At 49.9% G+C, this 139,113-nt stretch overlaps 7 protein-coding genes across 15 annotated transcripts in view; 1 reads left to right on the top strand and 6 right to left on the bottom strand.

Annotated features, from left to right (window-relative positions):
- The window catches only part of EPHA10 (EPH receptor A10), a 23,769-nt gene extending 1,936 nt beyond the window's left edge, over positions 1–21,833 (bottom strand). For 2 of the 6 annotated variants that reach the window (XM_062509191.1, XM_062509192.1), the window contains exons 1-13: positions 21,734–21,833; positions 20,623–20,687; positions 18,690–19,359; positions 11,883–12,038; positions 10,856–11,197; positions 6,508–6,632; positions 4,991–5,153; positions 3,788–3,896; positions 3,642–3,697; positions 2,733–2,858; positions 895–1,080; positions 142–203; positions 1–54 (exon numbers count right to left, since the gene is read on the bottom strand). The exon at positions 1–54 is cut by the window's left edge and continues 150 nt beyond it. In XM_062509191.1, the coding sequence (XP_062365175.1) occupies positions 1–54; positions 142–203; positions 895–1,080; positions 2,733–2,858; positions 3,642–3,697; positions 3,788–3,896; positions 4,991–5,153; positions 6,508–6,632; positions 10,856–11,197; positions 11,883–12,038; positions 18,690–19,359; positions 20,623–20,687; positions 21,734–21,833 (2,214 nt within the window). Of the gene's footprint in view, positions 55–141; positions 204–894; positions 1,081–2,732; positions 2,859–3,637; positions 3,698–3,787; positions 3,897–4,977; positions 5,154–6,507; positions 6,633–10,855; positions 11,198–11,882; positions 12,039–18,689; positions 19,360–20,622; positions 20,688–21,733 lie in introns of those variants that run through there. The other 4 variants (XM_062509193.1, XM_062509196.1, XM_062509194.1 and 1 more) reach the window with 4 other exon arrangements.
- A 21,085-nt stretch (positions 21,834–42,918) lies between these two features.
- YRDC (yrdC N6-threonylcarbamoyltransferase domain containing) lies at positions 42,919–44,940 on the bottom strand. The gene is made up of 5 exons (XM_062509063.1): positions 44,456–44,940; positions 44,177–44,291; positions 43,754–43,873; positions 43,434–43,576; positions 42,919–43,110 (listed from the first exon to the last, which is right to left on the bottom strand). Exons 1-5 carry the CDS (start codon positions 44,938–44,940, stop codon positions 43,047–43,049), a joined length of 927 nt encoding a protein of 308 aa, XP_062365047.1. The 3' UTR covers positions 42,919–43,046.
- A 1,055-nt stretch (positions 44,941–45,995) lies between these two features.
- MTF1 (metal regulatory transcription factor 1) lies at positions 45,996–62,760 on the bottom strand. Of its 2 annotated transcripts, none has more exons than XM_062508871.1 (11): positions 62,681–62,760; positions 61,971–62,435; positions 57,372–57,610; positions 56,424–56,555; positions 55,803–55,876; positions 55,165–55,298; positions 54,552–54,629; positions 53,847–53,949; positions 52,725–53,284; positions 51,868–51,934; positions 45,996–51,769 (listed from the first exon to the last, which is right to left on the bottom strand). In XM_062508871.1, exons 2-11 carry the CDS (start codon positions 62,382–62,384, stop codon positions 51,375–51,377), a joined length of 2,196 nt encoding a protein of 731 aa, XP_062364855.1. In that variant the 5' UTR covers positions 62,385–62,435; positions 62,681–62,760; the 3' UTR covers positions 45,996–51,374. The 2 variants fall into 2 exon arrangements, with proteins under 2 accessions (XP_062364855.1, XP_062364856.1); XM_062508872.1 differs by having other exon boundaries at positions 62,695–62,731.
- Positions 62,761–63,188: 428 nt separating this feature from the next.
- Positions 63,189–77,037, bottom strand: INPP5B (inositol polyphosphate-5-phosphatase B). Its single transcript, XM_062508939.1, has 22 exons — positions 76,981–77,037; positions 76,700–76,779; positions 76,202–76,299; positions 75,778–75,807; positions 75,181–75,291; positions 72,389–72,482; positions 71,300–71,470; positions 70,474–70,575; positions 69,991–70,105; positions 69,244–69,360; positions 68,715–68,902; positions 68,125–68,236; positions 67,854–67,963; positions 66,858–66,993; positions 66,251–66,361; positions 65,464–65,626; positions 65,076–65,311; positions 64,779–64,892; positions 64,341–64,425; positions 63,913–64,040; positions 63,566–63,677; positions 63,189–63,313 (listed from the first exon to the last, which is right to left on the bottom strand). Exons 1-22 carry the CDS (start codon positions 77,035–77,037, stop codon positions 63,189–63,191), a joined length of 2,595 nt encoding a protein of 864 aa, XP_062364923.1.
- A 7,726-nt stretch (positions 77,038–84,763) lies between these two features.
- SF3A3 (splicing factor 3a subunit 3) lies at positions 84,764–91,315 on the bottom strand. Of its 2 annotated transcripts, XM_062509092.1 has the most exons (17): positions 91,145–91,315; positions 91,023–91,070; positions 90,778–90,830; positions 90,244–90,349; positions 89,754–89,826; positions 89,305–89,396; positions 89,097–89,179; positions 88,596–88,734; positions 88,193–88,261; positions 87,786–87,853; positions 87,348–87,455; positions 87,077–87,146; positions 86,454–86,618; positions 86,238–86,348; positions 85,750–85,840; positions 85,385–85,440; positions 84,764–85,053 (listed from the first exon to the last, which is right to left on the bottom strand). In XM_062509092.1, exons 1-17 carry the CDS (start codon positions 91,238–91,240, stop codon positions 84,976–84,978), a joined length of 1,506 nt encoding a protein of 501 aa, XP_062365076.1. In that variant the 5' UTR covers positions 91,241–91,315; the 3' UTR covers positions 84,764–84,975. The 2 variants fall into 2 exon arrangements, with proteins under 2 accessions (XP_062365076.1, XP_062365077.1); XM_062509093.1 differs by lacking the exons at positions 90,244–90,349; positions 90,778–90,830.
- A 2,534-nt stretch (positions 91,316–93,849) lies between these two features.
- FHL3 (four and a half LIM domains 3) lies at positions 93,850–119,033 on the bottom strand. 2 transcript variants are annotated; one of them, XM_062509130.1, is made up of 6 exons: positions 118,910–119,033; positions 98,132–98,316; positions 97,881–98,055; positions 97,072–97,241; positions 96,724–96,910; positions 93,850–95,768 (listed from the first exon to the last, which is right to left on the bottom strand). In XM_062509130.1, exons 2-6 carry the CDS (start codon positions 98,285–98,287, stop codon positions 95,617–95,619), a joined length of 840 nt encoding a protein of 279 aa, XP_062365114.1. In that variant the 5' UTR covers positions 98,288–98,316; positions 118,910–119,033; the 3' UTR covers positions 93,850–95,616. The 2 variants fall into 2 exon arrangements, with proteins under 2 accessions (XP_062365114.1, XP_062365113.1); XM_062509129.1 differs by lacking the exon at positions 118,910–119,033 and adding an exon at positions 102,459–102,588.
- A 482-nt stretch (positions 119,034–119,515) lies between these two features.
- Positions 119,516–124,606, top strand: UTP11 (UTP11 small subunit processome component). The gene is made up of 8 exons (XM_062509056.1): positions 119,516–119,578; positions 119,697–119,758; positions 119,908–120,010; positions 120,255–120,368; positions 121,915–122,008; positions 122,276–122,406; positions 123,705–123,815; positions 124,340–124,606. The coding sequence occupies exons 1-8, from the start codon at positions 119,516–119,518 to the stop codon at positions 124,421–124,423; spliced, it is 762 nt and encodes a 253-aa protein (XP_062365040.1). The 3' UTR covers positions 124,424–124,606.
- Positions 124,607–139,113: the final 14,507 nt, after the last annotated feature.

Here is a 139,113-nt window from a genome sequence, read left to right as displayed (position 1 = left end):
GATGCCCTGCAGCATGCAGATGAGCTGGGTGCATGTGAACTGCCCCTCATGTTTCTGTGAAAGCAGAGGAGGAAAAGCCAAAGGTCAGCAATGGGAACATGGCCAGGAGAGTCCAAGCTGGGCAGACACCCCAGCACTCACCCTGAGAAAGGAGTCCAGCAGGCCGTTCCCCATGTACTCCATCACTATCATCATGGTGCTCCCTGCACAGACAGACAAACAGCACAGTGCGAGTGCCACCGTCACTCAGGCAGCTCGGACTCTGCAGGGGTTAAAAATCCAGGTGCCAACTCCTGCACTGCCTGGCTTTTAGGGCAGATAAGGACATTATCTCAGGAAGGTTGTAATGAGTGCTAGGTCCAAGGCTTCCCTGTCATTTCCAGCTAGGAATGGATTCCAGTATCAGAAGCTCCTTTCATCAGGAACTTGTGATGTGCCCTGAAGGACATCACAAAGGACAGCCCAGTGAAAGCAAAAGCAACCAGCTCAGCCACAAAACTTCCTAATAAAAAGCCTAGTCAGAATCAGCTCACATGCTCTGGTTTCTTTGCATTTACATGAATATCCATTTAACTATCGTATCCACAGCCTGGTTCTGCACACACCCTCACGGGAGAGAGCTGGAGCAGTCAGTCTCATCTGTTTTACTGACAGAATCTCACTTCAATTTACTTTTATTAAGAGCACATGTGCTTGGGTGCTAAGCCAGTCCCACTACCTGCATTTACTAATCTAGCTGGAAGCTTTTTATTAATCACTAGAATGCAAACCCAGCTGATGCACGTGGGAACAGCTGCTCTCCAGGTACCAAACTGCCCCTCTAGCACCAGCTTACCTCTCTAAAGCAGCAGTTTAAGCCCATTCTTGCACGGGAGCCTCCTGGGACCCACGTACCTCTGGTGATGACCCCCTCCAGGCGGATGACATTGGAGTGGTCAAACTGGCCCATGGTGCAGGCTTCGGCCAGGAAGGAGCGCTGCTGCTTTTCGGAGCAGCCTGCCCGCAGTGTCTGGATGGCCACTGGCAGCTCACGCTTGCTGGGCAGCTTCAGGCACCCCCGGCACATCTCCCCAAACTCTCCTGCACAGCAGAGAAATGAGTGTGATAATTGATAAAAGATTCGTGTTAATCATAGAAATACTGGGTTTGTACAAACCAGAGTACTAAGGTGTGAAGTGAAGCATGGACACTAGATAGAGGAAAATATGTGATTAAATCATTCTGTTATGAATATTATGTTGTCTAAATAAGTTGTATCTACTACCAGTTTGCAAAATCAGATTTCCTGCCTTCGTTTGATCGTTGCTGCCTACCTACAAACACCAGACTTCCCGATTTTTGCCTGTTTTTATCTACCAAGACCAGATGGTTATCTGTGAGACTGACTATCGCCCAAAGACTTTACGGATGTTTATTCACCACCACTGCTTACCTGACAAAGTTATGACAGCAAAATAACAAAAATTATTGATTACAACGAAAGACATACTATAAGAAGAGGCTGCAAACCAAGGTTCGACGGAGTGTGGAGTGGGTGGTGACTCCTTGCTCCATCTATATAAAACAAAGCAATCTAAACTTTGTTGAGTATCGAGACCTTTTGTTTCTCATTTATAACATGGGTTAAACGGATCCATGGCAGGACTGCTGCCACTCACACCAGGCTATCATGAGCATCGTGCCACTCCTCTGCACTCCCCTGACCCTCAGCCATCTCCAGAGCCTCTCAGCTGTTCTCTCTCTCTCCTTGCTCTGCTTCAGTGCATATTGGGTTTTATCCCATGAGAGGAGGATTAACCCCCTGTCACCATGCTCCTGGCCTGGCTGGTTCTGCCTCCTGGTCTGCTTCCCACAAAGCTGGAGAGAGCAGGGCTGGAGGGTTCCTGCAATCCGTGAGGAAGAGCATCCCACTGCACAGCCATGCACTCCACAACAGGAGCTACAGAATTCCCAACATAAAAAAAACCAATATTGGCTTAACAGCAAAAAGTGTGTAGATACGAACAGCTTTATTGATTTGAAAATCAGGTTCTTGTTAGGTTAGCAGTGAGACAGACACACTCCCAAATTCCTTAGATTTAAATGTTTTCTTTACCCATTTCTTTCTTGATTTTTCAAGCACCAGTTTGCTCATGAAAGGTACCTGGAGCTCCTCTGAGCTGCTACACACTGCAGTTCAGAGGCAACCTCGTTCCCTCCTCAGTGTCTTCTCCCCTTCAACACTGTCCTTCAGCTGTAGGCAAAGCCCTTCCCTCCTCCCTTCCTCCACCTCTGCTGCTACTACAGCTGAATTTATCTTTAGGAAAAGAAATGACAAAGAATGATCACATTTCCCACGTTCTGGCACACAGTAGCCATTAAGGCTCTAGGATCCAGTCAGGAGATTTTAATTTGCTTTTAAGTTTTAGGCAGTGAAATTGATGAAAATCGATAAATCATTAGGTTCACGTATTTATAAATAGTTTTCATGCTGCTGTCAAACTGCCCAGATGCAGATAATTGCTGATGCTTTCTGGTCCGTGTGGAGTTTGCTTGGCTGTGTTCAGTGCCTGAGGAAAACACCAGGAATGTGGAACAAAGCTGCTGGATAAAACCCTCACGAGCCCCTCTCCCATCCTCTGCTGTAGGCAGGTGCCCCCAAGACTGGAGCAATGCCATGGCACTGCCATGCCCAGTGAAAGGGGAGCACACCAGCACGGCCCACAGCACGGCCACCACCCCATGCAACTTGCCTGTCCTGATAATCCTCTCAATTTTGATGCTGGCATTATCCAGTTCCTTGGCAAAGAGGTGCAAAGCCTGCATGGGGTCTTCGCAGGTGCTGGGGTCAATGTATGTCCTCCTGGTGGGTATTTTAACTGCAGGAAGGGCAGAAAGGGCAGGTGAGAGGGGCTCAACAGAACTTCCACCCACCCATCCTGGGAAACACATTGGGATCTCAGCTTATCCATCTCCTGGTCTGTGGGCAGAACCAGTGTGCCACCTTTCTATAAGCAAAGCAAAAGGCTCAGTTATAAGGTTTCTAACAATTATTATTTTTTTTTTTTTTTTTTTTTAGGATTAAGTGAATCCAACTGCTCTGCTCCACTGCCACAATCCCTGGGTAAAGGAGAGCAGCCCCTTTTCTCCAGTGAAGCTCCCACCCTCCAAAACCAAGTGAAATGGTCAAGGCAGACTCTTCTGCTTCCAGGATTCTTTGGGGAACAGAAAAATGTGTGCACTTCATGGGCATGTGCCAGGAATGAAATAAACTCATCAGTCCTGACATCTGAATTCCCTGTGACAACTGTTGTCTGTAAAATTATTGCTGCTCAGGAATCCAGAGTAGCTCCAGAAAACAAGGCTGTTTGCTCGTGTTCATGAGAAGTTGACAGAAGAATTTATACACCCCATGTAAGCTGCAAGTATCCCCATTTCCTCTGCATGCAGTGACCCACGTTGCAGGAAGGACAGACACTGGCACATGGAGCTGTCAAACCCACAGTCCTCAGAGAGCCCTGCTGTGCCAGCCCCTGCTCTGGGATAACACAGCATGACAACAATTCAAAAGTGAGGGCTCAGGGCTGCTTTGGTGGGTTATTAACAATGATGAATACAGGGATCCCCACAGCCACCGTCCATGAGAGCTGGGTGCCACTTACAGTGGAAGTACAACTCCTCATCCCCATCCTGGCTGGCTTTGCTGTACCCACACTGCCTGCAAAGACAATGAAGATGCACACCAGCACCTGGGCAGTAGCCCCTCACCTCAGGTCAAACCCCCTGGACCATGCCTGGCCCTGCTCACCTCCTCCAGACCATGACACCAACCACCACAGACACCAGCACTGTCAGCCCCACGATGGCCACCACTGTGATGATGAGGATGGGGCTCTGCTCACTGGAGGCCACTCTCACTGCAGGAGGGAAGCAGAGCTGGTCATCAGCGTGCTCTGGGGTAGGTTTGGGGAGAGGAGCTGCCTTGGTCACTGCTCCCATGACCAGCCTGCATCCTCCAGAAGAGTTATGGGAGTTGCCACCCAGCTGCTTTTCACCATCCTCACAACAATTCATGTTGTGGTTCAGCTGTAAGAGCCCAGGCTGGTGGGATAAGTCCAACATGCAGGCAGCACACACAGAGCAACCCAGCACTGCTGCACCAGCTCCTGGTTTTGTTAATCAGAGCTGAGGAAGAATCCTGTTTATCAGAGGAACATATCAAAATTTATGGCCTTACAAATAGTTTTCTTTCATCACATTAATCCCTTTTCCTCCAGCTTTTGCAAACAGGGATATTAGATAGCTACATTCTCTATAAAAAATTTATTGGCTTCAATTAATTCCGAAACACCTTCTGTGTGGCAAATGAAGGCAATTTAAAGCCCTGTTTAACACAATCTGTGGGAGCTATTCTGAGCCAGTCAGCTCAGCCTTGCACTTCCAGCCAGCGTGGGGGATTGTGCCCAAGCCAAACATCCCTCCAGCCCTCTTTTAGTGACAGAAGATGCTTTTGGACCATGGTTATGAATGGGAATTTAAAAGGAGAAGTCTCAGCAGATAACACTGATGCTGGCTGGCCTGAGCCAGCCAAGGAGTAGACAAGCCAAAGTGCCTTCTGAGCCAGGCCAGCAGCAGGAGGCAGGGAACAGCCATGAGCTGAGCACGTTTTTGGACAATCTCAGTCAAAGAGCAAAGACTGTCCCAGCCTCCTCATGAGAAAGGAGTCAGAGAGCAACTGCCCTCATTGAGAAGAGATAGGACAGGCTCCCCCAGGACAGGCAGGGCAGCAGGGCCAACCTCATCAAAATCTAATGGGAGAATGCAAGGAAAAGCAAATTCCTGGACAGTAGTGGGACAGAGTGGGTCTCTCCCTTAGACCTGGAGAAGCAGAACCACAGGAACAGGTGCTGCTCCATGAAACCAGGAGCAGCTGGGGGCACGAGCTGTGAGCAAAGCATCCCCAGGGCTCAGCTCAAAGCCCTGGAAGGGACATGAGACCTGCTGCACTTACACTCTGCCAGTGTCTCCACTTCAATGCCAGGGTTGTAGTTCCCATAGTCTGGAGAGGAAGCTGTTCGGATTTGGAAAATATAGAGGGTACCAGGCTTCAGGTTATTGACTGTCACAGCTGTTGATGTGGTTTTCACAGTTGAGTAACTTTGATCTCTCTGATCCTGTGAAATAATGAGATACCTGAGATAGAGCTGGACTGACAGCTGCACCACGCAGCCAGAATGGAACAGTCATATCCTCAGGTCTGGGTCCTGTCAGGACAGCCTGTCCAAAGTTGTCTCCAAATGAAACAATATATTCACTGGATGTCTCATGAACAGAAATTATAAGAGAAGGTGACAGGAAATAGCAGATGAAGCTGGATGATGCTATGAAGATATGAATGCAGAAGATGGGGGGTGGGGTGCAGCTGTGCCACCCTGGACAGCAACTTCTCCCAGTGCCAAGCTAAGCTGTGGCACCAGCCAGCCCTTTCCTGCTGCACCCACTGGTACTGGAGCAAATCTGTGTAGACTGGAAAATGGCAGATGGAGCCCTGAGGGAAATTCCAACCCCACAGTCTGTCACAAACAGTGTCCCAGCCCCACAGTCTGTCACAAACTGTCCCAACCCCACAGTCCAGCACAGGCAGCAGCCACTCACTGCACTGCTCACATCACTACCAAATGTGTTTCCATTCGATACATTTTCCCCTTTGAATCTTCACAGTAAAAACAAAAGCTTTAAAAGCAAAGATTAGGAGCTAAGTTGATATTCATGTCAGCATCAAGAGCCTCATTTCAGTGAATAACTGCTAAACTGAATTTAAATTCTCTAGCAAGGAGGAAGGTTCCTCATTTCATACCCCAAGTATCATGTTGCTGCAGCCCATTTGCACAGGAATTAATGTCTTGGGCTCCAGCATTTGCCCTCCCCCACAGATCCCTCCTCTCAAACATATCAGATGCTGAAAATCACATTAATATGAATCAGCTTCACGGTAGCTTGTTTCTAAATACAGAATGCTTACATGTCACCTGCACAGTGTGCCTGACGTGCCGTCAGCTCCAGAACGAGCCTGAGCACATGCAGATAAGGTAATTTGCAGACCTGTGTCATAAACTGCATGTATTTTGATTTAGAGCCTTGTCCCTGTTCTGCCCGCAGGTATTTCTCCTAAAATTCCCAACTTACTGCACCTGTTAAACTGCAGTGATTTTTTAAAATCAAGAAAGTGCCATAAAAATATTTTCTGGGTCTCCTCCCATGTAGAAGGGCCACTCATAGCTCACCACAGTCACAGGTTTGTGCCTGTGGACCACCAAGGTCCAACACTGCCCTAGAGAGCAGGCTGGGAATACAGAGACCATCTCCTCCAGGATGTAGGAGCCCACTGTGGTGTGCCAGTCCCTGCCTAGCTGCAGTCACACGGTGGAGGGGTGACTGGCATCGGGTACACACAGCACCTGGTGCTGTGCACTCAGGGGAGCAAGGGAAGGGGCACAAGCAGAGCCCGTGCCAGTGCCCAGAGCCTACCTTCTCAAAGTACTTGACCTCGTACTCGGTGCCATTGGCAGTCAGGAAGCCTGGCTCCTGCCACGACAAGGAGACACTCTTCTGCTCCACTTTATCTGTGCGGATGTCGGTGACAGGAGTTGGCACTGAAAATGCAGAGAGGAAATGGGCAGTGACTGAGCTCCTGCTCCAGTAAAACCTTTAACTTAAACAGCTGCAGAGTGTGTGGCTTCTGCAGACACCAGACCCCTCTCTCTGAATCAGGAATAGCTTCAAGCTGGTGACCACGCAATGGGAGAAGATAGTGGTAAAATACAACAGCTTTGCAATTCATGGGGAGCCTGGAACACTCCGATGGAAAACTGGCAAAAATCCTAACAGCACCTTCCACCCTTAGTGCTGCTGAGGGGTCTGAGAATGGGCTCACATCCTCAGCTCTGAATCCCTGCTGAGGATGTCTGAGAAAGGCAAAACACAGGCTTTGATCAGGAGGGCTGGTGGGACATACCAAGGCCTTCTGAACCACCTCACACCAGATCTACCTCATGCAACTGGACTGCTGGGAGTATGAGCCCTGCTCTGAGAGCAGGCTGTGCCTCAAGAGCTGGCTGTGCATTTCTGGTCAGCACAAACTCCCTCATGCATGTGTGCATCCATTTAGTTCATCCACCTCAAGATGCACTTGCCAATATTCCCATTTTAACCAGATTTGGCTCCAAACAAATCTCCAGCCTACGCAGCAGCAGCTCACAGACCTCAGGCACAGCAAAAGCTGCATGGGGACGTTGGCTGTTTCCAGCTTGTCCTACTTCCCATCAAATCAGGACATTCACTGGACCCATCTCTGTCCCACCAAGACTCCTGTGGAGAGGAACAAGTCCCTAGAAAGTAAACTTAAGTATCTGTGAAATTTTGTATTTATTATTTAGCTCATTAATCTTTGCTGAAATAAAAAGCCCTCAGGATGTTTTACTCATGGTGATTTGCTCTTATGAGAGTGAGAGGACTCAAAGGGGCTCTTGTGCAGCTCCATTGCCCACACACAGCTCCCTGTGCTGTGACCCACCCCATGGTGTGGAACACAGTCAAACATTATCCCCCAAAACTTGCCTTAGGTCTTGCTCCTGTAAGATAAGTTAAGTGCTCCTTACTGTGTTGTGTGATCCCCATAAATAAAATATCACACAGCTGCCCTCCTGTATCTCTGAATCCAGGAAATGGACTGGAGAGACCTGAATGCGTGGTCCTGACTGTTAACAAAGTCATCAGAAAAAATCCTACTCATTCAGGAATGTGCTTTAGAGCAGAGCCCATGGTACACAACAGAAAAGCAGGTGCCAGCCTCAAACATGTTTTAAAAACATTAAAGAAAATCACACAGGCTTTAAAGCATTTCACGCTGCGAAAAAAAAAAATTTGCTTCCCATCAATATTTTAAGCTCTCCTATCATTGCCTCTATTTGCAAAAGCAAACATTAAATTATTCACCACTGTGCTGATTTTATAAACCCTATTCCCCTGTACATGGGTTTTCTCCTCTCGATTAACCAGGGTAGCAGCAGAACAGGCATAAAACTACATGTGGCACCATGTCCCTCCCCAGAACAACTCGCCACATCCAACATCTGCACTCAGCCACAGACACCAGATACCTTGCACCCTGCTCTGCTCGTGCCAGATACAGCCACCTCTCCCCCTCCCTCACATCCCAACACAGAACATGCCCTGGGCACCATCCCAGGCAGCTCCTGCCTCAGAGATCTCCATCCCAAAGCAGAGAAGCTGCCTCACCAGGCAGCCCTTTCACACCCCAGGAGCTCAGGCATTTGCCCCAGAGCTGGCTCACCCTGCAGCTCCACTGCCCCATGGTGACTGAATCAGCCCTGGCCATACACAGGCAAATCCACTTTGGAGGACCAAATCCAGCTCAAACCCCTTCTCCAGCCTCAGGAAGGAAGATGCATTCTGGCACTGGTTGCATTATTAATCAGCAACAGATTTAAAAGCTCTTTAAGGCAGGAGCTTTGTATTCCTGCCGGGAATACAAATGACACGGGCCTGGAGTGCACATTTACATGGCTAATGCAGCTCCACTCCTGCAGGTGAACAGTTCCTCTCACTTCTCAAACACTTTTATTTAGTCCCATGCTGGGGACAGATTAGAAAAAACACAGTATTAATTTTGCCACCTGCAGACTAAATTGCATCTCTTCTTTTTGCTGCAATTACAAGGAACGATGGAAAATTCCCTCTGGTGACTGCTGGAGGGGAAGGGCAGCACAGAGCTGCACTCGGAGCTGGATTAGAGGAGCGGGATCTGATAGTTAAATAGGGTCTTGTTTAATTTTTCCTCTGAACCTGCTTATCAGCAGACAGAGCTCCCCTGCTGCTGCGCAGGACTTCCAAGACCACAGGATAACAGCCACCAGAGAAATCACAACTGCCCAGGCATCCCCGGAGTCTCCTTCCTCCTGACCTCTGGCTTCACCCAGCACTTCTGTGGTGGGCTCTAGTGACAAGGGGCTGCAGAGCCAGGACTCCAGGAAATAATGTGCTCTGAGGAGCAGTTCCCCACACTGTCCCTGCCAGCTGTGGCTCCGTGCCCTGCCCATGCAGGGTCCCCTCCCCACAGTGGGGTTTTACAGACAAACTCTGTGTGCGGCCGCCCCCTCAGGAGACAACCTTCTCCCCACCTTGTCCCCTTCCGTGCTGACAGGCATGGGTTAACCATCACTGTCACCCCTTGCCACCGGTGCAAAGGCAAGAGGAAGCAGGGCACTGGTGCCTGCTGGCAGGGCAGCCCTGGCCTGGCACTGCCCAGGAGGGGACACCTTCAGCAAGAAAAACTCTGAGTGTTCCAAGAAACTCCCCAGCCTCAGCTGCTTGGGTAATTCTGAGCCACCCTCTGCATCTGGAGACTTGACAGCTCAACAAGAGACATTGATTTTGAACAGATTACAGGATTAATTAGCCACAGTCTTTATGTGCATTTCAGTTCCCTCGGGAGTACATGGTATCGAGTAAGGGGCTGAGATTTCCCCCTTCCCCAGGGGAAAAGCTGTTCTCAGCAGCCAGGGCATGAGCTGGCATCACTGACTTGCTGCTTTGCTCACTAAGAGAACGGGTCACTCACTACCCACACCTGGTCTCTTGTGTCCAGCTTAGACCTGGGGGCCCAGGCAAGGTGGGAGCTGCAGAGCACCAGTCCCTCTATCTGCACCAGACTGGAGGAATGCCTTGTTATCAGAGCCCTCTAGGCTCACCACACCCCAGACTGTTCTCTGTCCCCCTGGCCTGAGCTCAGGAGGCAGAAGATCTTCCCAGAGCTAAATCCATCTCTGAACAGCAAAGATCCTAATGAGGAATGACACCTCTGCTGAGGAGCAGTCTGCAGCACAGCATCCCCCAACGGAGCCACGGGGATTATGGTATGAGGGAAAAGAAAGCAACAACGTGCATGAAGACATTTGATCAAGTGGTGGGAAAATTATTTATAACAAGATCAAAGTTTAATCTCTTCAGATGAAACTGTTGGCCAATTCCTGCCAAGAGGTACCTGAGGATTATCTGTCTCCATTAACTGTGGCTTGGGAAAGGGTTTTCATGCAAATTAATAATGTAACTGCAGAGGAACAGACAAGGACACAACAAGCCAGAGCCGACTGTCCTTCAGCACAGCCAGCAGCAGAGGAGGGACCTGACTGTCCTTTGGCACAGACAACAGCTGAGGAAGGGACTCTTCAGCCAAACCCCTCTGGTCAGGGATCTGTCCAAAGGCACGGGCACTCACGTCCCCTTACCTGAGGGAACAGAAATGCCAAACTGGAAATGGACAGGGACAATTACAATAAGAATTGTTTTACAGACCAGCGCAGGATGGAGAGAGGAAATTTTTTTTTTTGTTTGTTTCTGAAGGGTAGCCAACATTTGAATTACCTGTTTTAAGTAGGTTTTTTTGATGAATGGGCTGAAAATGTTACTTCATCAAAGGTTTGTTGCTTTTTTTATGTTTTGCAAATTCAAACTACAGCCAGAGCAGACTTGTCCCTTCACAGTTCAGACTGTCACCACACTCACCCCTTGCCTCCCAGTGGCACCAACTGGAACCCTCTGAGAGTGCCACGGGCCAGTCTTCATATGCCCCTCTGCCCCACCTAAGCACCATGTCCGCGCCACCAGGATAAACCAAGAAGAATCAGGGCACAGGCACGTGGACTTTGAGGACGGTGACCACACCACCAGCAGCAAAGCCACCCAAAACCCGGCTGCAGAGCAGACCCCTACACCCAGAGCAAGACAGCGCCAGCAGCCACCCCGCGGGTGAAGCGCCCAGCCCTGCCCGTGCCTGCCACGCCGCGCGTGGCCGTACCTGCGTGGCCAGTGGACACGTTGACCTCGGCGTAGCGCTGGCCGGCCAGCGGGCTCACGGCCGAGACGCCGTTCAGGGCCAGCACGCGGATGGTGTAGTTGGTGTGGGGCAGCAGGTTCACCAGGGTGACCGTGCGCTCCACCAGCCCCGTCTGCTGCGGCACGAAGCCCACTCTGCTGCCACACTGCTCGCAGTGACCCGCAGGCACCGCGGGGCAGCGGCCGCACCACAGGTTGTAGGTCAGGTCACTGCGGCCACCCGCGTCGGCGGGGGCACTCCACTCCAGCACCAGGGATGACTGCTGCAGGCTGTAGACCAGGTTCCTCGGGGCAGAGGGTGGACCTGGAAGCAAAACAGTGTCCGAGCAGAGGTGTTGGGACCGAAGGTGCTCTGGGAGCAGCAGCGCGGGCACCGGGGGTAGAGCACAAGAGCACGGTCTTGGATAGCCACAGCCAGTGGTGGCACGAGGGGACACGGAGGCATTGGTGCATTTAACACAGTGGGACAGGATCCCAGCTGGAGGGATGTCTGTGCACCACAAGCCACAGCTCACAGTGTGCATGAGAAGCACCTGGCTGGACCCAACACTTTCCTGAGCACCAGCCCACTCCCGGTCAGTCAGAGCCCCGTGCTCAGCAGAGACCGAGGGTTCCTGATCACCGTGCTGGCACCTGGACACCATCCATCACCAGAGCAGCTGGAGTCCAGACCGATTAACTAGAGGCCATTCAATTAAAACCTGTGAACTACAGTGACTGAATGACTGTGCCCCAGTTTTACCAGAGATTCTGTGAGCCTGATAGCACATCTGTCTCATCAGCACACAGCCTGTGAGCTCTGCGTTGTAGGGACAGCCCCTCCATCCCCTCCCCACTGCAACATCACCCCAGCGCAGATGGGACCCCGAGGTGAGCACACAGAGCAGGCAGGGGGAGCCTGGAGAGCCCGGGGCACTGCCTGGTTCTGTGCTGCAGGACAGACAGAGTGCCTGGACGCTACAAGGAGCAGCTGCTGCAGCGAGACGTACGTGTGCAGGAGGCAGATGGTGGGTCTGAAGGAGACCTGGAGTAATTCGTCTGGCACAAACAGAACGTGGAGGCTTCCTCATGTGTGAAGCTGTGCTCAGGGCATGGAGAACAGAGAGGGAGACGGAGGGAGAGCTTGTAAAACCCCCGGAGGCAAGCTGAAAGAGAGAGAGGGTGTTAAGGGGAAAGCAGCACAGGATGAATGGGGACATGTCTGGTGACTGCATTTCCCTGTTTCCTTGGACCTCCTTTGCTGCCACTGGCCAGCAGACACCACCCTCTAAGCTGCTTTCCCTGAGCACCTGCATGATCCTGGAACCAAGAGAGATGTCCCTTGGTTTCACCCAGGAGAGATATTTGGGTGCTGTTGCTCTGCACTGACTTTCATAGTGCATCATTCCCTATCTAGGGTGCTAGATAAACCAGGAAAAAATAGCAAATGTTAAAATTACTCCCAAAACTTCCAGCTCCCTCTTTAGACTTGAGAAACCAAATCAAAACTCATAGTATATTCATAGAATGGAGACAGAATTTGCTTTTCTTTTAGTTAGGCAACACTGACCACCATACAGGGCAGAAATATCACTGCATCAGACAGGACAGGAAAATCAATCTTATTTACAAACATGATGGGATCCAAGCACTAAGCCCAGAGCCCCCATCCATCGGATGTGCCTGTCACACAGACCTGACATCTCATCACAGGAAACCGAACATTTCCAATTAGAAGTGTCTTTCAGACTAGCCCAGCCTGTTTTCTAACAGCCAGAAGTAAGTTTACAGAAGCGTCTGTCATTAATAATGGCACAAAATGCCCCAGTTTGCATGACCCAGGAGCAGGCACCACAACCCCATGTGAGTGTGTCCCACGAGGAGCCATGGGCTTTACTTGCGAATTTTTTTTTCCTTGGCTGTCCAAAACTTGCCCTTGAGAAGAACAGAAGTGCCCAGCACATGTGATGCATCATATGTGTGTCTCTGTTTCTTTTTTCAGACAAACTCCCACCCTCTTCCACCTCTTCCTAGGAGTGTTTTTCCTGGTCTCCAGCTGGTTTAGGTGTCCTTGTAATCTCACAGTGCTTATTTCTGCAGTGGGTATGTGACAGCTCTTGGGAGATCAGGTCATCAATTTATAGAATGAAATTCTCTTTTTTGTACACTGCTTTCTATCCTGTTCCTGGTCCTCTGGTGCTATCACAACTCAATTATTAAATAATAAAACTCAATAATTCATTGTCCCAAAGAGCAGCCAGATGGGTCAGATGGATCAACTGTCTCTCTCCAGCTCCACCACTGCTGACCACAGAAGCTCCTCAAGCCAGCCTGATCCACGTCACTGGCAGAGAGAGCACATTCCCCCCTCAATGTAACACTGCACACTGCCAAACCAGCAGCAGAACAAACCACGCTGATTACCCAGCATAAAGTAACTGTGGGAAAGGCTTCTCTTACCACCTCACCTGACACAGCTCCTCAGACAGGAGCAGGTGTCTCTGCTGAGAAGGAGCAACAAAATCTCATTCCCAGCTTGTGCCATAGGGAAAGCAGGGGCAATTGAGGATGCAGACCTAGAAAATGCATGGTTTCCTGGCCAGTGGCACAGGACAGATTTCAATTTCCCTTCCCAGTGAAGTTCTACCAGCAGCAGTGCCATGTGTGAATTAATAACAGCTGCAGCCTCACTCAAAATGCCTATACAGGCATTTATAATTAATACTACAACTCTGTTGTCTCCCAAAATCAATTCCTTTCCAGTTTTGGTCATGGAATTGTATTTGACAAAGTTCATCTGCTTTAATATGTGCTAATTTTCTCTGTTGAAGAAGACATTCATAAAAATACTCTTTGGGAAAGCCACAGCTGGGGAAACAGGCAGCCAGAACTGGGGATGCCACAGCAAGAACCAGGACAGCACCTGACAATCTCTCCCAGCAAAGGGCAGACTGGGAGCACTGGGCCCCTCCCTCCCTTGCATCCAGCCCTCCCTGAACAACACTCAAACCTGCAATCTCTGGCATCTTAGTTGTTCACAAAGCATCTTTCACAGGAGCTCTTGCCCTCGCTGGACCAGGCTGGCACAGCCATACTCCATCTTAGTCCCATTATCACTGTTTATTATGTTCCAAATATTTCATCAGTGCTTCAGAGGCAAAGTGCCTCAGGCCAGCACAGTAGAAAGGAGAGGGCAGCAGCCCCAGGGAGGGACAGACACTGCCAGGCAGTGCCCACAAACAAGGACATGCTACCCAAACCAGAGAGGGCACCTTGTGCAAATCACTGGCAGAACAGAGTTTCAGAACAGAATTTCAGTGGTGTACTGAGGTGACCAAAGAGCCTTTTTGACAAAGGTCCTCGGGTTGCAGAGAGGCTCCTGTCCCCTCCAAGCTGAGTTTGAGATCTGACCTTGTCTTACCACACCAGCTGTGATCAATACTGCAGGCAGATAGAAGGGACAGCAACTGTGGCCAATCTCTGTGCCAGTGTGAGAGGGACAAAGTCAGCATGAGGAGCAATCAATGCAAACACCGAGTCAGGCTCCATCTCTGCCAGGATGGCAACTTTGGGCTGCACCACTCGACAGAATCCAAAAGCACCTTGCCTTCCACCCAGTTCAGAAGTTTTTAACAACTGGTTTTCAACAAGCAGCCTGTGGTCCAACACGTTGCCAGCAATTCTCACACCTCTAGACAATGCTACTCAGTAATTTTTGTCCTTGTTAAATAATTTGTGGAGTACTAAAATGAAAATCTGTGTCCAAGGGCAAGATCTTTGTGCATCCCCAACAATAAACTCTTAACAGCCGAAATTAAATTTAGTGATTTAGTCCAGAAGAAAGACAGTCTTGAAATATCTACCAGAGTGCATTCAATGAATCCAGCCAGGACTGACAGAACTTCATTACTATTTATGCCAGAATGTTCCTCAAGGACACACTGAAGCAGGCACATCCACTGCAGTTCACTGTTGTCTCTCTCAGCTCCCTAATGGATCCACCAAACTGTTCCCACTGAAGGACTGGCTGACCAGCCTCTCCAGGACCCTGAAGCTCACACAAACCCCCTCAGCTGTGAGCAAAACACATCCCCTCTGTATTTCAACAGCCCATCCAACACCTTCATCCAGCAGCCAGATATCCATGACCTTAACCTCACAGGAATTCTGCAAATAACCTGTGATGCTTGTAATTGTCAGAGTAGCTTGCTCTGAAATTAAATGTCATGGAGCGATTTGTGTCTGAATCTGTCACAACTTCCATAGCCCTAATTATTTCAGACACACTGTGAGCCTGCAGTGTAACGTGCAATCCCAAATGATGAATACCTCCAAGCCTGGTCATTACTCCAGAGAGCCTGAGAGAGGTTTTTTTTTGTTTGTTTGTTTGTTTGTTTTACATAGGTATTCCATGTGCATGGCTGATGGGCAGCAGCACCCAACACTGGGCTGATGCCACCTGACAACCCCCCACCCACCCAGTGTGCCCAGATCCAGAATTCCTGAGGAATTTGCCCCAATTTCACACAGCAAGCACAGGGCCTGAATGTGGGATGCCTGTGGCCGCATCCGTGATGAAAGCAAAACCCGGTGCTTTGTGCAACTTAGAGAGCCCCAGGAGGAAAAATAAACGTATGCATAATACTCCAGCATCAGTCAGCAGATAAAATACACTCCAGGAGCACTTACAGGTTTGTAAGCTAATGTATAAAAGATGAAACAAATCAAAAGCTCCGAGAGCCGTACATTTAGATCCATCTTTTTTGTATTTAAACAGAAAAGCAGAACTCAGGCTTCAGCAGGTATCTTTGCAGTAAATGACAAAACATTGTAATCTATTATTTTAAGTTTCTCTAACTTTCACTTGAACTATTTCTTTTCCACCTTAGGACACTGCAGAGACACAATGCTGTGGTGGGACATATCCAATGGACAGAAGAGCATCTTACTCACCCCACATCCCATTCCCACCCTAAACCTTTGCTTTCTCCCTAAGACAGACACAATAAATCTTCCTTGTGTCTTGTCCACAGCAGGTTGAATTCAACATGCTGCGCAAAAATCCATCCAGTGATGCAGACAAGGAGGGGGAATTTCTATTATTCCCCATTCCAAACAGCACCTGTGGACAAGGCTGTCACTGAAGCCACCTCCTGTGCAAGGTTTTCCTCCCCAGAAAAGCAGCAACATTCATCTCTTTAAAAGGTCATTTCAAAATCCTGACAAAGCACTAGAAACTATTTCAACTCTAAAACTGTTTTCAGTGATGTCATTTCCATGTAGACAAGGGACACTGCCACTTATTAGAGCATCATTGACCAGACCAAGTAGGGCTCCAGGTGCTGGTGAGGGGCAACAGAGCATGGGACAGAGCAACAGTGCAGAACTGGTTTCTGCCAGTGCTGTCAGAAGAGGAGGAAAATGAATTGAGGAGGAAACTTTGCCAGAGCACAAATTTACGTTTCTGTCAAAGAAGAGTGGCTGGCAGCTATTTTTGGTAACTGGTCTCCATCATATTAATTCAATGTCTAGTTTAAGTTGTCTCATTTGCAGCAAATCTGGCTGGTAAATATTAACCTTGAGCTTTGTTGAAATTCTCCTTGCAGACATTACTAGGGATTGGATAGAAAAGATGAAGCAGAAGGAGACAACTTTGAATGAAAATGTCAGGCAGACCCCCCACATCATGGCTTCATTTACACAAAAGCTATTGCTACACACCACAAAACAAAACAGCACAAACGGGCTACAGCTCACACCTAACAAAATTAATGGCAAAAAGACATCAAAGCTGAGAAGCCAAGTGAAAACAAAACAGGGATGGCCAATGGATCATCCACAGAGAACAGGACTGCCCTCTTGCCTGCAGTGCATCTTCTGGGAATGAGTTTTATGGTCAGAGTAAGCACAGAGCAGCATCTGGCTACAGGGATACATCAAGACAAGCAGTCTGAGTGCATTTTCAGTGACAAACTCTCCTCTTCTTTGTGAGTGGATGTTAAACAGACTCTAAAGTTGTGCAGTCATTCCCCCCCCCCCCCCCCCGCCCTGAGATGGCTGCACTCCACCAAACACCAAAACAATTCATCAGAAACATGCAAACTTGTCAGGAGTGCTGGAGTGCCTCTGAAGCAGTGCAGGACAGGAGGATGGACATGGAGAGACTCAGCTTTCCTGCAGCCAGAATTAACAGAGTCAAAAGTCTTTTCTTCAGTCAAAAGGCTTTTCTTTTTTAATTTCTCCTAATCTCAGAGTGAAGACACAAACCTTCTCTTAGTACAGGACGCCTTCAGTAGTTAAATCAGGGTTACAGGGACACCAGCTCTGCCACCAAGTTTAAATACCTTCACCAGTTCATCTCCAAGAAGTTTCATGGGCCAGCAGGATTCACACCCTCTGAGCCCTCCAAAGCCACCACCACAGGACCCAGGTGTGTTGTGCCATCACCTGACTGGTTTAAGACTCCCAAACTCCCAAAGCATCCACCTGCCTCCAGCTCAAGGGCTTTTTTCTCCTCATTGAAGAATTTCCACAGCCCTGGTTGCTTTCATCAGAAATCTTTTAAAGCTATTCACTTAGCACTATGCTAATGCAGAGCTGCAAACAAACCCAGAACTTTCAACCCTTAAAAACTATTTTCTGATATTTGACCAGACATCAGACACTGCTCCACAGAGAATGACTAATGACCTGCTTTCTGTGAGAGGGAAAAGAAACTTAATTATGTCCATTAAATTACTCCAAATATTTTTCCTCAGAGAATATGAATTATTTAAACTCAACAGAGAAACCTGAAACATTAGCAAAAGCCTTCAGGGACTGTTACATTAAAATCCCCACTCCAAACAGATGTGGAAAGCATAGCAGCTTGCCATGCAGCCACTGAAGCAATCAACAGCACTGTTATTTCAATATGATAGCTTTAATAAGGTCTTCTTCAGGGGAAGCCACTGCCCAGAGCACTGGGAAGGGCATCCCACCACCTGGAAGAAGGCAGCACCATCAGCACAGTGAACAAAGCCTGGAGGTTCTCCTGAAGAGCAGATCTGATTCCATGGGAAAAGCTCATTCTCCTATTGCACCACCTGCCTTCAGTGCAGGGGAATCTACCTGCCTGGGACTTATTTAGTTGTTTTCGTCTCAGTTATTGAGGTGAAAAGGGAGACTTCCAAGGTATCATCTGGACACCAGGCATAGGTAGCAAAGAGTCTCTTCAGGTGTGTTTTACTGAAGAATGCATCCCCTTTGCCAGGTCCCAATTGGCAAGAAGGTGCCCAAGGGTGGCATTAGCCCAACAGCTCTCTCCATCCAGAGGCTCACACACTCTGAGGAAGAGCATGACAGCCAGCATCCCACACCTGGCTCTCACCTGCCTTTAAAAGCGAGATGGAAGTGGTCACAGCCCAGGTTTGTTAGTGGGATGCCTTAAGGCAGAGGGTACGCCCATTTTTGCAGCTGTCCTTAAACATAACCTTGTGAGCTGTAAAGTCAACAAACTATTAAACCGTGTCCAAAGCGTATCAATAGGGATATTAATGTTCTAGAGTAATTTTAACATTACAGATAAAGCTGTGGGAAATGCCTGACAGCACCCAGAGCTGACATGTCTGCCCAACCAGCACCATGCTGCAAAGCAGCCCCATGCCCTCTAACTGCCACCCTCCAAACGAACCGGGGAGTTGCCATCCCCCAAAAAAACATATTGCCAACAAAAGACAATTCCACTTGTCCAAACTGTGCTCAGGCACCAGAGAGGTCTGGCAGCAGCATGGACTGACACAGACAAAAACTGCCAGGACACCAATGGCCACTTTTACCTCTGCATCCCCCGTCCTTCTCCTCAAAGCCAGGGCTGCACATGCATTTCCCTATGGGCACCAGCCACTCGCCCTCTGCACTGCAGTGCATCCGGGGGGGATTATCCGCATCCACTTCAGCATGGGTGACACAAGTGCCCTTAACTTCCACCAGTGTCACAAAGGCCGTCTCTGCCACTGTGTCTGGGAACATGGCCAAGTTCTGCACGGTGCTCAGACACTTCTTGTAATAGACCCGCACGGAGACCAGCGCCACACAGGCGCCCACATCCTGGAAACCCAGGTGGAAGCCCCTCTTGCTCAGGTGCCCAATCTCCCTGAGCTCAGTGTTCAGCTTCATCTTGCGCTCGCCCAGGTCTCCCTGTGTGAAGCTCTCGTCAGCAGCAATGGTGTCGATCTTGGTGTGCTTGCTCTCATGGACACTCCGGCCCAGGTCAGAGTCAGACTCGACGTAGTACAAGTTGAAAGTCTCCTTGCAAGTGCTTGTCACACCAGGGATGCTGTTGCAGTCCCTCAGGGTGAACTTGAGCTCAATGAAGATCCTCTGGCCATCACGCCTGGCGATCCAGCCTGTCTGCAGCCAGTTGTTCTGGTTCGGCTCCATGACATTGCAGACCTGGTACGTGCGTATTGGTTTGTAGGTCTCATCCACGCCACTGATCTCTTCCCACTGGGGACAGGACACAAAGGGCTGTAACATCTCAGGAGCTGCCCCAGCAGGGACACACCAACCAGTATGAATGCCACTACCACAAGCCTCCCCACCACGGGCACTCAGTGTTTTGTAGGCACTCAGCTCACCAAATTCACCAGTTGCAGTAACCCTGCTCCTGAACCACCCAACACCTGAGCTCTCTGCAGAGGTGCAAATGCGAAGACACAACCAGAAAGGCAGCACTGGCAGCAGATCTTGGAAAACAAAGTCTGATTGTGGACACATCATCTGCTGAGGAGCCAGAGCCTTCATCTCCCACACACTCCTCAGATTTTTCTGTCCCTGGGAAGGTTCATCCACACAGTGTTACTGCACAGTGTAATGCTGGATGGGGTTAGGCCACCCAGAGAAATCCAAGATATCTAAGGAGATGTGACACCCGCCACATCATCACATAAGGATGACAAACACCTTCTTGAACAGCAGCAGTTGCTCTGCCTGGAGAAGTTTTAGCTGCAACAGGACAAATCCTCAAACTGCAAGTGAAACAGTGTTTCCCCAAAGCTATCAGCAGAGATTCTGATCAGTGAAATGATGATTCAACCCTCACAGCCTGAATGATGACCTGGCAATTTCTCAAAGCAATTCTTTCTGGGGATAAATTTACACATAACAGTCAAAACATACCCAGAACAGAGTTTCTTCTGCAAACAGCTGTGCCACACAGATGACTCCAGGACCTATCGCTCAATGCACCCAAAGCTGCAAGGAGCACACAAGCTTACAGAAAGAAGCTTTCAACCAACACCAGCAGCAAAGCCAGGGGCTGATGAAACAAACGTTACATGACACAGCTCCCAGTGACTTCCCCAGCCACAGCCCTCAGATCCTAAGGGCTAGACTGACCCTTGGTGCTCATGCTGGTGTGCAAACAACAACACAAAGCCTTAACTAGCCAGCTTGTTTAAGTAGTGTAAATTCCATTTTGAGGAGGGACTCCACACCAGTCGCAGAGCTCATATAGCCAATGCATCACTTCTCACTCCTCACTCTGCTCCCAGGGGCTCCTGGCACTGATCATGCCGCTCCTGGCACTGATCATGCCAAGCTCCCCATCGACCTTGAATGAGATCCCGTGGCTGCCAGCCCCCACCCCAGCTCTGTGGTAAGCAAAGTGCTCATACTGCAGGATTTCAAATGCTGCTGAGCACCAAGAGGCTGACAGACCCTTTCACCTTCTCCAGAGGTGCAGACGGACAGTCCCACCCCTGTGCTTACCCCGTTCGATGGGTGTGAGGTCCAGCCCAGCTCTGCCTGCGATTCCTTTGAGTCCAGCAGGACAACTGCAGGGAAGACAGCATGTTAAGAAAAACAGTGACACAGGAAACGCTGGTAAAACCCACTCAGTCCATGCACTGGGAAATTTAATGCCGTAACTGTGCCAGGTCCCAGGGTGTGGGAGCAGCTCCCAGCCCGGCTCTACCAGCCACGGCATCACCGTGTGAGCACCAAGCAGCAGGAAGCTCTCACTGCACGCCCAGAACAACCCGGCAGATACCTGATCAATGCCCTAACGACCGTGCCATCCCAGGGACGATTCCTCGGACACCACAGACAACACTGCCACTGTATCATGCCCACAGCGTGCGGATGCTGGAACTGAAAGGCACCAGCAGCTCCTTAGAAAGAGAGATTTCCCTTGCAAACGACACGCTTGTCCCACAAAACAGCCAATTCTGCCTTTGACAGGAAGAGCTATTTCCCTCAGTTCACAGCTTCACGATCCTTCCACAACCAGCACACAGCCACAGCCCTCGACCGGCAGGCTGAACCTCGGGCTCAGACACCGGGAACAAGAGGAGCATCCCCGGCGGGCACATCCCCGACCGCCGTTCCGCTCGGAGCGCCGGGATGCTCCGAGATGTTCTTCCCGCCCCCGAGACCAGTGGGGTCCGTCCGTGGCAGCGCAGCCTCCGCGAACACGGACCCCGGGGCTCGAACCGTCTGTCACGGTACTGGCAGAGCGCTGCCTCGTGCCTCCGCTGATCGCAGGGCCCGGGACGCCTCGGGCTGACCCGGTCACTCCACGAGGACCCGTCCATCCTCTCCAGCTCCTCCGGCAGATCTCCGCGCCCCGGAGAGCGGCGGCACATCCACCCCACAACCCGCCCGGCCAGCCCCGGAGCAACCCCACCGCCGAGCCGGCCACTCCCGGTACCGCAACGCGCAGCCCGACCCGCCGCGGGCAACCGAAGTGGGAGCCGATGCGGGGACACCGCGCTCCGAGGCAGCCGGGCACGGGGGACACGGCGCGGCCGAGGGCACGGGAGAGCCGAAGAACCGGGAGGCGCCGGAGCACCGGGAGGCGGCGCCGCCCCGCCCGGCTCACCCTGCTCGGCGGTGGCGCGGGGCAGCAGCAGAACCGGCAGCAGAACCGGCAGCAGCAGCGGTAGCAGCAGCGGCAGCAGCAGCGGCAGCGCCGTCTCCATGGCGCCGCGACTCCGCTCCCCGCGCCGCCGCCGCGCTCCCGCTCCGCGCCCCTCCCCGCCGGGGCGGGGCCTCGGCCCGCGCAGCCAATGGGGGATATGGGCGTGGTCGGAAAGGGGCGGGGCCAGGACGGTCACTCCGGGACCGCCTGAGGGAGCCCGGGGCGGCTGCTGAGGGAGCGCGGGGCCGTGCGGAGCTCTGCGCTGCTGGAGCCCTCGCCGATGCCATAGGCAGCAGTGGTTTGCCACCCCCCCATGCCCAGATGGTGTTTGCTGCTGATAGCGAGCGAGAATGTTGGGTTAGAGCCTCGTTCCTGCAGCACAGGGCCCAGGAGAACAGCGGGCAGCCCTCATCCCTTCCCTGACTTGCGAGCGATGCCCAGGAATGTCGGATTTGTCGACCTCTCTGTCCTGCTTGAAATTTTATTCCCAGTTTCATGTCGAGGTCCTCCATGCCCAGTAGCTGCTGTGAAAGCAAATATGCCCAGACAGAAACCTCAGGAAAAGGCAGCCCCAGGTAGGGTGAGCGCTGCCAGACCCACACCCAGGACAGTGCTGTGGCTGCCTGGGCTGGGGGAGACAATTCTTCAATTCTTGGCTCACAAAAGCCACCAGGCCCACAGCCTCTTGCATCAGGGGAGGAGTTCAGCGAGGTTTGATTATTACTAATGGTAGGTGTTGCAGGTTCCTGCAAAGTTTCATCAGGCTGAATGCCCGTCAGTTTTACTCTGATGATAATAATTTGGATACTGTGATACCAAGGCAAACATTTGTTCCTGTGGGATGTTCCTTTTGCTGTGATTGTGTGTCAGATATAAAATACTGCGTGTCTGAAGTAAGAACATTGAGCCTCCATCTAGCACAGCCCATGCCAAACCCCTGCTCGCTGGAGTTGGTGCTCAGACCTGAGCCCAAGCCCAGCTGGACACTTGGAGACAAAGGATCTTTCCAGCTCTCCATTTCTCAGCTCTTTTGCAGACATGGTCATTACCTTTCCTCCCTGTGTTAACTTGTGAGGAAGTTCCCATCCATTTAATCAATGTTCTTCCCATCTAGGAAAGCTCAGCGTGGATCAGTGCTTTGTGTGCTGCTGCACCGGCACTGGGGCCCCTCCTGCTGTGCACCTGCAGCCCAGGAGTTCCTGGTGAGACCAGAACAGCTGTGCTGTCTGGGGGTACTAGCTCATACAATCAAAACTCTCCCTCCATCATGTTACAGAGCATAGGGAAGCAAAATACAGCGTTTATTCAAAATCTTTCTCAAGTGGAAACCAAAAGAAGTGACCTGTTATTACTGAAAATTTCTCAAGCCACCCATGAAGAAAAAGTGATATTTAGTTGTCGCTAAAGGCTCAGAACTGCATAACAATTTCATGCTATGTTAACTTCTAGGTTTTCTTTCGCATATAAATTTTTAAGGAGTAAAATAGAAAAGTAAAATAAAGGCACTTGACCTTTAATCACAGTTATTTGTTTGATCAGTCAAGTGTGGGAAAAAGCTAGTTTGTGCTTGAAAGATGCCCTTTAAAGCCAGATTGCTCTAACATGACACACAACTCTCACAGTGTAATATAGGGGATCTCGCTTCCCTGCCTCCAGGCACAGCAGCTTCCTTTTAATATTCACACACTGGGTCTCACTGCTGGGACAGTGGAAGGTATCAATGTCATGAAGCAAATCAATCCACACTCCTGGGACAGCTCCATTCACCACCAAGCTCCACAGGCGTGTACACTTGCCTGTCACGAGGAGCAAAGTAGGGAAGAGGATTTTAGAACTATATGGAGGATTTGATGTTAGATATGTTTGACTAGAAGGGTTTGTCATGTTAAAAACACACAGCTTTTCCATTTATCTGAAATACTATTCCAAGCACTTATAAAATCTTGGCATTAGAGCAGCCAGATGTATTTTAATTAAGACTTTAAGTATCATGCTTTGGGAAAATGATATCATGAATTTTGTTTCAGAAACAGCAGATGACAAAGCCATTGCTGGTATGAAGAAAACAGAGAAACAGAGCAGCCTTTAATGGACACTACTGGATTTCTTAACAAGCCCAAAGCCACACCAGGGACAGGACGGAGAGATGCTGGCCCTGGGATGGCACAGCCCCCCAGCTAGCTCCATGAGTGGCACAACAAGGGGCCACTATCTGCAGGGGAAGGAAGAGGAATACCCAGGTTGTCTGGTCACCTCTGCTGCTCACATCCAGCTCTGGGGCTGCTGCCCTTCCCCACTCCTGACTGGAGGCTGCAGAGACAAGAGCAAAGGGAAAGCAAAGCCATCAGGTCAGCCAGGCTCCAGATTGTCAGAGGAGCTTGTGCAAAGAGCAGGGCTAGCCCAGAAAATGTGTAATTGTCCAAGCTGAGCTATTACCTGCTGTAAGTGAAGACAGAAAGATAGTTTTGACACCACGGTGAAAATAAGCCTCCTGGAAAAAAAAAATCAATACAATCACTACAGAAAGAGAATCAGATACCAAGACTATCAATTCCTGAGATAAAGAGCTGAAAGTCTCAGTGGGAGGACAGCCAGATCTGTACTGAAAAACAAAACTTTACTTCTTTTGCTGACAAATTACTTTTTATGCTAAAGGACAAAGGGGCCATGAGGATGCAGACCTCGATGTCCAGCTGAAAGAGCAGTCCTTGACAAAAGATGGAGCAGGCAGAAATCTCATGGACGATTTTGCACTTCTTCTTTCTCTTCCACGCTTGTACGTATTTTTGTACAATGAAAAACAAAGGATTTCTGCAGTTTTGTACTGGTTTTGGCATGTCACACAAACATGCTCCAGGATTTCTACTGCTTCTGCTGTGACAAAGGCAGAGGCAGAGCAGAGGAAGCAGCAGCAATACAGCACAAGGGTTCCTGGCATTAAAGCATATCCCACCGAGGAAAGTGGCTCAGACAATCTGGTCCCAACAGCACCTCACCAGTCTGCTACCCCCAGCTGATCCCCAGGGCTCAGACACTGCTTCCCAGGGGCACAGCACTCCATCATCCTGGCCCATCCCTGCTCACCCTCTCCTGATAACTGGCAGAAATCACAGGGAAAATGAAAGTTAATGTAAAGCTTCCCCATAAATCTCATGCTCAAAGCTGCACAGCTCAGCCTCAGGGCTACAAAGGGAAAACCTTTCTACCTTCTGGGTTGTTTGACTGCAAACACAAAGCAACCAGAGCTGTGCACTTGTTTTTAACAGCTCTGTCTTTCTGTCAGATCTGTACTCTGTTTCATGATGTCTGCACTATAAATGTTTTGCAGCAGTTCTTTAGCTTTTAAGGTAATCACATAAGAGACCCTTGACTGCATAAACACAGCTAATCTAGGTAAATGCCTTTAAGCATCTTTACATTTCTTGCTAATGGATTTCCAGACAGCCCACAGATATCCATGTTCTAGAAAATAATGTAAAATAAAGTAAGTGTCTAATTTTTTTTAAAAGCCTCACATTCATCATATACTGAGAAAACCCAGAGCTCCAGGCAGCATAATATCATTACACTTATGTAAGTCACAGCCCATTCTGTCACCATCAATAGGAACCCCACCTTTGGCTGGGGCACAGATCCACTCAGTGTTAAATTCCAACTCAACCAGAGACAAATTACCACATGCTGTTAATTAGAGCCAGACAGGAGGGATCCAGGTGTCACAGTCTGGTGTCAGAACCTGAAGTGCACATGGAGGCCTGAGCACTGAGTTCAGGAGTCATGTGTGGGATCTGCTTCCCCTGGGAGCAGTGGGAAGGCTTGTGGAGGATGCAGGTCCTGCCCCTCAGAGATGCTCTTCTGGTGGTGCTGAGCACAGGGCAGGATGCCAGCACCCCACAGGCTTCTTCCCCCTCAGCCTGCCCCTCTGCTGTGCCTTCACTTGCTCTGCTTGAAAGGCAGAAGTGCAGAGTGAGAGCTCAGGTGGGTGAAAACCTCTGAGAACTGAGGGAGAAATGAGGATGTACCTCAAGTATAATGGTGCAAACAATCAGTAACATAATTTTTATACCAATTACAGAAATTTGAACAAAGGAGTTGTCCTACCTTTGATTTGCTCTCCTCCTCTTCCTGGCTGTTTCATTAAAACCACTTACAGAGATTTGCAGCAGTTCTGTTTGAAGTGCTGTCGTCAGGATTTTCATTTTCAGTCACATCAGAAATGCTCTTACAGCAGGCTGGTCGTGTTTCACAAAGGGATCTGTAGCATGTGGCCATCACTCATTGTCAGAGGCGTTTTAGACAGGCTGATCCTGCTGGTCGTGTGGCTTCTGAAGTGTGTCCAGCATTGAGTGCCAGGCAAGAAGCTTCTGAGTGGCCACAGCAAGTGCCAGTGCCTGCCCTGGTGCCAGGCTCCCTGCACAGCTTGAGCACTTCCCAGACCTCCCTCAGCAGCTCTGAGCTGCACTGCACTGAATCTGCAACCCAAACCTTGGTTAATTTGAAGACTAAGTGCATGCCACTGGCTCACCCTTCTCCTGAGGAGAGCATCCTTGTACACCCTAAAGGAGGACCCCAAAGTGCCAGTGCATCTAACTGGATTCCCTAGTTATGGTGTTCCCTCTGTTTATTATGAGCTTTTTCATGTTTGTATCTTTGTGCTGATAACCATTTAAAATTCATTACCAAGATTTCTAACTTTCCTGGCCCCTCAATAACGTGACAGTAAATGCCCCTTAACAACAACAAGGGCACTGAACTGCTGTGGATTTCCATGGAGTGATGCTGCTTTGGCTCTTACTCATCAGTCAAATCAGAAATGCAACTTGTATGACACACTGATGAGGAAAGACACTTCAGGACTCACTTGGTAACTCAATCACCACAAGACATTCACCAATTATTGCTCCCCCGTCACAGGGCGAGGGTGACGGCGAGGTCATGCAGAGTGAGTCTTTTTCATTTGTCCATGACAGAAGAAGGGAATACACTTTGCAAATTATAATTAGCAATTTAATCCAGCTGTGGCTAATTCATAGATGCATTTTGCACTCCAGGACTCAGCAATTGGGCAGACTCTAAATAAGGCACCAGCATGGTGTGTCCAGCTCCCTGAAAGCTCTCAAGTAATTACAGATTGCTCACTGCTCAGCAGAGAGCAGGACAGCTTTCCATGCCTGCAGGTGCCTCTGCTCCTCCTGCCACCCTGCCAGCACAAGATGCAGCCCTGGAGAGAGAGAGAGACTGCCAGCTACACCATCCCCATAGGGGTCCTGCTAAGCCTGTCCCGAGGATGGAGAGACAGATCCTCACATCCTAGCCCTGCTCCCATCCCAGCTCAGTGCTGGCCGGTGGTGGAAGGGGACTGGGGAAAGGGCTGCAGCTCAGAGATGCAATACATTCTGCTCCATTCTAATGGGGCACTCCAGGCCCGGAAAGAAACTGGCATATAGGTTCACAAAAATCCTGCTTGATAAACAGAAAGGGAGGGCATGCGGGAGACAGCATCCAATCTGCATCATAATTACGGAAAAAAATAACAAATGGCAGAAACAACCTGTTCCCATCTGCAGCTGCAGTTTGCTCCCACTGTATTGAACAGCCAGGCACCAAACCTACCTTCTCTGGAAATGTATGAGTGTCTCATGCAATAAGAGTGGGAAAAGAGCTGCTTTTCATGTATATTGCAGAATCGGCTGTGATGAAGCATCAGAGAGGATTTTGCCAACCAGACACTTACTGGTGTCTTGGGGAGCTCACCCCTGGAGGAGTCTCCTTGAAGAGAGCCCGCATGGGGACAGCAATCGGGCTCCAGATCTGGGGGCCACCCTGGTTTGGTGCTGGGCCTCTGCCCCATGCAGCAGTTCAGGTCACCATCACTTTTGGCTACCCAGAGCAGGAAGGTGCAGTTCTCAGTGCATGCATTGCAGACATTATTCAATCCCAGACTGACTAATTTATCCATAAAACTTCCTAATGAGCTTGCTAGTGTAGGAACGAGAGAAAGCAGCATTGTTATCTGCAAACAGCAGCAGCTGACAGCATGTTTAATCACAGGCTGTGTAACGGTGACATGGGTGAAGATGAGGATTAGACACTTCTTCAATTAGTCACATAGCAAAGGCAAGAACACAGAGCCCGAGGGCCACTGAACCCAAAACAAAGAGCAACAAATATTGGAGCTGGGGAGTCCCAGTGAGGGGGAGGCACTTGGAGCCAGGGGCAGGCTGTGCTGGAGCCCTCCCCAACACCCTGAGGGCAGCCAGCACCGGTGCAGAGCCAAAGCCACCACAAATACTGTAGACTCTGTGCTGCTTCAACATCTGCAGGCTGCCTGTGCATAACAGGATTGTGCAATCCATGGCGAACATGCTAATGGGATAGAGAGGTAAAGAGTTCACCCTACTCACTTTGCTTCTTTTCTTTTTTCTGAACGTCTCTCTCTTGGTTTTCTCTGGCTTATCTCTTTCTGAGGTCTGCAGATTAAAAGCATTAATATGAGCCAGAAGTTATTACGTGAATCCTACTTATCACAAAGTAAATGGGATCTAATGGGCTGCAGCCCTGGAAGCCATGACCATTGGTTAACAAGGAGTGTTGTCAAGGCCATCAGGATTTTCTTTCCCCAAGTCTGGGGGAAGCACAAGGAGAAGGGAGCACAGCTGCACCAGCTGCTGCTGCTGCTGTGTCACTGCATGGAAGGGAGCAGTGGTAGCAGCCATGATGTGAAAAGTACGTTGGTGGGGGCCAGAGGCACTGCACAAACTGTGGGGAGGTGCTGGCTGTGCCAGGCACCACCAGGCAGGAGGGAACAGCTCTGGCACCAACATAACAGGGGTCACAACACTGCTGCTGTTGCTGCCACCTCTGCTTCCACAGCAGGCAAGGTTTAGCATGTGCCCTCCCTTCTTCTTGTTTCCAAATCTTGAGTTAAACCAGTAGCTGCTCCACGGTGAAGTCCAGGTGTTTTGATTTATGTCTGAGAGATCTCATTATCAGCCACAGCAGCAGACTATGACCTTTCATGGCAGGGCCCCTTTGAATTTACTTTCTGCCCCAAGGTAAAAGAGGAACCATGAGAAATCAATTTTCTTTCTTCCAAGACCCCCTAGTTTTCAAGAACTTTTAAAGGGCAGACAAACCTTAACTGGGACATCTTCTACCTTTAAAAAGGTCCTTCACCATATTAGATTTTGATTAATCAGCCTCCTACTCTCCTGTCACTTGCACAGTGGAGAGTGCTGGAGACCTCCCACCAGCCCCTCTCTGCAGAGGGAGAGGGAGGAAGAGAGGGACAGGGAGGAGAGGAAGACAGAGACTTCCATGGCTGGGGGAGCCACAGCCACCTGTGGGGAAGGCTCAGCCCCTGCGCTAGCCTGCCCTCCTGCTCTTGCTCCAGCTCTCTTTAGCAGGGAGATGCAGCATTGCTCCAGGGGCAGGGGTACGCAGCATTGCTCCCTTTAGCAGGGAGATGCAGCATTGTACTGGGTGCAGGGAGATGCAGAATTGTTCCAGGTGCAGGGAGATGCAGCATTGTACTGGGTGCAGGGAGATGCAGCATTGCTCCAGGTGCAGGGAGATGCAGCATTGCACTGGGTGCAGGGAGATGCAGCATTGCTCCGGGTGCAGGGAGATGCAGTGAGTGCAGGGAGATGCAGCATTGCTCCGGGTGCAGGGAGATGCAGCATTGCACTGGGTGCAGGGAGATGCACTGGGTGCAGGGAGATGCAGCATTGCTCCGGGTGCAGGGAGATGCAGCATTGCACTGGGTGCAGGGAGGTGCAGCATTGCACTGGGTGCAGGGAGATGCAGCGGGTGCAGGGAGATGCAGCATTGCACTGGGTGCAGGGAGATGCAGTGAGTGCAGGGAGATGCAGCATTGCTCCGGGTGCAATGAACCTCTGTGGGCACTGCCAGTTGCCAATTCCTACTCAGCTGGTGCCACTGGCTTCCCTTTGGCTCCCTCCAAGCTTCGAGACGTTTCCTAGGGCTGCAAACTCCGAGGCTGCCTGACTTGCCCAACCAGTCACCAGGCCCTTGGCACAATCACCAGACTCACAGATGAGCCTGACACTGTAGGAGACAAGGTGCTCATTCTAGCCCAGGCCTCAGTGGGCAGGTGTGGGGGCACTGCAGGCTCTGAGTGGCAGCAGGCAGCCTCCTCTGTCTGCCAGATTACATGCATAATTCAGGTGAAATATTCATTTAAGACTGTCTGAGCCATAGCAATAACCTAGACATTATGACAATACAGATCAATAAGCCCAGAGAGGATCCTTCACTGAAACATGCTGCAATTGTTCAAACTAAGTCTTAATTGTGACAAGAATTGATTTCTCTTTTCTAATATCCCTGACTTTTAATTAAAAAGTAGTTAAGTAGACAATGCATTTCCAGGATCATTTAGAGGCAGGACAATATCAAGGAGCACGCATTTAAAATGCAGAAGTGGTGCCTTGTTTATACAATGGCACCAACCACAGCCTGGGGAGTTTCTCTGTGCAAGTCAGAGGTGCCCATGGCTGAGTAGGGTTCAGGGACACCAGGACCCCTAGGCCAGCAACCACTGCCAGTGCTCCATCCTGGCCTCAGCAAAGACATGAGCACATCCCCACTTGCTCTCTCCTGCTCCCCAGGGTCCTCCAGCCATCTGCATTTCACACCCTCTTGCACTGATAGCTCTGATTATCCAGCAGACTCCAGCCTCGTACACAGCACATGGCAGAGGCAGAGGCAGGCAGGGAGGGCAGGACCAGGCAGGAGGGGAGCACAGTTCCCACTGCATGAGGGCAGGGCAGTTGCTGCAGCACCAGCTGCCCCAGGAGCTCAGTGGGGTGAGCACAACCCCAGAACAGCCTTTGCCCTACTCTCCATGTGCTTCCTTGCATGATCCCAGGATGTGCCCATACCTCTGAAGGGGCTGGTAGGAGGGAACACTGAAGACCCTGTGAAGGGAAGGGCTCAACTGCCCCAGCCTTTTTTATTTTATTTCCTGGCAGTGTCTCAGTGGCAGAAGCACAGTACAGTGAGAGTGCAAGGAGCCAGCTGTAAACCAGATATTTCTCAATCATCCTCCATCAGAGTAAAACAGGCCAAAACACCTTACTCTGATTGGAGGTAGACCATTAACATCAGAGACTCCATTAAAAGAAGAAATGGCCTATTATCTACTAATCTAGAATCATAAAGGGAAACACTTTGGAATACACCCATAAATGCTCATGAGAAGGAAGGGGCTGCACACACCCTGGTCCAAGTTCCCCATGTACAGATCCCCTGTACCAATGAACCCACCTGCAGAGTCTTGCTAAAGGCCAGCAGTGGTAGAATTTGAGCAGCAGCCCAAAGCAGGGAGAGGTCCAGGCTCCAGAGACCTTGTCTCTGCATTGAAAGGGGCTGGAATAGCTTTTGGCCATTCTCACAGAACGTGTCTGGTATTTACTCTGCTGGTGGGTACCTAAGTGGTCAGACACTGCAGCAAATCCTGTTTCCCTAGGTCTGATTAGATTAGAGAGCAGCGGTGCTGGAGTGCTTGCTGATATTGCCAGGAAAGGAGAGCAAAGACTGAAGAAGATTCTCAGAAACATCCCTACCCACTATTCCACCCCCCAGCCTTTGTTCACACCAGTCAGAGATGCAGAAGCATCACCCTTGCAAGCACAGACCATTTATTTATATCCCTTGACTCATCAAATAAAATTCAAACCACAAACAGTGAGAAGTGGGATCCTGGCTCTTCCAAACCCCCAGCTGCCAAAAAAATGCTGCATCCCTGCCAAAAGCCACCATCTGCCTGCCCCTTAAACCTCTTTCCTAGAAAGGGCAAATCCAGCAACCAAGTACTGAACAGCCCCAGAGGGAAAGACTGACTGGCAGTGTCACTGGTCTCAAGGAGGAGTGGGATAGCCCAGAGAAGTTCCCTGGAGAATTTGTGGGGCTATAATACCTCTTCATGCTGTTAAGCTTCTAATTCATCCAAATGTGGATGAAGTGTTTTAGGCAAGAGCTTAGGTTCTTGCCTAAAACAACAGCACACGATCTCCTGCCTTTTCATGAGATTTTGCTGTCTATTGGGACAGGATTAAAGAGAAATAGCTCTACTAATTCTTCCAATATCCTTCAGCAAATATCAGCTTGGATCAAAGAGGACACAGGATGCCACTGTTAGTAATTCTGAAGAAGCTCTTCCCTTGCAGATGGCTGGGGACCCTTGATAGTACCCCCAGCTTTGAGATACTCACCACAGGAATAGCTGCCAGCCAGCACCATACTCAGGTATTTAACCAGCCTCTCTTCTTAACAGGGGGTCTTCATCCCTGTTCAAACCCTTTGCACGGGAGCTTCATGGAGCACACACATGAAGGGGCTGATGTTCAATTTGTAACTCCTCTTGCTCAGACAGAAATTAGCATTTTGACTTTGAAGGGGAGGAGGCAGTGCCTACCTCCTGCTTCAGGACTGGGAGCTGGCAGGACCTGTCCCCACCACGTCAGCAGCTGGAGGGTCTCTCCTGCCACAATCCCTCCCAGCACCTCTCCCAGCCATGGCCATGCCAGGGACAGGACCAAGCCATCACCACAGCAAGCCCAAAGGCTCTTGAGCTGCCTGTAGCTGCCATCCTTCCCCAGCCCTTCCTCACTCTCAGCTCTGCTCACTGTGTTTTGGCCGACAGCTTGTCTCACCTCTGCCTGCAATGGGTGCAGTTTGGATCCTGCCCTCTCTCTCTCAGTGCTGGCCTGCCCAGATCACCTGCTGAGGAACACGTGGAACATCTTATTCCAGTTTCCATTTACTGCTGGGTTTTTGGAGCTGTTCATAATCCAGCCAGCTCAAGTGTTGAAGCATCACAGTGACATTTCCCAAACAAGCCAGAATTTTCCAGCCAGACAGCTCTGGGTTTGTGTCAAGTTCCTGTTCCCCAGCCAACAAGTCCCAGTGCCTGCCAGTCAGTAAATTCACATCCAGTCATTAAGCTCACATCAGCTGTCAGGCCTTTGTTGCAGTGCCAGGATGGCTGTGGTCAGTGCTGACAGCTGTCTAGGGCTACCCCACCCCTGCAGAAAGGTTTACTTCACCAATCACACCCAGAAGTGGATGTGGCAGTTGGTCTGGGATGCTTTCCCATCCATTCCCATCTGATAGGAAGGTATGAGGAGCATTGCCTCTGTTTTCACTGGCCACATGGAGCCCTACAGCACCATGACTGGAGCTGAGGAAGCAGCCTGTCCCCTGCACTCGCTCCAGGGCTGTGGTTTGTGTTTGGTTTCCTCCTGTAACTCTCTGTTCCTGACCTCACAGCTGTTAACTCTCACAATCTGACCTTAAGCCCTGCTAAATGAATTTCTCCTCTGTGTTACTGTAAGGGCTGAGCAATGCCAGGAATGATGCTCAATCAAGGCGTGCTGGAGAAGCACGGGGTCTCAGCAGGACACAGCTGCACAGACCCACGCCACATAACATTTCTGCCTCCCTGCAGAACAGAGCAATGGCAGAAACTTCAAGGAGTTCTGCTGGGCTGGGAAGCAGCAAGGGCTGGAGCAGCAGGGACAGAACAGGACAGAGCAGAACAGCTGGAGCCCAGCACTGTGCAGAGGCCACAGGGAGGAGCTGGGCAGAGCTGCACCAGCAGCACATGGCTGGGCCAAGGTGGGCAGGGCAGGCAGGGACTGAGCTGCCTGCCAGGGCCAGCAGCCTCATGGGGCTTGTTCTCTGCTCCTGGCACAGGGCCTGGGCCATGGGCACATCACAGTACTGATGATGTCACTGCAGGAAAACGTCAGCCTTCAGGTGCCACAGAGACCTCAGAGAGCAGTGGAGTAATTGAGTATTGACTGGGATATCCCAGGTGAGCCCTGGATGCACATTACCTTCTGCTTAACTCAATAATTACCATTTATATTATCCCTTCCCACACTCTGTTAAGCTAAAAGGTCTGTAATTAGCTACTTGGTTTAAGTGTAAAGTCCTAATTAATTCATATTATGAAGTACAGCTGCTTCTTAAAGATATTCTTGCACATTCTATCACACTGTATCCATCTGTAATGCTTTAACCAAAATACAAGCTTGTCCCAGTGAGTGAGCAAAGGTCCTACAGGTCAGACACTGGGATGCAAAACTTCTTCTGCAAAGCCAAAAGGAAACAACAAATGGACAAACTCTCCAGTACAACCACTCTCAGAGCCATTCTCCTCTGAGCCCCAGGAGGACACCCCAGGCTGCAGCTCCTGCATCATCCCCAGTCCAGTGGTAGCACCACAAATGCATTTAACTGCTGGTTTATCTTTGATTCCATTTAATTTAGTTGTTAGAAGAGTTTTAGTTTAGGACTCGATGCGTTTATGGCAAACTGTCAGCACAGCACATCAGCCCAGGGTGGTTTCGGACCAGACAAGTCCTCTCGCCGTATCACGACAACTCTGAGACACTCATACAAATGCAAAATCCCTAAAACTTCCCAAACAAACACCAGCCATACAGACACTTAGCGAAAAACCTTGAAAAAGGCACAATAAATTGCTGAACTTTTGGCATTGGGCTGAATTAAAATGATAAACTAAAGTTTTTGCTTGCCAAAAGCAGTTTTCATGCTGCTGCAGCAGCAGATGGTCTTTCCTGAAGGTGAAGGATTTTGAAGATTTGCCAGTGCAGAGAGAACCAGAGGCTTAACATATGTATTGTAAGATGTAAGAGGAGAGTCCCTGGAGGTGCAGCTCAGAGGGTGGACTGACCCAATTACCTGCTTATTGGGTCCCTTCATAATTCCTCAGGGGGGAACCCCCAGCAGCCACAGCCTTCCCTTCATGCACATCAACAGCCTGTTCTGGCTCTGTTTTAGGAGTCATTAATTCCTAAAAGTAGAAAACTGCTTGATGGGCTTTGGACAAGAATATTTACTGTATCAGAGACAATAATAGAATGTAAATTTCCAGCTATAAACCAGGATGTTGACATATCTTTAATAATGATAAATGAAGAATTTATGGATGCTGTGAAAGTTCATGTGAGAATTTTGATTCATGATCACATGAAGTTCAAGTGGAGCCATCAAGCCCAGACCCAGCATCTTGTCCCAGATTTGGATACCATCACATCCCTCACCTGCACCCCAGTGATGGCCAGCCCCCCTTTCCCTCCTGTGCTGTGGGGCTGCAGATTGAGCACACAGGGCCTGATCCCCTTCCCTGGCAGCCCCAGGAAGCTTCTCCACGGGAAGCACTGAGCTGTGTGTCACAAGCCAGGGCTGTGACAGCTCCCCAGCCAGCCAGAGAAATGCTAATTGCAAAGCAAGTAATTAGTGGCTATAAAATATGACCAGTACAATTACACTGAGGATTTTTTTCTCTGTCTGTCCAGAGCCTTGGCACGGAACAATCTTATAATTAGGTGACAAAACTGACAGGCAGCTCCAGTGAAACAGCCTGTCCTCACCCTCTGCAGAGGCTCCCCAGGTGTTCTGCACCAATAATTACTAATCAAGTTATTTCTCCCAAGATTAAAAAAGCATTCCACAGGTAATTTGCCCATAATAGCACAGCCTGGTGCTGCCAAAGAGCCCCATGCCTGTAGAGCCCAGCAGGTCTGGGATGGCTTCAGTGCCAGCATCACAGCCCCTTCCTGAGGGACACCCACCTCAGCTTGGGACCCCCGTTGTGTCCCCATGGGCTCTGAACTGCTGCTCAATCCCCCAAAACTGCCACACAGGGGCACTCAGTGCATCCCACCACCAGCCAGGACCTCCAACATGTCACGGCAGGTGTCATGAGAAACTGTTTTGGGGTCACTTAAAGAATAAGCAAAGGTGATCCCTACACAGCCAGGATCCCAACACGGGGGGCAATGGGCAGAGTAGGGAAGCAGCAGTGATCCTGAAATGTCCTGGTCTCTCCAGACTGTCAGTGGGCACAAGGATAAACAATCTGAGGAAGAAGAAGGGACACAAGGGCAGCAGTGTGTCCGAGCCACATCTCTGGAGCTCCACACCAGACTCACCTGGTGCTCACGTGCATGGGGACATGCCCTCCTCAACACTGCTTCATCCCAGGTGTTGCTGCTGGTGTGCTCAGTGGCACTGTGATTATGCCATCCAGCTGCATTTTCTAAAACTGTTTGGGAAAAAAGCCCATGAGCCTGTAATTTGTCATTAGCATACCGACCTGGAGAGCAGCTGAACAAACCACTAATATCGAACAAACAACCAAACAAAGCCCATAATGGCTCCTGTCAGGCAGATACCAACACTGATGGATGACCTGTAGCAGCACGGGAGAATAATTTGTGAATTGCCATTGATTTCCAAAATCAAAACATAAATTTTTCTTCACAATTGAAGTATCGTGGGAAGTTTTATTTTAGTAGGTGTTTTGTCTCCCTGTGATTTTTGGAGGGGAAATAACATTCACTCCAGCCAAACCCACAGAGCTCCTGTGACACAAACTTGCTGATTAAACTCAGGCACCTGCTTCTGGGTCTGGCCTGGATCATTGCAGGGAGTCCTCAGGATTCTCTTCAATGCTGGTGTGGCTCCCAAGTCAACCCCATGAGCACCACTAACCACTCACACCAGTGTGGCAGGAGAGGTCCCAGCCCTCACTGCACCTCAGTGCAGAGCATCCTGCTGCCAGGGAGAACAGTGCAAGACTGCTTATCTGAGGAGAGGCACTGAAAGCTGTAATTTGGACCAACTGGGTGCCCCCTGATGTTTTTGAAGGGCCAAGACCGTCTCTTCCACCACAGTCTCACCCAGCCCACAGCTTCACCCCAACAGCTCCTGTCTGTGACCAACAAACTCCACAGCTCCCACCCCATCACCTTCCAACTTGGCTCCACTTTTGGGCAGGACTTTCACACGTGACTGTGAAACCCAAATCCCCAGCACTGGCCTTGAGCTGCTCCATCTCTTTACCAGAACTTCTGCTGTGCTGCACACCCTGCGAGTGCTCTGTGCTTCTCCTGCTGCTGTCACTAACAGCATTAGTCCTGCTGCTACCAACAGGACTGAGCCTGCACTCTGCAACCTTGAGAAATCACCTCTCTGTCCCAGCACACAAGAGCCACCAGGGCCTCTGAGCAGCCCTGCAGACCCTGCAGCTGGGGACAGCTCTTCCCACAGCAGCAAACACAGGCGGTTCCTGCCACTGGTCCATGCTCTGCTCTGCTTCCAGCAGCTCCGTGTCTGTGTTCTCCTGCATCCACAGCCTTTTGTCATTATCTAACCCATGACAAACCCATCATGATAGTGAAGATCAGAATCACTGTGATCCGAGGCAGATGCCCAGGACTGGCCCAGAGGAGCAGCAGTGTTTTGCACAAGGCAGGAACAAATTACTGAATGTCACCCATGATTTATGACTGCCTTGGTTTCCAGACAGTGATACTGTTTTCCCCAGGGAAGCAGCCTTGTGGGTGCCAGCACATCTGCTCTGATTGAGCCTCTAACAGGGATGATTTTGCTTATTTTATTGGATTGGAAGTATCCCCAATAAGCATCTTGTCTCCTTGTCTGAGTGATGCCTTTGCCGTATGACACTGAATTTACATCCCATCCACTGCATACAGCTGCTCTGACAACTGGAAAAGCACCATATGGGGTGGGGACACACTCCGGGTACTCAGTCCCAGCAGGGACGAGTCTTTGCCTTGCTCATGAATATGCCAGAAACATCTGCAGCTGACAGGCCCTGCCAGAGATAAGACTATGCAGCACTGTGCTGTGCTTTCATCTTCAAAGATACTTTAAGATGCAAAGAAATGAACAACAGCTTCTCCTGGGCACAGCTTTTGGCTGCATGGGGGTCTAAGACCCCACAGAGAGACTGCTGGAGCCTGTCTGCAAGCTTGAGCTGCTCTGGTGAGGAGCAGACCAGAGGGGAGAGACACCCCAGAGGGCACAGTTGCCTTGGGCACAGGTTCTTGGGAGACTCCCAGTGCAGCTGCCAGTGGTAACAGCTGAAGTGGGGCTTGTGCCAGTGCAATTCTGCTACTGGGATCTCACCACACAGCAATGAGGACAGACTCCTCTGAGCCAGCCCTCCGTTGATCAGCACCCCTAAAATGGGCTGGGGTACACCAGCAGGGGCAGGGCCATGGTCACCCAGGATTTGAAACACATTGCAAACAGCTCTCTGCTCCCTGACATGACACCTCCAGCTGCTGAGCCAGGAGTCATGTCCCTTAGTCCCTGCAGCCACCAGGCCTGTGCCCCTGGTCTCGCTGGGACAACAGCCTGGCCTCACCACCAGCACCTGGCTTGTCCTTGCCACTGGCTGGTAGTGGGGATTGTGGCTCCAGATATCCCTGTCATCTCATCAGGGGCTGCTGGATTTAATTCCCTGCACCTTGGTATAAAGTGAGGGTCCCATCCAGAAAGCAATTTGTGCTTCTCAGAGCAGGCAGTCAGAACACTCTCCATTAAAATGTAAATTTAGCTGTGTTTTCTGGCATCTCTTTTCCTTCCTTAAGAAGAATATGAACTTGTATTATTTTTTCCATCAATAGTATCTTCCCCTCCTTTTTGTTTTAAGGAAAAAAATCTGCCTGATATAAACCTTTAGCAAATTAAATTTGAATTGAGTCTGACAGCACAATAGGGATCCAGATTACAGGGAGATGTCCTGCCCCAATTGGAGTCATTGCCAAAAAGTTATTTGCAGAGCATTAACTATGGAAGGCACAAGTAGAGCAAGCATGGTCTCTGCTCTGAATGCTCATCTCGCCAGTATTCCCAGCTGGCTGCAGGACCAGCCTGTTCCTAACACCAGCAGCACCTTGATGGTGTCTCTCAGGAACATCCTGGGTGCTGAGTTTGGTTTTGCTGCAGTCCCAGCCATCCTCAGCCAGGCACCACAGAGCCCCACTGGCTGCTTCCTCTGCCAGCCCTGGGGCTCCCATGTCAGCCACGTGTGGTGGTTCCTGCCCTGCCAGCAGTGTCTGTCCCACCTCCATCCCTACTCCACCCTCCATCCCTGTCCCACCTCCATCCCTTTACCAGCACTTGTCTCACCACAACTGCAGCCACACAGCAGAGGGGAATGGATGGCTGATAACCAGCTGATTTTGGCCAAATATGCCCAGAATAATGAAACCAACTGTCCCGCTCACTGCAGGTTTTAAAAGTTGATGTTTCACGATTAAAACCCCAAATCCCTGTGAACTCGCCATTTCTTTTGCTTTCAGACACCTGAAGGCAGGGAAGGGCTCTCTCTACACCTGGGGAAGCCTCTCAGCGTTTGGAGGGTGTTCAGAAGTTACAACTATACACCAAGGAGAAAAACCTCAAAATTCCCCTCTGCCCACATTGGGCAGGTAACTGGCACGAGCTTGGGAGCTCCTCATTCCCCAGAAATCTCATCCAGTCAAGATGTGACCGATGACAACTTGCACCTGACAGAACTGAAGCCAGGCCACTCGCAGCCCCTGTGGGCAGTTAATGGAGAGCATCACCCCAGAGCCCGGGGACAGTGGGTTCATCAATAAAGAAATGAATGGTTTCATTGCAGGGGGGATCTGATCCAGTGCTTTCCCTGTCCTGGGGACCAAAGTGTCCCCAGGGCCACACTTGGCTTTCCTACAGGATTGCCCCTGGAACCCAGCACATCTTGGACTGCAGCAGAATGCTCTGTCCCACAGCAGCAGCAGTAAGTGAATCAGCAGTCTCAGCCAGTATTAATTATGCAGAGAATCATTTGCTGGTAAGGAAAAAAATAAAGCTCTAATTTAATCAAAATTAAATTAATAGTTAATTTAACAATCCCACTGTGAAAAGCCCTTGACCTCTGGACTTTTCCTCTGTGCTTACAGGGACTGTTCATGGCTCCTGCAGTGGTGACATCCCATGGCATCCCAGCACTTCCCCACCTTACCTGCATTGCCCAAAGCCCCCTCCCCAGGGAATCCCTGCAGCCATCCCCAAGGTGTCAAGACCAGGGTAGGTAAACTACAGCAGTTCTTAAAAAAGGGAAAAAATGGGGAAGAGGTAGAGGAACACAGACCATGTTACCTTTAAGCTACTGAAAACTTCCAGTACAAATTCATATTTTTAAATGAACTGGAAAATAGGAAGAAGAGCAGCCAGGCAGAACATCCTCCAGAAAAGGGAGCTAAGAACAAATCTGACAAATGTACCCGGGGTGACCTGGAAGTGGGAATGTTGTCTGAGGAAACAGACTCTCCAAATGACCTCAAGGTCCCTTGTGTTTATATCATCTACACTTTTGCAGACTAATTCCTTAAATCAGTATCCTGTGAAAAACCCTCACTCTGAGCTCCCAGCATCTAGGCTTCATCTGGAAGCATCTCCCCAAGCAGTGAAATAAATCAGAAGAAGATTAACATAAATTGTTTGAAAGACTTAATCAGCTGCAAATTGCAATTTTGTGTTTCCAGCTTAATTAACCTGAGTCTGGTTTTCATTGTATTGGGAAGAACAAGGGCAGCATCAGCATCACAGATCTCTGGTCACAGTGATGGAGGAAAACCTCTCCCTGCTTAGGGCTCTTGGATGCCTCAGACAGCAGCATTCTCAACAACTCCAGCAGGGCTGGAAAGGGTCAGACACCAAGCAGCTTCACCTCCAATACCAAGCCTGGCCCAGGCAGCCTGGCTTGGTGCTGCTCGTTTGAACTGGCTCTGCTAGTGAGGTTCTACACATGCAATTTTGTTTGCAGGACAAGTGCTAATTAAAATGCAAACCATTTATCTCCTGCTCTGAGTGCTCACGCCAATGTGATTTCCACAAGGGCTACCCTGCTCTGTGAGAAGGTTTATGAAGGTGTTTATAGTCCCACCTACCATATTTCCAGAGGTACCTCCCCACTCCAGCAGAAGCTGTGTCTGATCCCTGTTCTGGCTGGGCTGGGGGTGTATTTTCACCATGTCCCAGCAGACAGGTCACTGTGTCCTGGTGACTCACTGCAGGTCCCACCACCACATCCCCTGCTCACAGCACACAGGGCTCTGCAGTCACTCGGTGTAGCAGCAGGGTCCTGGTTAGAGAAGCACCAAGGACACCTAAACAAGCAACAAATCCTGGGTTTGCTCCATGCTGGCACATTCCAGAGGTTCTGGCAGTGCCCTGATGCTGATACACATGCTTGTCACCTCAGCTGCTGCCAAGCTGACAAGCTCAGTGCCCCACAGACAGCCAGGAGCCAGAGGAAAGAGGGAATTTATAGCGCCTGCAGCCTCTGCAGAGGAAGGAGAGCACTAGCCCTTTCACCCATGCCTGGTGCATGGCTCATCCTCTTGCTGCTAGTGGTACAAATAAAGCTGTCACTTCCAGGGACACTGAACGCTGACAGCAGGGAGTGAGCCATGAGCAGAGGCACCAGCTGAGATGGTAACACTTTCCTCCAGTTTTCTGCCCATCTCAGCTGTTTGCAAATGCAGCTCCAGGTTGTGACCAAGATGAGGCTCTGGGCACCACAGAGCAGACACCACAGAGCAGACACCACAGCCAGTCCCACTGAGGCAAGGCAGATCTTCCTTAGGGCTGCGCCTCACCTGGGGGAGCATCACTCCCCACACAGCTGTAGGAAAGGAGCCCTTCCTGGCGCTAAGGGCACCAACTCCACCTGCATGTTTCAGAGCCAAGGGGAGGAGGAGGAGGAGGACCTGCTGCAGCAGAGCCCCCACAGCCAGGGAGGCAGCTCCTGGAGGCCCTCAGCTCCATGGCTCAATCGGTGACCGTGGCTCAGCTGCTCCAGTGGTGCAGGGCAGAGCCGTGTGCCTCTGCCAGCACACAGGGCAGGGGCACAGCTGCACCCATGGTGCAAGATCGGCTTGTCTGAGCAGGGAAGTACATCACTGGGAAAAATAGGAAACGTTTGGAAAGTGGATGGTGGGTGTGAATGATGGATGACCACTGGAGGAATCCAGCAAGGATCAATAAATAGCTGATGAGCTGAGAAAAGATGCAGGGGTTGCTCGCTGTGCAAATCCAGCAGGGAAATTGCTCGCTGTGGTGGGAGGTTACAGAGAGCCTCCAAGCAGCCCTTACACCCCCACAGGCGTGAGGACACCAGGGCAGCAGTTCTGGCTCTGCTCAGATCTGGCTCTGGTGCGAGCTGGGGGACGTGGAGTCACCTGCCCAGATCCACTGACCACCAGTGCCCCACTCTGCCCCCTCTGCTACACCAGACGTCTGCTCAGAGCAATGTCTGCCAGCATTGTGGGGACAGGCAGGCTGGACAAGGGGTCCTGTGCAGGCAACAGGATGTGACCCCTCTGATTGCCCTCAGCCCCTTCATCTGCCAGGATACTTGACTGGGAAAGGCAAGGCAAGAGCAAAGATCACACAACCACTCTGCAAATGACAGTAACTCACCCAACCTGGTGCTTTGGAAATTTTATAGCAGAAGCTCCAGCCAGCCAATGACGACTCTGGGGTCAGCTGTGTGTGCAGTGCCTGAGACAGCTGCCTGTGAGCAGTACAACAGAGAACTCCTCCACGGCCATCAAGACACTGGGAAGCCATCCCAGTGCAGGCTGTGCAAGGGCTGGGTGCAGGCAGGGGAGTGGCCCTGGTGCTCCACACCCGTCCCACGGGGACCCAGAGCTGAGCTGTTCTGCCTCGGGACAGGATCCTGGCTCCACACCCCACACCGACCCCTCCTTGCTTCCCAGTGATTTCACTTTTCAATCAGAGATCAATACCAGTGGACACTTTCACACATTCCCTGTTTACTTCAGCTTAGCACCATTTCAGAGCAAAATCAAAAGAGAATTCTACATTTAAATGAAGGAAGATCATCATACCCAGAGCTTATTTCCTTCTTTGCATTAGGAGGAAGCAGGTTGTTCTGAGCAGCTCTAGCCTGGGTTATCTGATTACTGTGAATTCTCAGAAGCACTGACAGTTTCATCTCAGTAGGTTTCAATCACATTTAGAACAGAGAAAAGCAGCCAGAGAACAGCACAGCTGTAACATCCTCAAAGCTCCAAACCCCTCTACTCCATGTCTGCTTTCCTTCCAGTGCAGATAGCATGGGATGAATACTCAGAAGTGGGTGGAGCATACAGGGCCTTCCCCACACCATCCTATAAACAATTTAATTTTCATAATCACTGTATTCGCAAAGCCTGATCAGGATAACAGAACAGACATTTGGGAATGCTACAGCAACACGAAGAGGTCAGAGAGCATTTTCTAGTCTTTCTTTTCTAAAGTTTTTTTTTATTTATCTTGACATAACCCATCGACCTTATTAAACAAGGCCATGATCACCCACTCCTGAGTGCACAGGCACACAGTGCCCAGCTCCACCAGCTCCCAGTCCCAAGGGTTAGGAAGATTCTGGTACCAAGCCATACTTCTTCTTCAGGATTTCAACTGTGGGTGTTAGTGCACTGCAGGGAGAAACAGAGCCATCAGAACAAAGAGTTTGGAGCATTTTCAGGGTAAGAGCAATCAGCAAGACACAGGATTGCACTTAGAGCCTAGGAGAGCATGAACTCCAGAAACTACAGCTTCACACAGAAGCTGCGAGAAAGGGGAATTTCAGAGCTCCTGAGGATTTCTCTGTGTGCTCATAATTAGGTTAACATAAATGGGAAGGTGGAACTGCTGTGGGAAGTGAATCAAAGCAAACAAAACAAAGTGATGTATGACCCACCCCTATCCAAAAGCTTTATTTCATTTAAAGCACAGGAAAAGCCCCAGCTACACTCACCAGCCAGGCCGGATGATGGAGAATTTCCCCGACACAGATAAATCAACCACAGTTGACCCCAAGCGACACTCTGGGCTCTGGACATCTCCTATGGGGCCTCCATCAATGACCAAGGACAACTGAGGCCACAAGTCCTGGAATTCCTGCAAGAGAGCTGTGGGTAACAGTCCTGACAGCAATTCGTGAGTATTATTTTTAAAAAATAAAAACACAGCAGCAGAGCAACCCTTGGTTTATTGCTAAAGTTGAGTTCAACTGAGAGAGCCTGGGGCTCTGCCAAACTGCTCCAGTGATATGCCTGAGGGATGAAAGAACCTCACCAACACAGTCAGGGTGCTGCCCTGGGAGCTGACGTTGGCGCTTGTCAAAGCCAGCGGTCCCGAGCAGGCACGTGCCAGGTCTCTCATGAAGGGATGGTCTGGAATGCGAACACCAACCAGCTGCAGGGAGGAGAGGAGGGTTTTACACACAGAAACTGGTTTTAATTTTGCATTGCCTGAAGCTCTCTTTACTTAAAGCTGAAACTCCAGAGAAATGACAGATCTACACCCACTGAACCAGCAATAACACAATACTTAAGTCAGGCCCTAATGCTGTTTTATGCCATGTGCAGGTCAGTCACAGGGAGCAGGACAACACAGGGACCACTTTTGGGGACAGGTAATGGCAAATGTTACAGCAGTGACACAAAACCAGCCCCCTTCCCCTGAAGCCCTGAGATCAATCCTGTAGCCACGACCTACCGATGTGAATGGATTCAAGTCTTTATTTAGCTCTTCTGAGCGCTGTAAGACCAGGGTCACTGGTCCCGGGAGCAAGTCCCGCAGCAGCTCATCGGGAACATTCACGTGGCAGTACCTGCAGGGACAGAGACAGCGGGATCAGGGTACTGCACACGGTGTCGCCCGGGCCACTGGAGCTCGGGCAGCGCCGGCACGGCCCTCCCATCCCTTCCGTGGGGCTCCGGGTCCGCGAAGGAAGGAGCTGCATCCCCGGGGATCTCCGGGCAGGCCCGCGCGCACCTGTAGAGCCGCTCCACGTCCCCGAGGCAGATGGCGAGCGGCTTGGCGCCGTTCCGCCCCTTCAGGCTGTAGATGCTGCGCACCGCGGCCGAGTCCTGGGCCAGGCAAGCCACGCCGTACACCGTGTCCGTGGGCACCGCCACCAGCCCGCCCGCCTGCAGGGCACCGGCCGCGGCCGCCACCGCCTCCCTCCAGCCCGCGCCGCACCAGGCTTCAGCGGCGGGCTCCGGCTCCCGCCGCCACCGGCCGGGGCCGCCGCCCTCCGCTCCGGCCCAGCGTAACTCGACTGGGGCGCTCCCGCCGCCGGCCCGACCTCCCCCGTCCGCTGGTTCCCCACGAGCACCCTGCGGGTCGGGCCGGGCCCCGCCGCCGGACGGCAGCAGCACCAGGCGGGCGCGTCCCAGGGCCGGGCCCGGGCCCAGCCCCGGCCCCACCGCTCCCTCCGCCGCCCGCGCCAGCGCCAGCACCCGCGCCGCCCGCGCCATGCGACGTCACTTCCGGCGCGGGGCCGTGACGGAACAGGCAGGGCGGGGCGGGGCCGCCACAGCCGTTCCCATGGCGACCGGGGGCGCGCAGGAGCCGCGCGCGGGCCGGACGGAGGCGGCGGGAGAGCGGCCGGTGAGGGAGGGGAGGAACGGGAGGGCCGAGGGGATCGGGGAGGAACGGGAGGCACCAGGGGCATCGGGGGCTCCGTGACCGCTGTTTCCGCCGTCTCCCCGCAGGTTCCGGACGACCCGCGGAGGCTGCGGGAGCTGCTGGAGCGGCGGCAGCGACAGCTGCGGTCCCGCATCGCCGCCTGCGAGGAGCTGACGGCGGCGATGGCCGCGCTGCGGGCGGCGCTGAGACCCGGCCCTGCCGGCGGCGCGGGGCCCTGAGGAGCCCCGGGACCGAGGATCGGCCCCGCGGGAGGGACCGAGGGGTTTGGGGCTCCAGGAACGCCCGGGCGGTGCCGGGGGAAGGGAACGCAGGGACCGGGGACTGCGGCACCGCCGCTTTCCCCCGTCGTGGCCTTGGAGCTCGCTCGGTCTCACGGCGCTCGTGCCTTATCGCATTAAATTCACACTTTAAAATAAAGCGAGACGGGCTCGGTCTGTATCTTCCCCCGTGTGCTCCTGAGGAGGAGGCACAGCCGCCCGCGTGGTCCCAAGGTTGGTTCTTCCCTGCTGCTCTGGGGTCGGGACCAGCCCGAGCAGACGCTGGCGGGGCTGCAGAGGCACAAACCTTTGTGTGCTTTTCCGTGGCTCCTGCTCAGCCCCTGCCCAGAGCCAGCCCTGCAGGCACAGAGCCGTGACCTGGGCAGGAACCCGCAGGAGGAGGATGGAGCTCTGCCATGGGAGATTGCCCAGCTCTGGGTCTCAACTCCCACCCGCATCTCACGGCACCAGAGCGGCCAAGCTGGGCCGGTGCTGGGAGAGGGAAGAGGGTGAAAAGGCAAACTCTGCCTTTCAGGATTGGAATTCCTTTTCCTCAGGGGACGGGGCCTGACGCTCACATTCCTCTCCCACAGAATACTCTCAGGAAAAACTATTATAACACAATGTTTAAATAAGCATTTAATTAGGATTCCATTAGTATTAATATTGCTTTCAATTCCAAAAAGGTTAATTTCCACTTCTTTGCAGATATTTCAAAGTACAATATTAACTTCATACAAAATGAGCAATTAAGCAAACACCATTATTTCACATTCTTCAAAAAATACAAATTCATATTTACTCTTTTGGGTTTTGGAGATGCTCTTCCTTTGGAAGTACTGTACCTGTAACTAACATCTTCACATTGCTCAATGTAAGCACATTTGTTCCCATGTTTCAGAGTTAAATAAATTCCTTTATTACCATACACACATTCTTGAGAAACTGGGGTTTATAGTTCAGCTGTCTCTAAAGCCCCAGGCAGTGCAGCAGCTGGAGCTGCCCCGGGTGTGGAGCCGGGCTGGGTGAGGCAAAACAGAGCAGAGTCAGCCCGAGCAATGGGAGGACAAGAGAGCCACAAACCAGGAACACCAGCGACTGCAACTACAGCACTGCAAACACACCCTCGAGTCTGCTGGAAAAGGTCATGTGGAAAAAAATCTTTTTTTTAAGAAAAAGTAGAAACTGCATTTATTTGAGATAGTGTACACTGCATAATGAACCAAATTTTGGCCAGCTTGCACACCACTGCAGCATGGTTTGGGGTTTCACCTAGTTCCAAAAACACACACTTAGACTATGTACACTACTACATAAATATCCAGTTTAATTTGCATTTCTCAGTGCAGACACAGAATCCAACTTCTAGAACATGTGAGAGATATCAAGACAAGACACAAAAAAGTTCAGCCCTGTCCATGAGAATTGACTACAGGTAACATTTATAAAAACTTGACATTGCTTCCAAAATATGTTACGGAAAAAATAGTATACAATTAAAAACTCTGCAGTCAGAAATTCATAGGGTTTATTAAAGACATGCCCTTCTTTTTTGCCTTACAGTCCAAACTGACTCCAACAGTTCTGCCCAGCTAGCTCAGGTAACTCCTGCCAAGAACTTTTCACCCACTGATCTCAAATCATTTCGCAGAGACAAGACCCTGTCCTCGTGTGGGGAGGATCCGAGGCAGTGCGAGGTTCTGTGCCTTGCCCAGTGTCTCCCAGCCAGCAGTGGAAGTGAGAACTCGACACCAGAGCTCGTCTGCTCTGCCCCACTGACCCAGCTGCCTCACCTCAGGAACAACCCAGCAAAACAGCTGCTCATCTCCAATCCCCTGCAAGGACAGCTACCCTGGGCTCAGCTTCCCTGCAGCTCCAGCTCTGAACCCAGTTTATCTTGGAGTAGGAGTGCTGCAAACAGTTCACAGCGTTGATGCAGATCAAGGACAACGTTGTGGATGGCTATGGCCATGCCACCCCCAAGGAATAAGGCAGTAACAGGACATCAGAAACCATCTTGAAGACAGAATTCAAAGGTGCAACATGCCTGTTTGAAAGCAGCTTGTCACTTGTGTTCCCACGTGGGTGCCAGAACGAGGACAGGGGAAGAAGGACACACATCAAGGGACACAGCATGTCCAACAGGAGTTACAAGCAGCCCCCAGAAAGCGTGAGAGAAAAGGCTGCTGAAGCACAGTGCTCTCAGAGGGTTATTTGCATAGATTGGACGTTTGCTAACGATGCATAATTTGTCTGGGGCACGTGGGAAGGGCAGCACAGCACCCACCACACCAGTTCTGTCAGACAGACACACACAGACCACGCGGGACAAGGATCTTTAGTTACAGGTATTGCACCAAGTTAAGTGCTCATCTTTGCACACCCCTGTTAACTTTTACTCAGAGCAAAAATAAACTTTGTGAAAGTATATACAAAAGAAATTGCAGCAATTGGGTTAAAGATAAAATAACCTAAAGTGCATTTTAGATACCAGTATGAGGTTCTGCAAACTTGTCTCCCTGGGCACACTCAGCATTACACAGGTGTCCAACTTGTACTTTGTTCCATGTAATTCAGTACCAGCATTCAATCAGTGATGATTTTCCACCCCACCCCCCACCTACAAGCACAAAAAGCAATTTCTCCAACCTTCAGCTGCATGCCAAGTCTGCTTGCTTGGTGACCAAAGCTACCAAAGTCAGTAGTTGACCCCTTCTATATATTTAAGCTTCTACAGCCATCTAGAAACTCTGTGACCCCCACTAGCACAAACAGGTAACCCAGAGCATTGCAGTTTTGCTCTCTGCCTATAATTAAAGGGGTTCATGCAGACTTTGCAGAGGCAGGCACGCTGCTCCCAGAGGCTCCAGCACATACCCTTTTCTGGGAATCCAATGTCTCACCACATCTGTAAGGGCAGAAACTCTCCCTTTTATTAACCATGTAATAGTGAGTATACTAAATGCTGGGACAGCAAGGAGAGAACAGGAAAATCTCTGGCCTTGGAGAATGTCAGGGCTTTGCTGCAGATGCCCTTGGATCTCCTCCCATCCCAGCATGCACAGACTGCCCTGGAGCAGTCTGATCACACAGTACTGGGGATGATGATGCAAATGTGAAAACATCTCAGACAGACGAGGCACAAACACTCTGGAAAGCAGATGGACAATAAACAACAAAAGCACACACCTGTAAAACACAGAATCACATGCTCCTGCCTCAGTACAAGCTCTAACCAGTTCTACCTGAATTGCAGCCTGCCTGATGCACATATAAAAGGGCAATGGCAAACCCAATGCATCAAAGAACCAGCTGGATGTGGTGCTTTTCCTGGAACACAACAAAAAAAAATCCCAGTAGCTGTGAAGAGAAACAGCAGAGATTGACCCTGGGCACTGCTGCCCATCACTGCAGCTCCACATTGAGCTTCCCAGTTCAGAGACTTTGGTAGTTTCTTCTACTCATTTCGTCACAAAAAGAGTTTCTCAAGATGCTCTCTGGTCCAACCAGAAGCATGTTTTAGGTTGACTAAGTCATAAGTAGCAAAAGTAAAAAAGCCTCCCTGAAGGCTGTGAAGGCTCACAAGTGGTTGCTAAATTGCCCAGCTGTCACAGTGCAGGCCACATCTGGGACCCTTGTCCCCCATGAGAGGTAACCCCCATAACTCCTGGGGAATCTTCACACTCCTGTATCAGCTGTCTCCCACAAGCACACATCCACACCCCCTCACCCTCAAACACCACAGCTGCACTTAGCCAAAGAAAATGCCCGAGGCCACAGTGAGAGGCACCAGAGGGACCCCACAGAGCTCCAGGCAGCGCTCACTCCCCTCCCAAGTGCAGCTCTGTGCAGAGCAGCTGGCAGGAGACTCCTCTGCAAGGACAGTCCCAGCCATGCAGGCTTGGGACTATGTTTTTTGTGTTCAACGCAGTTCTTGCTGCCATGCAACCCGACTGCAGCACAAAATGAAGCTGTAGGAGAAAAGCAAAGGGGCCATCACCTCGCTGCCCTCCAAGGACTGCCCTTACAGGAACAAAACAAGAAATGCTTTGTTAACCTGTTTTGTGGATGCCAAACCTTGCTGCTGCAGGACTTGCAGCACTGCTACAACAGCCCTGCCACACACCCAGAGGAAACACCACCAGCACGCGTGATGCCCTCGAGTCCACCCCCGCAACTTCCAACACCACGCTCTGCCCTGGCACAGACACACGGCGTGTCCCAGGCATGGAGTGCTCCTGGCACACAGTTCTTTCCCTTCTGCCCTTCATCAGAAGCAAGCTGTCCAGGAGGGGAAGGCCAATTCCCTTCAGTCCCTTTCCACCCATGCCTGGGCAGTGCATTCTCAGGGGAACAGCACAAGAGGTCGCTGAAGCCAGTCTCAGTGTTGGTCAGGCTACACTGAGCTTGTCACAGGAGGACTAAATACCTTCAGTTCAGGAGGTGATCTCCTGTGATCACCAGGCAGCACTCACAGGGTTCTCCCCTCCCTGGAGGTACAGAGAACAGCTCCGATCAAACACAAAGAGTGAAAGATCTCTATCCACTACAGTTTGCATTCCTAAATTGAGTGCAGGGACACTCCCCACTAATTGGCTTGCAGTCATTATCTTTGTATCTCACTAATGACAACACTGTAAACTGAATAAAGACTATTTAATATTCTTTCCTTTAACACAAGAAGACTGACAGCCAAAGCCAGAAAGATGGATAAAAACTATAAAATTACATCTTTTAAAATAATGCAGCATAAATAAACCATTTAGAATGAGACTGCATTTATTGCAACATTACAGGCTTTTTGGTGGAAGGGGGGGTTTGGATTTGATTTACCCTGAGTAGGTTAGAATATAGACTCTCAGTTTGATAAGAAAAACTATTCTGTTGCGTAACATCTTTAAGTCAAGAAATAGCCCAGTGCACAAAAAGCTGGCATTGCAGTAGGCTGGAAGCAGAGTCAGGCAGAAATTATATAGCTCACTGGAAAAAAAAAAAGAAGCATGTAGGGACAACTGAAGGACAAACTCACCGAATTCAAACTGAATTTATGCTGAATCTTTCTCAAAAAAATTTTAAGGGTTGTTCTTCACAAAACATGATAGTAACCAGCAAAGGCACCGTGCTCCTGATTTAACAGTCCCAGGGTTAGGATGATGACTTGTTGCTGAACAGAGCCTAAGAAATCAAAAGAGCAGCAGGCACCAACCTGACCACACCTGGGACCCACTGTACCCTTCGGAGAGGCCAAGAAAACAGACTCTGGAGCCAGAGCCAACAGTGGCTCCAACTGTGCTTCCATGCTGTGACACAGTGTCTGCGACACACTTGAGTCCTAGTGGAATTAGACGAACAGATCTATCAGGGGCACAGGGTACTTGTGCCCTGCTGAAATAAATTCCCCCAAAGCTCCTGGAGCCTTTAGCAAGAGCATTAGTACACAGCAAAACCAGGCACCAGCTCCTCATCAGGTACGTGACAATCGCATTCAAATCACACTGCAGATAAATCCTCCCCCAGCTATGCCATTTCCTCCCCCTGCAGCCTCCTTTCCTGGGCTCCCCTTTAGTGCATGGTTAGTAGAGACATGAGAGACAGAAGAAAATTAGAGACCCAAGAAGTTGTAACAAAGACCCACTTGCTGCCAGTACCTTAATCCCAAAAGTAAGTGATGTGCAATTGGAGACAAAGTAACCCCCCTTTTCCTTTTAAAATCTTTTTGCACACGAGTAACCTTAACTTCTGTGTTCACATATGACAAGCAAAAGTGACAGACAGTGCAGCCAAAACAGTTCATATATAACTTAGCTTTTTTTTTTTTACCTTTTCTTTTTTTTAGATAGAATCTCAAAGGTGGATGTACCTGGGACGTGACTAAGATGACATCCGTGAAGCAGAAATAAGCCACAAAACTTCCAAAGAGGAAGGAATAACAATCGATCCTTCAGTTTCTGCTTCTAAGGAGAAGGGTTTTACCCTCCAGGTGCAAAAGAAAATCTGGAACATCTTCACTTAGAGAAGCTGCTATTCAAACCAATTTCTTCCTCACCCTGCAGTAGTGCTTCGATTGGAATTACATTAGACGGGGTTTCAGGACTTTGGAGGGACAGGAAGTCCGATACATCCATGGCACTTAAAGTTTCAGTCTGGGAGTCTGAAGGGTTAACTATCTGACTCCTCTGCCCACAAGAAGGAGGAGCAGAGGAGGAAGGAAAGGTCTGAGGCTGCAGCTGGGAAGCTGGCTGCTCCAAAGCTTTTGAATCAGGTGAGGAACATTCCTTCTTAACAGTGGAGGTGGCTTTGTCCTTGGCAGAGTCTCGGCAGGCACACTGGCACTGGCAGGCCTCCTCCTGCTTTATAATAATAACAGGAACGCTGAGACCAATCTGCTGAACGGGGTTTCCTGAAGGTGAAACAAAGACAAAACACAATGGAACCACATAATTTCACAGCAGGGAGAGAGAAATCAGCTTTGTTAAATTAGTTCAGTGTCACGCTTACCTGTGCTACCAGCTACTGGTAATGCAGTGGTAAAAAACACCTTTTCTACTACTTTTGGAACTTGTGGCTTTCAAGAAAAAAAAAAACAAACAAGAAAAAAGTGTGAATTGACTCAAATCAAAATTCTACTGTTCAAATTCTAAACAGCTATATATATATTCCAAAGAGACACACAGGAAAACGGGGCTCAAAGTATTGTTTCAGTGGTCCTAAAGATTGGGCATAATATCCCCTGCATTATTTGCTGGCAAACTCAGCTTGTGGATTTTGACAATTCAATGACTGAATTCTTAAACACTGCTGTGTGTGCTCCCACTGCCTGTACCTGCAGCCATTCACTCATGTCCACCTAGAGCTGAGAGCCTAAAGTGATATTGTCAAAGAGAAAACTCCTGAAGTTTCAGCTATCCAGATTTACTGGAAAACCACATTCTCTTTTCAGAAAAATTCTTTTCACTATCAGTCAAAATTAGGCAGAGATAGAGATTACAAAATGCCTAAAAACAACCTTTACAGAGGCTTTTGTGCTTCTATGCATTAAAAGTAATACATCAAGGCCCATGTATATCAGGGCCTGGGGATGCCCTGTCCTGGATAAACACAGATACCTGCTGGCAGAAGTCCACCACGAGGGGAAAGAAGAAAGCAAGACCTTTCTGTACCTTGGGTTTCTCTACTTATTTCCCTGCCTATTAAAGGGGCTGCATTGGTGACATCTATACACATTAACACAACAAGCATCATATCACACTGCATCCTGGGGTTTATCTTACAGGTTTGACCCCCTCCCTTTTCAAAAGCAAGAGCTCTAGTAGGAATGGTTCAAGCTGTTCCAAAGCCCTGCTGGATATACTGACCATTTGTTCTTGGCTTTGTGGGGAACCAGTGGCACCATTTAAGATCCATTGTAAGTTCTGCTCTCCCATGACAATGCTGGACTGCAGAATGGCGGTGTTCGGAGAAGGAGTAATGGTTATAGTGGGGTTACTGGTCAAAACAGGGTTTGCACCAACAGGCACAGTCTGAACTACAGCTGGCAGGGGCTCAGCAGCACTCGGGGCTGTCGAGGCAGGAGCCCCAGCAACCACTGACAGTCCCTGTACAAAGGGCTGTGGTGGAGGCTGGGCGTGCTGCAGGAAGTCTTGGTGACTGGCTGCAAACGGTGTGCTGTGAGGAACAGGCACTTCTGGGGATTGTAAAGCAGTTGCAGGATTCCCAAACGCAGCTGGCCGGGGGCTGGGTGCTATGGAGGAGGGAGCAGCAGGTGCTGCCGAGGCTTGCAGCGTTGCCTGCGCGGGCTCAGGAAGGCCGAGCTGCAGGACCAGGGGGAGGGACAAGGAGGCTGCGTCTCCAGCTGGGGGCGGGACCGCAGCGACCGGGTCTGCATCGCCGTTAAACCCTTCAATCAAGGAAGCCGCTGAAAGAGAAACACAAGAAGTATAAATACATCTGTTCTCATTAGGTCTGAATAAACTGCTTTTTCAATGAACTCATCAGCTAGCTGATGGATTTTTGCCAAGTAAAGAATTACCGCGTTCCTAACTTCAGACTAGTGCTCGAAAGCAACCCTAGACAGTGAAATCTAAAAGTAGCTGCAAATTCAGGAAGTTGGTAACACTGGGCTCTACAAGGAGCCTGATTAGGCTCACCAGCTCTATCTAATTAGCATTTTATCAGCCAGGCTGTGCAGCAACTTCAAGAGGGAACCTTGAAAACAGGATGACGTGGGCTGCTTAAGAGCTCCAGTGCCAGTACTGCAGGACAGTGTGCTGGGTCACCTCCCCTGTGACCGAGTGTCACACCACCTGTGCACACCATGCATCCCAACACCAATGAATTTCAACACTGAAGTTACAGTACTTTTTGCTTATTAAAGTTACACTGGGCATTAAGCTTCAGTTTGGAATGCTGAATTCAGTACAAGCACGCAGAGCTTGCCAGAAAGTTCTCTTTAATAGAACTGCAGATACAACTGGTACCTGTCTGCTGAGAGTCATCCGGATTTGCAGTGTGGTCTGGGCTCTGAAACATAGACTCAAAGATGCTTGCTGGTGAGATTGTGCTGAGGTCCTGTCCATGTGTCTGACAAACAGCAAACAAAGAGGAAGACATCAGACAATACATCTCAGGTCTCCACAAATCCCAGTCAAGCAGCATGTGTATGTCAGAAACAATACTCCAATGAACCAGTCACCCTCAGGAATGGTAACAAATATAAACCTTACATGCTGTAAATTTACACCTAGTTTTTATTACCTATAATCCAATTTACCAACATAATGAGCAAACCCCTACAAAATGAAGTAACTTCTTCAAAAATAATATATATTCCTCTGCATCCACATTTTGTTTAACCCTTATTTCTTGCAGTACTCCATAAGAAACAGACATTAACTGGCTGCTTGCAGAATTCTAGTCACCCACACTGCTTGGGGAGCAGAACATACACGAGAGCTGCACCCTGCTCCCACGCCACAGCACAAAGAACAGCACAGTCTCCTCAGCATCTCATTTTCCTCTATGCAAAATCTAAGCTCAGTCAACACTTATCAAGAAACAAGAACACTGTTATGGTAAAATCAGATGCAGAGCTTTCTACAGCAAGTTGAATTAAGCACTGCACATTTTGGAGGACAAAATCAAAACTCAAATGAGGATGAGGCAATTCCAGGACAGTAACTCACTGGATTAGAGTTCTCCCGCAATTCTGAATCTGTTGATATGAGGCTTAAATCACTCAGACAAAGTGAGTGACTTGTATCCTGTGAAAAAGAAAAACAATTAGAATTATATATTCAGGTCAGCAATAATTTAAATTTCTCTTCGCAGTCCATACTCTGCGTATATGGGACCCAGGTCTCAGTTCTAAAATTTAAAAGGAGCAAGATTTTTAAACAAAGGCTATTTTTAGCAGCTAGCAAGGATCCTTAACATCTCTGCCAAAGTACTTCCAAAAAGTCATATAACCCAGAATTTTAAATTAGCATAGGAACAAACCAACTTTTAGAAAATAAAAAAAATTAAACCTTCCCAGGTAGTAATTTTAGTTACTATCTATTTTACTTCACAGGTTTACCCCACACTATTGATTCCAGCTGAAGCACACACAAGGAAAGCAGCCTGATGGATGCAACTGGACACATGCACATGGGGCAAAGTGAGCACTTCCAACTCCCTTTGAAAATTCCACTGTTAAACGTTACACTTTAAGTACAAGCTACAGACCAAATGATTTCTTCCCCAAGGTATGGTTTATATCCACTTAACACAGAAACATTAAGCAGAAGTGCTACTAACCTCAGACACATTGTTATTGGGAAGTGCATTATAGGTATGGCCCTTCTCATGACCTTTCATGTGACTCTTGAGACTGTACTGGGTACTGAAAGTCTTCTCACAACCATTGCTGGGACAGAAGAAGGGTTTCTCCCCTAAAGGCAGCACAGAAGACATTTAAAAGACTTAAAAACATCCTATCAGACACACACTTTGAAAGCACCTGGGAGAGCAGTATTTCATACAAACAAGATGTTGAAAGCCCCTTCGCATATTCAGTATTCCTGGGAGTCCTGCAGTCCAGTATTTATTGTTATGTATCACTACTGATACATTTGTGAAAACAGGTCTTGAATTCAATGAATGTGTCAAGCATAAATATAACTGCATAAACGGAAAATTTGGATTGGCCTGACACAGGTGCAGGAGTTTGCACTTGGCCTTTTTAAACTCATGAAGTTTCACGTGGGCACACTCCCCCAGCCTGCAAAGGTCTCTCTGGATGCCATCCCCTCCCTCACACGAGTCACCTGAGCCACTCAGCTTGGTGTCACTCCCATATTATATGTAACTATCAATTCATATTAGGATTCTGAATGTTAGCATCAACTCAATAAGCTCAATTTAAGAAATATTTCTGAAAATAACACAGAACTTACCAGTATGTGTTCTAACATGTGTTTTGAGGTGGTGGCTTGCAGCAAAAGCCTTTCCACAGCCATCATGCTCACACCTGAAGGAGGCATCACAGGACAGTCAGCATTAGCCCCCTTCAGTGCATCAGCTACAACCTTAAATCATGCTTCACAATAGTCCAGCACTCTAAAAAGCAGGCCCAAAGCTAGGCTCTGTTAGCAACCAGATATTTCCCAGCAGATGCTGTGTGTGCTACACACATCATAGCAGGGCTCTGAGTAGACTTTAAAATCCAAGCATGAAGGCAGTATTTGGGGGGGAGGGGGGGTGGGGGTGGTTTCCTTCATGGAATACACATTGCATCCCAGCAGAGAGCAGCAATGTGTTTTAAAAGATGCTCATCATGGCATAGGTTTATGTTTTAAAAGCTACCTTAACTATTCTTGTCTTTTAGGACAATCACTGCATGCACTGTTAAAGGCAGCTGCAGGAGCTCGAGAACAAACATGCTCCAATGCCAGCCAGCCACCTTCCCTTATTTCTCAGGAGAACACCATTCCATTCAGAGCAGTAACAGCTGCTTTTTGGCACAGGTACCTCATCACCTGAGCCACAGTAGCCAGAAACGCCACCCAGCAACTCACCGAAATGGCTTTTCTCCTGTGTGTGTTCGGATGTGCTTCCTCAGGTCACTGTGCGTTGTGAAGTATTTGCTGCAGCCTTCTGATTCACAGTTAAATGTTTTCCCTGTGTGAAGCCTTTGATGTGCTTTCAACCTAAAAAACATGTCCAAAAATCCCCTCAGAACTGGTAGGATAAGGCAGCCCTGCCCTGAGGCAAGCAAGCCACTCTTTCAAATGTGCAGCACAGGATCAAAGGCATAACATATCCTGAGAAGAAGGTAATGAGCTCATGGAAGTGACTACTATCAGTTCCAAAGACCTCCAAGAAATCCGAGAGACCCTTGTGCTCATGCACCACCTTCAATGCTATTGGAATATAAAGAAGCCACCACAGTCCTGTCATCCTACCCTTTGTACAGCACTGCCACACTTTATATTCATAACTGTACATGGAAGAAGCAAAGCAAATGTACTCAAACACAAAGCAGATGCAACTTGCAGAACAGCAACAGCCATACCTACAAGAAAGAGCCTTCCCACCTGTAGTGTTGAGTATCTTCTCACCTGTACAGCGTGTTGAACGTCTCTCACCTGTACAGCGTGTTGAACGTCTCTCACCTGTACAGCGTGTTCAACGTCTCTCACCTGTACAGTGTGTTCAACGTCTCTCACCTGTACAGCGTGTTCAACGTCTCTCACCTGTACAGCGTGTTCAACATCTCTCACCTGTACAGCATGTTCAACATCTCTCACCTGTACAGTGTGTTCAACGTCTCTCACCTGTACAGCGTGTTCAACGTCTCTCACCTGTACAGCGTGTTCAACGTCTCTCACCTGTACAGCGTGTTCAACGTCTCTCACCTGTACAGCGTGTTCAACGTCTCTCACCTGTACAGCATGTTCAACATCTCTCACCTGTACAGTGTGTTCAACATCTCTCACCTGTACAGCGTGTTCAACATCTCTCACCTGTACAGTGTGTTGAATGCCTTCTCACAGCCCTGCACGTCGCACTCAAATGGTTTCTCCTTGGTGTGCACCCGGACATGGATTTTGAGGCTGTAGGAGGTGAGGAAGGCCTTGCCACAGCCCTCCTGGTTGCAGACAAAGGTGTACTCCCCCCGGTGAGTTTTCTGGTGTGTGCGCAGGTTGCCAGCGGTGCTGTAGGTGCGGGGACAGCCCTCAAAGGTGCACTGGTAGCGTTTAACCTGAAGGACAAAATGCTGCATGCTTAATAATTTTGAATGATTTCTGGAATCCAGATATGGATGTAGTCCTTTGATGCAAACATCAAAGACAATGCAACAGATTTTGACCCCAAAGCCCACCCCACCCCCGCCCCCCGCCAAAAAAAATTTATGGACGCTTAATTCTCTGACAACATTTCTGCTGTGCTCTGTGATGAAGGAGTGGCACATGGGAAAGCAGCTGGCCTTGCAGAAGAGAAATCTAACAGAAGGGGAAAAAGGAAAAACATAATCCAAATTTTTTCTAGCTAAAAATCTGATAAAACAGTTGGAAAGAACACTGAGGAGCCATCAGACATGTCCACTGGTAACCAACATGTGTAGCGGCTGCATTTTTATCTGATGCTTCCTGCAGAGCTACTTATTTGTGGAGCAAGGAGACAAAGGAGAATGCACAGTCACAGTGCTCAAACCCACTGCTCTGTGTGCTGAATTACCATCAACACCTTGAGCAAAACAATTGTTACCATCTCCCACGGTCTAAGCACCAGTCCATTCATTATTTCACTTTACCCCAAAGCAGCTTTTACTGAGCCTTGTTCTTTCCTTCTGTGGTTACTGAAACAGTCAGTGCCTCAACTGTAATGGGTCACATCAGGTCACAAGGACACCCAAAGGTGTCTCAGATTTCTCAGTAAGTCATTGAGATCCCTAGGACATTTTCACATGCAACTAGATTTGGTACCTTCCCTACTTCTTCAACAGACACAAGGGATTGTTTAGAACCTTCCAGTGGGCAGGTGGTAACACCTAATGAAATCTCATCCTCCCTTGTGAAGAAGAAGGACTACACCCCCTGATCTGCCCGAATACAGTTTTCCTCCACCATTAATTACCAGACTGATGGCTTCCATTTGACTGTTAAAGTCCAGAAACCTCGACACCTAAAGGTGATTGAGAAGCCCAAGAGACAACCTGGCAGGTCACACCAGCTATAAAACAGGTTCTAGAAAGTCCTTCATAGTGAATGAGAAATCACTACTTGGTTACTTCCAACCTGTTTTGTAGGGGACAAAATTGCCAGAAAAGGAAAGTTCTATAAAGCTGAGTGATCTTTTGTGTATCTCAATCCATGGTCTCTTGCTGCTCCCACAACAGGCTGGCATTCACCTTCACCCTGCCTCAACAAAACCTTCATATTTGGAGAATATTAAACCCTCATGAGACATACAAGAGACTTTTACACAGAGCACAGAAATACCTTAATATGCTGGGTTTGGCTGTGATAGAATTTGTTTTCTTCACTTGTATAGAGCATGCTCTGGATTTGTGCTCAGCACAGGACTGATGATACAGATATGGATTTTTTTTTTTAATGCTTCTCATTCTGCCCCACCAGTAAGGGGTTGGGGGTACACAGGGAGTTGGGAGGGGACACCCAGGACAGCTGACCCTGACTGACTGAGGCATATCACAGACCAAGTGATGTCATGGTCAGTATAGAAAGCTGGGGAAGGAGAAGGAAAGGGAAACATTTTGGTTTCCCCAGTCTCTGTTAGGTGTGCTTGACCCCAGCTCTCCTGGGCATGGCTGAGCTCCCACGTGCCAGGGGAAGCAAGGAATTCATCCCTTCACATTTTCAGCCAGCCACTCAGAGAAGGAAACAATAATTTCACTCTAAGCAATTTGCCCTTAATTTACAGTGCAAATCAGGCAGAAGTTGCCACTAAACGGCCAAGAACTGCAGCATGGCTACAATGCAGTTAGGAAGTCTGGCTGTGCTGAGGCAGCCACAACAAAAGAGCACAGAGCAGTAACACCAATATCAGAAATGACATTTTATTACGTGAGGAGGGTACATCATCCTCCCCCAGGATCACCAGATCCAGTACAATTTGTGCATCAGTGCTGAAGTGAATGTTCCCTGTTACAGCTTTAAGGCAGCTGGAAATTTAACACTTTACAGAACATCCTCCCCTGATACCTCCCGTGGCACACAAGGGATCTGACACAGGAAGGAACTACCTGAAAATCAAGGGAGGGTTCTCTTAAGCTTTCAAGGTGTTTACATTTAGGTCTAGAAGACAAAGGACAGTATTAATTACAGATTCAGCTGTTTGGTTCCTAGCTGTCACTGCCCATGTGTAAGGGAAGGTGGCAGTAGCAATGTCACTTTAATGGCCTGAACTCTGACAATGGCCTTGCAGCCCTTCCCCTCCCTCAAAGGCCAAATCTTTCTTTCACAAATCCATCCAAGCACACCACAGGCTGCAGCAATATAACCACCACATTCTGAGCAAAACAAACCCTTCTGTGAAGCACCCCAGCATTTAATTATCTTTTCATATTAGCACATCAATACACTGTACACTGCTTATAGTGTTACACTGCTTACACAAAACCATCAAGAGATTTATTTGAAAGCCTTGCAGAGACAGCAGCAAGAGCTCCAGGCTGCCACAGCACCCAAGCACAACAGAAAACAAACAAGGCAGCAGAGACCAAGCCCTGGACAGGCAGGACAGGGCCCAGGAATTTTGAAACTAAAGGCCATGGCTTTTGGCCAAGGATAGTGAGCTGCTGGCTCTGCCAAGGGACACTGGAAGAGCTGTGATCCAGCATTTACCTCAGAAATGGGAACTTGTTGTGCAATACCAACAGGGCTGGAGGAAACAGAGACTCACACCCTGGTTCAAAGTCTACAGTAACTGCTCTGTTTGCCTTTAACTCTTCCTGAGCTCACCATATTCCCTCTAAACGGCTACATTTTCTGTGTCACTGCTGAACAAAGAATAACTGAATTTGAAATATGAAACTGTAACCATGTTTGCTCTTAGCAAAATAACTCCAATGAGTGATGTATAACAGAACATAAAAAAGCCAAAGGTAACTAAAGTGCAAAATCCCCTTTCAGCATCATAAATGTCTAAGGCTGAGCTGAAAGTCTAAGACTTTAAAGCAATTATCTCAAGTGTTAAAACCATTGCAGACATTTTGGGAAGTACCAAATAACAGAGCTGCTGATTTTTAGAGAAGAGCCAGATGTCTGAGAGCTTTAGAGGTCTCCTTTCCTCACCTCCAGACAATTTATCAGCCCTTTGAAACAGCAGGCAAAAAGGCCTTTCACACGTGCTCAGGGCTCAGTACCACTGCTTCCACATTATGATATCACAGCTCTCTGTTCCGGGAAATTCATTCCAGAAAGGGAAAATAAATTCATATAAAGCATTTCACTAGGAAATTCCATATCTTACAAACCTCCTCTAAAAAGCAAGAGTGAAAAAATGAATTTAATTGCACATGCAGCAATTAACCCTGTTTAGCTCCCACCCTCTGCTCTGGGAGCAGCTCAGGGCCCCACAAAGAGGAAAGAGAGTGAAATACTTCAGCAGCTCCAGGCTGCAGAAGCTGCTAATATGAGTAACTGACAGGAGGAGACTCAAACAGGCTTGCTGAACACGTCTCAGTCCAGAAGTTCCCCAGCTGCAGAGCTGACACCCCCCAGGACCATCTCCCCAGCACTCAGCCACAATGGTGATAGTTCTGTGCTGATGGACAGGACTCAGCGTCACAGCCAGGGCAGCCACTGACACTTGGACTCATCACCCCTCACATAACTCAGGCAGGCCAAAAGAGGAGCACTAGGCTATCCCTGAGCTGGTGTCACAGTCAACTTCTCTTTGCTCTTCCATCCAAAAAGAAGAGTCCCAGGATGAGCCCTCCCCACTGTGCATCCAGATAGAATTTATCAGGGAAACAGAATGAAGAGTAAAGTCCATTTTAACCATGCAGGCTGACCTGAGCTTTCAAAATACATCAGATGGCAGCTTAAAGCTTCCCTCTTCTTCTCGCAGTCTCCCTGTGACACAATAAAACTACAAGTAATTTAAAATTTGGCATCTCACATTTGGTACTCCAGTTCCCAGCAATGACGTGGCCCATAACTGTGACCTGAATGTGCTTTTTTCGAGAATGTGGCCAATTCCAGAGTAACAGCTCAGGTTGTTTCAGCTGCCTCTGAACTCACAAAATAATGACCAGACCAGAAGAAAACCTGAAGATCACTAAAATCACACACAAAGATTTGTCAATGCCACACCCTCCTGCCATCCAGTGTCACAAAGTGCCTTCTGGCAGGTTCCTAGGGCAGGTGGTGTCACACGGAGGAGGGACAGCCCTGGCAGTTCAGCTGGGACACGGTTCTAGGAGAGGCTGGGGATGACAATGAGAGCAGATTTAGTGGAGGGCAATTCACTCCATTACATAAAACCCCTCAAAAACGAGCAAAACTACTGCTCCTCTCCTGAAGGACAGCCTTGGGAAAGCCCATTTTCAAAGCCTTTAAGGTGCACAGAACTCAGAATCACATTTAGCTACTCACTTCCTTACGCTTGGTTTCTGGACACTCAGACTGCAAAGTGAGTGTTGCTCCTTCGATGTTCCTTGGCATGGGAGTTGAACCAGGATTTATTGTAAGATGAATCTGATCTGGAGAAATAATATGTTGCACATAACCCTGTGACATCCCTTCATGATCTGCTATTAAATGAAATCCTTCTTCATGACCCTCGGGTAAAAAAGGCAAGGGATCACCACACTGTCCTTCATCCTCCTCATCTTCCAGAACACTGTGGTCCTGCTCTATGAGCACAGTTGTCCTGTCATACACCGTCCCGGACGAGGAGGACACCAGCCCGTTTTTGTCAGCAAACCTCATCATATTTTCATCTTGGGTTAGGTCGTCTTCCTCCGCTTCATAGTAGATGGCGTTGCCCTCGGGACTGTTCTCGCCCATGGCTCCGCGCCTCTCACCGCGCTACCGGGAGCTCCGGCCGGAACGGCTCATCTGCAACAGAAGGACGGGTGCGGGGGGGTCAGGAGGCCGAGCCGGGCCCCATTCCGCTCGCAGACACAGTCCCAGGGCGGCCGGTGGCGGTGGGGCCGGGCCGGGCCGGGCCGAGCGCCGCGGTCCCGCCCCGAGCGCGGCGCTACCCCCACCCGGCCCGGTCCCGCGATGAGCCACTACGGCTGCCTACGCGAGCCGCACTTCTTCGGCTCTGCTCAGTTCCTCCCTTCCCCTGTCCCACTCACCCCCGCCCGCTCACCGGGCGCCGGCGGCGACTCCTTCCCCGCCCCAGCGCCACCATGATCGCCGCGACCCCACTTCCGCTTCCGGCCGCGCGCGGCATGCCGGGAGCGCCGCGCCCGCCGCGGGGGCTGACGGGAGGGGAAGGCCGGGCGAAGCACAGCGCCCCCGCGCGGCCTCAGGGCTCTCAGCGACGCCGCGCTCAGGCCGCGAAAGGGCTCCAGATCTTTTTATTTAAATAGCAGGGACTTAAAAACTCTCGTCGTTTTAACAAGTTAAATAAAATACAGTGTAAATATCAGCTCTCGTATTTTTTAACTTGTCCACATACAGCTTGTTGGGAAATTTTATGTACTTTACAGCATAATCAGGTGTCAAAGTGCCTGATCTCTGCCTTCAAGAGCAACAGATGGTACAAAATATTGTGATATTAAAAAAAAGCGCCAGTATAATGTATAAAAAAAATTTTTAAGTAATTCAATGTCTAAAAGTCAGATTAACTGCATCCGATATTCATGGTAAATCATCGTCCCTCATGAGGAACTGGTGGATGAATTGCTGAGCTTTCTTCTTGGCAGCTATGTCAGGCCTGGGATGCCCAGGGGGAGGCCGGAGTAACAAACCACTGAACACGCTGGCTGCAGGGAAAAGCCACACAGACACACAGTGAGAGCAGGACATTCCACCAGCCCCAGGGAAGAGTGCCTGGCTTCACTGTGAGGCAGGGTACAGCTGAGGATCCCCACATCTCTGGGTCGCCTTCCCAAACTCCTGCGTTTCTATGGACTATTCACTTACAATGAAAGGTTCAAAGCACTACAAGCCACAGCTGCACTCGGGTCTGAAGTGCTTTGTTTCCCTGACTGTGCAGCCCCTCTTGCTTGCCTTACCAAGAATATTCGCATCCAAATGGTTTTTCCCTGAGTTCTTCAGTAGTTCTCGTAGAAATATCATTAGATATTCAAACACATGTTTATGGCACACTGGTAGTTCCGAGAGAATCTGAGGAAGGAAAAACACCAACATTTTTATTCTGCAGACACAGCAACTCCTTCCAGCTGCACCTGCCCCCCAAAATCCCTCTCTGCTGGTGCCCACAGCTCTTTATAACCCAGAAGCACCAGTTCCAGATCATTTCTATTAACAGAGGACTATGTCACTGAGAGCAAAACCCAGTGAGTGGTGTACCAGAGGCCAGTTTGCTTCCCCTCCCTCTGGAACAGGGAGCCAGCAGTACCTGGCAGCTCAGCCTGTAGTTGCTGGCACTCTCCAGACAGGAGCTGTAGAACTTGCAGCAGATGACAGGCTCGGGCAGGCTCTCCAGGAAGAGCAGCAGGGCCTCTGCCACGGAGTGGTTGCTGCCCACTGATCCAAACGTGGTTAAGGAAGAGCACAGCACCACCTAAATGCTTTTGGTTAGGTGTCCAGAACTCTGCCTACAGCTCACAGCTTTAATCCCCTGGCCTGCACACGAGCTGCTGCTGCTAGCAGTTGGGCACTTGTGTAATTCATTGATATTGCCAGCACTCAGCAGAGGATGACATAATGCCACGAGGAAATGCAGAGCTCAGTTACCCCGGGAGGAGAGACAGCAACTTAAAAACCCCTCTCAGTTTTGGCACTCTGGCATAGTGCACCTTCCTGGACATCAGGCTCAAAGGATACACAAAGTATCATACATCCCCTTGTCCAAACAGTCTCGGATTTGCTCAAATTCAGATCTGAGGCCTGGCTGCTGAAACAAGTCTTCCTGCAAAGACAACACTTTATCAGTCCGAGGGAAATGTAAGAATTTTGGGTAAATAGAACAAAGTCTTTATAATCTGCCTGTAAAGTCTCTCCAAAATGGTCATCATCCAAGTCTCAGCACAAACAGCTCTAGAAAGGCTGTGGCACTGCAGTGAGAGCACTGCAGGACACTGCTGATGCCTGGACTCATCAACATGGTCACTAGCACCAAACAGTACAACCTGGGGCATCAGGACCACTCATCTCCCGTGGCCTTTGGCCAAACACACCCAGCTTGCAGTGATTGCTATTACCAGTATCTTCTTGAAAACTTAACCTAATGCAAACATCTCATTTTGTGTTTCCAGTGCCAACCTGCTGGGAAGCGTTGCGACTCAAGTGATCCACCATCATCCATAGCTCTTTTGGGATGACCATAGGCTTTTCAGCTTGGGCAGGATCATCACTCGTGTCTACTGGCATCAGGGTCTGAGGGAAGGCAGTGTGGGCAGGAGGGAGACAAACAAAAGGTAGCTAGCCAAGTTCTTATTCAGCTTGGCAAAAATACTTCACAAAGCTTATACCTGAGACTTCTTAATAAAAACAGACAGGCCTTAGCATCTAGTTTTAACACTCTTGTGTGTTTGGAAGGGAATCTTGTCTTTAACTCACAAGTCTCCGAATGGATTCTGCTGACATGTCCTGGATTGGTTCCCTCATGTAACACAGTGTGTGGATGGGAGTCCCAAAGCAACTTGGCAAATAGTTGCCTGTTATGGATAAAAAATAATCCTTCCCTCTGACAAGATGCAAGACTAAGATATCTTCAAGCTTTTCCTCTCCAGAGTTTAAGCAAGTAGCTGTTGATTTATTAACAAATACCTCCAGCTCAATTGTGATCTCAGCATCTGCCAGAAGATGATAAAAAACCCAGACTCAGTTACAACCAGTATTAGACCAACAGCCTGCAAACAGGCACAGCACTCTCAGAACTGTAGAAGGAACTAAGCCAGAAGGGGTAAATGTCAGCTCATTAACATGGGAAAAATGAGGAGCTCACCTGAGAGCAAGAAGCCCTTATTTGGATTAGCAGTCAGCCACTCCTTGCAGTAGTTTTTCTCATCTGGTTTGCTGATAAATTCAAACTGGCAGGGCACCTGGCCATTGCGGATTGTGAACCGCTCTACCTGCAGCTGCATGTACTTAACATCCTCAAAATGGATCTAGGAACAAATATCAGTCAACGTCATCACCGATCCCACCTTGCTGAGCAGCAATTCCTGCCCTATGGTTCAATTATAAAGCAGCAAGACAACTAGATTAACCCCTTGCTCCCACTCCCATCTCTTCCAGGACTGCATAGGATCACGCTTACTCTGAATGCCAAAGTCCTTTGCATCAGGGGGCCCGTTTAAACAAATGCTGCCCTCAAATAACCACAATAAAATTGAGAATGAGATAGCTGCAGCCTCAGATGTCTCCTGGGCTTATCTTTATAGTCCCAACGCACAAAGCAAATGCTGGTTTGTGACCTTCTCCAGATCCTCACAATCTTACATTTTATGTTTGAAAGCACAAGTCAGAGCAAGGGTCACAAACCACCTTTTTACTTTCTCTCTTCCCACCTCAGGGAATGACACACCCTTGTTTTAGCCTTGTACTGCGACTGGAATTCACCAGCATCTCAACAGGAACAAAGATTCCTAGGGCTTGTAAAGAGAACAGCTGGAAGTCAAAATATTCTACTTTTTAGAACCGGACCCAAGGGTCTAGAATCTATCTTCTACTGCTGGGGTCTAGGGTTGCTCAGTTCCCTCAGGGAGTGCTGGCACATGACCATGGCCTACCTCTCTGCGGGACAGAGTCACTGAGGGAATGTTGGCATTCTCCAGCTTATCCAGGGAGCGGACTATTTCCTCAAAGGCTTTTCGATAGAGCTCTTCATTCACAACCTTCACCTGAAAAGGACACACACTGGACCAGCTAGCGTTGACTGTGCCTCTGCAGGACAGCTGGAACACAGCTGGAAACCTGGGAAGTAAGTTGATTTTAGCAGAACACTACAGTATACAGCACAGGGAATGGGAAGAGCTGCTTGGAGCACTGATCTCCAAGATCTTCTCATCATCCAACAGTAAAGGACCTTGCCATAAGTAACGAGAGTCACTCAATCAGTCCTAGATCAACCTTTTTTTTCCCTTTAGAAAAAATAAGAAATTTAACAACACACTACTCTGTTCCCAAAGAACACCAACAGATATTCAGGCCTTGTCCAACTTAACTGCAGTATCATTTACACAACCCTTGTTTACTGTGTACAACAATCCCATCTCCATATCTGATCCAGCCCTTTCAAGCCATTGTTCTCTGCGGATGCCATAGAAGCAGGAAGAGAAATCAGCACCCAGGGGATGAGGTCAGCAGAGTTACTTCATCCAGCACTGACATACTTACCCCAATATCAAACACAGAGCTCACTGGCTTGTGGTCACTGAGCTTCAGAGCCATGTGGCTGCGATAGCTCAGCTGGGCAATGTTCTGCCCTTTCCAGAGTATCCGATCACACCATGCTGGAACACGACACTTCTCACTAAAACAGAGGGGAAAATATCAACATCCAGGCATGACTGAGATGCAGTAACAACATGGGGCAGGACACTGCTCACCCAGAAATCAGGATTTCCTGCTATGGCCTGGAGCACGTTCTCTGTTAAAGTGGTATTTTTAACAGTTTCTTTGCATATAAAAACTTTGAGTGTCTATATAAGATATCTCTAGCTCATGCTTGACTTCCTGCTTCTTCAAAGATGCAAGATACAATTAACATACAAAGCAATACTCAGGTGTTTTTGACCATGAAAGCCATGAAAAATAAAAACTCAGGCTCTACATTTAAAGTTTGCATTTACTGTTTTCACTGACAGCCACACAGATTTAATTTCTGCACTTGCAGCTGAAGTTCCTGGTTTGCTAAGACTGGACAAGCTGCTCTGTGTATAGAGCATCACAGGAAGGATGGTTCTAACAGGCTTTTGAAGAACAGCACAGCTGACTCCATGTCAACCCTGGTTGGTCTCATCTGAGCAGGTACAGGAGAGATCAGCAAAAATAAGATCCTAAAAATTTTACTTGGGAAAAAAAACAACAAACTAGACAAAAAATAATGGAACTAGCTAAAAGGATTCATTAATTTTGTACACTCTAAGAGGAAACTAGGATTATTACTGGAAAAAATATTAGGAGTATCTGATAAATAGCTGTGGGAGAAAAACAACGTAAATAGATGTAAACAGGAGATGAATTTTGGAGCAAAGGGAGAGAATCAGAAATAATCTCAGAACTGTTCCTATTTACAGCCATTAGATCTGCAATATTTTTTAGCCTTGTTTTTACTTCCTTCAGTGATAACATCAGCCATTTGTAGCATCACATCTGAGACAATCACTGTACCTTGTGTCCCAGTCATCACAGCCAGCATCATACTTGTATGTTGGCTGGAAAGAGATCTCTCCTTCTGTGAAGCCTTCAAAGGCTGCATTTGCCTTCATTTGCCTCTTCAGCTACAAAAGAAGAAAAGATGAAAACTTTAATTTTAGCTAATCCCAAGCACAATTTCCATATGGAATAAAAGGGAGACACTGAGCACAGAAAAGGCCAAGGAATTGTGTGGTTTGTACTGAGCACCCTCAGCACCATGTGCAGGTAGGTGAGACATCAGTACCTGGTCATACTGGCAAAGCTCTAGAAATGCTTTCTCCTCTACAAGCTGCTTCACTTTTGCTACATCCAGTTCCTCCAGACGATAGTTGAGGTCCCCCAACCATAGGATCACACTGAAAGAGAATATACACCAAATGTGCAGCTGGCCATGGACAGCAGCTCCACTCTGCAGCTCCGGGGTTCTCCCCATCACAATCCCCTAGTGAGCTGCTCTCATCAGGAATAACAACAGTGAAAACTTAAAAGACAAGCTACCTTTTCTATTTTTTCCATTATTAATCACTGTTCTGCATGTTTGTCACTATTCCTTAATGACTGGTGCTGTTACTGTTCCACAGTGTTTGAATTCCACAGCTGGGGAAGTCAGTGCTTATTCCTGCCCTGTCCTCACTCCAGGCTCAGGAATAAAATAAGGTTTGAGAGAGCATAAGGTGTCAGAACTGTGTGGGTGAGTCCTGTCCAAACCAGGTAAAGCTTTTCTGGCCCCTCCAGCTGACGTTTATGCCACTGGGCCCCCTCCTCAACCCCAGCACATTCACAGAGTGCTCCCTTGCACATGCCATGATTCCCACAGCCAGATGGGAAGCATACTCGTGCTTGCCAATAGTGAGAGGGGGCAAATTTGGATCCGACTGGCAGAACTGCATCCGAGAGCAGATGTCTTTGAAGTCCTGGTTCCTCCGCTCGTATTCCTCTGTGTGAGCTGCGAGGTGAGAATTCACAATGCACATGCTGGTGTTATGGAATTTAAACCTGATGGCAACACCACCTTTGTTACCCTGAAAGAGAAAGACAAAGGCATTGGTCAGAAGCTTCTGCACTGCAGATGAGTTACTAGCAGTGGACAAGACAGAAGACTTTAAGACAGACTGTTTAATTCTGGAGGAAGGAATAGGCTGAAAATCCTCATTAGTGATTACTGCTTTGAACATCGGTGAGCACCTGGCAGGTCCCTCTTGCAGTGCCCTGAGCTGGCATGGGGATAGACTATCTGCTTCTAGAGGCAGCCACACCCCTTAGCTGGAGGAATGACCATTGCATCCAAGGAAAAGGGGAGGCTCTTCCAAATCCCTATCAGTCCAAAACCCTAAACCTTCTCATGCACAGTTGCCATTCTTACCATTCTCCCCATGACTCCAGTTCCCACAGTCTCAACTTCCACCTCGGAGATGTTCACAGCAAGTTCTGCCTTCACATACAACAGGAGCATGATCCCCACCAGCCGCACAAGTTTCACCTGAAAAAAAGACCCTGGTCTTTTCAATGCTGTAATTGGTCTATTCAATGCTGTAATGGAAGAGGTTTGCTGGGAGAAGGCACATCCATCCAAAATATGGGTCACCAAAATTAAAGTTTCAGGATCATCCAGTGCACCAGCAGGGCTCACAGTGCACAGGCCTCCAGCAGCACAGCCCAGGAAGGAGTTGGAAGCAACATCAGAAAAGGAAGATGAAGCCCAAAGCAAGAGCTACAGCACAGACATACTCATGGAAGGAGATTCCCTTCAACAACAGAGACAAGAGACAAAGCAGACCCGTGGAGCAGGAGCTAAAGCATAAGCAGTATTTCTACCAAAAGACCTTCACAATTCATTCCACCATACATTGTAGGCAGTTCTTCCAGACACAGAAGAAGATACAAAACTCCCTGTTCTCCTTCCCCAAGACAGCAGGAGCTCACTTTAAGTGGGGAAGCCTGGCTCTGTTTCCCATCCTGTCCCTGCCTCAGCACCCTGCACAGAAACACTCCCTATAGAACCTGCACAGCCTCTGAAGACACAGCCACTGAGAACAAGAGAAAGCAAAGGGAAAAGAGAGCCAAGTGGAAAATGATTCCACACAAAAACCTCCCCAAAGGTCACATTTACCTTTGCATATTTGGCATCTGGATGTAGACTATCAGTTACAGCTTTAAACCATTCTTCTTCCTTCGGTGTGTCATTGAAAAAGAAGGCTTCTTTAGTCAGATCAAGCTCCTGGAAACTGTGTTAGAGGAATGAACCCGTGGATGCATGCACTTGTTTATAACTCTGCAACCCCTTCTCTGGGAAAGAACTAAACCAGCTTATTCTCACTAAATTCATAACTGAAAACTCTAATTCAGTTATGCTGATCATAGATGTATGTTAAATGTAAATCTAAATTACTGTCATTATGACATCAAATGGCATTAAGGATTTGGTAACACTGAGAGGCCAAACCCTACTGGCTGTGGGCACACCCACCCTGGAGCTGTGCAATGCACTGCACCAGTGCCAACATTCCTGTGGTGTCCTGGCTGAACTCCTCTGGGTGACAGATCTGCCAGCACAGCCCAGGTTTGTGAGGATGGGCCAGGTACAGACACTCACCCCACGCAGTAAATGTCTGGAGGCTCAGCATCACACCTCAGCCAAGGCTGGAGGCTCTCTGTGGGCGACTGACCGTTCACGTTGTATGTCCCGACAAAAACCCTGCCAAGACAGTCACAGAATCCCAGAGCTGCAAACTCCAGAGCCCAGGAAATAGAACTGCTATTAACCACCTAAATAATGTTCCATATAACTAACATGCTGCTAGGGGAAATTAAGAAAGGTGACAAAGTTTAAATCCCTAAAATGATTTAGCTAGAGCTTCCTCTTTACAGACACATTTTTTACAGAAGGACACATTGTTTTACACTGACACAAAAGTAAAGTATAAATTGTTAAAGAAAAAACACAAGGCTACAGCTGTGCAGCAGCAGTTTGAAATTATAAATTCACAGAATGAGATGCATAAAACTATTTCAAACACAGTAAAGTTTTGGTTCTAATATTTCACTCAAGATCTTTCTTATGAACTTATTGGAACAACTACAGAAATAAACAGTGGAGAGAAGTAGAGACGGAGAAGGTTGGAGTGCACAGAGCTGATGCATTTCCAGACACTGTCTAAAATAAGCACAGAAAAAAGTGATTTCAAAAAGGCCATTTCCTCCACAAGAACCATGAGGCAAGTCTTGATAGAGACATTAATGAAATTCTGCTCTTCTCATACCTAAAGGTGGAAAAAAAAAACTGTTCTGCAAAGTATGGATCATACTTTTCTACAGAATTTCCTGTTTGTGGAGACCCAGGGTGAAATAACAGATGAGTTATTCTGACAGACAACGCTAAGAACCCAGAAAAGTAAGTTCTTCACAGGAATGATCATTACCTGTAGATCTGGATGTGTGTGTAGGAGTCCTGCATTTGTACAAGCTGGGATTTAACAATAGTATCTCTGAGTCCAAACTTTGGTTCTGATAAGATTGAGGCCTTGTTCGAAGCCATGACACGGGAGGCCCGAACCTGTTCAGTTCTCACTTCAGGCTTGAGTTTGTTTTGCCTGCAAATGAAAGCAAAACTGCAGATAAAGCCCAGGCTATCCCCAAACCCTAACCAGCATATTTCTGCCACTGAGGCCTTAATTCACATTTTTCTGTCTGTTCACTAAAGACAGATAACATTTGGGATAACCCAAGAAGCCTGAAAGGAGCATTTCTTAGCGGGGTTGAGATCTCCAGACAAAACCAGTTTAACTAACTAAAATTACAAATGGTTTTCACCATCCTGGTGAAGCCTGTTGATGCAGAGCAGGCCTTACTCACACCTGGAAAATGATACAAAATCTGTACATCTTTCCTGCTTACTGAAGCAAGGAGAGGGAAATCTCATCTCCCTCTGCCTCTGCTCTTTCTGACCTCAGCCAGAGAATGAAGAACTGTGTTTATAAAGCCTTGTGGTAGAGATCATCCAGCTCTGCCCAGAGTGAGTGCAGGTAGAGGTGGTTTTACTTTGTGTCTCCTGGCTCTGCCAAGTCCTTTTGCAAAGGAGTAATGCCACAGCTTGGGAATTCCCACCAGCAATTGGATGGTATAAATTTAAGATCAGCAACCTGCATACCAGTGCCAAGGACAGCACACGGACAGACTCTGAATGATTTGCATCAGGGTCCACAAAGTCATGGGAACTGGAAAATGAAACTGTAACATTTTAAGAGTGTATCTATGAGACCTAGTGGCTCCAAGCCAAAGCTCTCTGAATTCAAAATAAACAATGCTAGCAGGTCTTGTCTCCCTAAACAGCCAAAATATGCCCAAACAGGGGACTGGAAGGATTGTCTCTGAGGGACTGGAATGAAATTTCCACTAATGTTTTGACAGCATGCTTATAAACTTTTTTCTCTCTTAACTAGAACCTGCAGATTCTCATCTCAAAAAGTTGTCAGCTTCTGCTCTAGACCCCCTCACCTCCGTGCACTGACCTGGGAGTACCTCTATCAGTGCTGTCATGGCTGGAGCTCTGACTGACTGCAGCTTTTTTTCCATTTTGTTTGATACCTTCAGAGCCAACTGCTTCTGGAAAAAAAAAAAAACAACAAAGTTTCACTTTAAACACAAAGTGTTCTTCAATTTATCAACATGCTTATGTAAACACCGGCAAAAATCCGTGGGTAGAAAATAATTTAGATTTGTGTGAAAAAACAAAGTACCCCCCCAGTCTCTCTTTCAGCCATCTGACAGATTTAGCTTACTCTGACCCAACTGTACTGCAATGATGCAGCTTCCCCTGCAGAGGAACAAATGACAGGAGCCACAGAGAGCAGCACAACCACTGTCTGTGTGGGAGCACTTGCTGCTGGCTCTCCTTCACAGCTAAGCTGAAGCAGGACTTAGCAGGGCTCTACCCCAGGAATCTGAAAAATTTATGTTAATAGCAGATTTTTCATTTCTGAAGCAAGACAGGAAATACAAAGAGAAGGGGGGAAAGGAGAAACAAACAAATCCCATCATTTAAAGGGTCTCTACCTATCTGCAAGTACCCAGCAAGGCACAGGTGTCAAGACACCTCGAGGGCCATAAAGGGTCACACCACAGACTCACTGAGCCTCAGCAGAAACATCTGCCTCAACGCAAACTGCACATTCCTAAAACAGTAACAGGGCTGCTACCACACAAATCGAACTAACCACAGGAGTGACACTAAACACATCACACTACCTTAGCAAGATTTGACCAGTTTTTCAGCATTTTGTTTCAGTTACAATATTCTGCTCCTACAAGTTGCAAAATAACAGATAAAAAACAGGATTCTGGGGGAGGTCTCAGTGTTTAAGATGCAGAACCAGCAATCCTAAAATCATGCTCATTAGCACACAAATCTAATGATGATGTAGAAATTGTTAAAAATGTTGGGTTCCAGGCGTTCAGCTGAGCTTCTCCTCCAGTGAATACAACCCAGAAAAAATTAAGATGCTGTCACAGAACATTCTGCAGAACAAGAACACAGAACAGAAAAAGGACTTGCAGTACTTCGGGATAGAAACCAGATAGCAAGCAGTGGCCAAACTCTCAGCCTGGAAAACCTCTTCTGCCCAAGAGCCTTCTGAGAATAGACTGTGTAAGAGGATTTATCAGAGCTTGGACTCAGAAGAGCACATGACTGAAACCTCACTGCAGATCACACAGCTCAAGTCAAGCAGAATTGACCAGGAACACACAGAGATGCACTGGGAAGTGAGGGCCCAGGGACCTGCCACACAGCAGTCTCTCCATGGGCATTGAGAACTCAATCACTACACCTTGGACCTCTGCAAACTCTCCCAATAACAACCATGCAACATCCCTTGAGAGTGAGTGACAGGAACCAACCTGAACCTTCACCTCAAAGGGCAATGGTTACTTTTGTGCCAAGAAAAGAGCAGATTCCCAGGCTTTATTAGTTCCATGGGTCCCTGCCACTTGCCAGTATGCAGAAGGCATTATTGCAGAATGGTTAGACGTGTGAGCCTGCTGCTGACACAACTGCTACCTGATCCAAAGATCAGAGTTATACATGACACCTTGCATTCTAACCTCATGGGGAGAAATCAGCTTTAGGTAGGATTCTCCTAAGAAAGAGATTAGCTTTGGAAAAAGGCTGATTCCTTTAGATAAATTTATATCTAGCCACAGATTTCTGCAGTCAGAGCGATCTATATGTAGCACTCTGAAGTGGAATAATGACCTTGTTCGATAATTGAATTGAGCACAGAAACAGAGAGCAACATGCAGAGATTATAGGAGATCTCAATTGCACAGGATTTGCAGTTAAATGAGATTCAAGAAGTAATAAAAGGCATTAATGATAAAAATGTGTAGTGACATTATAGTACAGCAGGAAAATGTATCATATCTCCTGGATAAAACAGGATTCACGCTCAGCGTCCAAAGGGGAGAATTAAATCAGCCTTCATACAACGAGACGAGCCCAGCCTAAACGCAACAGCAAAATGCCAACATTCAGGTTTTGAACCCCACACTGACTTCCAGGAATTGCTTTAGCTCTGAATCTTCTCACGCGTGCACTCTGCAAAGCGGGAAACGCCACCGAGCACCGGGGGCGGCGGAGCCAGCGGAGGAGGCTCCGGAAGAGCTCGGCTCGCCCGGCGGAGCCGACCCGGGCGCACGGGGCGGGCACCGGACGGCAAAGCCACGGAGCGCCGGCGGCAGCTCCCGGCGGAGCCGTCCGCTGCCCGGTGCCCGGTGCCCGGTGCCCTCTGCCCGCTGCCCTCTGCCCGCCGCGGAGCGATCCCGAAGCGCCGCGACGGAGCCGCCTCCCGGCCCGGCCGCGCCGCGGAGCTCCGGGAGAGCCGGGCGGGCGCTCAGCCCAAGCCCTGCCCCTGCCTCGCCTCCCCGAACGACGCCGGCGGGTCCCCCCAGCTCACCTCGGCGGGGCCGCCCGCCCGCGGACATCCCCGCAGCTCGGAGCCACGGCCAGCCCGGCCCCGGCCCGGCCCCAGCGCCCGCCCCGGCCCGGCCCGGCCCGCCCCCAGCAGCCGCACCCCGAGCCCCTTCGGCCTCGGGCCGCAGAGCAGCCGCCTCTGCTCCCTCAAACAGCGACCGGAGCTGCCGAGATGCCTGACCGCGGGGAATCGAGACCCGCGACAGTGCTGGGCGAGTTTGAGCGGGGAGAGGCCAACGCCGCTGTTCCACACGCGGGACAGACGAGCAGACGCGACACCTGCAGCGCCCGACCCGAACGCGCCCGTCACATCCGCCCGCCAGGAGCTCGCACCTGGGCTGCACCTGCTGAGCTCCTGCAGGAACGTGCGCGTGTGGGAGCCGAAAGGCAGCTGCACCGTCAGGCGATCGTCTGCTGAGCTGATCTGGACAGTCACGTCCGAGCCTGAAGACATCGGGAGAAAGAGCTCCTGAGGGTCGTGCTGACAAGCCTTCACAACCTGAACTGAGCGTTTCTCTGCTGTACAGTGGTGCGTGTGCACACGCACAGCCTTTGGCAACATCTCCCTGTGCCTTCTTACCGTGTTCCTTTCCAAAATTTTACATGAGAATGCCACTTAAAATATAAAAATCATCATTTATATATATTAAAAAAAAAGTTTGCTTGTTCAGGAGCAATAACTAATCTTCCAGTAGCAGTTTAAAAACATACGGAAAATTGGTTTCCTTGTTTGGATGGGGCTGGCAATGCTCATTAGCACGAGCTAACAATGGCCAACAGCATGGCAAGTGCCCCAGGAGCTACAGGGCACAGGCCCTCCCCCATCAGATCCTCTGGGGCAAAGAACCCCCCATTCCTGCCCCACTGCCTGCAGCTGGCACAGGGCCCAGAGCACCTGTAACGCGGGAGTAAAGCAACCACAGAACTCACCAATGACGTGAAGGTCACCATCCAGTACGACTGCAAAAGAAAAAAAAAAAAAAAAACAAAACCAAAAATCAGTTGAAACCTAAGCAACAGATTTGCAGACCACACTGATACTTTGAGATTACTGAGCTCAGCAACTTCTCCAAACTCCAAACATTCCCTGCAGGAACAGAGTCAGGCAGAACAAACCTGCTGGGCAGAAGTTTTGACTAGGGCCTGGTGGGACTTAAGTACTCTGGTCCTCACAGGGACCTACCAGAGATGCCACGTCATATACACGTTTCACCAAGGATAACAACTATTAAAAAATAAAGTGAAGGCAGAACAGATTGTAAATTTCAGGAAGCAGAAGAGCAGAAAATGGACTCCAAACCCCTTCATCCCATTCTTTGGAACTGGCCACTGAGCCACCACAGTGTGTCAGTACCTTCTTCCACTGTAAACCCATGTGTGATGGGGATCACTCTCTCCAGCCAGACATCCTCAGCTGTGATGGCCATCCGCCGGTGAGTGTACACATAGATCCTGCAAGCACAGAGCACACGTGGAGGCAAAGCCTCCTCAGTTCTGGCACGTCTGCCACAAACAGCCAAGCACAGACCCCATCCCACCCAGCAGCACCTGCTAGGACAGCCTTATGCAAATCCCAAAGTACCTCCTCAGCCGAGTGCCCACCCACCTGCCCACCCCATCTCTTAAATGTCCTCACATTACTGGCAGAGCAGAGCGGCTCACGGGCCTGGGGTTCTCACTGAGCACCCATGACATCAAGGCACTATGCCTTCAAACTCCTGCCCTGAAGGACTGCACCCTGGTGGAAAGCCCTTGGGATGGGGCTCTCAGGCGGCTCTCGGGGCTGTGAGGGACCCGCAGAGCTCTCTCGGACGCTCTCCCTGCCCGGCCCACGTTCCGGTACTGCACCCACGCGTGCTGCCCGCGGCGCTCCACCAGGCCCAGCAGCCGGCTCTCCACACTGTCCCCCGACGCCAGGAGGCCCTGAACCGCCTGCGGCCGCGGTCAAGGAACGCTGCGACAGCGGCAGGCAGCGGGGATCGGCGGGGGGGATCGGCGGGAGGCAGCGGGGACGGCGAGAGGGAGCAGCGGGAACAAACCGGAGGGGACTGGGACAGCCCGGAGGGAGCGACGGGGACAGTCCGGAGCTGGGAGCGCGGCGGCACCGCGACACCGGGGCCGATCAAAGGATACGATCCGGCAGGTCGCCCCGTCCGCCAGGCTCTCCTGGATGGCGACCGACTGGTCCATCTCCGCCCCGGCAGGGCACGGACGGCGCTCCCCGGGGCCGGCACCCGGCGGCGGCTGCGCGCTCCGGGCGGCTGCGGCGACGCGATCAGCGCGGCTGATGTGATGTGGTGTGATGTGATCAGGGCTGACCGGCCCACCGGGGCCGCCCCCGCTGCCGCTCCGCTCCGGAAATACCGGGGCTCCCCGGTGGGAGCGGTCTGGCTCGGCAGGGACGGCGGCCGGGCGAAGGATGGGAGAGGAACGGCACGGAACGGAATGGCACGGCACGGCACGGAATGGCACGGCACGGCACGGCCCTGCCCGGCGGCAGCTCCTGCGCCTCCGGCTGGGCCCTCCCGGAAGGAAAGGGAGACTGAGGGGGAACCTCTCCGGTCGGCAGATATTGGAAAGGATAATTTCCGTGGAAAATCGCGAGATGCTCCTATTTTCAGTAGCGCCTTGAATTATTTTTTGGTTGGATTTCAAGACGACCCAGCGCAGGAGCCGGGTTATTCTTCAAATCAGTTCATGTGGAGTGTGACAGTAAGTGCTGTAAAGTATCACCAGAACCTTTTGCACTGTAAAGACGGAGTTTGGGCTAAATCAGCTCCTTCCACAGATATAGGAGATGTAGGTCGAAAGGCAGGAAACCCGAGTGGTCTCGGTCAGTCACAGCTCTGCGCTACTTCCCCCGTCCCTCTCTGCTCACCAAAGACAAGGGAGCAGTCTGAAAACGTTACTCTGTGCACTAAACCTTACAGGAATTGTGTAATTGTGTGATGTGGGCCTTGTTTTTGAGATAGAAGAACCCTTGACATGAAGACACTGACACAAACTCGCCCCCAAATGCTGAGCTGTGGTTTCCCTGTACCAGAACAGGCACTGTAGTGTGGGAAGGGCTGGCTGTGGTACAATGATGTGTTTTTCATGCAGCCCCACATCCACCCCGTTAGGGCTGACAGTGCTCCATGGGGGCCAGCACCACCAAGCCTCTTGCTGGGAGAGTATGCAAGGCTCCAAGGGCTCAAACCCACCCAGACCAGCTCTCCTGCCCTCCCACAGGTCATGCTGTGTTCAACCACACTCGAAACACCAGCACCAAAGGGGGCTGACACAAAAAGTTTAATATTTTGCAATCTTTTCTCTAAGAAACCAGTGGCAGCAGAGGACAGTGGTGGCAGGAAACAGCACTGTGCATGTGTGTTTGAGTGGCAGGACAATGACTCCAGGTAATTCTGCCTGGCCAGCTCCACCTGTGCTCTGTGTGCTCACCTCTGGGCTTTGCCTTCAGCAGTAGAGAACCACAGATGGGAAACAGAATCATCTAAAACATGAGATGCTTTTAGATTAATCCTGGTTCCCTGCCTAAGACTGGGAGATGAAACATAACTTATTATTTTATATACACAGGCAAGAAGCATTTCAAAAAGACCTGTTTGAACCTAAGCGGTCAGAGGAGGTGCAGGGAGACTGTCACAAGCAGGTCATTGATAAGAGCAGCCCCTGTGCCTCAGTCAATGCAGAATTTTCTGGGTTTTAAGGAGGCCTAAAACCCTCTTGTTCCAGCTCCTGATGTCCCCCGTTCCAGCAGAGCAGAGTCACACACTGCACCACTCCCAGGATCCACAATAAGTTTGCAGGTCTCTCAGGTCTACAGGATTTGGGGGGGGAGGGGGAGTAGGGTAGAATCCCTTGATGTAGCTTTCTAATTGCACAGATTAAGTGATTTTCCTCTGAATACACAAGGGAAATCTTGTTTTCAAGTATTTAAAATTTACTGAAATGCCGGGATTTACCCATCCTGCAATGGCACAGGGTTCAGAGTGCAGCTTAAGGGGGAGTTTAGGATCAACAGCTAGGTCCTGTGCAGGGCAAGCAAAGGTGTGCCCAAGGGTGTGCAGCTACCCACGAGCAGATGCAGAGGGCCCTGGACACCTTGTTGATGGGAGGGACAGTACAGAGGGTGTTTGCTAGCAACCTTGGCTGAAGTCAAAGAGTGACAGGATCCTACTGATCCTACAGGAGAGGCTGTGGAGCTGCCTGACTGCTGCCTAGCCCCAGAGAGACGTGGAGACCCTGTAATTCAGGAGGAGGAGCACTCCACATGCCATGACCTTCAAGAGTGGGGACAGTGTCACCTGCCCAGCACTGTTGATGTGAACTTTGCCATCCAGTTTCAAGCAGCTGCCTTTTGGGGTGGCTGAGCAGCACTCCTGGTAACAGGCAGCCTTCATCCCACCAGCACAGACTGGTTTGGCAGCCTTGCAGGCTTTGCTACATCCTGCCATGTAATTCAAGCCCATCTTCTTCATCTGGAAGGAGAAAGATATTAGCCTGGGAGTCATGCCAAGCCTTTAGGATTAGCATTACAGGAACACAATTCTCTGCAGCCCCATGCCATACCTCACAGAAGTCCTGCCCCAAAATGCATCTAGTGATGGTCTTCCTGCCTTTGAAACACTGGTCCCCGTGACAGGAAAATGCTGCACACACTTTTCCCTACGAGAGAAAGGATGGGGAGACCCCATCTGTCCGTCAGACTCAAAGGACAAAAACTGCATTTCAGACAGCCCTTCACTGCCAAGGGCTCCATTCTACCCCCCTCTGTTCTACTGGTATTTGTGCTCTCAGGCATTTTAGCTTCAGAGATAAAGGAATATTCTGAAACTGCAAGGAACTACTGAAAGACCAGCAAAGCAAACAAGTTTCAAGCTCTTTTTCCTTCCTCTTAAGAGGGTTCTGCAAAGATAAGCACCTTCCCCTTCACTAGGCTCAGGAAAGGGCTGCAGAGCTCAGTGGGTCCTGCACCCTCCATGCAGCTGCAGGAAGGCTCAGCCCATGGTCAGGTCAAACTGCCTGAGCTGATGCAAGCACTGGGCTGGGGAACAGGCCTGATGGACAGGGATAAGGCCCACTGGACAGGGCTCCTTATGGACTCCTTACTTCCAGTACTCATTCAGGACTTGTTGCCCTTCCAGAGTCAGCTTTTTACCCCAAAAAGCAAATGGAGGAGGGACCTTCTCCTGTCCCTTGCTCTGGTGGGAACTCAGCCATCCCAGCAGCCACAGACCCCATAACCTTTGGATGCAGCAGCCTCTGCTCCTCTGGTGCTTACGTTTTGGGGGGGAGGCTGAGGGGTGGTGGTGGTGGTTGTCAGTGGCACAGTGGTGGTGGTGGGTGGAAGGTCACCTGCAGACACATGAGGAGCCCTGTGAGGCTGGACACACAGCCCACACGGGGCCCTCCACAGCCTCACAGGGCCAGATTCACCAGCACTGCTCATGCTGTGGTCAGAGCTGCCAGGGCCACCCTGCCCCTCACCCAGCTCCAAGGACAGAGCGAGCCCCAGGGCAGAAGAGATGCAGCAATGCAGCCATAATTCTGCCCACCCATCTCCCACCTCTGCTGCAGAACAAAGCTGGGCTGATACCGTAGGCACTGGCATTGAGCTGCAGGCAGAGAGGGCCAGCACAGCACTCCAGGGCACACTGCTGCCTGCTCACACTGCCATTGGTCCTGCAGGGCTCTGCACCACACCTGTTGATGCATCTGGCTGTGTAGTTCGTGCTGGAGAAACGATAAAGCTGCAACAGGCAGAGTCAAAGGATAAAATGAGTGTGAAGAAGTGCTGTCATAAAAAGAGCAAAAATAACTGACAGATTGTCAGAGAGGGAAGGGAGATGGGAGAGGGACAGAGACATAATAGGGCACTGTGGATTCTGAGATAAAGGGAAGGCTTTCCCTGTTGCAGCCCCCTTGCATCTCCATACCTCACAGTAGGTCTCATTAAGGCAGGTGGTTGTTCTGTTGGCATGGGCTTCATCCTGGTAACACCTCTCTCCGGAGCACTGAAAGCTCTGGCAGGTTTGCTGGTGAAACACCAGGGTGTCACCTTGCAGCAAAGCCTCCTCACACATCGCTGCAGGGCTGTCCCCAGCCACACCGTCATTGTCTGGAGGGGCCACCCCCACCTGGCCACCCACTTTGCCCCCTTCCACCACAGGAGATGCTCCCATGGCACTCCTGGATCTTGTGACCGACCAGCCGGGCAAGCAACACTGACCATAGGGCTGCAATGGCCCAGCAATACCCCCCTCTTTCCATTCCTTGCCTTACCATTGTCTCTTCTGCTCCCTCCATAGAGGTGTTGGTGGCCGCCAGAGAGGCACTGTTAGTGACCACCACCACTGAGGTGTTCATGATGGCCACTGAGACCTCCTTGGTAGTCATCGCCACCACCGACACATTCTCGGTGGCTGCTGAGGTGTTCTTGGTGGTTGCCAATGCATTCTTGGTGGCCAGGGCCACCACTGAGGTATTCTTGGTGGCCATCAAGGTGTTGGCAGTGGCCGCCACTGTGGCATTCTTGGTGGCAGCCACCACCATGGCATTCTTGGTGACTGCCACCACTGCAGCATTCTGCGTGGCCACTGAAGTGTTCTTGGTGGTCACAGCCACCACTGAGGCCTTCTTGGTAGCCATCAAGGTGTTGGCAGTGGCCGCCACTGCAGCATTCTTGGTGGCAGCCACCACCATGGCATTCTTGGTGACTGCCACCACTGCAGCATTCTGGGTGTCCACTGAAGTGCTCTTGGTGGTCACAGCCACCACTGAGGCCTTCTTGGTGGTCACCACCCCTACCAAAGCATTCTTGGTGGCTGCTGAGGTGTTCTTGGTGGCCATTACCATGGTATTGGCAGCTGTGTTGTGCACTGAAAAACAAAAAGCTCCCACTTGGTGAAGGAAACACCAAGGAAAAACATGCTCAGTAAGCCCTGTGTCCCTTCCTGAGCCATGGCACAGTCCAGAGGGACCTGTGGGAAGCATCTGTCACACTGTGATTGGGAGGTGAAGTGGCAGTCAGTGACAGGATGTCCCCCACTGGGTCCACTTGCAGCCACCAACTGGGCAGCCCAAGAAATGGGTCAGAGCCATCAGCCACCACAGCAGCACTGTGGACAGATATTACAATGGCCTCTCCCTCCCACTTCCAGACATATTGCCTGGGAAGAACAGGCTTTTATGGGGGCTAAACCACGAGGAAAGGTTCCTCACCTGTCCTGTCCTACAGAGCACAGCCTGGAAAGGACAGGCACAAAATCCCTGGTGCACCACACTGCCTTTGCATCATGCCCTGCAAGCCCCAATATTTCCCCTTGGGATACAGAACTCACCTGCTGTGGCAAGAGAGTCCTGAAGACAGAGTTGCAGAGTCAAGATGCAGAGCAGCAAGCCTGGAATGGAGTGGGAATGACTGAAAGCACCACACCTGCAATCTGCTTTACCCACAGCCCAGAGAGCCTCCCCAGCAGCACAGGCAGCTCATCCTTGAAACAGATAAGCAGGGATACTCCTCCACCTTCCCAAAGCCCCAGGTGACCAGAAGGCACCCCTCACCCCAGGGAGGCCTCTGGCACAGCCCCCAACAGCTGGAGCAGAGAGGGACCTAGGATGGGGGACAGACAGACACTGCTCTCTGTCCCCATTACCTCGAATGGGAAGGATGAGCCATCGATGTCCAGCCATCCTCATCCACCAACAGCTGCACCAGAGCTGGAAGAAGGAGGCACAGTCAGAGCTGCTCCCCCAAGGTGCAGGGTGGACACCCCAGTACAGCTCTGTGCTCTACATCCAGTGCTCAGCCCTGGGACCAGACACTCCCTCCTGAGAGACTCCCCAAATCCACCGAGGCTGCTGTGGCTGCTGACGGGGAGCAGGAGCCCTGGGGAGCTGTGTGTGCTGTTGGTGTGGCAACAACCCTCCCCAGAGCTCAGGCAGCACAGCCCTGCAGGCAGCTGCCACGAGCAGGAGTCAGGGTGACACAGTGAAAAGTGTCACCGTGCAGCAGTTTGCTGCTGCTGCTACAAGTGAAGATGTGACCTGGCTCTCCATCCTCTATTTGCATTCCAAATATTTACCTGTTTTGCTAAGGAAGTGGTGGAGATGCGACTCCCAAACAGGCTCCAAAGCCAAATTCTCCAAGGAGAATGGTAATACTCCCCTCCTGTTTTAAGATTTAGGCTGAGTCACTGCTCCCCCAGAACCTGGAGGGCTGAAGCTCATTCAGAGACCTCCAAGGCCATTCCCTCAGAGTGACAGAAAAGACAGAGCCAGCTGGCACTTCACCTTGCAAACCAGCCCAGCCATCACCCAGAGCAGCTCTGGACATCCTTACTGAGCCCAGTGCCAGCCCAGCCCAGCCCCAGGGCAGAAAAGGAACCAACATGTGCCTGACATGATCTCATCCCAGAACAACCTTCCCCCCAGGCAGGGAAAGAGCCCACAGCACTGACTCACCTGTCTGCCTGTTCCTGAAGCACCTGCAGTCACTGCCAGCACTGGAGCACCTCTGAGCAGCTGCTGTTGCACCTGCCCTGCAGCCCAGCCCCACCCCTGCCAGCCCAGCCCCAGGGAAGTGTCACATGTGGCTCCACAGCAGCAGAGACACCAACAGCCCTGTACAGCAATGGAGAAATGAAAGTGGCTTGTGAGGCTGGATGTTGTCTTGGTTTGAAAGACAGGTGTGTCTGCTAATGAAGGCAGGAGCCAAATGGAAAATGTAAAACTCCCTCCCTCTAAATTATTATAATTTTGAAATTAAAAGGAGCTTTCAGGTAAAAATATGGGTATAGGAATAACAATTTTTTTTAGGAAAATTAATATAGAGTAATACAAAAAAAAAAACAACCACTGAGAGTCAGAATACAACCTCACACCCTGTCAGTCAGGGTGTTGGCAGCAGTCCCATTAAATGGTGGCTGCAGTCCTGCAGTGACAGATGTGGTTCTGTTGAAGCAGTGGTCTTGTAGAAGAGTATAGTTTTCTTTTGAAGGTCCAGTGATGATGTAGAAGGGTTTGGTTTTCTTCTGGAATCTAGTGGAACATCTCTGATGTTCCAAATGTCAGATTTTATTTAGGTAGGACATGCTTGGCTCCTCCCCCTGGGTGGAGCATCTCCCAATAGGATGATGCAATTTTATCAGTCCTGCAGTGGGACTCATGGCCCATTAACAGGAGATATCTCCTGGAGGAAGGCTGGGTTGTGGGAAAGATAAAGAACACTGCCCCACCTGGTTTTAACAGATGTGATAGAATACATACTTTTGGTTACATCCTGTATTGCAACTCAAGACAAGTCACACAAGCCACCACTGCACTCAGGGGGGCACAACCTCTGCCCCATGTGATGGGAGTGGCCTCTGCATAAAGAACCAGCAAATCCTGAGGCATCATGAATCCATGGGGTATCTACAGACACCTCTGAGCATGACACCAGGGGCCAAGGATGCTCCTGAAGCTACAAGCAGCACTTCTAAACACAGTCTCTGATCTCATCTCCATCCTCCTGCACTGCAGAAGAATCTGCACATGAACAACCCACCAGGTCGTTCAAGCCAACAGCAGTGCCACAGAAACCACCCCAGAGCCTAACCTGAAGCTCATTTGATAATTCCCTCAAAAAAACAAGGCCAAAGCTCCCCAGGGGGAAAGACCCAAGGTAAAAACAGTCTGTAAGTCGGGTGAGCTTGCTTTGTAAAGAAAACCACAAGTTCACACCAAGAGCTAGAAACAGGACCAGTACCTATCAGCACAGAGTGTCCATGTGCTTCAGAGAGTCAACCCTCACCATAAACATTTCCAGCAGCATGGAAATGAGAGAAGGAATTGTTTCCAACAGCTGTGCAAAAAGCATTTTAAACACACTGTAATCAAATATCCTTCCAGCATACTTAAGAAGACAAGTCTCTTGGCACTTCCTAAATTACAATGACTTTATTTTTCAAGGTATTTTTTAATATAAAACAATGTCACAAGTCTAAGTGGCTTACTAGAAAGTGACTCTATAAAGTATTCTTGAAATCTATATTCATGCACATACAAAATCCAGACAATGAAGAAGTCAGAGCTGCTGCCAGATCCACTCTCCCTGCAGATGTGTGATCCTTCAGCTGGGGACAGCTACAGCAGCCCTTGGCGCTTCAGGTCTTCGTATGTCTTTTTATTCACCACGTTCCCACTGGAATCCTCATATTCTTCCTGGAACAGAACCAACAGTTTAGAGACAGCACTCAAATGTTAGCTCCAAGAGCAGCCACTGAACATGAGCACCCTGCCAGAACCTCTGTGCAGGAAGGCAGGCAGTGGATCTGCCAGCAGGTCTTGGGAGAAGAGCTCAGCCAGGGCCAGAGTCATTACAGGTTGTACTACAGATTTTACTTCTCACTCCTGCCCTGCACACTGTTGAAAAATGGCTTTGCAACAGAAGTTTAGGAAAAGGCACCAGTGTAAGTGAGGACACTGCTCACACCCAGGAACAAGGGGTTCCCATGGACACAGGAGTGGAGACACCAAATGCCTCACTGCTCACCTCTGTATCGGGCTGCCACCTCTCTGAAGCCTTCTGCTGTTTCAGCTTTGCCCACACTGCAAACATAAAATCAAACAGGATCTATGCCATTTCCCTCGAGAGACTGGTTTTTAATCCAGTAAAATATACACATGAGCTTTTCCCCCTCCCTTTTAAAACACCATCACTTCAGCAGTTCAGGAATTTATCTAACATCCATTACAGAGTTATCATTCCACTGTGTGGTTACTGAAAGGCACTGAACTGCAGCAAACAAGAATTTAAACAGATTGTTCAGGATGGGACATGAGACCAAGGTCCAAAGCCACTTCTTTAGAAAAGATGGTGTTCTTTAACATGTTCCCTGATCTGCCATCACTACTTACAGGAGACTGCATCCTCAATCTGTGTGACATTGGCAAAGTGTGCTGTGTTGGGAATGCCCAGGCACCGCATTCCATGGGCATGTCTCCACTCCTGGGGGAAAGAGATGAGGTCAGTGTCAGAGAGAACACCACATCCTCCACAATGAAAGAGAGAACAAAAAACATTAACATTGAAACAGGGTGCAAAACATATTATCAAAGTACTAATCTACCAGTCCTCTATAAAAACACTATTTTCTTGTCCTGCAGACAGTAACACCACACCAGCCATCAGACCTGAGCACACAATGGGTGTTCAAACTGGCAGGACGGCAGCATCAACAAAAGAGATCTCTGTATGCCTGACAGTATCTTTAGGTCCTGTTGCATGGCCCTGCAGCACAAACTCAGACCCACATGGCAGAAGTGCTGTTCAAGGACTCAGCAGTGACTCATCACAGTGACTGAAGGAATGCAGCAGTGCCGTTCCTGCAGGGAATGTCACTTACTGCAAAGTGCCTCTGGAACGCCTTGGGCCCTCGGTAGGTGTAGTTACCACAGATCTCACAGTTGTAGTTGATGTTCAGACCATGGAGTTTATACAACCAGTAGGGGATGGGCTGCAAGCAAGGACACAGGTTTAGGTCTCATGCCAAAGAAACTCAAACAGAGAAGCGGTGTGGAGTCGCCTCTCTCACTTCTCCAAGCCCGACAGTCTCAGTTACCTTCCCATCCCAACCAAGAGGCAGATTTTTAGGGTTATAAATGATTTCATTTTCTTCGTCCTCACTCTCACTCTCACTGATCTGTTCTTCCTCCTCCTCCTCTCTCTCCTCCCCTGTCCGTGCCTGCTTACGCTGCACGTTCTCGTGGGTGAGGTGTCTTTGTTCCTGGAGGGAGAGAAAAGAAGGATTGTCCAAACAACATGACAGCAAAAAGTCAGGCCAAACTCTTGTAGTGAAAAATTTCTTCAGTGTAGAGAGGGAGGAAACAGAAGACCAGTGTGAAGCAGAGAACTCCCACCTTACTCAGCTGAAAAAATTCAGTTTTTAGTACCCTGACATTTCCTACTTCCAAAGAATGAAACCTTGGATCACCTATTAGCACTTCCAATGTTACTACAGCAGCAACCATCCTCCTGAAAACAATCCCTCAAAACTGAAGGCAAGTAGCAAGGCAGACCAAGTAAAGGTTTGCAGTACTGTATGACTTATGCACCAAACAGATGTGGTGCAACACACTGATGTGATGCTGTCTATGAAAGCACTGTGTAAAGATGAGGACAACATTTGAGTCACTATCTGACAGCTGTGAATTAAAAAGCTCAACTACAAAATAAGATCCTTACCCCAAGAACTTCCACATATTCATAAATCTGAGCTTCCAGGAATGCAAGATCTTTATTTCTTTCTGTGTCTCTGAAACAGATGAGATATTTTCATTAAACACAAGTTCAGCTCTGATACCTTCACTTTGGTTCAGCACTACTTGGTGCAACATGAAAAGCTTCTAGTACTCTGGAATCTCTGTCCTAACTACACAAGAGCAGTGACTATAGAACACTCCTCACACAAGAGGAGAGAACATTGCCAGCCTCAGAATGACCTCGAAGAACTCACCTTTTGCTTCCTTTTGTCTTTGGATTCTTAGCAAACAAGGAAGGATCAAGTGATTCCAGGGATTTGCCTTTAGTGCTAAAAAGCCTCTGAGCACGCTCCTCCAGAGTCCTGCAGTGAAGCAGGGAGGTGATTAGTCTAGCCTCAGTTTTGCATTTCCTGAGAACTATCTGAATTCATGCAACAGAATTCTAAATGTAGCTTTTAGGAAACCATGAGATTCCTTTGTCTTCATTCCTCAAGTCAAAGTCTACTGTACCAGGGACTCCCATACAGAACCAGTTCAGAGCAGCAGATCCCACTGCTTGGTTCTTAACATTTTATCTTTCAAACATCACTAAGGTAATTCTAGTACAACAGAGCACACAATTATCCCAAAAAGAAACGTGATACAGGAAAACCTCAGAAATGTAAAGGAACTCTACAAAGACTGCACCTTACCCGCCACACTTCAGCCCCAGAGCCAGCAAAGCTGATTTCAACCTGTCCAGTCCCAGGGAGGCCAATTCCTGTTCAATTAAACAAACCACTCTAAGAGACAAGCTGTTCAACACAAACAATATGGATACAGTCCACTTTAGCTTATTAATGAAGAAAAATCCCTGATGAACAGTATTCAAGAAAGGACTATCAACAGTCTACCCCTTCTCCCAGGAAAATGAGGAATGCAACAAATCTAACCAGGTCTTCCAAGTTACATCCCCCAACAGGAGAAACTACAACATCAGCACCATCAAAGTTTTACCCAGAAAACACAAAGAGCCAGGGACAAAAACACAGAAAACCCAAATGGCTGAACTCCCACCTGCTCAAAATGTGGCAGTAAGTGCAGAGCACTGTAAACCTACCTCCCAGGAGGAGAAGGCCGAGAGGTCCAGATGGGCACCAGCATGGGTGAGGGCACTGCTGGTCTCTTTCTGCCAAAAAAAACCACATGCAAGAGCTGCACAACATACTACAACACTTCTGACCATAGAACATTTTAACCTCAAAAAGGCAGTTCATTTCACAGAGAGAAATCCTCTTATTAAACTGAAAATGGAGCAATTGAAAAGATGCAAAATAAGCCAACCTGAAACAAAGCTCATTTTAAACCAGTTATTCTGGGTTTTAAAAACAGGTCAGCATCACCCTGGTGACACAGAACTGCAGCCCTCACTGTCATGGTCACCCCCAGCAATGACTTCACACAAATGACTCACACAACCCCCTCACAAACACAGGAACACCACCCCAGCTCAGGCTGCTCACCGGCCAGCCCGGGAATGTGCCGTTCTCCCACTTCTTCTCAAACTCCGTCTGAATTTTCCCAAAAAGTTCATTCTGGTCCAGTAATGGTTTCACTCGATCTGTGTAATCCTGCAGGTACTCAAGGAGCATTTCAAGATACCTGGCAGGGGAATCATGAGCACAGGTAAATTCACTATCACCCTTAAAGCACATCTTTGGACAATCACTACTCTCCAGTGCTGCAGAGGAATGTGACCAAGGTCAGGCCAGCTTTCCACACAGGATTTTCTTGACACAGCAGTTCCAAGGGTGCATTAAAGCTCTTCCTCTGAGCTGAATGTGGCTCTCCAAATCTCTGCTACACTGCAAGTTTGCTTGGGCCTCAGACACATGACTGAGCTCAGAGACCCAATTTATGTGAGTTAAGTTTGGCTGTTAATTATGATCTCAGCAGCTGAACACTTCAGAAGCAAATTCCTGCTCATCAAGCCATAAAGGAAGCAGGCAGGCAAACAAGCTCACCTCTTGTATTCAGCATTTTTTCTCTCCTTAGGAATATCGAAGAGTTGGTCAAATGTGGATAAGTAAGTGATATAATCCAATTTCTAAGAACAGAAAGTCTGAGTCAGAGTTCATACACGGACAAATTAACATCCAGTTCCCAGAAAAGAGAAGCCCCAGCCTTTGCAGGGCCTGGAGATCTCTGGGCCCACACACAGCAGCCACTCACCTCTGATGATTTGAGGTTAATGTACTTCAGGTAACAATCATGCAAATCCAAGTATCGTCCGTACCCTTCCTCATCTGTGAACTCCACCAGATCTGTAGGAAAGATCATGAAAAGTTTTATTATGAGTTTAATATTCCCTACTTATTATACAAGTGTTTTTGAACTGGAAAAGGATTAGCTGTGAAGTCATTTATGCTTAAGGAGGATGCCAAGAGGCCTCTGTCACTCATTGAGCAGCCCCAACTGCTGCTCTCTGCAAGCACCAGAACATTCCTCAGCAACAGCAGCCTCACCGGGGAACATTCCAGGGACTGCAGTTCAGAAGCATTTAGATGACAGGAGAATTTTCAGAATTCATTTAGTAAAAGGGAAGTGAGGCCCTGAAACATGCAAACCAGATCAAACAACCTATTAAGCAATGCCAGAGCTTGAGCAAACTACAAACTTACTCTGAGCTTCTTCACTTGGGTTGTCTCTGGCCTTCAGCAGCTCCTCAAACTCCACTGACATAGGAACACAGATCTGCATGGGCAGATACAAGCCACACAATGATTTAGTTCAGCTCCTGTCCCAGAATAACTAATATAAAATCACACAAGGTAGCAAATAATGAAATTACAAACAGAAAAGAGACTCAAAGCTTTGTCATTTTCCTTCTGCACAAAGGCAAAAGTGTGGCTTTAGCCAACACGAGAAAGGTGAGATCCAATCCCAGCACAGCTGAACATCCCTGTTCTAGCAGGGAACAGGGTGACTGTCCTGCGCTGCTCCCTCACTTGCTGCCTGACCCCGAGCAGCTGTGCTCAGGTGACTGCTGAGTGTTCTCAGTACTTGTGCATTAATGCAATAAAACCGGGGAAACAAAAGCTCTGTTTGCTGCAGGGATGAGACCCAACAGAGCACATCTCACCTGTTCCTACAGAGCAGGTAACTACTCACCTCATTTGGGTGCTTCCTGTGAAATTCCTTAATTTGCTTCAGTCTGTTGTAAAACTCTGCAAATTCATTTGGCCCGGAAATGGCACTGAGCTCTTCCTTACGTAGCCTATGAGTTCATGGACATCAACAGGTTATGAAGGGAAGGGAAGGGAAGGGAAGGGAAGGGAAGGGAAGGGAAGGGAAGGGAAGGGAAGGGAAGGGAGACCCTGACACAGCTTCAGTCCTGGTGTATGCTGCAGTGTCTGACTGCAAACCTCTCAGCCCACCAGGCTCAGGAGCTCGGGCCCACATCCCCCTGCTCACACTGCAGTCCCTGACAAACCCCCGGAGCAGCCCGGGCCTCCACATAACATAACACAACACAACATAACATAACATAACATAACATAACGTGTCCCTCCAACACGGACGCTTCCCATGTGTACTCGGCTCCTGGGCTGCATTTAGTCGCCACATGTCGATTCACTTTAGACATTTACATTGACTTAAAACACCAGGACACACTCAGGCACACAAGGCTCCGGGCACACTCACCCGTCCTTGTCGTCGTACAGGTCCCGGAGGTTGCCGCTCACTTCCATGTACCTCTGAGGAACAAAGGAGAGCCCCGAGCGCCGCAGGCCCCGTTACCGGGACAGGCCCCGTTATCGGGATAAGCCCCGTTACCGGGACAGGCCCCGTTACCGGGACAGGCCCCGTTACCGGGATAGGCCCCACTGGCTCCGGGGAGCCCGGGCCGCCCCCAGCCCCGCTCCCACCCCCGGCCCCGGAGCACTCACGTCCTGCATGGCCCGGGTGCGGTGATCCGAGTTGATCTGATCGCGGAGCTGCGGGAAGAGCCGAGGCGGTGAGCAGGGGCCCGGGAGGCGGCCTCCCGCACCCTCCCAGGCCCCAGGCGTACCGTGGACTTCTTGGTGAGCATCTCCTTCACCATCACGTCCATGAGCCGCTCCCGCTCCTCATGGTACCGCCGCTGCTGCTCCAGGATCGTCTCCATCCCGCGCACGGCTTCCACTACCGCCGGAAGGCCCCGCTGCGGCCGGGCTGTGTGTGAGGGAAGGTTCCAGTTCCAGTTCCGGGGCGCGGAGCGCTGCCCGGAGCGGCCGGCAGGAGGCGGCTGCGGCCCGGCCGTGCCCCCTCAGCGGCGGGGCCGGGGCCGGGCCCGAGCGCGGCGTCTCGGCCCGGGGCCGTGTCCCAGCGCGCTGCTCGGGGGCACTGGGTGGCCCGAGGTGCAGTTTTGGGTTTGGGGCAGGGCCGGCCCAGCCCTGAGGCCTCTCCGGGGCTGCCCGGCCGCAGCGGCGTTCCGCGGAGCCGGGCCCCGGCCGAGCCGTGCGGGACGCGCCCGCAGCTCCCCGGGGCCGGTGCCTCGGTGCGGCGGCAGCGCTGGCTTTGTTTTCAGAGACACCGGTGCCCCCGAGCCACGCGATCGCGGTGCGAGCCCTCCCTCCCACAGACACCTCGGCTGCCACATTCTGCTTGGGTTTCAACTGCTTTCTTCAGATCCTGCCTAAATCTTAGGATGGGTCATACCCGTGCCTTGCCCCCACACTGCCAAATGCAAAGCTGTAATTACATTTTAACTCACTGTTATTTTTCTGCCATGCACAATAAGTTATTCTAAGCTGAAAGCAAGAAAAAAAATTGTCTCAATGGCAGGCAAATGTGATCCTTCACTGAGGAAAGCATGATGCTGCAGATAAGAATATTGTCCTTATTAATTAATACTGCATTATAGGCTGCCCCAAAGTACATCACTTTTCCTTATGGATACCTGTCTAGAAATAAAAACAGAGGTAAGATTCTGAACTTGGTGTTCTTCCATTTCTCTCTGCATGAAACTTCATCTCTGGAAAGAGAAGGAGTTGAAATCCAGCAATGTCCCATCCAGCCACACGGCCTCCTTATTTTGGAGGATCCAGGTTGGGCAGGACCAGCCCTTGCATGACCACCCTCCTCCTCACCCCACAAACGGCAGTGCACATGGGAGGAGGTGGGAGAAAGTGAGAGAAAGTTGGCCAGAGACACCATTTCATTTCAGGGCAGCACCACAGCCTGTCAGAGGCTAGGAGCTGAAATGCATAGAAACATAGAATCTCCTGAACTGGAAGAGACCCATGAGAATCGTCAAAGTCCAATTCCTGGCCCTGCACAGGGCTCCCCAGGCAGTGGCTTGAACCTGGCTCTGCCTGTGGGGGATGTAAACGCTGTCCCTGATCCACAGTGGTGCTGGAGAGCACAGCTTAGGCATATTTGGTCAATGGCAGGGTCTCTTTCTACCCCTGCAATGCTGCCCCTTGTCCTCAGCAGCTTCCCCACTCCCACCTCACCGGCACAACAGCCCTGGCCTGACCCCCCTCACACTGCTCCTTGTGCTTAATAAAATTTCCATGACTGTTTCAGACCCACACTCCAGAGTCTCGGGGGATGTTTGTGCATGACATCACCCTCCCCCTCCTGTAAATCAGGCACTGGGCCATGTACAGCCATGACCCATTCATGACAGGGATAAAATCCAGATGTTCCAGTGCTATGTGCAGCTGGGTCATTTCCTTTTTTGGCTAAAAACGTGAGGCTCTGGAGGCTGACTGAAAGAGGAGCCTGGGGGCCCTTTGTACAGAAACCTTTTGCGGTTAATCCCTGGAAACAGCACTGCAGAAAACCCGGCTTGTGTTGCTGCCGCTGCTGGAGGACAGGCTCAGCCGGGAACTTCTGGGCTGGAGCTGCTCACTCACCCTCCAAGGCTCATCACAGCACCAGAGCCCAGCCCAGGTCACAAGGCAGCAACAGCAACAAAAATCATGCTAGAACTCCATCAGCGACCAGAGCAGGAACCTTTGAAGCAGCCAGGAATGTGCATACACCAGTGCCATGGTCCTACACAGAGGCACCCCGTGGATTGTGCCCATCCTGCCACTGGAGCAGCACCCACAGGAGCCCAGCCACTGTGCTGGGGGACCTGGAGCAGGCAAGTCACGGCAGCTGTTAGTAAATGTAAAGGATCTGTGGAAAATAGTCTCATATGTTAGGAAATAAATGGCTCTCCAACTGATAAACATGAGTAAAGAGCATGCAGCACTTCAGGGAAGGCTGCCAAGAGGGACCACGGATATCCTGGCTGGAGGCTGCAGCAACAGTCCCCTTGGAATGTTGTGACATGGGCAGGCAGTGCAGACTGCAGGGCAGGGAGGCTGCTCTGCACGGAGGGGCTGCTTTGGTACCACAGCAACCCCGACAGCCTCACAGCCAGCCTGGAAGCACAGAGCAGTGCCCATGCAGGACTGGCACCCTGCGTCCTGCTGGGGCCTGTCCTGCAGAACTCCCTGCCTGTACAGACAGCAAGCATGGACAGATGGACACCCCCAGCCCCAGGAACCCACTGCAGCCACCCAGCAGGAGAAAGGAGATGCTGTTGCTCTGCCACAACCACAGGGTTCGCACGGCTGAGGCTGGGCTGTGGTTTGGGAAGGCAGGCACGAGCACTGTGGAGGTTGCCTGTCCCCAGAATGGGATTTGGAGTGAGGCAAGGCTGAGCAGAGCCCAGCACCAACTCAGTGCTCTGTCCTGTGCCTGCTGTTCAAGAGACACAGAAGAGCAAGTGTCACGAAAACAGTTTATTGTATAAAGCTGTAGGAAATACAGAGGACGCTGAGGTTTAGGACAATTTCTTCTGGAGATGGCTCCAAGCTCCTCTCATAATAGTGAACACACAAACTCTGATTTGCTGTCATCAAAGCTTCCAAACAAGGATTCAACAAAGATCTGAACACAGAGTAATAACACTTCAACATGCATAACACTTTCTGTTCCTAAGTGAAGCACGGGTGGGGGGGCTTGCCCCTTCATCTTGTAGTTGTGTACAAAATGATGGATATTCATGATGAATGAATACAAAAGGGGAAAATACCCAAAAGAACAGGCTTTCAGAAAAGCATGTGGCTGACTAAGCAGGAAAGCAGGGCTGGCGAAAGTACCCCAGCAAGACAGAAGCAGAAGGATGTAGAGATAAGGCAGGCATGAGCATCCCACCGAGAGGGGCCTCAGCCCAGGGCCAGCTCAGCCATTGGGTAAGGATTGCTCAAGGTCTCACGTGAGTGTGGAATGGCTCAAGTCACCCTGTTTTGCAGTTAAGGCCAACTGGGACCTGGGCAATGCAAAGTCCCCCCCAACAGGTGCCATCTTTGCTTTGCTTCTTGTTTGGGACACAGGGAAGGATGAGTGTGGATTGAAGGAGCCACCACTCCCTGCCTGCCACTGGGGACAGCAGTGGGCAGCCCTGGAGGAGCAGGTTGTGGACATCCTGCTGCCCCCTCAGCTGCTCTCTATGCTGGAGCCCTGTGCTCTTGCAGACCCTCCCAGCAGCTACTAATCACAGACAATGCTCCCTTTCCTGAATTAATGGAGGTCTCTGGTGTTCCTAGTGATGCTGGCAGCTGGGCTCTGTATAGCAGTGCCTATCCCATGGATCCTTATGGGAGGGATGGAGGAATAAAGCCGTGAGTGCTCTCAGCCTTCAGCATGCCCTTCTCTAGGGCTCAGCCAGATGCATCTGAGCATCAGCAAGCCAGCACTCCCAGCTCCAGCTAAGCCACCCCAGCCATGGGAGCTCACAGCACAGGTGGATGGGAATAGGGTAGGTGTGGGTGGGCAGAATGCCCCATACTTACGAGTGACTTGAACTCCTTTTTCACAGCTAAGAGAGCACTTCCATGGAGGTGCTGAGCAAAGGGTCTGGCCTGCAAAGAGTGAGGTATTACAGAATTCCAGAGGTGGATCCCATCTGACAGGATGTATGCTCTTCTCTTGGCCACACTCCAACCTGGTGTCCACAAACCTCCAGAACAGAAGACAGTGCCCTTCATGCCCAGCCAGCTGTGCATACAGGAAGGCTGTGCAAAGCCAGCTGTGACACAGGCCAAGCTGCATGGCCAAGAATGGCCCTGAGACACTGCCTTGTGTCACCTAGTGCGAGGGAAGCACCTGGAGAAGGAAGAGAAGTCAGCACTGTGCCAAGGGGTGAATACATGCTTGCCAGAATGCAGATCTAGCAGCCCAGTGCTGAAGCCACTCCTGCCCTTTGCTCAGCTGGGGCCTGGGCTCGTGCCTGGTTAGGCTGGAAGCAAAAAGAAAGAGTAAATAATGGGGGGGTCTTGAAGCTCCTTTTTCAGCTTTATTTAGCTTTGACTACACAGAGCCATAGCACAGCATTCTCTAGCCTTCAGGGAGGGGGCACAGGAACCCCCTAAAGACATCACGGTTCGGGGTCAGCCCCCATCTCCTGTGCCTTGTGCTCTGCCCCTGAAATGCTGCTGGGGAATCTGGCACAAAGGCCCTGAAGAGTAGAGGAAGCCCCTGCTCCGTGATGTCCTCGGGGGCTCATAGGTCGCTGCTGCAGTCACGGCACAGGATCTCATCGTTGTCAGGGATGAAACCTTTCCCCACCAGCGAGGTGCTGCAGCGGGCGCAGTTGAAGCAGTTGTGGTGCCAGTGACGGTCCTCAAAGGAGACGTATTTGCCACCGCCAAAGCCTGTGGGAGGGACAGAGGGCAGTGTCAGAGTCTCTGGGCAAACTGGGATGGATATGAGCTTCCTGAACAGACCTAGCCCTGGCCTGCTCATCTCCAGGTCAGGCCTTCACGCATGGCACTGGTGGTGGTACCCAAAACACACCCCAGGATCAAATATATCTGAAATGTGAATCTCCACTCTGGTAGGGGAAAGTCACTGAAATTGCTTCAGAGCAGGCTTTGCAGGGTTGACATACTTGGACCAGAATCAAGATTTTCTCCCCTAGGAGGAACAGGGAGAGGAGCTGCACCATCCCAGTGGATGAAGGCAGACAGAACTACTTGAATTCTGGGAAGAGCCATCCTGCCACCAGCTCAGACCTAGGCTCCTGCAGAGGCTCCACAGGAGCTTCCTTTCTCTGCTGGCAGTTGTTGGACTGGTGAGCTGTGACCCTCTTCTCCCCAGGACTGCAACAAACTCAAAAGGACCAGAAGGGAAGTGGATGCCTGGGAGCTGTCCTCAGCCAGAATCAACCTCTGAGTCACCAGCTGATTCACAGCTTCTCCTGCTTTCCCAGCAGCAAGAACCTGGGAGTTGCAAGGGAGAATGTCAAGTGGGGGAGGGCAGGAAGGAAGCCAGACTCTCTTAGGGGGTTCTGCAGAAGAGGTTCCCTTACTTCCCCTGACTTAGGCAGGTACAGCAGGTCCAGATTTCCCTGCACCACGTGCTGCTCTAGGCTTTCCCTGTCTGTGAGCAAACTTTTCACAGAACATGGCAATCAGTACCATAAAAGGGAAGCTAGAGACATGAGACCATGGTTTGAGGGGTCACTTTGGAGCCTTTAACTGGGCAGAGGGAATTCCTCCCACAGGAATTCCTCCCATAGTTCATCACTTTGAAAGATGCAGACAGAGGGACAGAAGTAGCCTCAGGACCACTGCATCATGGGGTTCCTCAGAGAGCTTTTCTGCTCACCTGTGATGGGCTTTGTGCATGCGCTGCACTTCTTGGCATAGAGGTTCCCAAAGCACTTGATGCAGTATGGGTTGTCATCCTGGGAGGTGAACTGCTGCCCAGCCAAGGGGGTCTTGCAGCCCGTGCAGACAAAGCACTCCTTGTGCCAGGGCTCATCCCGGTAGGTCACTCCTCCCTTGGTGAGGGTCTGCAGGAAGAAAACACATGCTGCTGACACACAGGCAAAGGGAAACAGCCCAGCTGGGGTGCTAGCACCTGAACCCTCCTCTGACAGGGCTCAGGCAGGAGCAGGGAGTTCCCAGTCCCTGCATTAGAGCAGGGGGCTCTGGGCTGTCAGGCCACACTTACCTTTTTGCATCGAGTGCAGCGAGGAGCGAACTTGCTCTCGTAACAGGGGACACAGTAATAATCCTTCTTGTCTGGGATGAAGGACCGTGACCCAATGGGCTGCTGGCAGCTGCTGCATATGAAGCAATGCTCGTGCCAGGTCTGTCCATTGTACTCCAGCTTACGGGAGCCTGCAAAGAGAGCCCTGCAGTGACAGAAGGGAGCAGCACACACGCACACAGAGATGTGGGGGGCCGGGCAGGATGAACTGTGGTTCTGCACACCTGGCTCTATGCTTCCCCTCCCCGTGGCAGTTCAGGACCATGGGCAGCTGGAGAGGGGGCCCCAGGCCAACAGCACAGCTACAAGGGGAGGGCTGCAGGAACATGTCCCCAGCACTGGCACAAAGGCCATGGCAGAGATGCCTGATGTAACCTACATCTGAAGATGGTGCCAAAATAGCCAAGTAAAGACACACACGCCTTTGCCTCAGGCCTTCTCCAGAGACACTCACACATCTTCAGTCATTCTGTCTCTTCTTGTCAGCACACAGCAGAAAATGCCCAGGAAACCTTTTGTTATCTCCTCCCTCACTCACTTCCCCATGAAAAAGGGGAACAGACAGATAGGGCTGCTGTGGTCATCACAGCTTGGGATCGTGCTGTCTTGCTGGATGAAGCAAAGGACCCAGCCTTCTCCATGCAGTGACAGGAGAGCAGGAAAACAGAGATCCAACTCTCTCCCACGCTGCTCTCATGCTGGACCTGCAGCCCCAACTGACATCAAGGGACCAAGAGCAAACTGCAATGCTCGAGTCCGCCTGCTCCTACCTGGCATGACGGTCTTCTCACAAGCGATACATTTGGAGGAGAACTCGCTGCAGTAGCAGTCGTTGCACAACAGCTCCTTGCCCTGGCAGGTGAACGGCTCATCAGCCAGAGAGCGGTCGCAGCGGAAGCAACGGAAGCAGTGCTCATGGTAATGGCGGTCCTCATAGTACAGCTCCTGGGAGTAGAGTCAGCATGAGGAGGGGACCAAAGGCCCTGGTCAGTACCTGCTTGTGTGCAGAGCCTCTACTCACCCTGCAGTCGTGGCCGATCAGCTCCTTGCACTCATCGCAGGTGTTGGCGAAGTGCGCGTCGTAGCAGGGGATGCAGTATGGGCCATTGTCCATCTGGATGTACTTGCGCCCATACAAGGACTCCTTGCAGTTGTCACAGTCGAAGCACTCTGTCATGGTGCTGCTCTGAGGCCCTCCTTCAACTCCTTCACAAGCAAAGCAAAGCAAAGATCAGGGCAGATGTGAGTTAGTATCAGCTTAGGCTGTCTGAGATGTCCCTGCACGACCCTGCCACCTCCAGAGGCCAAGGGCCAGAGTCCCTGCACTGAGCCAACAGCTGCTGTCAGCACAGGGGACAGACCCACGCTGTGCTCCAGCTTTGGGGCTGCATGCACTTCCCTAAGAGCCTGCAGACATCAGAGCCTGCAATGAACTTTGCTTCAGGCTTATATTCCAGTTCACAGCTGGAGCACTTTGGCACCGCTCAGAAAACCTGGACTTGTCAGCATTCAGCTAAGCTCCTCACTCTTTGCTACCTTCTGGGGGAGTGAAGTGTAAAATAAAAAGGGAGAAACTTCCTGCATGAAAAGTTTTGCTTTGGCACCAAAACCATGCACATGCCACATTGCTGTGTGTCCACTGTGACATCTGAGAGCCAGGCACCCTAAGGGAGATCTGTCTGTCCAGCTGCCCTTCAGAGACCCACGCTGAGCCCAGCATGGTCTGTAGCAGGATTCCTTAGGATGGCTGAAAGCTCTGCCTGATGGGCTGCTAGCAGCTCAAACCCTGGAACTTCTCCAGAGGTTTAAAGCAGCTGCTCCCTAGGGAAGCAGGAATCAAGCATTCTGCACTGTGCCTTGGATGTGGAATCTCATCCCAGAAAACTGTTCTGCATGTGTTGCTCCAACTACAAACACTCTCCAGAGAGAAGCTATAGGGGCAGATGGGTGTTCCACAAGCACCCTGCTGGGGTTTGACATGAAGGAGACCTGACATCTCTCCTTGCTCTTTATCTCCCTCACAGACAACAGGTTTGTGGAACTATTTTGCTTCTTTGGAGCATTAACTCCAGGACAAGACTATCTTCCTCCTGTTTAGTTTAGCCTGGTTACTACTAAACATGGAGTTTTCCACATGCAAAATCACACCCTACTTTAACCCAGGTTGCTGTCAAGTGTAGACAAGCCCATTGAGTTACATGGGAGCTGTCAGCTGCAGAGCACTTCCACAGTCTGTTCTTCGTGAACCCACCCACTTCACAAACAGCAATTACAGCTCAATCTGCAGTTAAGCATTTATGGTCAGGGAGCTCCCCACTAGCCCCTGCACTCCCTCTCCACAGCCGGCTGTAGGTTGGGAGGCAGCCTCCAGGGCAGGAGCTGATCCAGACAGCTCTGACTCACAGCCCAGAGCTCCCCAGGGCTATTCTTGGCCAAGCCACACAGCTCCCAGCTGTTGTCAAGCCTGCTATGTGCCGATAGGACTGATGGAGAATAAATCCAGTGCTCCCACATGGCTACGTGACCAACTGAGGAGGAACAAAGTCCCTTTTCAGACACTCGTTACCAGCTGCCACCCAGGCCAGCAGTGTGGCAGGCCAGCGTGTGTGGCTGTGGCCAGGGCAGCAGCCCCACAGCATGTCCTTGCCAGCAACACAGGCTGTGGCCAGTGCTCCCAAAAGCCTCCCACAAAGCTCCAACCAGCAGCCCTGTGCGCTGCCTGCAGAACAAAGCAATGTCCAGTCTGTTACTGGACACGAGGCAGGCACATGGTGGTTTGCTGCAAGGTGCTGAACTGGACCTGCTGCTCCAGCTCTGCTGCAGCTTGCGCTGGCCCCCTCAGTGTCCCTCCCCTCTGGGGTACCCCCAAGGTGCTCCCATGACTGGACAGCAGCTCCCCTGACCCCCACACAGCTCCTGGCTGCTTCTCACCTATTGCTGCCTTCTCTGCCACCCCACTTGCCTTCACTCCCTGAAGCTACCTGGGACCTTTTTCTCTGGCAAAGAATTAAACGAAATTTCCAACTCTCCTCCTCCTCCCCCTCCCAGGCCTGGTGAAGGGAACTTTCCAAGGTGTGTCTGTAATAAGAGGACCTCTAATGAGCACTCCTGGTCTGGGAGCTACAGCATTGCCAGAGTGCCTTATTTCTCAATGAGCTGCACTTTAGCTCTGTGGTCCAGTAATACAGGCTCAGAGGACATCAGAAAACACAAAGGAACAAAAAACAACCTGAACGAAGAAGGCTGGGGTTTTACCAGTGACAAGGAATAACCCTTCTGAGCACCACTACCTTGACCCTGATGCTGTCAGAAGAGGAAGTAAAAAACAAACCCTCCAGGAATGATACACCAAGGAGGACCCTAAAGCGATGGGCCAGGCTTGCCTCCACTTGGAGTGGTTTCTCCCCCGAGTCTGTGTATGCCTGCTGCACACTGGCAGCTGAGTGCTGCTCCCCAGGCTGGGCGTGCAGCACAGCTCCAGCTCCGGGAGCCTTACTGTGGCCAAGGCTGCAGTCAGCGCACAGGGGAACAGACTTTGAGCTGCCTTTTCAACAGAAATGGACAGGCCCAGGAAGTTTGCTCAGGGTTATTTGTGTTAGATAAGCTGTTTGCTCCCTTTGTTCTGCTCTCACATGCAGAGCTGGGCAGGGGCGTTGAAGCCTGGGCAGTGCCAAAGCAAACGCAGCATCTTCATCCCTGAGACGTGCTGTGAGACTGAATACACTGGGAAGAGGAAGGTGGGATACAAGAAATGGAGTAAAAGAAATACGGACAAAAGAAATGGAGTAAAAAAGCCACGATTCTTACTGTGACTGTAATGATGAGCCTAGGAATTGCCTTCCTTATGAAGGAAAGAGATAGAGTTTTAAAGCACATTAAAATCCCCTTTAACTGAGGCTCAGACATAGAAGGTACAAAAAAGGACACTGCTCTTGCACCAGTGAGTATGTGCTCATCCTTTGCAGTCTGCATCACTCTGTCAACATCAGCTGTGTGTTGGGTGTGCTGGGCTGATGTCAGGAACGCCTCAAATGCTAACCAAGGTGTTGCCCTATAATGATGGGATTGCAGTTGCAAATAGAGTGTTTGCCCACTGCCAGATGGCTCCAGTCCAGGGGGACAAGGCTTGCTGAAGCAAGTCCCTTGTACAGGTTGATGGTGGAGCTGGATGTGGAATATTGCTCAGCTGTCCTGCTAGCTGTTGGAGGGCAAAAATAAACACAGATATATGCCTGCCAGCTGCCTCCTCTTTCCCTCTGGAAGATGTGGTTGTGCTCATGGAGCAAAGGAAGTTCAGTTTCTCCCCTGTGCCCATGAACAGCTTTAGGGACAAGAGCTCCACTCACAAACAACATTCAAAGTGCTCCACCATGCAAATCTGATCAGTCTGGAGCAGAGCTCAGAATAGCCTCATGTATGGGAAAGGTCAGCAATTTGTCAAGGAAGCACAGCAAAGTCCACTTTCTAATTAGAGAGTAACATGCACCCAACACCAGCCCGGTGTCATTGTCCAAAGCCGATGGCTTAGCAACAGCCCCAGGAGACCACTACATTAATTTTAGCACCAATAAAGCAGGGATTTGTTATGCAAAGGAGGCAATACAGACAGAGTAGGGCCGGATCCACACAATCCCTGAAGAGTTTAACTGCCTTTTGAGACAGTTCCTCCTACAATGAACTCCTTAGTGTGTGTGGTGAACCTGTAACCCCATGTCACTTCACACCAGTTTGTTGTCAGCTCACAACCAGCTGCTCCACAGAGTCACCCTAGAGTAATCCATGGGGCTATTCCTAGGGAAACACTTAATCTTTCCAGGACACAGGAAAAGACCTACCTTTGACTGTCTGTCAGGTCCCTGCCTATTCTCACCTCCCCAGGGCTGTCTGAGCATAAATATAAGCAGTTAGAGTTGACACCTAAACAGATAGACAGAAGAGAAAGCACGACCTCACTGGGGCATCAAGTATTCCCCATGTAAGGATGAAACCGTCCAGGGACATGGCTTTGAAAGACAGTCCTCAAAGCACTCCAAGGTCAGCAGAGGAGAAGAACACTTTTTGTTCCTGCTAGCTTTCCAGAACCATTATGGGTCCTGGAATCTGCATGAAATTGTTTCTGCCTGTGCCGACCCTAAAAGGCAAACCAGCTGCTTGCTCTGAGGAGCAGCTCCAGCCCCTCCATTATGCTGGGAGTGCTTTCATTCCACATTTCCTGACACCACTTCTGGGGATCTGCACAGGGTCACTGTGCACCCTGGCCCCAGGCCAGCCCAGGTTCTTGGGAGGTAAGGACTAGATCCCTGGGGTGCTGTGGGGGTTTCTCCACACTTACTCATGCTGCTGCCTACCTGTATCCTGTCACTCTGCTGCCAAACCCACCAGCACTGCTGCAAACCTGGTGCATCCCCGGGGCTGTCGGAGGAGAGCTTGAGGCAGCGGGGCAGAGGTCCCAGGGCTCCCTCAGGGTGACCCAGCCTGCATGGGGCACCCTTGGGAGCAGAGTTGCATCAAGCCTTCACCCACCCACTTTCAGCACCAGTGAGTCACTTCCTGCCCTCAGCCCTCGCCTCCAAGCTGCTTCCAGCCTCAGCCTTCCCTGGGACAGCTCTGAAATCTTAAGTAGGAAGGAAGGCTCCAGCATGGCAAGGAGTAGATTCTCTGTAGGAACCACCAGGATAGCCACAGGCCTCACACATCACCTTCCCCATCACCAGCACAACCAGAGGATGCTGCAGGTTCATTTCTCCAACACACAGGGAAAATCTGGTTCTTGCAGTCAGCCTCAGAGGCAGGAGATAAGCAGATCAGCCAGGTGCATGGCCACAGCCTCCCTGCACCACTGGGGTGTTGTGCTCATGCATGTGCATACACCAAGCTCTGCTGAGCAAGCTGTACCTCAGCCTTTCCCCCAAGCACGGGCAGGACACCCTCCTGCCCAGAGCAGTCACAGGTTGCTCCAGGCTCTCCAACAGATTGAGTAAAACGGCTGGCAGCACTTAAAGAAACACCTTGCATTTCAACTAAAAGAATTGGTTGTCAGCAAGGTTAGCAGCTTCCTGGAAATGCCCACAATCTTGTGAGGAAGAAGCAGCAGAATCCATTAAAACTGAAGTAGCAGAATCTGACAAGCCACAGGACCTAAACTTTGGCATGATTTTAATAGTCTTAGAATGACAAAATAAAGGTTTCCCATTGCTCAGAGGGGATCTCTGAGGTGCCCCATCCAAAGAACAAAGCCGTATCACAGACTCCTCCTGACAGCTTATAGATAAAGTGCCAAAAACACATCTATCCCACAAATGTCTGATTGTACTCTTAAACAGAATATAATCAGTAAGAAAATCACACCTGCCCGGAGGTGCCTGCAGGAAATGCTGTGCTGTTTGCACAGCCATGATGGAGACATCACACCTGGTCCAAGGTGAGCAAGGGCAAGATGCCATCACTGCTGTGCTGGGCTGGTGAGGTACCAACAGCACAGGTAGAGGCACAAGAGACAATTCAGCCCTTGTTCTGGACTTACTTTCTTTGAGGAAAGCTAATTCTACCAGGGTCTGAGAAAGAAGCTGAAGAGTTCCTACTATGCAACCATAAAATTAAAAACTGTGCCTAGGAATAAAGGAGGGAATGGTTTCAGAGTTAAAAATTTAGTACTAAACATCTATAGGGGTTAACTAGCTATTTAGGTTTTGAACAAAATCCTGATCATTCAGAGGTGTAGCTAACAGCAGTAAAACTGTTTGGAAACATGCAGAGCAGGCAGCCTATGTCATTCAACCAGACATTAAACTGGAATGTTTGCTCAAGGGATCAACTGTTAATCTTATTCAAAATGAGCACAAAATAAGCAATTCTGTGCACTCAACAGGAAGTCAGGAATTGAAATCATTTGGGCACTTTGGACCCATCACATTCAAACAGACCATTAATTGATGGAGGAAGTCAGAGAGCAGAGGAGCAAGATAAGAACACACCAGGAACTTCTGCCCAGCTCAGCATAGACCCTTCTGTCACGCAGTTAAGAAACCCATGGCTTACAAATGCCAAGAGAGATTCTGGCTTGTCTCTGAGGAGACTGCAGAGAAAAAAGAGACAGCCTGGTCGAAACTCCTCGTGCCAGGTACTTTTCCTGCCACGTGCCAGTGACAAGCAGGGGACTCTGGCAGCCAGGCACAGCTACCACCGAGGCAAGGGGTTGGCTGAGGGCAGCAGATGCACACATGGTCACGGTGGCCATAAGAGGAAGAAAGATGCTGAAGCCAAGTTTCAGGGAATGTGACTGATCACAGGAGCTTTGGTGTGATCGGAGGAGCAAGAGCTGCAGCCCAGGAGAAGGTCTGCTCCTGTCAGTTCACAAAAAGGAGCAAGGGACAGGTGTGCAATTACTCTCAATAAGCATGTTGTGAGCATGTTACAATCTAGCACTGAAAGTGTAATTTTGGACTGAATTAGTTTATGCCTATGTAACCCACAGCCATATAAATGCCTCATTGCTTATCCAATGTAACAATCCAAGGATTCCTAGCAATCGCGTTTTCAAGATCTCTTTGCCTCACAAAATAAAGGTCATATTCAGTACAACAGAATTCAAACATGAAAGCATGACAGGAAATGACTAACTGCACACTGGGGCCAATGTACCTTCATCTTGGATCAGCTCAGCACACAGGAATCTTGCAACTCAAACAGACATCACAGCCTATATGCAGAAAAAATAATTTGACTGCTCTAGTTGCTAGTTCTTGGGGCCCATGCATCTTAGTGTAGATATTACTGCAAAAGAATGTAATTCCACTCTATTTCCCCAAAGTTCTCTCAAAACTGAATCCTTATGCTGTAGTTTGCACTTTTCCTTCCCTTAGAGACAGCTGCTTTTTAAATTGAGGATGAGGCCAGTCTGATTTCTGAGTTGATACGTAAGTTAGTATTTACAAAGCTTTTTGCAGTCCTTAATAGAAGATACTTATGAGATTATACCTCTGTTTTGCCCAAACAGGCAATCAAGGGGCTGCCGGGGCACAGCCCTAGTGATGGTGTTTTTGCTCACATGCTGAAAACCAACCTGTACAATTTGAGCCCAGTCCCCTATTCCCTGTCTCCCTAGTAAGCCTGAAAGCTCTTTTGCTGATTAAGGCTCTGCTCAGCTTCACGTTTCTTTTCAATAAACAAAGCAACTTTGACTTCCAGTAGCAGGAAAAGATACATATCCCAGATATGCTTTATTTAATGCATGCCTATTACTTAAAGGGCAAAGTGAATTTTTTCACCAAATTTGGTCAAAATACTCCCTCTTCCGATTTGATTCTTCGCCTCCCAAACACAAGCATTTGCAGCAGGTTTCTTACACACGAGCAGATCTATTGATGGAGAGAGGTGATGTGCATCTGAGCCCTGGCAGTTCTGTGCCTTTTGGGGCTCTCCAAAATCTGCCGAGAGAAAGCCAGGAAGGTGAGAGGAGACGCTGCAGTGACACTTGTGCACTCCCTCTCTCCCACAGGGCCTCTCCACCTGTGCTGGCTCTTAGCCCAAGGAACACGGACAGCCTCCCTATAAAGCGCTTTTTACAGCTGCTGGTGTCCCTTGCAAGCAAAGGCAATGCCAGCCCTGCAGCACGAAGCATGCGAGCAGCTTCTAAATCTGGGGGAGGACTGAATCCTGGCAGAGACAAACTGTCTCATGTTACCACCCCGAGAAGGGCTTGACGGTTCTCCGAAACAAAACCAGGATCATTTGTTGCCCGGGAGATGCTGTGGGTGCCAGCTGCAACCCTCCCGGAACAGGGCAGAGCTCTCACGGGCAGCACAGCCAAGGAAAGGGGATGGAGAGATGGAGTGGCTGAGAGGGGAAGAGAACACCTTCAATCACTGCCTTGCCAGCGCTAAAGTGAAACAAGTTCCCTTCTGTGATTGAAGACTTCTCTGCCAGGTGATTTGGTGAGCACGTGTCATTTACTTTCACAATACAGAGCTGGTTATCTTCAAACCGTTCTCACTGACAACTTTAAAATTACTCTTATGTACTGTAAAATTTAAATAATAGAAGCCATCAGTTGCAATTGTCACGTATTTCACATAAAATCTCTAAAAAATAACTCCTTGTAAGTACTAAAAAGAAATTTGCAAGATGCAACATGCACTCCTGTTTATTCTGTGCAGAGACAGTCTTTGGTGGCACCTATGAAAGGGAAAACTCTGCCACATCCAAAAGACCATGTGGAAACAGCTATTTTAAGGGACACAAATGCTCACAAAATGTATGAATGCCTTAATATCATGCAGCCACACATGGAGTTTCCAACCCCATGCCCATGCCCACCGGACATGTCTATCTCAGAACTGGAGCTGCTGCTGGCAGGCAGCTTAGTAAACATGTGTGGACTGACTGTGCCTAAAAACTCAGAAAGAGAGGAAAAGCTGTTCCTTTACAGAAAAAAAAAAAAAAATTCCCCCACGAACTGAAAAGAAGTAACAACATTAGGAGTCCCTGATCCAGGTCTGCAGCTCCTTTACAGAACCTCATTCTCTCATCCCCATCTGAGATTTACAAGGAAACCTACATGAAACGCATCTTTCACAGGTTAAAAAGTATCAGAAAGATCAGAATTTTCACTATCAGTGGCTCCTCTCTTGGCAGCTTTCAGCTGAAGACCAAGAAGAGCTGCTGTGTCAGCCCTTGAAGCAGCAGATTTGAAGCAATGCCTCGTTTCTTTGCTGCAGGGAAGGTGCTTCACACTCACTGATGCTGATGGAAGCAGCAGCAGCTTGCACTCTGACTATTGGGAAAAAGCTCCCAAAGCTGTTCACATGCTCAAGCAGCCCGAGGATCAGGGGCTTCACTGCAATGTCCACAACCCTCCCTCTGCTCTCAAACTGATCAGAACTAAAGGGCTCCATTTACAAGCTGTTTGTCCCAAACTGGCAAAGCCCAGAAATAAAAGCTCAGCCCAAGCCTGTTACCTTGCATTGCTGAAAGCGATGGAGCAGCACGAGCCCAGCTGTGCCAGGGGGCTCCTCTAGCCCCCCACCTCACAGTCAGCTACAGCAGGTGTCACCAGCCAGATACTCTCAGGAGTAAATCATCACTTCACTAGCAAACACTCAAGTGTCCAGCAACAAAAGCAGTCACATCATAAACCAAGGGTGACATCAGCACAGGGATTGTATTTCCAAAAGGGGTTTAAATGTCATTACTTGTGACTAGAAATTGGACACTTGAAACAAGTTACTCTAAATTTTCACAAGAGATATGATTCCAGTTTCGTGTAGATATACTTCACTTCCCAATCTTTTCTATTTCTCAGTGTCATGATAGAAAAAAAAAGAGAATAAGCAAAACTCCTAACATAAAGTGAAAAACTCATAAACATCATTATTAGCCTTAATTACCAAGTCAGGTGCTAACGAGGTGAGCAGCAGAACGATTGCCACTTGAAAGGGTCAGTGTGGCTCAGTTTGATCTACTCAGGGCCCATAAATCAAGGTCTCTTCATGGCCCTCTTCCATTCTTATTCAAAGTTCTGCTCTACATCTTCTAAAATAAAAACTCAAAACTATCAAGGACCTGAAAGCATTACTTCATCATCCTGTAGTTGTTGCTGTTTCACACGTCATGAAGCACGACACAATCTGTGCACCTTCACCAACCTGATGTGCAGTTATGATTTCCCACACTCAGCTCTGGGCTCTCCAAAAGCAACACATCCAAGACTTCTACATGTGCACATTGGGCCAGATTTAATCTTTCTGTGAGTTATATGGTATTTGCATAGGGTTGAGAAATAGCAGAAATAAAACTTCTCTTGGCTGAGATAAATGCAAAAACACACTGTGCACTTTTTGCTTTTAATGACTCTTGGTGAGTACCGCTACTAGTCTATGTATTCCAGAATGTTCTGAGTTAGGCACACAGCAATTTTCTTGATGTGAACTGTTCACTGAGTTAAAAGGAGCCACTGAAATGCCTTTAGATTTAAATGCTGACTTGCTTTTTGAAAATGTCCATTTGCCAAGGAAAGAGGCAGATGAGAATAAATAATCCAAATTCAAGGACACAAACTAAAGATTTACCTAGGGAGCAGTTTAGCTCCCTGACTCTCTACTGTCAGCAACACCAACATATGTGATGATCCAGTGCAAGATCATTAAAGCAAGTCCTCAGTTTCCACAGAGCTGACATCCCATACCTCTCATTGGATTGTGGATCCTCAATTCCCTAACAGCTGTCAGCAGCAAAAATATTATTTACCCTTGTAATACCTGCAGGTCAGGGAGTAATGCTGTATCTCTCCTGGGATTTGTACCTCAGAAGGTTCTGGCACAAGGCAAGGCCTGTAGAACTAAAAATGGAACCAAGATCCAAGTTCCATCTTTATTCTCCTTCTGAGATGTGGCACATATCCCTGTCAGTGGAAACTGTGACACCCCCTAATGCGTGCTACAAACCTGCACCTATAAATTGCACAACCCTAACTCTGTGAGAAGCAGAAGGGAAGAGGAGGAGAAGGGAGGGACATGGTCTTCAAGGTCCCTTCCTGGCCTGTAACAGACAGGCACAGTGCTGTGCTGTTACAGAGCACAGCTAATCCAGAGTCCAGATCTTTCAACCAACACCATACCTCTGCTGGCTGCTCTTGCTATTTAAGCTTGGGGGTTTAGCAGTGAGCAGGCTGAGCTGGCAGGCAGAGCTGGAATAGGGCAGCACCAGGAACTTATGCACCAGTTCAAAACGGGTTAGTTTTTAAGAAAGGAAAAAGCCACGTTTTCCTTAAATGAGAGCAGTGGAATTCCAAGATGAGGTCAAAAGACTGGCAAAAGTCAGGAGTTTAGGCTGGTACTGGGGCTCATAACGCTGACAAATGCAGTCCTTGCACTCAGGGACAGCTTAGGACCCATAGTTTTTGTTGCTATACTTTTTTTGTTGTCTTCACATCCTGAGCAAAATCCAGGAACAATGCCATCAGGTGTGGACCTCAGAGAGGAATTTTTGTCTTCTATCGTGTTGAAGGTTAAGCCTTTCAGATATATCTTTTATATTATTCCCTTCCTTTTGTTTCATTAGAAGAACTACAAAAAGACATTTTTTACAAGAAGCCTGAGTGTACACGCAGGTTGTGTATGATCTGCAGCCACACAGACCTGAACCACAACAGAAATTACCTCTGACACACTCACATGAGGGAAATCTTGTGGGCTTGGATCATTCAAGAAATAAGGTTGCTTTACAGCTACAGGAACAACACATAGCCAGAATGTGTTCTAAATGGGTAAGATACAGGCTGAAAATCAACTGCTAATTGTTTTTATAATTTATATTTTATATTAAAAAACCTCCTTAAGACCTTAACAGGCAGAGCTGAGCCTAGAAAGGATTTTTATGGCTAAACCTGAGAGCAGGGATCTAGAGCAGAACTAGTCCATTTCATCTCAAAATTTGATCCTGGGTTCTGCCTCAAGCAGCTGGGATTATTTTTCCAGCTAAGCAAATTCCTGTTGCTAAAACCCACTCTGATATTTAAATAAATTTGGAGAAGATGCTGAGTAGTCACTCTGCTACACAGATAACAAGATCAGAACTGTGGTTTTTGATGGATTTCTAAGAGAACACTTGAAATTTGGGCAAACAAATTCAAAATATCAGGGTCATATTTACATTCCAGGATAATAATTAAATACTTAATATCTTGTGGTTCCACTATTCTAGGTTTTTCTACACACCAAAATATTTAGTCATGTGAAAACCATCTGTAGCAGCTGGAAGACATTCATTTGGCCTGCCAAGATTAATTAGTTTAAAAATACATAAATAAAGTGCTCATTTTATTTCCAAAAAGCTGCTGCTCTTGGGTGCTGGTGATTAATGCTTATGGAAGGTTCTCAAGAAGAGGTATCAGATGCCAGTTTCACAAATACCCGTTAAGTAAAACAAGGCCTGTGTTTAGGTTAATGCTCTTCTGGACTAACTCATTCTTCACAGCAATATGAAAACTAGCTTGAAAACGCTTCAATCCCTATTTTTAGTCTTTCTCCTATGCTCTCAAATCCACAATGCTGAAACCTGCTTTTAAAAACTGATGAAAAGAAATTTCTCTTCAGGACTGGGGTTAACATACCCATGTTTAAGAATTATAAGACCTAAGTCTCCAAGCATGTCTTTTCTCTCCAAGAAGTTCCTGCATGATCTTCATAGAGCTTTTCAAAGTCAAATAAACAAGCCACACAGCTGAAACTGTAAAAAGGGTTGAATTTGGCTTAGTATCCATAGGGAGAATTTCTCTGGCCAACAGCTTGCAAAGGGTTATTTCTTGGCTCATCATTTTTGTTTTGCTGGAGGATGCTGAGGTTTTAGCGAAGTTTCTGCAGAGCATGCAATAGCATTCAACATTTTTTACTCAGCTAATGAGTTAAGTCATCTTAGCTCTCCAACGGCCTGAAGATTATGGGTGTAGGAAAAGGGAACGCTCAGAGAGGGGAACTTCTGAGCAGTCACCACTAAATTGCGGTTAAAACAGACACCAATGACTCTATTCAGCTCCCAAACCTCAGACAGTTTCCATTTTCTCAATAACAAAGCATTTTTGTGGAATGAGGTAACAGCCTCCATCTGCCAGGTCTACATCTCCACTAAGATTTCTCAAGAGCGTGGCTGACGAGGGCTGGCCAGCAGAGCCGGCCGTGGCAGGAGAGGCAGGAGAGTCCCTTTTGTCTGGGCAACACAGGGACAAACTGCCACGGGACAGACGTGGAGAGGAGTCTCTGTGGCACCATCACACAAACTCTCCCGGGCCTTTGATTCACGGGCAGCCTGCAGTAAGCTCCACACACTGCACAGCCGAAGAGTCAAAAGGTCAGGAAAAGGGTTGAGACTTGTCACTACGGATGGCCAGGGACAGGCAGGGGGAGCAGAATGGGTGCCACGGGTCCAACAGCCCGTGGCGGGTGAGTAAAGAGCAGGCCGGGTGTGATTTAGGAGCGAACGCGGGTCTGCAGGCACACGCTGCCGGCTGCACGGTGCAAAGGGCAGGGCGGACATCCTGCTCCTTGACGACAGCACCGCCTGTGGGACTGGCCATTCAAGCTGCCATACACCCTCCCACACCTGAAATGCTAAATACCTGAGGCAGAGCAGTTACAGCCTCAGGACACAGCCCGGCAGAGGAATTGGTTTTATTCTTCCCTTATTTCTTGAATTTGGCAGCCTATATTTTGACCTCTCAGTTCCAGGGATGCTGAGCACCCAATCATTCTTTTGATTTCAGGCAAAGCCAGCTCAGTTCTTCCGAAAAGCAGACCTTCATTTAGATCCAGATGAAAATTCCAGCTCCTGTCAGGACCCCCTCATCAGACTCTTGTCTCCTTGTGAATGGCCAGTCACTCAGCTCCTTTGCAATTTTGAGACTCTCAGCTCCAGGTTCAAGCCCCCCACATCTGGTTCTCCCATTTAAAGAAAGGCAATGTTCCAGTTGGTTTTCTGATGGCCTTTGCATCCCTATAACACTTCCTCCTGAAGTTGAAAAAACATTAACACTAACCTCCTCACTCTCTTGTGCAATTCCAGCTGTTTGCCCACATGGATACCTGGTGAGTGGCATGTTCCTTCCTGGCCAGGACAAAGCATTTCCCAAGCCCATTTTCTTCCCATGTGGAATGCTGCTGTCAAATCTCAAAAATCCACACTGCTAATACTAGCCTTCTACAAGGTCAGCCAAAGAGGACTTCCATCAAGGATGAGCTTTGCTGGAGAAGGCTCCCTGGGGATTATCAGAATAGTACAGTCAAGCCCAGATGGCCACAATGTGCTGAGCACATTTCCCGCAAACACAGCAGCAAGGCAGAGGCCTCCACAAATCAAAGTCCACCCTGATTTCTGCCATCTGCTCAACACTGAGGGCCAGGCTGAGGCCTTTGGGAAAGGTCAGGATAGTCTTACAGGCTCTCAAGATATTGCTTTTGTTCTCACTATTTGCTTCTCAATGCCTTCGTTAGAAGATACTAATCTCTCTGTAAGGCAGTTACTTGGAGCCAAGACTTTAGATATTGCAAAACATATGCTTAAAAGAGACTGGAAATTATGCTGGCAGTGTTACAGAGGGGAGCAAAGCACAGCTTTGGGTCAAAACAAACAAAAAAAATGTAAGCTAGTAAGCAATTCCCATGCAATAGTTTAGGAGAGCCAGCAAAAGCTTCTTCTAGAAAGAAAACAATGCTGTGAGAACGAAGTTAACGAGAGCTGGCTCTTGGAAAAATAAAACAGCTAGTAATGAGCCAACATATCCATGAGACTCCTTCTGGGAAACCAACCCAAGCTTATGCTGGAAAGCCCTGAGGGACTAGGGACCTTGAGGCTAAAAGCTGGCAAATTGTTTCATCAGTTAAGGTTGGTCTCAATGTTTCCTACAGTGTAAAAATAATTTGTTTTAGCCTACAGGTCTCTACAGAGCACTGGGTAAATTCAGGCTACTTCCTCTGGGAAGGGAAACAGAGCGTCTGGCAGAGCTCTGCCCAGTGGGATATTTTCAGGGGTTTCCCACCATCACTGATAGCCCTCCAGCCCAAGGCTGGCCCAGCACACTCAACCATTGGCTCTGCTGTATCCCTCGGAGCTGCTGCAGTGCACTGGGCATCACACACCCACTACTGGGATGGGAACACCCCCTGAGCTGCCCTCAAGGTTACAACAACACTCTGAATGTGCCTCTGTAAAACCACCATCTAGAGGCTCATTCACCCAAAATGGACACAGTCAGGCCAATGATCCCGGTATATCTTGTTTTCCAGAGTGATAAGGAGGAGACCCTGTTCTCTCTCTGAAAGAGATTATCTCATATACCCACCTGGATCTAGGTGCTGATACAGAGTGGCAAATGCAAGGTCTGTCTTTGCAGCCTGCTGGCTCATTGCCAGTCCAGCTCCCCAGCCACAGAACCACACCAAGAGCAAAAGAAAATGAATGTGTGCTCCAGCCGGGCTTCTGCGTCAGCAGAGAAAATCCCCGCATTGGCAGGGGATGTCAAGGTGCTGTCTAATGACTTTCTTTCCACTCCAACTCCTCTGATTCATGTTGCCATCTTCCTTGCAACTGACCTAAATAACATGTTCAGGCAGCACTGGAAGTGTTTCCATCTCATACTGCAATAACAGTGAGATCTTCGCATCTGGATAGAGAATTTCACAGGGAAGTCACAGCACAGGTGAATTAATATTGTCCTTCTCAGGAAAGGAACAGAAGCACCTTGTCTTATCCCATCAGGGAGACTTCCTGGCTGCAGGAGAACAAAGGTTGCCCAGGAGCAGGGAAAACACATACTAAGTCTGTGCCCAAGCCCCAGCAGATCTGAACAATGTGGGTAGATTACTCAGTTACCTCATTTCCAGGTGTGCTGTCAGCATGAGCCATGACTGGCTTGGAATGAAAGAAGTAAAATTGTTCCTAGATCTGGATTTAGTCTGCATCATTTATAGTAATTATTGCTTAGTAGCCATTAATCCTTTAATGCCATATCACACTCTCAGCCGGCAGTTCTCTCTAACCTTTTGGTGATCACAGACCATTCCACAGCAGAAGGGTCTGAAGGACAGGGTGTAGGACCACACTGTCCCTCCAGAGCCAAAGGCCTCAGGAAGGCAAAAGCAAAGAGAGCCACTGTAGGACTTCAGGAAGTCAGCCCTCCCCAGACACACAGGGAGTAGGTGTGCTGGTAACGTACAGGCACTTGAACCAGCCTTATCCCCAGTCAGTTACAGACCTCCCCAGCTCTTCTGTAACTCAGGTGTCCAACAGGACCACATCACAGGAATACAGGGGCAATCCTATCCCCGTCATGCCACAGTGATACTCTCCCAATCTCGTTCTTTCCTTTACTGTAAGGCAAGGCATTTCCAAGAGCCACCTAAATATCTCCTATCCTTCCAACGCCTAGCAGACCACGGATCTCAGTGTTGCCTTATGGCAGTGGCCCTCACAGGCTGTGTGCTGAGGAACTGAAAAAGTCAATTGAAAATGCAATTATTGCCAACAAGGAAAGTGACTGTGGGGAAATCCAGAGGAGTATTCCAAAGCAGCCTGCCACAGCACTTCCAGCTTTCAGGTGAGGAAGTGCTCACCTGAGGCTGGTGCACTATACCTTGCAAGGCAGGCACTAGAGCCTCAGCAGCCTAACAGATGCCTTTTTTATTCTGAAGATACACATGAATAGAGACAAAGTCCCCATATTGCAATAAAAAGGAAGTTATACTTGATCCATGCCAATTCTTTTTCAGGTATCTGAGCTTCAAAACTTAAGCAGAAAAGCTGCCAGCAAAACTTGTGCCTCTTTGTGTTACAGTTAGTCTGCAACAACTAGTCTGCATGTGTTATCTCTAGTTTTTATTAGCTCATATTTACTTTGGCTGCACATCCAAGCAGTCATTTAAACAGGGTGAGAGAGGAAAATCTTGGACTCGCAACAATGGCCAAGCAGTTTAATCTACCACTGGGGACAAAGACTTGACTCCTATTGGTGTGTAGTGCTGGCAGGGTCAAGTGTAACATGTGCTGAAGGAAGCACTAGGGAAGCAGGTCTCTGACTGTTCAAACAACACCAAGCATTTCCTTGAGCTATTCAGAGTTCTCTTTGCCCCTGCTGGGTAGAGAAAACAGCTCCAGCTGTCCAGTCACCTGCGCTGGCTTCTCCACTCACAGGATTCATGACATTGGTGGCTGCCAACAGCTCCAGGTTAGATGCAGCACATTCCTCATTCCTCACAGCTCAGATGTTCAAAGCTAAGTTAGGAAGCAGTCAAGATCGTGTCCTTGGCATCAGCACCAGGTTGGTGCTGGAAGATAATTTATACTACTGAGCAGAACTGGCACTGGGCAGATTTGCCATAAACACCAACAAACTGCTGTTCCAGCCATGACACCAATCAGAAGGGTCTAGAATTAGTATCTATCCATGCTGCAGATTTAATTATTTTTTTATTTTAATTTTTTTTTATTTGGGAAATTCAAAATACTTCACATAAAAGCACTCTGCAGTTTGCGAGTGTGGGACAATCTGCAGTAACATATCCAGAGGCAAATAAAAAATGAAATGTATTAATATTAACAAACAGATGACCACAGGCCAAATCAAGGTGAGACTACACTAAGAACAAGAACATGAATTTCAGGATTTTTATTCCATTGCTCTTTGGATTCTCTGTTAAGACATTACTAAATAATTCTTAACTATTAATTTAGCCCTAATGGACATGTCCTTCTGATTCCCCCCAGAGTGATATTATTCTCTTGGTGGGCCCCTCTGAGTAAGGGCAGAATCATTTGTTAAAATCGTTCTTCATTTAGCAAGTATCAACAGACAAAGTGGTAACTCAGCAGAGGCAGGTCTGCTGGGGTGAAATACAGGAAGGTGGAAGCCATGAGGCATTCTTCAATTTCCCCTTTCCTTTCACAATCAGACCCTTGATACTTTCTTCAACAGGAAAACTGACATTCCCCTTCCATGTAAACTGCTGACAATTGTATTTTACACCTGGTAAAACCAGAGCAAAACGGAAGGAAGAGAAGAAACAAAGACCAAGGACTTTTCTCAGCAACTGCATCTCCACAGAATGAAGTATTTTCCTTTCCCCACTTCAGAGCAGACAGAGTCCAGTAAACACACCCCAGCCTTCGTGGGAAATGCCCCCTCCTTGCTGGTGAGTGGCTGCAGGACAGTGCCCACAGCAGCAGCTTCCCAGAGAGCAGCCACAAAACCAAAACAGCCTGTGCAGCTTGGCTCTTCTGCTCACAGCCTCGCTTTAAAAGGGACCCTAAAACTCTTGGCAGTAGTATTCTGAAGATTAAATACTACTGGTAAAGCTTCTCTGTCCCCTAACAACTGGTCTTCTCCCTTTCCTAGGTACAGCTGGTATTTAGGGTTATAGCTATCCCCTCCTTTGAGAAAAAAATACCTACCTGAGAAAAATGCTTAAATTGATTTTGATTACATCACTGAGGCAAAACACTATGAAGTTATCTCTGAATTTTTCCAGTTTGATCATAGAAATTGCACCTATTTCAGCAGAAGCAGTCAAAGTCCCCTAAAGAATGAGTCACTTGCACTCTGAGCAAAACTGCAAACATCGTTGGCAGCACCTTCCTGCCAGAGCATCTGGGCACAGGCAATCCAAGAACAGCACGTGTCAACCAGGGACACTGAACACTGAACACCAGAGGAGAAATGATTTCTTACTTGAGCAATTAAAAAGAATTATGGAGCTGTTGTACAGTTAAGAGGTTTGGCTTTAATTCAGAGCACCCAGACCTCAGCTTTCTCAGTACTTCTTTATCACACAAAAGGTGAAGCAGAATGACAAGGCTCAACTCATGTCTTTCTCCTGAGGTTACTGCTGCAACTGTGGCTCATCAAGCACAGCCTCATGTAAGCAACAGGCAGCAAAAATCCTACAGACATCCATGAGGATCCTGGTGCACTACCAAGACAATCTTGTGCATCAGTGCTGCAATTACCACAAAAGTCCTTTTTAAGGGAGAGGGTGTTAGGAACACTTTGGGCATTGAGAGTAATCAATTTTTTCCACCTTTCTGCTGGCATTTCAAACACCAGTCAACTGTGTAACAGCAGAAACTCAGCCGCAATTAGGAACACAGCAGAAAGCATCTTACCTCATCAGGCAAGCAATAGAGCAAGCAAGTCCTGACTGGGAACAGAAGCCAGTGCTTCCAAAGTTGGCACACTGGGAATTTTGGTAACCTGCCTACAGGGAAGTTTTTTCTGGCTCCATCAGTTAAGGGTTCACCTCAGTCTTGAAGCTGCTATGTCCAAAACCAGAAAAGAATATGGCTAAAGTCATACCCCTCAGAAATCAATTGACAACCAGTGAATACTGCCTACAATCATACAAGACTGGTACACTACAGAACAAAAAATGTGTGCCATCAAGGGGACCATGATGACAGCAGAGGAAAGAGACTCCTGCTTTTACTCCCCAGGATGACCTGGGAAAGTTGAGCTATCCTACTGCCAGCTATGTTCTGGGACAGAAGGGCTGTTCCAGCACTTGCCCTAGAAGAAACCACAGTGCAAACCAGGAGCTGAGCTGAGGGCAGATGTGCTGCTGGAACAGCAGTGACCTCCTGTCCTCCCAACCACACTGACCTACAGCTCTCTACTCACCACTCAGCTCTTCAGATGCTGTTCTGCAGGCAGGGGAAAAGGACAGATTTTACCCCAAAAAATTCAAGACAGAGAGACAGGGATGCTCCAGAAGCTGAGATCATGGAACAGTTCACAGGGCCTCCTGCTAGGGAATTCTGGCTGTTTCTAAATGCTGCCCTGCCTTCAGTGTGTCCCACCACTCCCTATGCACAGGTTTATGGAGTTCATATTCCAAAACATACCTTTTTGCTGTAGAGCATCTGCTATAATTAGTGCCCACAACTAACCATATCACGTATATTTTTGTCTCCTATGCTACACCACCATTTCAAAAGTGTATAAAATTACAGACTAAGCTGGGTAAGACTGAGTTGGTAACTAACAATTCCATGCCTCAAAGGAAGTGGTCAGCAAGAAAAGCAAGGGAACAATACAGTCTCCATATTAGGAAGAGGAAAGAGGGTGGCACAAAAATAAGATAGGAGAAATGTCAGACTTCCTTTTCCCTCTCTGCCTATCATGAAATCAAACCACATATTGACAAAGCAAATCAAGGAAATAAGGTGGTTTCAACACCCGGGCAGCTAGGAGAGCCACAGATTTCCAATGCTTGGTAGAGGAGTCAAAAAAGTAAAAGGAATGTCCCTACACTCTTCCCTAGAGGCCTGTGCTGCCACCAGCATGCTGCATCCACCACAGCTTCATCCTTTCCTCTGCTCCTAGGAATAGGTTTTCTACTTTGGAAAGATTCCTTTATTGTTTTTAAATGTGGGAAACACTGAACATAGCATGTTCAGATTTAAGTAAAGAGACCTCAGTATCAAATCCTGCCACGTGAAGGTACATAACCCTGGCACATGCCATCTGTTGGCGCTGCAAATCTGCGGAGAAAAAATCTTACTACCATGCTTCACCCAGGCTAACTGGAAAGTGTATCCAACATCCCCAGGAGTTCTCAGGAAAGTGTCATCGGTTAAAGTAACCACAGTACAGAACTGGAAACAGATAAAGAAAACAGTAAAAAGTTACCTGTAAGAGAGCAAAATCTGAAACATAACCGTGTTGAGGAGAAAAAAAATTGCAAAGATCCTGCGCTAGTTTTTAATGTGAGATCCAAACCGTGACTTCCAAGTCTTTGTCTAACACACAAACACAAAGCAAGGCTTAGAGTCTTCTCCCATAGCCACCCTGGGATTCTCTGGAAAAACAGCAATCACTCCAGATGTGTTGAAAATTTTCCTGTGCTACATTCGAGCATTTGGTTATAGTTTACTCCCGGGTCTGCTGGTCGGGTAAAGTCTCCGTACTCTCTTCATGAAACACTGCTCAAGCTCTCAACTCCGCAGTCTGGCAAAGGGGCACGGCCCAAAAGGCTGTGGTTTTTCTCCTTTGGAAAAGCGGAGTACATCGTGCAGCCGGAGCACAGCTCTCCGGCAAGCGACGTCCCCGTACCGCCACCGCGGCCCCGGCACGGTCCCGGGAAATGCCCCGACCCCGGACGGCACCGGGGACACGGCGCCTTCCCCCCAGCCCCTCACGGCACCCCCGCCACCGCCCGACCCGCCCAGGGCTGCGGGGCCACAGCGAGCGGCGATTCCCTCCCCCGGCCCGGCCCGGCCCGGCCCGGCCCGGCCCGGCCCGGCCCGGCCCGACCCGACCCACCTGGTCGGCGTCCCCGGGCTGCGCTGCCGCTCTCGGTGCCCCGGCTCTGGGCAGACCCGGCTCAGCTCGGCGCTGCTCCCCAGCCGCGAGTGCGGAGCCCGGCCCGGGGCGGGGCCGAGGGCGGCCCGGGGCCGGCCCTGCCCGTGCCCGCCCAGCACCGCGCCCGGGAGCCGGGAGGCGCCGCGCCGCCGCCACCGGCAGCGGGGGGAGCGGGCCGGTACCGCCCGCGAGGCTCCCCGTGCGGCCGGCAGCGGGATGAGTCCCGTCTCGGGGCGGCGGCTCCGCCGCTTCGCCTCCCGCGGGCGGGAACGGGAGCTCCGCGGGAGGGCTGTGGGCGGCGGCGGCGGCGCTCGGCCCGTGGGGTTCGGCCCGTGGGGCTCGGCCCGGCGGCGGCCGGACCCGCCCGGGGGTGTGCCCGGGGGTCCCCGCGGGGCCGCGCTCGGGGCCGCGCGCGCGTTCCGGCCGTCGCCATGGACACGGCGCCTCCTGGCGGGGGCGCGCGGCCTCTGACTCCTGACCCCAGGCCCCGCCTGTTCCGGCGCGCGCCCCGCGTGTGGAAGCGCGTTCCCGGGCCCGGCGCTCCGAGCGGCCGCCGCCATCGCAGCCATGTCGGCCGCCTTCAGGAAAGCCGCCAAGGCGCGGCAGCGCCCGCACCGCGAGCGGAGCCAGGTCGGTGTTCTGGGCCGGGCCGGGACCCCAGCGGAGCCCTCCGCGCTCCCTCCCCCCCGGGCCCTCCGCGCTCTCTCCCCGTGCTCTCTCCCCTTCACGCTCCCTGTCTTTCCCGTAGCCCGCCGCCCGGACGAAGCTGGGCTTGCTGGAGAAGAAGAAGGACTATCGGCTCCGAGCCCAGTGAGTGCGGTGCTGCGTGGGTCTCCCCGAGGGTTTCCCTGCGCTGTCTCCGAGCTCTGAGCCCCGCTGGCAAAGACTCGGCGCCTCAGCGGGGCTGAGCACGGAGAAGCTGTTGAGCAGCTCGTGATTGTTGGTTTTATCCTCCCCAGTGACTACCACAAGAAGCAGAATGCTCTCAGGGCGCTGCAGAAGAAAGCGCTGGACAAGAACCCCGATGAGTTCTACTTCAAAATGATACGCGCGGAGGTCAAGGTGAGAACCTCCATTGCCTTCATGCAGGATTACACTTCGTTGCTCTAAGCAATGTTTTCTTCCCCCTACCTTGTCTTGATTAAAATTTATGACTTACTAGATAAATGAGAAAAATTGTTTTGATGCCTGTAGAAGGCTTTGAAGAAAATGAGGGACAAGGGACACAGTGCTGCTGTTAGTAGGCCCCACAGTGCTCTCCAGGTGGGATGGGCTGTCTGTAAGTGTTGTGTTTGTCTGGTTGTAGGATGGAGTCCATGTAATAAAACAGCCAAAGGATGAAATTACCCCGGAGCAGGTCAAGCTGATGAGGACACAGGATATTAAATACATAGAAATGAAAAGAGTTTCAGAAGCCAAGGTAATAACTCACATTTTTAGTGTTTTCCAGTTTACTCAGAATTGGGTTTTTCTGTGTTGTTCTTACTGTTGCTGCTGGCTATTGTGTTTGTTCAGTGAAGTCTGATTTGTACAGTGCTGGAAAGGACAATGGAAGTGTCAGTGGACTGCTGGATATAGAGCCTAAAGATGTGGTGATTATCAAAAGTGACACTGTGCATTATTATCGGATTTTTACATAAATTTCAAGAACTTAAACGTGTATTTCTGGTTATTATGTTCATAGATAAATCATGAAATGCCTAAGGTTGAAAGGGGGCTCTCAGATCATGAAGTCCAGCTGTTCACCCAGCCACCACCTGTGTGTCCCCAGATGTCACAGCCACATGCCTTTAGAGCACGTGCAGGGATGGTGACTCCACCATTTCTCTGGGCAACCTTTTCTAATGCTTGACTACTCTCAGGGAAGAAATTTTTCCTAATACCAAACTTGCACCTCCCCCAGCATAGTTTAAGGCTGTTTTATCTTGTCCTGTCTCAGAAGCAGATAATTAACTATGTTGGAAAAGACCTTTGAGATCATCAAGTTCAACCAATGGTCTAACACCACTTTGTCAACCAGACCATGGCACTGAGCATCACATACAGTATTTATTTAAACACTTCAGGGATGGTGACTCCTCCACCTCCCTGGGTGGCTCATTCAAGTGCCCAGAGAATTTTTCCTAGTGTTCAGTCCAGCCTAAACTTCCCCTGGTGCAGCTTAAGGATGTGATCCTCTCATTCTGTCAGTGGTTGCCTGGGAGAAGAGACTGACCCCCACCTGGCTACAGCCACCTTTTAGGTAGCTGGAGAGTGATCAGGTCTCCCCTGAGCCTGCTTTACTCCTGGTTAAACAGCTCCCTCAGGCATTCTTCATAGGGTTTGTATTCCAGACCCTTCACCAGCCTTGCTGCCCTTCTCTGGACACATTTGAGCATCTCAATGTCCTTCCTAAATTGAGGGGCCTGGAGCTGGACACACTAAAGGTGCAGCCTCACCAGTGCTGACTACAGGGGAAAACACTTGTTATTTGAGAGAAGTGACTAACTGCACCTGGCTACACTCCTGTTGGAGTTAGGAGAAGGTCTGCCATCTGAGGAGAGTAATCTGAAGTGGGTTGTTGGAATATGGTAGGCTGGCAATCCACAAAAACATGATCCTCTTCTGAAGATGTTGTATGCTCTAATGTTGATTCACAAAACAGAATCAAATTTTCACTGGGGATAAAAAGGTCAAAGCCAGCTTTAAACTTCCCTTCATGCTTTTGCTGGTGGTTCCATGGTAATCATTCCCCTTTGCCTGAGGGCTCAGTTTTGTGTGCATGGGTAACAGCAGCAATCACTGTAACCCTCTGTCTGGAAAGGTTGTGAAGACACATGGTAAATATAGACTAGATGTGTTTTCAGAGATGAAAAAAGGAAGGATGAGTTCAGCTCTTTGTAACCTCGAGGAACAGACAGCAATGTCCTCGGGGGAGACTTTGATTTTACTCGCTCCGAATTTGGCCAAACTTGGACTTTCCGCAGAAAATCGAGCGGCTGAAGGCAGAGCTCCACCTGCTGGACGCCGCGGGGAGCGGCCCGGGCCGGCACCTCTTCTTCGTGGACACGGAGCGGGAAGGTGAGATTGGAACCGGGTGAATTTGTTCTGTCACCTCTTAATGTGGCCTGTCGCTCCATAAAGAAAAGAAAGATGCTCTTTTTTTTTTTTTTTTCAGGAAGGAAAATTCAGGAGCTCTAGAAAGCCCTTTTGGTTACTAGCTGGGACACCACTTCTGTAGAAGCTGTGTCGCTGGGGCTTCTGTTGCTGACTGTAGCAACGAGTTTGGAATGTTTGCTTATCGAAGGAGTCCATGGAAGTTTATTCCTGATTTTTTTTTATGTATAGTTCGGGAGTTTGATATTGCTGCTCACCTGGACACCGTTCCTGAGCTCGTGGATAGAGTGTACAACAGACCAACCATTGCAACACTGCAAAGAGAGACAGTGAAGGGACCTACTGATCCTGCCCACCTAAAGGTACTGCTGCTGGTTGTCCTACACAGTTATTCATCTTTTATATGACAAGCACTAAAAAGGATTAATTGCACCACTGTGGAGGTGAACGTAATTGTTTTCTTAAGACTTTTATTGACACAAGGCAGTAGTGGATGTCACTTAATCACCAAATGACTGCCTGGAGCTTGCAGTCACATCTTTTCCTGGACTAACATGCAGTACTCTTTCTCTGCATCCCAGTCCACTGAGGGTGGACCACCATAAGTTGTGATGTTCAGTCCAGAAAAAAGTAGTGTACCTCTGATTAGGGAGTGTCCCTGCAAAACTGAGATATTTCTCCTCTATAGAGGAACATATATCTATGGACTATCTTTTCATTAGACTGCTGCAGTTTCAGGTGTAATTTTTTTCAGCATCCACTGTTAGGTCTCCCCTCACACTTCCCTAAAACCCCTTGCACCCCTGAATCAGATGTGTAGGAAGAAGCTTATTCCAACACAGATGTCTCTGTTGCAGTGTTCCTGAACTTACTTGGTTCTGAGCCCAGAATGGTTTGAGATTTATCTCCTTGCTTTCCTTCCCAATGCCATTTAAGCTATAGTCTCACTTCCTGGCTTTCCTAATTTGAATTGTTTCACGATTCTTCAGCATGAATTTCTTATGCAATCAGCTTTCATTCTGATGTTTTAGTATCAGTAGAAGTAACTGTACTTGGCTTTACTGCTGTAGATTCTGCTCGGGTAGTTCAGATCTGTTGGACAGTCCTCTGAGTATGAGTTGGTTGTGTGTAAGGTAAAAATAGTTGTCTTAAAATTGCCGACTAGTAGATTCTTAACCTGTTTTTTCTGACTCAGATGTCAGATAATAAACACCCTGTGGTCCCTTTCCTCCTGCCAGCTGTCTCAGTTTGACTTGTCAGTAAAGCAGTTGGACGAGTCGTAGACTGACTAGTTTTCCCCTAAATGTCTGAGTCATATTTTAAGCATGTTGGGATCTGTTCTCCTTAACTTAATTACTTAAATCACACCTGCAGTAATACTGTTCCTGTGCTGGGAAAGCTATCCACTCTCATTAGACAAACTTGACCCAACAAGTTGCATTTTGAGAGGCCTCTGCAGGCTCTGAGCACTTCAGGAATGGGTCTCTGTGTCCATGTGTCTTTTTTTTTTTTTTTTTTTTTGCTTTCCGTTCTCTGGACAAAGTGGATTTACATTAGGGAGTCAAATGTTTTCTTGCATTCGACATTAAAATTGGAGGATTTAAGCCATAGTGTCTTGTTCATCTCTGTCTTAAAACAGCTTTTTTTTTCTTGTTTCCAGAAATTAGCCCAGCAGAGAAAGAACCAGTATGACCTCCTGAGGCAGCGCATCGAGAGAGAGAAGGCCATGTTTGTCATCTCACAGAAAATCCAGACACGGAAAGATCTTCTGGTGAGGGATTTGGTTCTGGTTCTCCAAGTCTGTTCTGTTCAGGTCATTAGGTCTGGTGCTATGTGTGTTGTATATGTTGTATTTGTTTCTTCTGCTTTTTTAGTGACATCTCCAGATAACTCCTCAAGATAAATAATCCTCTTTTAGTATGGAAAAAGCAAGGAGATTAAGCATTCCAGTAAATTATATCTGTTAGTCCAAGTTTCACCTTGTCACCAAGGACAAAGTCTCAGCTGTAAAATGGTACTCACAAGGAGTCCAAAATAGTGTCTTTAGGGGTCAGAAGCAGAGAACCATTGCTCTAAGTTATGAGAAGGTCTTAAAAATCCAAATGACCACAGAAATTACTTGTCTCAGTGGGACTCCTGTTCCCTGGTGCTTGTGTGCAAAATGATAATCCCCACCTAAATAGTGCAAAATGACCATTTTTATTTTATGATCAGACCCAGACAGGGATTCTCTGATTCACTAGGGTGTTTTTCTCCTTGCATGGCAGCAAATGTTGTACTTGTTCTTTTTTCCAGGACAAAACTCATAAAGTAAAGGTGAAGAAAGAAACAGCGACTGGTCCAGCTATTTACAAATTCAAGTTTCAGCGGAAACGTTAGCAATTTCATTGAATAACTGTTACAGTCTTTGCTCAGAAAGGAGGAGCCATATCCCTTGGAGAAGGGCTGGTGCCAGCCTGCTTTTGACTGCAGCTCAGCACTTTGTTAAAACAAATCACTGTGGGCCTGTGGTAGCCATCAGTGTGTTTCATCTAATTAATTCATTAATAAACCAGAGTTTATTCTCTTGATATTTACAGTGGGAAGCCATGAGATTTGCCTAAGTGTCCTGGTAGGATGTACCATAAACAATCAGTGAACGGTCAAGGTCATAGTGGAATGTTAGGGAGGTGGGTTAAGCACAGCCCAGGGACGGGGAGGATACTTTGGGATTGTCAGCAGTGGGGCTGAGCAGGACCTGTCCAAACCCATGAGAGTGGAGCTCCGTTTTTTCAGCTGTCTTTTCAAGCAGGTTAAAAGTGAATTACTGTCTAGTTGCTTCCCCAACATCCCCCAATCCCTCTCATTTTCCTCTTTGCACTATTCCCTTGTGTGCTTTTCCTCCAGCGTTGCTTCAGTTCAAACTGAACTGCAGGAGAGACAATGCAGCAGCCATCAGTGGGACAAGAGTTTGTCCTCTGGGTTTTCCTGAGGTCGGTTGCATTGCCAGGGCTGGGGGATGTGCAGACACATCCCCAGTGTCCTGGAGCAGCCCAGGCACGTTCAGAGAAGCCTCCGTGTGAACATTCCTTTCCTTATCTCTCCATCGCCCTGTCGCTGCCAGCAATCAGCGCATGGTCTGCAAGGAGGGAAGAGAAAAAAGATCTTCTCAGGCCCTACCTACTCTGGAGCTTTTCCAGCCTCTCAGTGATGAAACGCGATGGTTTCACATGCTTAAATGCAGCTTCACACGTCCCTACCGTCGCAGAGATAACTGGGGAGAATTTTTCAGGGGAGCATCCACAGAATCTGCATAACCTGGAATGTGTGGATTCTGTTGCGACTGTAAAACACAGAGAGAGGAGCGGGAGGGGAAAACAAAGCCCCGCGTGTGAGAACGGTCCGGTCCGGTTCGGTCCGGTCCGGTCCGGTTCGCTTCGCTTTCCCCTGTGGAGGCGGAACAGCCGCAGTACCGGGGATGGCCGGCAGGGGGCAGCAGCGCCGCGCGGAGGGGCCGTGTCCCCGTGCCCGCCCCAGCGCTGGGGACACCGCACACCTCGGGGACACCGCACACCTCGGGGACACCGCACACCTCGGGGACACCGCACACCTCGGGGACACCGCGTGGGGACACCGCACACCTCGGGGACATCGCGTGGGGACATCGCACACCTCGGAGACACCGCACACCTCGGGGACACCGCACACCTCGGGGGCATCGCACACCTCGGGGACACCGCACACCTCGGGGGCATCGCACACCTCGGGGGCATCGCACACCTCGGGGACACCGCACACCTCGGGGGCATCGCACACCTCGGGGACACCGCACACCTCGGGGACACCGCGTGGGGACATCGTGTGGGGACACCGCACACCTCGGGGACACCGCACACCTCGGGGACACCGCACACCTCGGGGACACCGCACACCTCGGGGACATCGCGTGGGGACACCGCACACCTCGGGGACACCGCACACCTCGGGGACATCGCGTGGGGACACCGCACACCTCGGGGACACCGCACACCTCGGGGACATCGCGTGGGGACACCGCACACCTCGGGGACACCGCGTGGGGACACCGCGTGGGGACATCTTGTGGGGTCACCACACACCTCGGGGACATCGCGTGGGGACACCGCACACCTCGGGGACACCGCACACCTCGGGGACACCGCGTGGGGACATCGCGTGGGGACACCACACACCTCGGGGACACCACACACCTCGGGGACACCGCGTGGGGACATCGCGTGGGGACACCACACACCTCGGGGACACCACACACCTCGGGGACACCGCGTGGGGACACCGCACACCTCGGGGACATCGCGTGGGGACATCGCACACCTTGGGAAGGGAAATTCCCTCTTAGACTGAGGTTTAAATAGATAAATACTTAATCTCTGCCCTTGGTTAATTTTACCTGCATCGAGAGCGTTGGTGAAAAGGATGGGAAAGAAAAGCAGCAGTTCTGCTGGGAGATCCTCAAGGAATCCTGCAGCAGGAACTGAAAAGCAGCAACCTGGCCTGGCCCAGTAATTGCCTTGTCCACCTCTGTCCCAGTGCAGAGCAAGTGCTGGAATGGGCTCAAGTGCCCTATTCCCTGGAACAGAGGCATCTCTTCCCAGTTTGGAGTGAGGTATTATGGGATTTAGTTGGCAGCTGCCAGGCTTTCTTTGAGCAGTCACTGGTCCAGGGCCACACTGCTTGTCCTGGGGGTGGTGGTGGTGTCCATTGGCACCTGGGAGCTGAGGTACCAGCCAGGACACACAGTCTCGTGATCACAATATGGGGTCTGGGTAGAAGAAATTGTGCCTGTTCTGATTGACTTTTCTCTGGGAAACCATGAAGGTTTTAACAAAGGGAAACCAGAGCACTGTTATGTCTGTGGTGGTTACATTGAGCAGGCTTCTTGTTGGACCCTGACCTCCAAAGCCTGGGTACAAATCCCATAGCTTGTGGAGTGGTTTATCATCTTGTGGCCATAACAGACTAAAAGGGGGGGCCAGCTTTTGTGCACAAATATTTTTCACCTATTCCTGTCTGCAGTGATGAAGGATTTGGCAGGTGCTGATCTCTGAACTTCAGTGTTGGCAGACAGGGCTGACTCACACCTGCTTCCCTGCAGAGTTCCCAAAGAGTTTTCCAGGAAAAAAATCCACACCTTCTCAAAGACCTTGCTCTTTAGCTTGGTATCCTCATACTGAAGTACTGAAATGTTTCTGCAAGGATCTGGAAAGAGCCAGTACCTTGTAACTGAATCAAAACCCCAGCCCACTGGGCCACAGCATAGGATTTAAAGCGAGACATGGGTGGGATCTGCCATCTTCTAGCTGGACCCTCATGAGGAAGGACAGTGAGCAAATGCCCACAGCTATTGCTTGTTTGTGATAGTTATACCATCAAAAGCTGAACCAACAGGTTCTTTAGCAAGGAGAAACCCTACAGCTTGAAAGATACAGATATCAAAATACCCACAGATTCACAGCTCAGGTTTTAGGTGACTCAAGAGTATTGTGCCATATACTCACTTAGTGTAATTCCTTGTCCAAGTCATGAAGAACTCAATTGATAATGACTGTCTATAAACATTAATAGCAGACTACACTTGCAGGATTATCTCTAGGCAGCTGCAATAATATATTTTACGAGCAGGAGAGCCCTAACCAGCCCTTAGGCTTCTCAGCTGCTTTCCTGTAGGCCCCATTTTCTGAGCCTGAACCAGAGTGGAGAGCACAGCGGGGTCCTTGGGGCATGGCAACAGAAGATGACTTGCCTGGGGGGGCTCTGAGTCTCCCCAGGACAGTTACTGTGGGGTGTCCATCCATCAGTGACCATGTACTGTGGCAGCCAGAGGGACCCCCAGAGCCTCAGGAGTCCCCCCAGGCTGTGTTCTTTCAACAAAGGAGAGCAGGGAAGCTTGGTCCCACCCATCCCTCTGCTCACAGCGCTGCCCTGTGTGTTTCCATCAGCTGGATCATCCCAGCACTCACCCACCAGGTGCTGCCATTCCAGGGTCACCGGTGGCACTGTGAGCTGGCACAGGGTCGCAGGTGTGTCCAGCTGCAGGACTGGCTGCCCTGGCCCTGCTGGTCCCCAGGACCCTACAGCCAGGTTCAGCTGAGGTGTCTTGCCCGAGGGCACCAAGGAGAAAAGGGTGAAGTTCCTCCACTCAAGCCCGAGCAGCTTCACAGCAGGGAGTTGAAAGAGCAGAATGTAAATCAGGAATGACTAATTGCTGCTCAGCATGGCTGCCCTAAACCTCTCTGTTCCACAGCTCCTTGGCCACCTGGACCTTTCCCCACCTGATTAGGAGCGACATGGGGCTGCTGATGTCTGGGAAGAGTCTGTGCACAGGGAACTGTCCCCGTTCATGCTGCCACACTTGGACACAGCTGCCCTTTCCCCTCCATACAAAACGCTCCTCTCCAAATTCCAATACAGAAGGTTTCAAATAAATAAATAAATAAATAAATACCTGCTGCTGCTTCTGTTGAAAGATGCCAGGCATCAAGAGTGGACCCAGGGCTGGGCAAGGTGAAAGCAGCAAATATTTGTTTTGTTGTCTCACAGTTGTGTACCTGAAGCCGTTAGTGCCTTGCGAGAACCCAGGTGAGCAGCATTGCTTCAAGCAGGCAGGAGCCCATTATTTAGGGAGAACCTATTCCCAGGATGTCCCTGGCTTGGCAGACCTAAAGACTGCAATAGTGAATTAGTGCATACAGATCATCATTTACTGAAACGCAAGCCCCGATGCACCTTTCTAGGGAAGCACTAATTTATTATGCATTGTTATTAGCTGCAGCAGGGCCTTCATTAGAGCTGGAGTTAAGGTCTGTTTTGGCTGCCTCATCAGCATCAGTGAACTGCGTCCCTGCGAGGTTTGATACAATTTAATTAACCTAATTAAAAGCTCTGATTGCAGAGATGATTGGGGTAGAGCCAGCAGCAACTGCATATTTATAACGAGCTAGAAGGTGTGGGACTGGAGCCAAATGATATGCATCTCTAATGAGCTGGTGCTATTGAAGTGTGGATTTGGAACACTAACATTTATTTTTGGCAACAATGGCCACTTTATCTTCGTGATAGAAACGATCACGGGTTGATTGGGTGTAGCAGGGAGCTCAGCACTGTGCTCCCTGGCCTTCTCCAGACCGCTGACATCCACACATCCACACACAAGCACCCACAGCCTACTTGCTCCCCCTCTCTGATCTCCCCCATACTGCCAACACCTTCCCCTGCAGGCACAGCACCCACGGCTCACCCTTCACACACAGCCCTGTGGGGGACACAGCACCCACAGCGTGCCCCAGCCCCATGCAGCAGTCCCAGATAAGTCCTGGAAGATGCCAGCAAGTTTCCCTTCCCCAGCCACCACTTCTTCCAGCCCTACCATGCCACCTTCACTCTCTCCCAGACCTCCTGCCCCACAGCCAGGCTGGGTTCCTGGTGCAGGTAACCCACCTTGATTGCTCCTCAAGGTATCAAATACTTCATGCCCTGATCAGGGCACCAGGCACGAGTGCCCAGATTACACAAAGCAGCCTGGAGCAGAGATCAGCCCCAGCACTGGGGCTTCAGGGCTGCTGCTGTCTGCACCAGCACCTGCCCCTGGCTGACCCACTGCAGCCAGAACCTCCTGCCCTCCTGTTTAGTGATGGAGAGGCTGCCAGCTCCTCAACCCCCACCAGCTGTGTCAGAACATGGGGGTTCCTGGCAGCCCAGGTCAGGGAGCCCCCATTTCTGGGCTGCAGCAGCTGCCATCTCAGTAGTGCCCCTTCTCTCTCCACCTTTAAAGGCTGCGTGGTGCTAAGAGGAGTCAGGGGTCCAGTGCACCCAGCAGCAGCAGTGGGACGTCCCGGGCATTCTTAGCAGCCAAAGAACAGCAGCAAGTCTGCCAAGCCACTTGGAAAATTTGATCCATGCTAATTATGCTGAAAAAAGCTCTTCTGATAATGAGTATGAAATGGAAGCGTAGCTAATACTCATCTCTGAGTGCCATTAATCTTTAAAACTGGAACAATAAGTGAAAACACTGCAGGGCATATGAAGCAAGGTGTGATTCACATCTGCTCCTCCATGGCTGCCTGATTTATTGGCACAAGGCAACTTTCCTGCACTGTTTCAACAGAGCTGCATTACATAACACCATGGACTGGTTTACTTCGTTTGCCTTTCCAATCAAAGTATCTCCTCTTAAAACTGAACTCCTTCAGTTTTAGATCTTCTGTCCTTTTCTGGGACATCTCAGGAGCACAGGAGACCAGTCTTCCAAAGCCACGACTCTTTCCCCAGTTCTTGGCCTCTCCAGAGATGGTTCTTTCCTCCTGGCCATGAGAGCTGCTGTGGCAGCAGGGACGTGGTTCTGGGTGTACTGGTGGGGCAGGGCAGGAGACACTCCCAGGGCCCTGGCTGCTCTGTGCTGCCAAGGGAGCGGGAGGGGGGAATGGATGGACAAAGGGGGGTGGAGGCTCCCTTTCCATTCCTGCTGTGACAGGTGCTTGCAGGTGCACCCCACAGGAGCACCTGGGGTACCTGTCCTCTCCCTGCACTGCACAGACACTACTCTGGTACTAAGCCAAAGCTCTCCAGGACCTCTGCCACTCACATGGATGCATCTATCTCACTTTTGATGCATTTTATTTTCAAATAGCTCTCTCTGGGACTTACTATCTTTTATTTAAATTGTGGATTTGCTGAAGTGACCTTTTAGCTGACTCTGAGGAGAGATGGGTAGCTGCTTCCCCTTGCAGTCCCAGAAAGACTGTCGACCCTGTGGCTTTGAACAAGTTCAAAGCATCACTTGCCTTTTGGCCATACCCTCAATAGTGCTTTTGCATGGATTTTTCTCCCACAATCTTGAAAAGACATCATCAGAGACATTCCCCCTCATGGGCTCTTTAATATTTACAATGACTTTGTGAATAGATAATATATTCCACCTTTTTTTTTTTTTCCTTTTAAAAGCACATGCTCCCTGTGCAGTTGGAGGAAGCAGTGGATGCTGTGTGCTGGCTGCCTTTGTGGCTGGGAGGACAAACAGATCTGGTAGAGATGAGGATTGCTCTGAGCCACACTCGCTGCCTGCCCACAGCTCCTGGCAGTGTCCTGGGGCAGCCACAGACCTGGGGTGGCCCTGCCAAGTCTCCTACTGCAAAAGTCCCTTAGAACCTTCCTCCCACTACTGACTAAGCCCAAAGCTGATCATCTTGGTATCTGGAAGACAACTGAAATGCAGAACAAAATCCTCCTAAAAACATAGATTGCCAAGCATCTTATAAAGCCTGGCTATGGGCTTAAGTATTTCAAAATCATGTGGATGCTTTTTTGTCAAAATCATTCTAAATCAGGAAGGCAGCAAGCAGCTTACAACCCAGAAGTGTCATAGATGTACTCGTGAATGCTTGTCCATAATTTTGTTTATTCCAGTCTGCAAGTCCAGGAGGGACTGTCAGATCCTGTGTTCTGATCATCTCTATGCTGCCATCCACTGCACTTCACTCAGAGGGCCAAGACCTAGTCCAGCAGCTTCAGCTGGGTTTTGGTTTGTCAGTCCTGAGGAGGCTGAGCCACAGCAGCCTCAGGAAGGAGGGCTCCTGATGGCAGAGAAGTGCTGAAGGGAAAGCTGCCTTGGTGTTCCCAAGATCTGGACTGTGATCTCTGAGGCAGGGCAAGGCAAGAATTCTATGGTCCTTGCCATTTTCACTTGGACATGAACTTCTTCCTTGCCTCAGACCTGGTGAACATATAAACTGCAGACACGTGTGAGCAGAGCAGAGCCAGAAATGTCCATGGAGGCCTCATGCAGTACTGAATGTTGGGTGAGAGGACCCTGAGCAAGGTGCAACCTCCTGCTACAGCAAAGGCCAAGTGCTCTTCAGGGCAACAATCCTTCTTGGCCCGCAGAGATGACAGGACTGGTGCTGGAGCTGAGGCTCAGGGGCTGTGCTCAGGGTGATGCCAGCTTGGGGGCTGGCCTGAGGGAGCCCCTGAGGTGAGCTAGCCATGGTAAGGCTGGTGATGCACACAACTGTGCAGAGGGACACATTTTTTACAGTCCATGTTGCCCTAACAAGCAAATGTCCTGGGATACAGACAATAATGTTTTTATGAGACTCTAAATTCTAAACTGAAATGCTCTTTGTAGTGGACTAATAGCCAACACGTGTCCCTTCATCTCATGCTGAACTTTTGTGGTCCTACAGGGGTAAAAAAAGGCCCTGGTGAGCATTTACACTGAGCACTTTGTTCTCACAGATTTGTAGAGCAAAGAGAATAATGCATTGAGACTCTCAGCCCGTGCCAGTTTGGCTTCATTTGTCCTGAACTTGCCCTGAGAGATAATGTTTCCTTCTAATCTGCTGCCGTCCACCTACAGCAGGGACCAAGTGAATAATTCTCCCAAACAAGCCTTTATTCTTAAAACTCTGCCTGGCCCTAACCCTTTCTCCCCCTTACAGAGTAATTGTTGTGTTCATTACATGCTAATAGCCCGTGCTGTGCTCCAGCCCACACTGGCTGTGGCCACACAAACGGGGCCCAGGCTGTGCTGCTTTCAGATAATGCTGCTCTTTTGGTATTATTTGAAAGAATGTGCCAGGCCTCTGAGCACCAGGCATGCTCGCTCCCAGCCTGCCTGCCCCAGAGCACAAGCCAGGTGCAGAGGCTTCACAGAAATCAGCACATCTTCCAAGGAGTGAGGCTTTTCTCTCCACACATGATAATAAATGACTGCTACCCTCCTATAGGAAGAAGACACAAGGAAGAGGAAACAAGACATCTAAGTCTCTGGTTAATGAGACAAATATTTTCTATTCTTTTCTGTTCAGGTGCTTATGTCACCCTTTCACAATGATATTTTAATAAGCCTTTGTAAGCTGTACAAATTGCCCTTTATATCTGCAGGAGAAGGGAAGCTCCAGGGGATGAACAATGTATACATTGAATGCACAAGAAACGCCTTATCTAGCCTGCTCCTGGAAATCACTCTCTAGAGACATCTGGAATGGGTGCCCCTCTGAAAACACCCAAGGGAGATGTATGAATGATTTTAGTGGTGGCTTCATGGTGCCTTTCAAATGGGACAAGGCTAAGCCGAGGTCAGACCCCATGGTCAGGGACTGACAGGCAGCTTTGTTCCTTTGTTCCTAACCCTGCTCCTGAGCTTAAGAAACGGCCATGGGTCAGTCTCTGATACCTCCCAGAAGGCTGCAGAGACAAAAGCCTTCAGACTGTACTGGTCTAAACCTTGGAGTTGGCTGACACAGTGCTGCTGTGTGAAGGGGAGGCTGCAGCCACTGCTCCTTAGTGCCAAGTGATGGCTTTGTTTGGCCTGACACCTGTCTGGGGTGTGGGTGTCACATGGCAGATGCCAGCGCTCAGGTGTGGGACGGGGAGCAGGGAGAACACCCGCAGGTGCAGGTGAGCTCGTATGTGTGCATGTGAGCGCTTAGGAGCACGCATGCACAGGTATGTGTGCTAAATGCAATCTGTGTGGGCTGTTCCCAAACTAGTCCGTGCACGGCAGGGGGGTTTCTCTCCAGGAGATGTAAGAAAAAAACCCTTTCACATGCAGGTTCACACACGAGTGTGTATATGCAAAACCAGGCAGGTATTTGCTGTACATATTCACCCCCTGTGTGGGGACAAACCCCAGCAGCTCAAAGCAGTAGAAAAAAACCCAAAAAGGCACTGAGGGACGCTTGGCTTTTCCAGCCTGCACTCATGGCTATGCATTGCAGCCCCTACACACCCTCCCTGCCCCAAACCCTTCTCCCCAGCCCCATGGCTCAGGCCCTGCCCTGTTCCCAGGGCTCCTCAGCTCACAGCTCCTCAGCCTGTGCACAGGACACTGTGTTCTGAGAGAGCAGAGGCTCAGAAAACCCAAGCAGGAATGGCAGTATCCTTTGTGTATCATGAGCCTGGGCTCCTGCCAGATTCCTCTGCACCCACTGCCTCTATTAAATGTGTCAATCATTTCTTGGCAATCCAAGCCCCAGAGAAGAGTTGAGAGGCAACTTCAGGCAGTTCAGTCGCTTTCATTAAAAGGTAAAAATACATGCTGAGCAGGAGCTGAGAGCAGGACTGAGATCTGCCTGCACAGAGAGCAGGGCTGCCAAACCCTCCCTGCTGAGGAAGAATAAGTGTCAGCAAACAACAGAGGTTGTTTGGGTCATAGGCTCATGGTCATAGGCTCTGTCAGCTTGTGAAATCCCAATGGCCGCTCTTCAGGGACAGCTGCAGATCCTTGCATGTGGATCTCAGTCTTGTTGGGTGACTGGAAAGGCAGAGGGAGAGCGTCAAGGTGCATGGGATGCGGGAATGCCCCTGCATGGCTCCCCTGGTGCAGGTGAGCAGGGGCTGGGGTGATCACCTGGCACCACACCCCAGGGACAGCAGAAGGTGCTGCCTGCAGCACAGCTACCAGCTCCTGCCATCAGCACAGGGCTGGAGTGCAACTGGGACCCAGCTCTGGAGGTGAACCCTGAGGAGAAGCTGTGGGGTTCATTCCCCACCCTCAAGCAGCTGCAGTGGCCAGGCTGCTGGGTGGGAAGGTGCCCTTGCTGCGGGCTGGCACCTGGGCTACTGTGGCAGGGCCAGCAGTGCTGGCACCAGGGAGCAGCAGGGCTCTTGGGAATCGAACAGGAAAGTCCAGGTGACTCAAATATTCCTGGCACAGGGCACAGCTGGTGCCAGCTGAGCACAGTGGGAGAGAGGAGGACAAACAGGCAGGGACCCACTGGAGGAGTCTAGGCAGAGAACTGTGGAGCTCATGAGTGGAGATGAGGAACCTGGGGACACCATCAGAAATGGTCACTGGAGGGAGGCCAGGAGGGGGCCAGGCCACCAGGTGGTGGGTCCAGGGACAGTGAGAAGTGGAGCCACAGTGCACGGACACGTGTCCTGAGAGGCTCCCCCCAGTCAGGTGCTGCTCTCAGGCCACTGTGCCTGCTTGGCCACATCCATTGGGCTCCTGAGAGTCGCTGCATGCCTGTGCCACTCCCATTCAGGCATCTCTGTCTCCTGGCCTGCTGCTCTGTTCCTTCCCTTTGCCTCTCCACGCAGTTGCTTTGATCTGCGCTCCAGGGGCTCAGCGTTAAAAATTAACGTTTCATGAATGTTGCTGCCCATGGCTTGAAAAATGGCTTTTTTTTTTTTCTCCCAGGTGGTGGCTCACACCAGCTCCTGAAGGACTATTCTGCTCCAAGACAAAAAGACAGTCCAAAACCTCTTGTGCTCCTCATGCCTTGGTTTAGGGCAGGATGGGACCTGCTCCTGCCCTGCAGAGCTGTGCTGGAGGGGGAAGCTGGGACCCCATCCTGGTGCCCAGGCCATCCTAGCAGACTCTGCCAGTCCCCAGAGCAGCCCTGCCCTCCTGCCTGGGCCCCACCAGCCCTGCCTGCTCCACCAGGGCTCGCCTCTGCTGCCTCCTCTGCATGGGTGAGAAAGTGGCCGTGGAATGAGCAGTGGGCTCATTCCCCTGAGATGAGCAGAAGGGCCAGTGGCAGGTGCAGCGCGCCGTGCCCTCCATGCTCTCTGGAAGGGGCTTTCTCCCCAGGTTTCTCTACACGCAGGTTCCAGCAGTCACTGGGAGCACTGGTTCTCCGAGCTGGTGACAGAGAGGCGCGAGCAGCAGCGATTCCCCAGCACCCCCAGCACCCTGGTCTCCCCTCAGACAGCCTCGTCCAGGCTTCGCTGGTGCTGCCAAGGCTGGCAGGGGTCCTGCCCCACGCGTCTGGGCTCTCTCTGTCTGGGAGGCTGCTCGGTGCAGAGCCTTGGCCAGGCACTGAGCCGGAGGCAGGATCGCAGCCTGGGGCGAGCACAGCCTGGGAACGGTCCTGTCTCCTGTCCTGCTGGGTGTTTGGGGAGGGAAGGGATGCAGTGCCTGGGGCAGCAGGGTGGGTGCAGCAGGAAGTCGGGCTTGCCAAGCTGGGTGTGTAGCATGTGGGGATGCTTGTCTGGGCTCCCAAAGCATTTTCCAAACACTTTAATTATAGTGATTTATATGGCAAAAGTGTGGGGGCGAGAGCTTGGGAAAGGCATTAGCAGGTTTGTTCTGAGGGCTCTAATCAGAGGTAGGCGATGGGGAGAGGGAGGGTACAGCACCGGGGCTGTACCTTGAACTGCGGCGTCAGGACAGGTTTGAAGGATGCAAAACTTCCCAGCTGTGCCAGGGGTGTGCTGAGGGCATCCCTGAGGCCTTAGTGCTCCTCTGGGAACGGCCCTGGCATCAGGAGTACCAGCAAATGTCCTGTGCCTGCCCCTGGCGCTGCTCCTGAGGCCAGGTCTGAGGCACTGGGGCTTCCTGCTCCACCACTCACCAGGCTCAGCCCAGCTGTGACCAGCCCCAGCCCCACACAGCTCCAGCACCGCCTGTGCATCACCTGTGGAGGCAGAGCAGGTACAGGAGGCCACAGGTGATCATGGCACACAAAGGCCTTTACTGCCATCATCAGAAAATGATCAACAATTCAACAACAACTCGGTGTTCTCGTTGGTGTTACCTTGAAAATTAATAACCTTGTCTGGTTTTGTTTTGCAAAACATTGTTCTCAAATCCCCACCATGTCACAGAGAAGCACACTGACGTGCACACACACAGTTTCCTGCAGCCCCAGCAGATGAAGAGACCCCTGTCTCTGCACAGACACAGCAGCTCCTCAAGCCCAGGACTCAGCAGCCAGGGGAACACTACAGGGCATCAGTGCTGCGTCTGAAATCTCAGCCTCCTCTGAGCCTGGCGTGCTCCGAGGACACCATCGCTCCTACAGAGCCCTAATTGCACTAGGGAAAGTGGGAGAAACACTGGGCTGCTGTCAGCCTGGTGGCACCTCGCTGGCCACGGGCACAGCGTGGGGCTGCTGAGCAGAGCCGTGGCAGTCAGCACCGTGGGGATGTGACACTGCAGCAGGGCTCTGACCCCTCGCAGCCACCACGGGATGCAGCCCTGGCAGCGTGGCCACAGCACATGTCACCACTGCTGCAATCCTACTTTGCGGTCTTTTTTTTCTGATAAATAACCTTTTCCCGTCCTTTTTGACAGTGATGTTTATTGATGTCTGACATCCCTCACAGCCAGGGCTGGCCTCAGAGAGCCGTGGTGCCCTGCACACCCCATGGCTGTAGAGAGAGCGGCAGAGGCAGCTCTGCTTCTCTCAGATGCCCACGGCTTCCCTAAAACACTTGCTTGCAGACGTGACTAGCTGAATCTCCTGGTTGGAACAGAGTGAAAACAGCACTTTAAATAACTGTACCTTGGCCTCCCGGGGGCTGCTCCTGTCAGGCCAGCAGTGCTGGGCAGCCCTGCCTTGGCTCCTGCTGTGGTCCCCCTCTCCCAGGAGAGGTTCACACCCCAGCTCCTGCCCAGGGCACACAAACCCCTCTGTATTACCTTGGAATAATTTGCTGATACAGGCATAAGCAATCACTGCTCTGCTCATAGCCTCACGTTATCACTTAATTGAATCCAATTGATTGAGAAGCTAAAAGCAGCCTTGGCTTGGAGTACTGTAGAGGGTGCTGGGGAGCAGGGCAGCGTGCTGAACCCTTAAAAGGATTGGCACCAAGGGCAGACGCAGGCTTGCTCTCCTAAAGTGTCTCACATGTTACAATGACCGGGAACCAGCAGCAGGGCAGTTCCAAGGGATATTATTTCATGCTTCAAGTCTGCACAACCAACCTCTTATTCTTGCCCTCCTGCCCTCAGTGGGCAGGCTCTGCTCCCACAGAGATTTCAGGGGAAGGAAGTGTGCATCTGCAGGGTGATGTGGGGGCAGCCTGGCTCTTAAGTGGTCTAACCACAAGCCCACACTGCTGGGAACAGAGCCCAGCAGACCTGCTGCCCAAACAGAAGCTGCTGTGTATGAGCAGCTGCATCCAGGGCTGCTTGTGAACCTGCACCCCCCAGGCACTGCTAGAGACAGGAAGATCCAGGAGCAGCCCTGTCACAGCTGTCCCCTGTGAGGGAAGAGGGACAGGCACTGAGGTCCTTCCAGGTGCAGGAAAAGGACGGGGAGGGAAGCAATGGGCAGCTGCACCTTTGCCCATGCCTGAGCTGAGAGCAGGCAGGGGAGCCAGCTTGAAAAGTCCCTGGATGCAGCTGGCACACAGCACTGTCTGAGACTCCTGGGGCATCTCCACACCAAATAACAGCATGAGCTCCACAAACGGCTTTTCTGCTGTGATCCTGATCATGGGATACCACAGGGGTCAGGGATCTCTCCTGGGACTGTGTTTACAATGCCCCTGCCCAGACATGCTCACCTTGGCTCACCTTGCACTGGTCTTTCTGATTTGATTGCGTTTTCTAGGAATTCAAGACTGGCATTTCTGCAAAAGGCAGTGCATACTTTATTAACTATGCTGCTTTCTTGTCCACTAATTAAAATCAAATTATATCTGATGCGCACAACATACTTTGCAGTGAAAGAAACCTCCTTTCCCAATCTGCTCTCTGAAGCAATTTATTTAGCCCACTGAGCTGAAAAGAGTGCAGCCCTGCAAAGACCCCAGGGATGCTGAGGACCCAGCTGGCTGGAACTTCTCCTGGGCTCACCTTTTTGGTTTCATTCCAGGCTACAGCCAGGTTCCCCCAGGGCTGAGGGGAAGAACAAGAGAAAAGTGATCCCAGTGAAGCAGATCATGGGAAGGTGAGCAGCAGCAGCCATGGGCTTCTTCTTGGGTCCATCTGTCTCCTCTGCCACAGGCCTGGGCACCACACATGCCACCAGCATGTTTGGCTGCCTGGGGAACAGGAGAAGATGAGTTTCCTCAGAGTGATCCAGTCCCTGCAAAGGGAGCAGTGTGAAGGACATGGGGAGCATGAGCCCAGAGCAGCCCCCATCTCAGGAGGGTCTCAGCAGTGCCAGCCCTGCAGCAGCACTGCAGGATGCACCCACAAATGCCTCAGACCCTCTGGCTCGGGCAGGGACTGCACAGATCCCATCCCTCTGCCCAGCAGCACTGGAAGATCTTTCTGCCCACACGCACTAAAATGCAGGCACTGGGTCCCCAGAAAACAGCACGAGGCTCAGCATGGAGCAAGTCACACAGAAAAGAGGCTCAGGAGAGAAGGGCTA

Source organism: Cinclus cinclus, chromosome 26, assembly GCF_963662255.1.
Source record: "Cinclus cinclus chromosome 26, bCinCin1.1, whole genome shotgun sequence".
Lineage (NCBI taxonomy): Eukaryota > Metazoa > Chordata > Aves > Passeriformes > Cinclidae > Cinclus > Cinclus cinclus.
This window is presented reverse-complemented; position numbering and strand designations above follow the sequence as displayed.

What these genes read in the sequence shown, in the direction of transcription:
- YRDC (XM_062509063.1), bottom strand. Translation starts at nt 44,940, where the DNA reads ATGGCGCGGGCGGCGCGGGTGCTGGCGCTGGCGCGGGCGGCGGAGGGA. An exon ending in GACGTGGAGCGGCTCTACAG is followed by an intron (nt 44,292 to 44,455) that starts GTGCGCGCGGGC and finishes CTGTCCCTGCAG; the next exon opens with GTACTGCCACGTGAATGTTC. An exon ending in ACTTGAATCCATTCACATCG is followed by an intron (nt 43,874 to 44,176) that starts GTAGGTCGTGGC and finishes TCCTCCCTGCAG; the next exon opens with CTGGTTGGTGTTCGCATTCC.
- MTF1 (XM_062508871.1), bottom strand. Translation starts at nt 62,384, where the DNA reads ATGGGCGAGAACAGTCCCGAGGGCAACGCCATCTACTATGAAGCGGAG. An exon ending in CAGAAACCAAGCGTAAGGAA is followed by an intron (nt 57,611 to 61,970) that starts GTGAGTAGCTAA and finishes TTTGTCCTTCAG; the next exon opens with GTTAAACGCTACCAGTGCAC. An exon ending in TGCGGGAGAACTCTAATCCA is followed by an intron (nt 53,950 to 54,551) that starts GTGAGTTACTGT and finishes GCTGTTTGTCAG; the next exon opens with ACACATGGACAGGACCTCAG.
- INPP5B (XM_062508939.1), bottom strand. Translation starts at nt 77,037, where the DNA reads ATGGACCAGTCGGTCGCCATCCAGGAGAGCCTGGCGGACGGGGCGACC. An exon ending in GAGCGCCGCGGGCAGCACGC is followed by an intron (nt 76,300 to 76,699) that starts GTGGGTGCAGTA and finishes CTGTGCTTGCAG; the next exon opens with GATCTATGTGTACACTCACC. An exon ending in TGACTCTGTCCCGCAGAGAG is followed by an intron (nt 65,627 to 66,250) that starts GTAGGCCATGGT and finishes ATTTGTTCCTAG; the next exon opens with ATCCATTTTGAGGATGTTAA.
- SF3A3 (XM_062509092.1), bottom strand. Translation starts at nt 91,240, where the DNA reads ATGGAGACGATCCTGGAGCAGCAGCGGCGGTACCATGAGGAGCGGGAG. An exon ending in TTAACCTCAAATCATCAGAG is followed by an intron (nt 89,180 to 89,304) that starts GTGAGTGGCTGC and finishes TTCTGTTCTTAG; the next exon opens with AAATTGGATTATATCACTTA. An exon ending in GATTGAGGATGCAGTCTCCT is followed by an intron (nt 85,441 to 85,749) that starts GTAAGTAGTGAT and finishes TTATGTTTGCAG; the next exon opens with TGTGGGCAAAGCTGAAACAG.
- FHL3 (XM_062509130.1), bottom strand. Translation starts at nt 98,287, where the DNA reads ATGACAGAGTGCTTCGACTGTGACAACTGCAAGGAGTCCTTGTATGGG. An exon ending in TGAGAAGACCGTCATGCCAG is followed by an intron (nt 97,242 to 97,880) that starts GTAGGAGCAGGC and finishes CTCTCTTTGCAG; the next exon opens with GCTCCCGTAAGCTGGAGTAC. An exon ending in ATGCACAAAGCCCATCACAG is followed by an intron (nt 95,769 to 96,723) that starts GTGAGCAGAAAA and finishes TCCCTCCCACAG; the next exon opens with GCTTTGGCGGTGGCAAATAC.
- UTP11 (XM_062509056.1), top strand. Translation starts at nt 119,516, where the DNA reads ATGTCGGCCGCCTTCAGGAAAGCCGCCAAGGCGCGGCAGCGCCCGCAC. An exon ending in CGCACCGCGAGCGGAGCCAG is followed by an intron (nt 119,579 to 119,696) that starts GTCGGTGTTCTG and finishes TCTTTCCCGTAG; the next exon opens with CCCGCCGCCCGGACGAAGCT. An exon ending in TGATACGCGCGGAGGTCAAG is followed by an intron (nt 120,011 to 120,254) that starts GTGAGAACCTCC and finishes GTCTGGTTGTAG; the next exon opens with GATGGAGTCCATGTAATAAA.